Source organism: Corvus moneduloides, chromosome 22 (assembly GCF_009650955.1).
Source record: "Corvus moneduloides isolate bCorMon1 chromosome 22, bCorMon1.pri, whole genome shotgun sequence".
Classification (NCBI taxonomy): Eukaryota; Metazoa; Chordata; class Aves; order Passeriformes; family Corvidae; genus Corvus; species Corvus moneduloides.
The window spans coordinates 4,561,675-4,696,062 of NC_045497.1; the positions used below are offsets into that span (position 1 = coordinate 4,561,675).

Below are 134,388 nucleotides of genomic sequence, written 5' to 3' on the forward strand. Positions count from 1 at the left end.
CTCCCACTGCACGCCCTGCCCAAACACGTCCCTCCTGGCTGAGGACAGCAGCCTTGAAGTTCCATGATACTGACACACCTCAGCAGAAGGTTTGGATTTGAATGGAGATGCCACACTGCAAAAGGCTCATGTGCTGCTTCTCCAGGTGTGCAGACCTTGGGTGGAGCTGTCAGGAGAATCCCTGTCTGTGCACAGAACCTGTCAGACCAAGGTGACACTTCCATCTCCTTCCTCCTCTCCTGCCACCCGCCAGGAGAACCCCAAACCTTCCTGTTGTGTCAGAGCTAGAACACATTCAATATCCGTTTTTAAGACCTCCTTGGCTGAAATAACAATAAATATTTCCATAATGTGGTTTTCCACATTGATTTATTGTTGTTCTTCTTCTTTACACGGCAGACAGACAACAGAGCTTTCAGTCTTCCAGAGCAGTGTTCAGAACCCAAGTAGCAACCAGGTCCCACCACTTCTCCACACAGTTTATTTTTAATAAACTTCTCAGTATCAGCATTGCCATGAGAGCACTGCAGAGCTGCCAGTGTTGTCCTTGCAAATTCTACATGCAAAACCTGAGCTTTTTCCCCACCCTTTCCTTGAATTTTCACAAGAACTTGTGATATTACTCAAGGGCAAAATTTCACGTTTCATCAGCAGGCACGGGGGAGGTTAAAAATTTGCTGCAAAACTGTGAAATTCTGCCTTGGGAAAAAAATGGCATACTTTTCCTGAATTCACTGTGAATGGAATCTCCTCACTGGTCCAGAGAAATGACACCATTTTGAACTGATGCTTTTTTCTGCAAGAAAAAGCACCCCCCCCCCCCCGCCCCCCACCTTCCCAGAAAACTGCATTTGTTATCTGAGGAAAAACGATGAAGTCTGGTGCAACCATGGGTTACTTCTTGTCGGTGTGGATATTTTTCTGCTACAGCTTAGACTGTAATGGACTCTTCAAACAGACCAGTACAATATAAAGCTGTGGACTGTGGTCTCTTGGTTGAGTCACACATTATAAAACTTTAAAAACAGAGCATTTACAACCAGGGACATAAAGACGTGCTTTTAAAATTGTAAATACATATTTACAGGCTTGTGTGATAAACCAGAATTCCTCTGGGAAAAACGTTCCTATATCACAACAGTGTACACACTTCTCTCCTTGAGTCTGTCAGTTATTGTAGCTGATGCCACTCTAAAAAAAGAAGCAAAAATAAATTACACAGAAGTGACCTCTGGTAACCTCACTGGAATGCCTTAAAGGCACTAAACTGGGCAGCATCCATGCCAGAACTCTGTACTTAGTTTAACTGACTGGAAGTTGAGTGGGTCTGAGGAGAATGGATTGTTTGAAGTAGTATTTGGGCTATATGGCAAGAAAACTTCCTCAGCAACAATCCTCAAGTGACCAGTGGTAATTTATACACTAACTGTGATCTTTGACAAGGTGTCCTACAAAACTGCACTGGGAAAATCAATCATAATCAATCAATCACCAATAATACTGGTGCTCTACGTCAGAGTATCTTAGGTTTATAAACACTGTATACTCATTTTCCAAGTGATCTAGATACTCTCCAGACACACAGGAAGAGCATTCCTGTCTGAAAGAATAGGGTCTACCATACCAATATCACACGATGAGAGGAAGAAGAAAATGTGGAGAGAAAATAAAAAGATAATGTGCAAAACCAAAGCGAGACAAACTGATCAGAAAGCTGTGTGTGCACACCAGCTGCTTGGACATAGACATAAGGCCAGGAAACTCAATTTTTTGTGCTATTTGACCAAAATTTACCAAGCTGCCTAGCAGATCTGGATACTCACTTCCAACTAGTTTGAATGACTAATGAGAATCCCAGTCTTCCAAGGCTGCTGTGAAAAATTCCAGCCTTCCTTTGCAATTAGTACATCTATTTCAAGAGGAGATTATTGCTGGCAAAAAACTCCAAAGGGAACAAACCCTAGAGACTCTCCACCCCAGGAATGAGACAGAGCAGCCAGCAATGGCATGAGCATCTTGGTGGTCTCACAGTCTTCCAACATGGAAGGGGATGCAGCATTTATGGCTCATCCAGTTCTCAGCATCTCAGCCTTTCCCCAAACCACAATTGCACTTAGAAAGCCTCCAAGAGGGGTTTATCCAAAAAATCTGTAGTGAGATAATACAAGATCCTGAAAACCTTTTCTTTCCAACTCAAACAACATGCACCTGAAACATTTTTATAGTGAACAATGTTTCTTCTTTAAAGCTTTTGTATTCATTTTGAACAATTTGATTTTCATCAAAACTATACAAAATTAACTGTTTTCAGCAATTCCATACATATATATTTTTATCTGTCTCATATATATATCTACATATGAAGATATATATATAAAATTGATCCTTTTTTCGACTTTTTCAGGGTGGTGGGAAGGAGTATCAACCGGGCACTTGTTCTTTCTTAACTAACGTGTGCATACACAGATCTGTGCTTATCTGTGTGGAGTGCAAAGTCAAGGACAGGAATAAATTGACTGAAACAAGAGGGAAATAGGACAATCAACCCCTTTGGCCTCCTTAAAAAATTCCAAACCTAGATGCTACATTAGCAAATCATGTGTTGGCAGAAGGAACCGTTCACCTCACGAGTGAACTGGGCAGAAGTTCTGCCCAGAACTGGCAGACAATGCACCTCGGTGTGATTGACCCCATTTGAGGGTAAGAAAGAGGTAAGAGACCTTTCTGCCCTGCATTTTACTAGCTGAACTGTTTGTTTCTGGAATTAGCCTTTACTGGCTGTCCTCATGGATGGCCTCTGGACAGGACGCCTGAAACTAAACACGTGTCTAGAGACACAAACACAGGCGCTCTGTTTAAGGACAAATGCTGTATCTAAGGACAAGTCTGGCCTGATACTGCACAGCAACACCCGTGTTTGATACTGTCCCTAAATAAATAAAGCCTGACTCTAAACAGTACCAGACTGGCAACACAAGTTATGGCAGCTTTTGAGAAATGGATGGTTGTCCCTTCATGGAACTGGGCTTTTCACAGAGATCATGTAACGGGTGATCTTCCCAAAAAACACGGCTCCTGATGCACTTCAGAAGCAACAGCATCTGCCCCTTAAAGCTAATGGTACAAAGTCAAGAGACTGGGGTACCCACAGACTTCACATGTGGAAACCTCAGGAAAACCTACCTCTCCCTTCAGTGTTTTTTTGTGGGATGCCCAGTTCTTTACCCGTTAGGTTGTAAAGCAGAAACTAAAAGGATGTAACAGTCTTACCAGAGTTTAATTGCATAGTATGTTAAACCCTCTATGTTCTCCCAGAAAGAGGAGACTCATCCAGACCCATCCACCCTCTGAGCACAGGTAGTTTGCCTGCGGATGTCTGAACACTTCTCCATGCTGTTCTCCGTGCTGGCACGTGGGCTCCACACATTGGTGGACCCCAAGATCACCCTGTCCCCAGCATCCACAGTTCACCACTCACTGGAGAAGGCAGGAGCCTGCTCTGTGTTCCCTCCCTTGGAAGGAAGGGTGAGATGACAGAAGCACATCATCACTTCCAGCAGAAGAAACCACTGTCCCGGTTGTCTGCTGAGGAACCCATCTCGCCACATCTGAGCCAAGCAGGAGGGCATAATGCTTGAGGATCACTTCACCTCACCTTTTCCAGTCAGAAGTTTCTGGTACCTGAAAGTACACAGAGAGTTGCATTTAATCAGAAATAGTTTAAGGAGTCACAGTTCCATGTTCCATGGAGCTGGAAGCAGGACAAGTCATTCAGTGACCACTGTACAGGGAAGAGACATCCATGATTTAATTTTGCTTGCATTTCCCACAACTAAATGGTCTGTGCCACGGCTAGGGATGTTAACATTTCATTAACAATCACCTCCATTACTCAGGAGATAGCAAACCTCAGTCAGTTTACTAACTATTCCCTCAAATGTTGTTTTTTGAATCACTTTAAGAAAGAATAAACTACAGGCTGCAGTGTCTTGATTTTGCTGGTACTCATTCTCACCTTTAGTTTTACACATTTCAAGTATCATGTTCTTTAGCTGTTACATCAGTATAAAGGAGATTCTAATCTGCAAGTTAATGGTGGGGAAATGAAGGAGCAGAAAACAGTGTCTTGTTTAAACCAAAAGAAAATCAACTCAGCCTCACCAACACATGGGGCTGGGTCATTAGTTTGCCCAAGCCTACAGTGCTTCATTACACAGCTTATCTCACCACAACCTCAACTAAGGTTTTTGCATGTTATCACAGCACTGCAATTTGCATTGTAATGCTGGTCTTTGAGCTTGTGGAGTGCCACCAAAGCAGCCAGCAAAATGAACATTCCCAAGTATATGTTTTTTTGGGCAGTTAATATTTGTTCAGGGTTCACCCATTCAGCCTAAAAGACCCCAAAGCACTTGGCCCACTATTACAATCAGATACGAACATCACTACTTCCAAGACAGAGATAAAACCCATCCTTACAAAAATTATCTTCAAGGTCCCCAGGATCCAGAGGAGCAACACCTCAGGTCTTAAAAGATCATGAGCAAAACTCTCCTTAAAGCTTCTATGAGGGGTAAAGGGCTGGCTACCCTAACAATCCTTTTGATCCACAGTATGTTAAGTACCCATGACTAGAGAATACCTTATCCCTTTGGAATTAGTACATCACATATTTCAAGAGGAGATTATTGCTAGGAAAAAGCTCCAAAGGGAACAAATCCTAGAGACTCTCCACCCCAGGAATGAGACAGAGCAGCCAGCAATGGCACGAGCATCTCGGTGGTCTCAGAGTCTTGGACAGGAAGCATCACTTCCAGCGTGGAAGGGAATGCAGCTTTTCTATGGCTCATCCAGATCTCAGCATCTCAGCCTTCCCCAAAACCACAACTGCACCAGTTACAAGAGCAGTGACACTGTGGGTTTTCTGAGGCTTGGCTCATATCTCCAAAGTGCCTTGCACTCCTTGCCCACAGAAACACGGAAGGGTTTGGGAGCACAGGAGAAGGGAGCCCTGCGCATCCTCCCGGGGCTCTGTGGCTGTACCTGGTTTGGTCAGACATGCCCAGGGTCTATTCCTTGAAGAAGTGGGATGTGGTGGAGCTGGATTTCTTGCACTGCCTGGTGCTGGGGTTATGCGAGGAGGAGGAGGGACATCTAGAGGCCATGCGGAGCCTGTAACTGTGCAAAGAGGCAGAAGAGCATCAGCGACCAGACACAAAACCAGAGACGTGCTTTAGTAAGCTATGAGAAAAGAAAACGACATTCCACCCACACTGCAATTACCAAGAGCCACTTCTGAAGGCAAGAGGATTTTTTTGCCTTGTTCCGAACTTACCCTGTGAGTTTATTTAAGCAGGAAATAGATAATGTCAACTGGAAGCAGCATCCAGGCTCCCACCCCAGGTCCCAGACCCTCCGACCCGGACAGACAAACCCACAGTTACATCAGAAACTAGAAGAGTCATGGTCTATTCTCTCAGGACAGTCCGTATCAGGCTTTAAAATATTTATAGAAAAGGAATTTTACTTTACCAGAACATATACCACATCATTTTTCCCCAGGTCAAAGTCAGCAGAACACTTCCATCACTTATTGCCCTGACAGACTCAACAAGGACAGGTAGAGGTCACAACAGTGCTTTATTGCACTTCAAATTTTAAACTAAGAGTCCCAAAGTGAAAGTGAAAATCAAAGATGTTTACTTAAAAATTTTAATTTTATGCCTCAGTTGATTGTGATTTCAAGAAGAAAGCCTGAAAACCTGGCTTGAAGCAAGGGAAGTCCAACTCCTTCTGCCTTATTCTAGACATACAATCTCAGTTCAAATGTATACCCAAGCTAAACTTCCTTACACTAAAATATTCCAAAAAATCCCCTATTTGTTTTTAAATTCAGCACCTTCTGCTATCATGCACAAACTTGTCTGCTTTCCCTCACACCTGTGCACCCCCACAGGTAATTACATACCTTCCTTCTCAAGGCAAATTCTTCCAAATTCTGACCAAACCCAACCACTTATGTTCTTCCAAGGGAACATCTTTTGAAATATCATTTTCTTACACAGCAACACGTCTAAGAAAAGTTAAAAGCCAGGCTTCTCTCTGGGTTATTTTTAGAGTTCAATACACACCCTTTAAAGGAGATTTCAGTTTGTCCTTACACACAATGTAACTCCAAGTTAGACATAAAGAAGTGCAAAACTTTTCCATTACAACAGAAAACCAAAACCACAGAAATTTTGAAAAGTAAGCAATTCAATTATTTTCAAATTAAAATTGGTGGTTAAAATCGCCTGCCAAAAGTTTTTTTATTGTTCTATGTAAATCATCCACTCCAGCCTTTGTGAATGCAATTCTGAAACCTTCAGCCAGTGTGGAAGAACCAGAAAGTGGCAATGGGGAGGTCAACAAAAGCCAGATTTTTGTTGTTCCATATAAGGACTGTAACCAAGGGAAACAGTAGAATATCCAAAATAAGCTTAGTTTGTTTGGCTTCAGACTTTTACTATAACTAGAAGAGGGAAATTTTAGTTTCATTCTGTTTAGAATGTGTCCATGTAAGTAATGCTTTCTGTCAAAATATTAATTATGACTTCTTAAAGTTCTTCTCTAATCAATGGCATCTGTGTGCTCTTGCCTGCAGTGAGGCAAGGTCTACATCCTATGGGAAACCTAAAGAAAAAAAACGTTAAAAGCCTCAAATCCAAAGACACAAAATATCAGGGAAAATCTGACCTAGATTTTCAAATGCACACCCTGATCAGACATCAGGAAGGAATTCTTCCCTGTGAGGGTGGGGAGGCCCTGGCACAGGGTGCCCAGAGAAGCTGCGCCTGCCCCATCCCTGGAAGTTTCCAAGGCCAGGTTGGACAGGGCTTGGAGCACCCTGGGACAGTGGAAGGTGTCCCTGCCCAGGGCAGGGAGTGGAATGAGATGGGTTTTAAGGTCCGTTCCAACCCAAATTACTCCAGAATTCCACGATCTTTCACCCCTAACTTCCTCAAGCTTTAAAGTTAATAGATCATGGCTTGTTATTTGGAAGCTGAGGATTAGAGGAATTAGATAAAAAAGGATTGTTTTTCTAAATAGAAAGTGAAATTGAGTTCCTTATGGAGTTCTTACTGCTGTCTTCCCATAGTGCTCCCAATGGACTGTGCTTCAGAACTGCAGCTGTGTCCACTCCGCCAAAGCTGTCAGGAGTCAGGGCCCTCCTCTGTCCCGACATTACCCTCAAGTGGATCGCTAACTCTCATTTTAGAGCCTGTTTAAAGAAGAGCTGGGATGTCGGGGTGATTTTGACAAACTCCTGGGTGTGCAAGGGGAGCTGGTCTCTGAGGGGGAGGGGAGCTGAAATTCCCCCACTGCATTAGGAGCAGTGATTGAAATTGCTATTTTTAGCATTGTCACTTTGCACCTGCTTTCACCATCTCAGCCCTGGGTAACTGGAGACACGCAAAGAAAAGGAGTTCTGAGCCACCCTGTGTGATGTTGCTGAGGGATGATTCCAGTGGGAAGGGGCAAGGGTTGTTCCCAGCCCCTCACTGTGCAATCCCAACCCCTGTGCACAGCCCAGACCAATAGCACAGCCCAGGCTACCCCACCTCTGCCAGAACCATTGCTAGGGAACAGTCCTAGCCAGAAAAAAAATTAATCAAAAAAAAAAGGAATAACATCAGAAAACATACTCTGCTTGAAAGGAAAAAAGGCCCAGAACCCAAATGCTAGGTAGCAGGAAGGACTTGTCTGCACAAAGTTTTCTCTGTCAACTAAGGACTTTTAAACCAAAGTAAACAAAAGTTTGGTAGATGCACCAGCTATTGCATAAATTAAAGCTAACCCAGAAGTTAAATGAGGCTATTTTTTACACAGAGACAGGGCCTAAAGTTCTCTCTCACAACTGAGAGCATACCCAAACTAAAAGAGATAAATCACCCAATTTGGTGAGATGTGCTACAACAAAAATATACTAAATCCCAGCTCTTAAAATTTTCCATCCTCAGATCTGAAAGTGTTTTGTAGTGTGAATCAGTACCATAATCCTAGTTTTTCAGATCCAGAACGGAGTCAGGCGGAAAGTGATTTGCCAAGAAAATCTGCAGCCTTAAAGCAGAGGACTGAACAAAGGTAAAGGTTCCCCCCACCTGCATTACTGTCACAGGTTCAATTGTCTCCTGAATACTGAAGTATTTGTCCAAACCAAGTTCCTACTTCCATATACCTTCCCAGGCCCCTGAGCCTTGCCTTGAGCAGCACACACGAACTCAAAGGCCAGGAAAAATGCCAAATCCTGGCACACCCCCTTCCCTCAGACATTCCCAAAATACATTTGGTATTTTTTATTCAAATTAGCTTGTCTCCTACCACACTTGTGCAATTAACATTCTCCTGGGTTGCTAGTTTAATTCTCTAGAAATGTCCCAGAAAAAGAAGCCATGGTATTTTTGGGAATGAAGGCTGGAGTGATCCAAGGTGGCTGCCAGTCCCACCAGGGAAATTCAGTGAACAAAGTCATGGCAATATGTGGTAAAAATTCAGGTGATTTAAGTTCACATTTTTACCTCAATTAAAGTGTTTTTTTTATCCTGCAAGGATTATACTTCTACGCTGCTAATCTAAAATACCCCCAAGGATATGCTCCAAAATTTCAGACACACACACACATTCCACATCACGTTTAACAATAAGCATGCCAGGAACTTATTCTATCAAGTATTTCCTACTCTTAAGTAAAAGAATAGCTAAGCTGACACAAATCATTGACTCCTAGGAAAAAAAAATAGAAATGTGCATATTTAAGCCCAAATTCTTGGTTTTGCAGAATTAGGTTGAGCAATTTCACAGGCCAGAAGGGAAGCACGAGGGTTTAGGGAGTGGATAAATGCCATTTCTGGGCTTTCTGCTCTCAGTGAGATTAAACTACAGTACTGCTACCCTGACTGAAATGCACTCTCTGACAGGAGTATACTGCTTAATGGGAAAGTAAATACACAAACAAGGACTTGGAAAAACATCAAAACTATCAATCACTAAGGAAAAGACCTTCATTTGTCTGTTTTAGTGAAACAAAGTATTTATCAAGACAAAAAGGTTTATGAACAGAATTTTGTTGAAAAGGATGTCTCTCTTTTCTATGGAAAAGTCCTGACTCACTGTATAGAAAATGGGGAAGCAGCAGAAAGGAAAAGGATCTTAATGTGTTGTACTGTGGATATTTGGAGACTTACGTGTGTTTATTCATGAAAGCAGAGAAAGAGCTGGAGCATGTCAGGATTTTATTTTTCCTTCACATGGCGCTAAAGGCTAGAACATGAATAGTATGGTCAGGCCTTTCATGAATCTAAACTGGAAAAACCTGTTATTGAGATCCTTTGCATTCTCAACTTCCAAGAAGACACCTAACAGCACTCTCCAGCCACAGCGCTTCAAAGAACTTAATCCTTTAAAGCAGCACTGCTGCCCCACAGTAACTCAAAAATTGCTTTGTTTCACACGTGCTCTACAGTTTAAGTTTCCTCATTGCTGGCTCAGTTTCACTCGCAGTGGATCATGAGGAACTCTCATGATGAACACCAAACCAACAGCAAGAACTGCTGGAAAAAATCTCACACCATGCCTACAGCTCACCTGGGGGACTCTAAAATTGATGTATCAAAAACACTTTACTTAAATAGAACTACATTTTCAAAAGTAACCAGTGACCTAAAGTAGCCACTTGAAAGGAACTCTGCACTGAGATGGCTACTGAACTCCTTCAGAAAATCAGTTGCCTTGAAGGTACTTCAAGTTGAGCTCAGAGATGATTAGTCACTTAAGAAATCTTGGTCTAGACCTGTAAATTTAGATGAACAGTATCATGTCAGCAATTTCTCTTCCTGCCCTTTTAAAGCAGCACAGAGTATTTTGCAAGCCAAAAGGTGAACAACTCTGGATTACAAATAGCAGTACTCAAACCCATCTTCTATACTGTCAGGTAATGCGATTTGATAAAAAGTTTGTACCTACTGAATCACATTCCTAACAGAATGAGAAAACTTTCATCACACATAGGGAACACTGTAGTCGATTTTATTTAGCTTTATACAGAAATGGTGACACCAAAGGAGTTCAAAAGGATTGCTGGAGGGCAGCAGAACAAGGATGAGCCCTCAGTCCTGCACAACTCATTACATAAAAAAGAACCCACAGAACAAAATGTGCTTGTGATTTGAAAAGGTAGATGAGTGACATAATGAATTTGCCATAATGAATGAAGAATACAACTTCAAGTTCCAGTTGATGCCTTTTCCTGGTCTTAAAATCAAGAGTCATACACGGTTAAAAGGGGAAAAGGGATTTTACCTTGGTATTTATTTTAAGGATCCTTAGGTGCACACGTCCAGGTCGAATGCACCGAGATGCACCCCGCAATTCACACCCCCAAAAGATCTGGTACAACATTATAGGTGTTACTAATTAGCACATCTATCAAAGATTCCCCAATGAGAGGCTCAAGTGAGCCCCCCTCCCCGAGGAACCTTCCCCTGGATGGTTCTATCTTGGTTTACAGAACGTGTTCTGGAGAGGACCTTGGGGTCTGGGGCACACTGATCCCTAACTATGAAGCTTCTAGAATGTTGAGTCTCTCAGCTTGACAAACAAGTCCAAGAATGTAGGCAAAAAGCACTAAGAATACAGAAGTTCTAAAAAAGGTGTAACGGGTATAAAAGGCAAAAAATCTTCATAGCATTACAGTGATAGTGGAGCTTGAGTTTGAAACTCTTCAAAGCAGCTCAGTGATGTAAGAATTCAGTATTTCTCATCTTCCCACCTCCTTCCACATGGCAATGTTTAGCAGAGCTCTCAATACCTAAAGGAAACACTACATAAATTCCCCCATTGAGTCACTGCTGGAACACGACTGAGGGCTATGCACACACAGTCTGTATGTGGGAATGAGCCTTCAGACGCCCTGAGCAGGAAGTGCATCCTCTGCATTCCCAACAAAATCACCTCCCTGAAAAAGCCCTTGCATCTACTTTACCACAGGCATTTAACTTTGCTGAGCAGCACTGCCTGAACTGCAGAAGGAATCACAGACTCACTGAGGTTGGAAAAGACCAAGGCCAGAGAGTCCAACCTGTGACCCCATCCACACCTTGTCACCGAGTGCCACATCCAGGTGTTCCCTGGACACCTCCAGGATGGGGACTCCACCACCTTCCTGGGCAGCCTCTGGCACAGTTTGAGGCCACTTCCTCTTGTCCTGTCCCTTGTTCCCTGGGAGCAGAGCCCACCCCCCACCTGGTTGCACCCTCCTGTCAGGGGGTTGTAGAGTGACACTGACCTCCCTGAGCCTCCTTTTCTCCAGGCTGAGTCCCCCCCCAGCTCCCTCAGCTGGAATCAAGGCAGGCTTTGCTGAAACAGGCCCAGATATGAGATTATTACTCTTACTTTTTGACTGACACAGGGCATTGAGTGGTGCAAGGCTCAGTTTTGCTGTTCACCTTCTGTGTGCCAGAGCACCCCAAATGACTGAACGCTGAGCCTGTACTTCAGAGAAATGGAACATCACCTGCTGAATAACCAAAGCCATTTCTCACAACCCTCTGGCAGTTTCTGGGAATACTGTCATCCAAAACATGACTCAGAGACCCTGTTTGGCTCATGAAACATAAAGCCTTAAAAAATTAAACAGAGAGATATATACACAAACAAAGTGCATGTTGCTGATTACAACATTATGTTTCACTAGCCACTCGAGCTCTGAATAAATTAGGAAAATGAAGCAGCTATCTATCTCTTAAAAAAAGCTTCCCTCCAACTTGATGCCTGCTCAAGCTTCTCTTTGAGTTTCAGTTATACTGCCTTGTATCTGAAAAAACCAGAAAGCAGTATTTCAGTGCTCTTTTCTCAATGAATGCTCTAATGATCTACCAAAAGCATTTTTAAAGACTTAATAAGTGAAGTAAAGGTGCAGGATCAGCAAAAGGAGAATGGCAAGCGATGAAGTCTGTGTGGGAAGCAGCACTCAAGAGGTGACTCAATGGCTTCCTCTTAACTAAGGAAGAGGGTCAGAAGTAGGTAGTGGCTGGAGACTGGTGTAGAGGCAGCACAGGACTGCTGGTCCTAAGAGTAATCTTGTGTTAGACACTGGATACTTTACACCCATCCCCACTCTAACAATCTACTTGCATTTTAAACATCTGACCCTTGCCTGACTGTAAATGATGGGCACAAAGAGGCACCAACTCCTGCTACAGTCTGTTACCTTAGTATTAACTTCATTCAAAAAATACCCTAACACATTAAAATTTAAAAAAAAAACCCCAAAGTTCAGGAAATAACAGCAACTCATTCATACACATGGAAAAAACATCCCTCTTTAAAAACATTAAATCCCCACTCTCTCATTTGATGTGTACAGTGGACCATTAACTGTACACTTAATAGATCATGCCTTCCTTAAGTGTTTTATTTGCATCTTGCTCTGAAATATTTTCCTCACCATCCCGCTCTTGCAAAGTACTGGAAGGTACATCCTCTTTTCCATTAGAAAGCTGCTATTTTTAACAGTTTAATTAAATAGATGTGGAAGTTCACCCCTCTCTCATCGACTTACCACAAAAGCTCAGCTCCAAACCAGCATGTACTTGTTGTTCAAAATCTATTGTTTAGCTCCTTTTCATCACGAGCAGAACTACACCATCATGTGACTCACGGAGATCGCATTCACTAAATAAAAGCCAGAATTAGTATGTAAGGTCTTCTAAGTTCTCTTTTTAAGGTCATTCACAAGCTACCTGTCTGTCTCTAGCAATTCAGCTCCTTGGCTAAACCCAACTCCAGTAAAAAGCTGGAGCTGAGCCCGTAATTTTGGAAATGAAGTCACAAACCACAGTAAATGAAGCGAGTGCTGTTCCTATTTGCATTTGATACTGAACATTTAGACATCAAACTCTATGACATCTCCCCAAAGAAAATCATCAGGAACTAAATGAGAATTTTAAGTAAGTCTTGCAATACAAAATGCTGACAAACCAGAGAACCAGAAACACCCCAGCCTTAATCCCCTCGGGCAGTTTCCACCAGGGCTGAGGAGCTTGCAAAGCAGGAGGGGCCTGGCTGCATCTCCTGGATTGGCTGTAACACCTAGGACTGAGCACAGCTCAGACAGTTGCTGCCACAAGCTGGTTCCAATGCCTTCCAGCAAACTGGAAAATGGCAAACAAAAAAAGGTAAACAGAACCTGTCAGATCTCCTGTCTCCACAACAACTCCAGCATCGCTGTTTTTATTAAACCGACACTCATTTGATCTCACCCAGCATGTCGCTTGGTCTCTAAACAGGACAAGTTTAATTGTTTTCATTGCCTGTCTGGATGAATTTCAAGATGTGTCAGCACTTTGTGGGCAACATTACAGCTTTATTGTTGCTTCAGATCACAGAGGCAGCTATAAAAGCCAGAGAAATTCAATTATGCAGATGAGATGCAACAGCAACAGTAACTGAAAGCTGCACATTTCTATTTGTGATGAGTCACCTACTTAGGACTGAAACTCCTTGATGATCCTCTCTGATTTGGAGCTAAGATCTCCATCACCCAGCACTTCCCTGAAAAACTGGTGAACACAGGTGAACATCTCAGTGTGGCACATCCTTGGGACACAACACGATTTAACATCACAGCAGAGAAACCACAAATACAATGGTAAGAGGATTTCTTCCACGGTATTAGGGAATGAGGCTGGTTTACTCACTATCAGTTCACTGACCATCAGTTTACTGCTAGACATGGCTAATAAATCCTTACAAGGTGACTGCAGCAAGAGCAAACACCAACCCGTATTTCATTTGTCAGTAAAAGATGTGAAACAACAATTCAAGTTTATGTCCCATCCTCAACAATCTCAAAACTATGAGTTTTCACCTTTTTTCCATGTTTCCCTTTTCTTATAAAACATTCAAATACAACACTGGGTATGTAAAACAATGCTTCCCCTTGGGTAAATATAGGAAAACTTAATCAGGACTGAAAACCTTCACTGTGGCTTCCTCCCACCTCCTTGGTGTAACTGCTGTTGCAGGTAGACTAAGGATTCACCTCTTTCATTGTGGTGTAAATCCCAAACTGCAGTGAGTGCAAAAACACTCCATGAACAAAGCTGGAACCTCTGCATCATTGCACCAGATCTTCCCCTATCAGTTAAAATTCACGGGAAATGTTGTTATGGAGAGAACACATTCAAGGAATGACATCCCACATAAAAAAAATAAACTGGGAGTTCTTACCAAAGAATCTTACTCAGACAGAAGCATTAATTTTAATAGACAACTACATAAAATAGTAACTTACTACTGGATTAGTAAGGAGCATGTGCAGGAACTGCTGTAATGCTGTTTAGCCTTATCAATGTTACATTATTCCACCCCACTGCCACACTAATATGGATGCAGATGCTTCCAGCTCCACTGCAAAAGGCAGAACACACATCTTGGTGGTGGAATACAACATTCCAAAATTCTCAAGAGCCAAAAATATCTTTGCATGTATTTTTTTTTTATTGAACTATTTAACAACTTTAAAGCATATAAAAATAGAACACTATAATATCAGAAAAACAGAAAACTATAGTATCAGAAAAAGTTGAAATAGTGTATGTAATTTTCACTTAAATAGTTTAAATTTATTAGCAGTGTCCACAATTGAAACCTAAAATCCTCAGGCTAAGTCAGAAGTGGCCAGTTGGTATAAATTCATGTCACTGAACCAGAGGGACACAACTGAAGGATGCAAGCACACTTAACTCCTCCTAGATGTACACAGTTTCATTTTTCCCGGTACATCTGCTTTCCACACAAAAGGCAAGTTTCCCCCCAAGTTTTTATAAAGTTTACTTTATTGGTTATAGAAAATGTGTCATGATAGTTCCATCTAGTTGGTCATTAAGTGCTTGCAACATCACGGACTCGTAACTACGACTGGAACTTACAGCACAGGATGGACGGCACGTAGAGGAGGAAAATCCCTCTTCAGTTGCTTACCTGCATTTACAGCCCTCCAGCAAGGCTACAGCATTCAAAAGCAAGGACAACCCCACTTTTATGTCAAATTGCAATTTTTAATGTTTTCATTAGAATAGTCTTTATATCACTCTCCAATAGAAGTAACAATATAACTAACAGCAAACTTTAATACAGGAACATGCTCCAAGATTAACAACCCAAAATGAAAACAAAATGAAATTAATGTAAAATGTAAATCACATATAGTACAATTGAAGTGTCCAAAACAATTTAAATAATTTTAAATATTTTATTTTTTAAAACTTGCTACAAATGCTTTATACAATATTTCAACATAAAGTCCCCATAACAGAAATGTAACAAAATGGGAATGATAGTGAAAGTGAAAGTTAAAGTGGCACAAATTCACCAAACAAGTATTAAACTACAAATTTTAAAGAGGTAGATTACTTTTTAAGAACAAAAAATAAAAGGGGTATCTGTATAAAGAAACTAGTCACTTTCCATCCATTCTGTCATTAATCTTGAAAGCTCTATGAACACGTGACAAACAGTATTTCCATAAAAAGCTGTTATGAACAATAGACCAATTTGTTGTCTTAAGTTAGAGGTGTACAACCTTTTAGAATAATTATATATTTCATTTTCAAAATATGCAGGTCTGCAGCCCTGCTCTAGCCTTCTTATCCATAAAAAGATACACCATTATATATCTGGTGTTGAGAAATTCATCACTGCTATATAAAGTTTTATTTGCATGTTTAATAAGAACTTGGAAAATCCATAAAATATCCAAATCAGGCTTTTTTCCATTGTATACTGAACATCTAAAAGACTCAGAAAGTGAGGAGAGAGTGGGAAGGGAATTCTGCCATGCTAGGTTGGCCTCTATTGACTCATTTAGACAAAACGCTTTAAGAGACCTAATACATGACAAAAATACTTGGGAGTGCAGCAATTGTTGGCCCTGAATCTACACTGAATTCTGGACAGGCTGAAGGAACCCGATTTGCCAAGCACAGAAACTGAACTGCCCAACACCATCCACGAAGGTACGGACAAAATCAAGAGCAAAAGATTTGGTTCACTGTTTCTTTTGATGATTTCCCGTGGGGTTTCATCTGTTTTTAACAGTGCCCTTCGCTTTAGTCTGAATCATCCTGCATGTGTCAAGCACAAAGTAAGAAAATTTAGGCCTGACACTGAGCATGAGCAAGAAGCCTGCAGGCAATTTTATGGTTGTGACTCAGCTTCTGTGGGTTTTGCAAGCTTGGATTTCACATCCCTTGGCGTAGTGCTTATCCTAAGATGAGCATGCAACAGCTCTACCATGGCATTAAGGGATTTTTTTTTTTGCTTTGTTTTTACAGGAGATTCCTAGAAAATAGAAATTTTAAAAAAAAACCAAAACAGACAAAAACTGAAGATAAATGACAAAACAATCTGTGAATGACTATGTTTACACAAAAAAACTGAAAGGTGAAAAACAAGTTGGTAGACAAATATACATAAAGCAAGTCTTGAAAAAATATTAAGATTTCCTGGAAAAAAAATCAAAACCCAACAGTGCCTACATAGAGTAGAATCAAAGTTAAACTGTGCTGATATTAGTGTATGAAAGCAAAAAAATTCTTCACACTATACAACTGATATAAAAAGAAGTTGACTAGACAATCTAGATTTATGAAAGTTACTTCAGAAACAAAAATAATTTCCTAGTGTAACCATTCGTTAAACGGATAAAGACTCCAAGCAGCCAAAGTAAACCAACAGTATTTGAGCCAGCCAAGGAAACCTTACCCCAGGTCAATTGTTCTTTCCCCAAATACTACTGAACAATTCCCATATGCACCCATTTCCAAGTACTTGCTTAATTTGCGTAAGGTCAAATGATTCATTTAAATGGAAAGATGTGGTGTTTTGGCTTCTTATTCTACTGATCTGCTCTGGCACCATTTAAATACAGTTTCACACATAACTAAGAGAGCAGCTGATGAGAATTAACATGAAGATGTTTATGTCCTAAGGGAAGAGGCCTGGTAGACATTTCTTGTTCCTAAAAGGCATTTTTACACCATTAGTCTCCAAATTCCAATAACATTTTTCTCCTTCAACACATCCTAATTTGGGTATGAACTATTTTAAGTCAAATTCCCCTCTAGCACTTGGGAATAATTCTGCTATATTGAACCTTTACTTTACAAAGTATTTCCTCACTATTTCCACCTTGGAGATCTTTACTGTAAGACGCACAAACTGTGAACAGTTTGGATTTTGACACTGAACAGATCCCGCTCTACTTGTTCTGATGGAGGCTGCCAGTTCCTCCCCCTCCTCCTCTAGCGAAGACTTTGATTAAAAAAACCTACCCTTGGCCCTAAATCTGGTGTTAATCACAGCCAGGCACTGCAATTACCAATCCCAAAAGAACTCTTAATTATCAGTGAGTTTTGTAAAAGTTTCTCAGCAAATCAGACACCTGTTTCCAATAAAAACAGGGCAGGAGCAAGGTAACAGAGCTTATAAACACTGTGCAAAATAGACTATTGATTGGAGAGACTACATGAAGACGTAAGTCGGGACTCAGGCACGTAGATTAAGATTTTATTTATTTATTGAAGTATTACCCTTTCTTGTGATTAAAATGCTTCTTTTCAAAAAGAAATAGAACTTTAATTATAAAATTTTATAGTGAAACATAAAAGCATGATACTTCTAACAAATTTACATGTTCATGTAACTTTTCTTACATGTCTATTTCCCTTATATTAAGTATTTAATGATCTCAGTCCGTATGCACATACATTTTTGAAGTATTTGGTCATGGTTTGTTTCTTTTAGGTATATATATATATATGCAGAGAATGCTTTTTATTACAAACCAAAGCAAGTTATTTTAGTGAGTAAAGAATGCAGTCATGTTTTTTAACTTAAGTGAACCGCCATAAATAAATCTAGAATGATTCTGGGCTACCTTAGATGTCAGATACCAAAAACAAGGTCAGTGTCTCCAATAACATTGAGTTTAATGACATTAAGTTTATTTGCACTCAGGTATTGACATTTTTTTTTTCCAGAGTTTTCAATTCAGTTTATAATTAAAGACATTCTCTATACAAACCGTGTATTATTTCATGACATGACAAAATGCATCAAGTATGTACATCATACCTCAGCATCAGTGAGCTGCTCATCCACGTTTTAGGAAATGCAACTTTTTTTTTTATTTAAGCATGAAAAACTCAAAAAAAGAAAAAAAAAAGGAAAAAAAAGACCAAGAAAATTGGCAAAACAGCAAGCAACGTGTTCCTGGGTTGTTTCAACTTCAAATGAAATGCTTACCTGAAATCTTTTAGTTCTTGCTTTGTACTGCTTTCATCTCTTTTGTTTTCTGCTGCCTCTGCATTTGCTGCCTGCTGCAGGCTCCGTGTGATCGGTCCTCCAATCCTCTCTCTAGATTTTACACTGAACCTGTCTGCCTTTTTCTTACTTGCCACAGCAGATTTACTTGGCAAAACAGCTTTATTATTCCTTTGTATTCTGACGTGCAGTTTCCGGGACGCTTTGCTGGAGATTCCAGAGGAATTGTTCTTAGAAACCACCTTAGTTTTTTTCCCATCAACATGGGACATTTTAGACACTCTTACAGGACTAGAGTTCCTCAACGATGAAGAGGAATTTGGCTTTTTAGATCGCATGGAAGGTACAAATTTAACATTTTGTTTGGACTTGAAGGAGGCAGAGGGGAGCTGGAGCTGTGCAGGTCCTGAGGTTCGTGCTCTCGTCTTGCCCAGGTGAGGCTGAGTGCTCTGCATTTTGATTTCTGCATCTGCTGTTCGCCTGCGCTGGTTGCTGCCTTTGTCACTGTTTGCAGGTGAAGAAGTTGCACTTTTTTTGGAAGAATTCTTTTTAGAGGAGGGAGAGATGGGTTTTTTGGGGCAGCTGTACGATGCGTGTTTGTTCAAACTCCCAATGTAAGTGAACTCTCTGTTACAGTAGGGGCAGATGTGAGAGTCTGTCTCGGATGGGTTATTTTTCAGTTCTGCCTTCTGCTGGGCAGACTTCTTTTTTTGCAGGATAGCTTTCTGGACAAGCTGGTTTTTCTTTTTCAATGCACTTATTTTTAGTTTATTGGAGGACATTTTGCTAATCTCAACATTGAAATTGAGTCTTTTAGGCTGACCCATTCGTCTGAAGGCGTTCTTCCCAGGCCCAGCGATAACCACCATGCCATTCTTAGGCTGCACTGTGTGTTTGAGGGGTACTGGATTTTTTTTAGGTGTGTATCTCTTTTTATCACTGGCAGATGCACAGGCCAGTATGTGTTTGTGTAACTCAGGCATGTTATCAACACTTTTTCCACATTTTGTGCATCGAATGGCAGTAGTAAAAGTCTGTGGGATATTGTGGGTTGTGAAGTTTGTTGCAGTAACCCCAATACCCATAGGATTTCGATGGTGATACTGGAACGGAGGTGGTTTAAAGCTTGGGTAGTGTTGATTGAGGCCCATACGAACATCTGGATCTTTAGATTTCACTCCAGAAGCCATTATTTTTATAGTAGTATAAAGCTCTTCAGAAGAATCATTTAGATCTTCATCTTCCTCCTCTTTTGAAGGTTCTGAAGAATCTTCTGGCAGGCTCTGCATGTGTTCCACGTTCGCCTTACTGGGGTCAGTAAAATTCTGGGGTCTCAAAGTCCCACTTTCAAACTCATGATGCGTGCACTCTTTGTCTGGATGGAGATCACGCTGATGCTGTTGCAAATTGCACAAAAAAGCAAATTCCTTTTTACACACTGAACAAACAAAGATATTCCCTACTCCATGAAGCAGAAAGCGATGCTCTGACAAGTCTGTTTTATCCCTAAAAAGCTGTACACAGAATTCACATTTGAAGGGCCATTCTTCAGCATGAATGGATAAATGCTTCGTTAGGTCTTTAATGGAAAGAAAAGGTGATTCGCAGACATTGCACACAAAGCTCTTGTTGAATGTTTCCTGCACTACTCCTGATTCACTTGATGTAGGAGGATCTTCTCTTGCTTTTTGCTGCTCACTCTCAGCTTCTTCCTGTTTTATTATTGGGAGAGAACTTTCAAGGTTATCAGCAGAGGAAACAACAGAAGAAACTACAGAAAGAGGAGGTGGAGATGGAGATGATGAGGAGGAAGAGGACGAGAAAGATGAGGAAGAGGAGGATGAAGACGAGGAAGACAGTGTAGGGGGGCCAGGTGAAGCAGCAGAAATAAGAGGTTCAACAGAAGGGACAGGGGACGGAGAAGGAGAAACCGTAGGTGAAAGAACTGGTAGTGGGGACTGGGTAGTAGTGTTGGAGAGTGGTGAGGGACAAGAGGAAGTGTTAGTGGCACTGGCAGACACATCTGGAATCGGTAAGGGCATCGTTGGGAGCAGGGGGGGCGGTGACGTGGCCACTGTTAACACAGGTGGGCAGGGCGGTGGGGAGGGGGGGTTGGTGGGCGTTAACAGTGGAGGCAGCTGGCACACGGCAGGTCCAGCAGATGCCTGTGGCACAGGGGAAGCAGAGGAGCTGAGGGGCTGAGTGTCAGTGGAAGATGATGCCGAGAGAGCAGGCTCCGTGTCGGGCTCTGCCTGAGGCTCCAGGGCTTTGCTGGGGCTGGCAGCGCTGTCCACGCCCAGCGTGCTGTCTGGGGCTGCATCCGTCCCGTTGTACTCATTCAGCAGAACCTTCTGCAACATGCAAGTGGTGGGTTTCTTCTTTTTAACACCACTACACGTTGGCTGCGTGGAATTTTCTTTGTATTCCCTAATTTCAGCATCACTGCAAGGCTTCTTATGCACACTTAAATCTAAAACGGATTCCCAGGGAACCTGAGTCTTGCTTTTGACGTCAGACCTTTGTTTCACACCACTGGATAAATCCAGCGGCTGCTGGTTGCACACATTGCCAAAAGTCGGAGCTGCTGTCCAGTCTTTTGATATTTTATATTCTTCAAAGCAAAGAGGGCTCAAAGTCTCTTTGTCCTCCCTTCCAGTCAAGCTCCAAGCTGGTGAGTTGCTGTGGCTTTCTAACTTTGGCATTTTGGAACTCCGAATAGTATCATTCCACACAGTTTTTCCCTCACCTGATTTGACAAAGTCTCGAAGCACTGGACTGTGCTGTGGAGAACTGGGAGGAGAGCTGGTCCTTCTTTTAAATCTGCTGGATGCTGGAGGCAAAATAGGTGATGATGTAACAGGTCCTAGTTTAGGGATTTCACTTGATGGAGTCATCTTCTTATTGTCCTGTGTCTGAAGAAGCTGCTTTAATTTTGACGACAAATAAACCCCTTTTTCTTTATGAAAAGGTAAGCTTTCTGTTGAAATGCTAAGAGGAAGATTTAAAGAACTAGTAGGAGTTATAGGTTCTGGGTCTATTTCCGTTTTTATTTTTGGTACAAGAGGAGGGCTGGCAGTTCTTCTCTTTTTGGATTCACTGCTCCCACTGCTAGAGGGTTCCTTAGGAGGTTCATTCACATGTGTTTGTGTAACCTTTAAATTTGAGGAAATTTCCACTGTGACCGGACTGATTATACAATTCAATCCATACAAGTCTGCAGAGTTGGACTCCATCTGAATCACGTCGCAATTGCTAGTGCTGCTGTTGGACTGAATTTTACCATCAATGTAGTAATTTAAATTTTCAGAGATATTGCTGGAAATATCCATTAGATAGACATCATCTCCTTCACCTTCCTCTTCTATTTCTGTGCTCGCAATGTACACACTCTGGACTGCTGGGGCTGGCTCTGTCGGGAGCGGTGGCTCTTCGGTAAAGAACCCTTTTCTTCTGACACCTTTGGGAATAAGATGACGCTCATGAACCCTACGCTGATGCCTCCGCATGTTGGTGTGAGTACCAAAAACCTTCTTGCAGTATTTGCATGGATGCAACTCTTTGGGCTCCTTATTTTCCTCAGCAAACGCAGAGTTTGACATTTCCTGGGAGACTTTCTCAGAATCCAAGACAACAGAGTCTTGAGCAAGACTGGAAACATTCAGGTCATCTTTAAGACCATCATCCACAATTACTTGGTTATCAGCAACATTATCCAAGTGTTGTGATGATGTCAGTGTCAGGAATGGTTTCCTTTTTGGCCCAGCCTCGTGGCGTCGCTCGTGCCTCCGCCTGTTGATTTGAGTGCCAAAGGCTTTCCCACAGTAGCGACACTTGAACGCGTGGCTCAGAGTGGATATATGGATGTGCATGTGGCGCTCAAGTCCTTGCTTTGTTGTAAACTTCCTCTCACAATGCTGGCAGGGAAACATGAATGTTTCCTGAACATCACCATTGGATTCCCCCTGTGCTTTTGGAATTTTCACCACAAGTTTTTTCTTTGGAGAGCTTTCTGGAGATTCCTCTGACGTACTCTTTTGTTCTTCCATAGAGTCCAACTTTTCTTCACATATCAAAGGCATTTCAGCATTTTCTTTAGGCATATTGGTATCTTCTATCTCCTCTTCGTCTTCCTCTTCTAGATCCTCCTCTTCGTCATCATCTAAATCATCTGATGCACAGTTTATTGACTCTCCTTGTTTGTCTTCAGTTACCACTTGTAGTTCACTGGTCGGACTGGGGATCATCAGTTTTGGAAGTGCATCTTGATTTACCATTTCCTGAATCACAGCTGTTTGTTCCAGAGACAGCACAGCAGAAACAGAAGGTGTTTCATCTTCCTCTTTATGACCTGAAACACAAGGGTGTAATAAAGAAAAGCATGAGATATTTTTGCCAAACACTCCAGGATATGCTACACCTTTCTCCCCTAGCACAACATATCCAATGTTCCTGACCCAACACAATACTACCACTCCTCATTTACTGGTGTGCATGGATGTTTTCACCTCTGCATGCAAGTCCTACCTATCTGTTGTTAGGTATATCCATTGCTGAAGCAAATAAGGTCAGGTTGGATGGGGCTCTGAGCAACCTTGTCTAGTGAAAGGTGTCCCTGCCCATGGCAGGGGGTTGGAACAAGATAAGCTTTAAGGTCCCTTCCAACCCAAAATGTTCTGTGATGATTCTAGGCAAACACCTTTGCTGCCAATCCCCACTGTTGTTTAAGTGGGTACATTACGGAGCAAAAACTCCTTCTCCATTCCTCAGCTGGGCCATAAGACACCTGAACAGCAGTACATGTGTTGTGCAAGCAGAAGGAACAACAGAAGGAAGGAATGGAAGAGTTATGGGTCAAAAGAATTAATACTGTATTTTTTCCCCCTTGGTACTGACTCTGTTAATTAGCAATAAACAATGACCATGTAGCTACACACTATTTTAGAATAAGGACTTTGCTTCTGTTCTAAGGAGTCTGGGTTTATGTCTAAATTTTGCAGCACATTCATTTTTCCTGTGGTCAGAGTCATACATTCAGTGACATGCTTCTAATAGCCAAGTTTCTAACTAGTAAAACAATTGGGATAAACAATAAAACATGTTCACTTTGCTACAGCAAGATAACCTGCTAATGCACTAAACATGACAAGCATCCTTTGATTCAAAAAGATAGATAGAAGGAAAAAGTAAGACACTTGAGAACTCACCCTCTTTAGAATCCCTCATATCTGCAGAAGTAGAATCCAAATCAGTCTTTTTCTGTTTTGTATCTGCTGCCTTCTTTCCCTTGTTTTTACCTTCCTGAGTCTTCTTCTTTCCTGGGAAGAAAAGAGCACTTATTATTCCTGCTCAACAACTTTTGTCATATATGAGTGGCAGAATTAAACCCTCAGCTTTGGAATATAACACACTCCTGTAGAGACCCTGCTTTCCTGAGGAATACAAATGACTGATTAGGAGAACAGACAGCATTCAGGTAAAAAAACCTCAGACGCTGATATATTTTCCTCACTTTCAAAGCAAGAACAAACTACCTGTCCAGGGTTAAGCAGCCCACATCATGCAGTTACCCAATGCCTTAATATGGCCACTAAATTCCTGTATCTCACAGAAGTATATGGAAAATAAGAAATCTCTTAATATACTATTGATCCTTAATGTTAATTGGAAGACTTTATGAAGTAGAAACCCATAAAGGTTTATTCTAGTTTTATAAACATTCTGAATATTGAGGAGAGTTATGATAAAAGCAATGAAGTAATAACATCATGAGAAGACTGAAAGCAGCATGCGCTTGACCAACACGGCAAAATGAGATGGAACTGGGTAACAGCAAATGATGAAGGTATTTCATTGTGTCTTGACACAAAACTTTCACGTTATCACTTTCTGTTACCAAAATTAAGCAGCATGTATCAGTTGCAGAGGATGATGAACACAAAAGAGCATTATGTGCGAAGAGCTGACCAGTACTGCAAGATGTAAATACACTGAAAACTTCATTTTCCACTGCACTACAAAGTACTGCTAATTTTTGCCATTAATCTTACAGATTCAGGCCTACAACATACAGAAATTACGATAAAGGGGTGTGTAATAACAAATGAAAGTTTACGGTTTTCCGATTCACTTCAGTGCACAGACTGTACCCTCCACACAGGATACAGAAAACACCACTGAAGCTCCACAGTTCTACACACAACTCTTGGGAAGAACTGTCCAGAAGCAGCAATCCAAATTCCTCCTTTGCCCCCTCTAACACACAAAATGCTACTTTATGACAAACTGCCCCTTCCCTCTGATCAGAAATGTCCATCACAGCCCTAAATTCATTTCCTAGTTGGAAGCACATTCTTCCATGCCACAATCCTGACAACAAATTCCTCCTTTTTACACCTCAAAAATATTTTTCACATCCTGAGCCAAGAAACTGAAACGCCTTTAAAGAAAAATGTTCCTCTGTTCAAACTGCAAAGTTCCAAGTACACACCCCCCCCCAAGAGAACAGCTCAGACAGCTCAGCTTTAGAAGGAAACATTTGTTTTGATTTGAACATTCTATCTAAACAATTATCTCTATTTCTTCTCAAGGAGCTCAGATTTCATAGGCCATCTCCAAATTCCAGTGTATTTCAGTTTTATGTATGTAATAAACCTTTTTAAATTTCTTATCCAATTTAACAGATTTTAGTCTTATAACCTGACAATAGTCACTCATACTGAATTTTTGTCACCTTTGGAAAAGACACACACATCCTTCCCAAAGTAAACTAGCAATTTTCTCTGAATATCCTCAATTATTGTAATGATCCCCATGTCTAACCTGCCATAAAAAACCGATACTGGATTGTTTGAACAATGCAATATTCAATTTTGATTTTAACACCTGCAACTGTCAGAAGATTTAGCACATATTTGGGTGTTCACATAGGCATAAGGAAGTTTAAGCACATCTTTCTTTACCTGACAGGCTACTGAATGTCCAATTGGAACACAATTTTTTTTTTATTATCAGCACCTCGAATGTTCATAATTACAACTAACACTACCAAGATCTGAGTATGAAGGACAGATATCAAAGAAGTTTCCAGAAGTATCTCCCAAGTCACTTGAAATTGCTCTGGGAATGTACAGTAACACAATCCAACAGTTCCATTTCTAGGGAAAAGGGGGAAATGCAAGATTTCAACACATTCCTAGGAATCAAACATGCATCACAATACACCTTATGAGTGACATAACAAATGATACCTAATTCCTAGAACCCTAAGAGCTCTAAACCTTTTTGCAGACCACTTATCACCTGAAGACCAGTATCAGTATCTTGACCTAAAACCAACAAAATTCTTGCTTCATCTCTCCCTACAGACGAGACTGGAAACAAGAATGAGAAAGTTGGTGCACAGGCCCCTCTCACCTGCCAAAAACCTGGCCATGGTCAGGGACACTTTTTGCCCCCACAGTGCAGCGTCTGATGTATTGCAGATGAAGTCATGGGGCAATTTTGCATCTAGTTCTACAGCAGCCCTGAATTTCATCCTAAAAACAGGTTACTGTCAAAGTCTTCAAACCAAGACCCAGTTAATTCTTTTTTCTAACAATATTGGCAATATACTGTACTCTTTCAAGGGTGAGGTAAAGTATGAAAAGGCACCAACACAAATCCCAAGTGCTAAAGCACGCAGAAATGTTTCAGTCATCCAGTTAGAGAATATAAAACTTAATAGTACCTCAAATCCAATTATAATCTGAGAAATCATTACAATAGCAGGATTTTCACACAAAATCGAGGTACTTATGTCACATACCTTATGCTACTGATAGAAAGCAGATCATTTGCAAATTCTCCTGCCAGTCCTAAAAAGAGATGCAACTTGCTCATGATGTAATCTGCTCTGAAATACAGCTGGAGATGTTTCAAGTTCTTGGCCTTTAAGCATCAATGCATTTGAAGACAGGTTTCACCCAGCACCTGACTTGCCCTTTCTCTGAACAGTGAACAAAACGTCTTGGGCACGGACAGCATTTCAGATGTGTCAGATCAATTTCTGACACGTATCAGTGAGAGACACCAAACCATTGCTGATGTTCTCCTTTACCAGCTTTAGTTTGTTCATCTTCTAGGTGGCAGCTTTCTTTGACAAGGTTCAAAGAATTCACTATACTCAAACATGACAATGACTGTCCCAGATGCACAGTTTCATGGCCCTGACCATTTATTTTATGTTCAACAGCATGTGCCCAGGAAGAGAATTTAAGAACAGACTAACAAGTGATACTTCAATGATATGCTCTCCCAGCTTTCATATATTTGGAGTTCAGGAACTTTTGAAGACATTTAACAGATGTTGATAGATTTTCGCCCATGAATTCTCAAAGTGCTTTTAAAATCCATATAAACCTGAAAGATTTCCATAATTTTCTTCCTGCAGATATCCAATAAAAGTACAACCTACTATTCTGATATAAAGGGTATCAATGAGTAGACCAACGTCTGTCCCTTAATTTTCTTACTGTTTCAGAGGTCAGGAAGGAACAGAAGTCTGCAGGAGGGGGGAAATGCCTCTGAACACAGAACCTGGTGGAAGCCTGAGTATAAGTACACACGTGCACTTACCATCAGGTTCCTGAAGGGTCCTACATGGCTGCTACGGCCAGCTGGATCCTCCACTTGGTCTAAACAAGAAAGATACAGGAATGAAACACAGGGAAAGTGAAATGGAAACAATGACAAAAGAATAAATGAAGGGCAGAACTTAATATATGTGTATGTGCTTTAGAAGAATTGTAGAAGAAAGATGCAAAGGAAAATGAATGAAATGAACAGATAGAAAGTAGGAACTCGTCTGTAGTGATGAAGATCAAAAGAGGAATTCACCGATTTGCAACTTGTCTTGCAACTTTCAATAGGGTTCCTTTTTCTCTCCTCTCCACTTCTGCTGTAAGACAGCTCGGCCTTTGCACCTTCACAATCCCTTTATAACACTGCAACAGGCACAGCAAAGCTCATGCTACTGCCAATGTCCAGAGCATTAGTACTCCCACTAATTTTGGAGGAGTTCAGATGACAACGGAGTAACAGCGTATGAGAGAAGTAATCTTTATTTGCCCATACTTCATTTTATCGATAAAATCAAGACACTGCTGAAGAACCTACAGTTAGCTGTGCTCAGGCTTTTGTTGTTAACCAAACTACTAATGGGACTATTAAACCACTGAGTTATTTTTGGTGGGATGGGATAAGCATACTCAGAAGCTGGGAAGGAAGATGTTTAACACAGTCTTTCCACACACTTGAAGCTGAACACCATAATTAAATATTGCTCAACTGTACAAGATGCCATTGTCTTTAATAACCTTTAACTGCAGCACAAAACATGTTCACAGTTAAGATCATAAAGCAAGAAGGACACTCACACCTAAGCTCAAACATTGCTTCAATCTTTTACAGAAATACACAATGTGGACGTTTGCCTCCAAAATCTTGGGTTAATAAGGGAAAAGAATAATTGATATGAGCTGAAATTACTGTTACTTCTTTGAGATCTGTAGCCTGTAACAGCCCAGTAACACACCCAGACCAGAATCCATGAGTGCTTCTGCTGAAAAGTACCACAGAAATCTGCCCAAACCTCAAGTCTGCTGGAAAACAGTGGAGAAGCTCCCTCAGAGACCCCCTGAAAAGTATTCTTAGGGCACAGACAAGGGCAGCACCTGGCAAGGCTGTGGCTGAAGGGGAAAGACAAACCAGCACATTACACTGACAATGCCACAGTTTCATCTGTGAATCACAGTGTAATAATATAAACTCACTAATTAAATCCCTTTGGAACTGGTTCAGAATAAAGTCTGCATCAATCCCATGCAATAGTTGCTACTGTTCTATAAAAAACTTTTAATTATTTTCTCCTGTTGAAAAAAAAAAAAATCAGTACTTTGGCATTGGAAAGAATGAAATAAAGATTAAGTGAATATTCAAGCTAAAACATTATTTTGGAAAATTCAGCCGAAAACAACTGCACAATCATTTCCACGTTCTTTTGATTAATGAGTTCTAACACACTGATACAACTTGAATTTTAATTTGAGAAACAGCTTGCTGTGTATCAGAATTCATCTGCTCCTGTATCCAGAATGCTGGTTGATGTCATGTTTTTCAAAATAAATTCCTTAAGCCTTCAGGCATCAGTAAAAATCTGACTAGTTGTTTGTTCTGCAGACAGACCAGAACACATGAACGCCTTTTTCACACACAGAATGCTACATCAAAAAGAACAGCATAAATTACTTCAAAAAATTAAATCCAAGTTGTGTTGGCTGGAGGAGCACGACAAAATGCAGAAACATGTTGCAGTGACTTCTTAGACTCTTGTCCAGCTGTGAATGGCACAGCACATGGGTGTTAAAGACCTTACATATTTAATAAGTTGAATTGATTAAACAGTAAGGTAACAAGGCACCAAAAATTACATTTAATTCAAAATGCTCATTATTAAGATGAGAATACTACGGCTGTTCTTTTAATATGTTCCTCTGTTTGCTTTTAAGTGTCTTCATTATGCTTTTTGTTTGGGTTTTTTTTAGTTCTTCCATTATTTATAAAACCTTTCATTATTCTCTACCAGCACCTGCTCACACAGCAAAGCAAAATCAAAAACCACCTGGCTAAATAAAGGGCAACATAGCTGTGTGTTAAGGGCTGCTCTGAGCCACTGAGACAGCCAAGAACACCCAGCATTTAGGGAAAGCTGGTAGGCACAACACACCTGATATATATATATATGTATATATATATATATATATATATAATAAATGTATATGAGGATTATTCATATAATCAGGGGGATTACAGAAATTTGCCAAAAACAAGACCTCAAACCCACAAAGTTATGCAAATATTTTATTCGACTACCTAAGCCAAGAGCCACATTTCAGGAGAGAGCACAGGGTTGCTGCTGCCTGTCCAGCACCGCAGCCTTACCAAGCTCCAGAACCTGGCTCAGTGTCTCACTCACAGCCTCCACCAACTCACAGACTGTGCTAATTAAACCTTTTTTAAATTGCTGTCCAAAGTTTTAAGTGATCTAGGATAGCTGGGGTTCAAAATGTCACACTGCAAATTACTGGGGAAAAAGGAAGCAAGAATAAAAATAGTAAAAAACCTAGTATTAGGCTAGGAATAAAAATATTACAACCTTTTGAAAGAAAAGCCTCAACAATTATGCCTTAATTTAAACAAACATTGCTTAAATGTTATAACATTGACTTCCAATATTTCTTCCACAGTATTACTGTTAATACAACATTATATCAAAGTTCCTTTTAAGTACTTGCATTTAAGTACTGCTTTGAAAGGATTCCAGCAGGCTTAGCTGAGGAACTCCAAGTACCTCTGAACAGACACATTCATTACCTGGGGAGGGAATGGCTTTGGAACCCTAAAGCTCCCAACTTAAAATGAAGCAACACATGAAACTGCTGCCTACCAAGGGCTCTGGAGAAAAACAGCCTTGTACTGGCAACAAAACAGGCTACAAAGCCAAACAGAGGCTTCCCAAGAGCCCACAGCTCAGAAATTCCAATGCTGCCATGCCACAGAACACCTTTGGTGATAATTGGGGTTTTTTTCCCCACAAGCCAGAAAAAGCTTTTAATTTTTATTTCTTTGTCAGTGTAAGATAGATAAGCTGTACTAGGAGCATTGCCCACTTTGGCTACAGATCATCCCCAGCACTGGTGGGCACATACACATGAAAACCTCTTTAACACAAAACTCCTGCCCAGGTAGGAAGGCTTCCATCTTGCTGATTCAAAGGTACAGACTAAGTATGACAACACAAACAGAATTCTCCATTTTCAGTACTCGATCTCTCTAAAACAGAACACTATTAAAAAAAAAAAAAAAAAAAAACACAACCAAAAAAACTAAACAAAGTCAGCACATTTTAAATCATATTTCAGCAAGTCTAAGAGTGGAATTCAAGCCACAGATCAATTTTTGAAACAAACACCTCATTAAAAGGGATGTCAATTAAATGTGAATGGCTCCACACACAGTATCATTAAGAGGCCTATTTCAACAATGCTGTCAAGTAGGTATGAAAACCTGCAGAAAAAGGCAAAATGTAAATGTTTTTATTACCCTGTTTTCTTCAATCTGTCATCATTGTAAGTAATTGGTGGAGAATACTTCTTGTAACACCATTATAAAGTCATCAGATACAGCTACTTTGTGTAGGCATAACTTCAGGTGTTGTTAAGCAGATGAAACACTAAAATTGACGTGAGCTGTTTCACAGTGTACACAAACCATCACAACAGAATTTTAACCTCCAGCTCCTGAGAATCACAAGAATAATTCAGAGCTGCAGAAGATCGTGGTTCTGTACCATCAATCTGCGCAGACCTAATGTATCACATAATATTGAAGCTGGAGAGGCAGAATACATACAGCTATTTAGTACAGACAAAATAGAAAAATCTTGTGAATTATCTACAGAATATGGGCAAACTCGGTGAGCAAAGGTTCATCTGTAATTTTTTCCAGCAGAACTTACATCTCCTCTTCCATAAAAAGACACTTTCAAGCTTACCCAGTAGGAGCAGGAGAAAGAGGAAGCTAAACTTCACAGCAATTCTATTAATACCAAACTGCCTGTTGCATAAGCCTATTGCTACCCATCAACCATCACTTCACTCACAAGGAGCACATTTCAATCACTGCATTTTTCAACCCCAATATAAAAGGCACAGTAAAGTCTCGCCTTGGGAAGGTGTTTCAGGACACCTGAAGGCAGAGGCACAAACACCAAGCTGTGCATGTGCATGAAACTGTTTGTACCGAGCACTAAATACACTCTGCAGAAAAGAAACAGAGCCATGCGCTGACAGAGACTGTTAACGTGACATTTGCATAACAGATGAACTTGTTGCCATGGAAAGCATACGAAAATTCTGAGCTGGGCTATTTAAAACACCAATTTCTGCAAATGTTTGGCAAAGTCTCCACTTTAATGACAGCACTGAAGATCACGTTACTGTGTCTCACCATAAACTTCTGGAATTATGACAGTCAGTACAAGAAATGTTAGGGTGGCACCACAGGTGTGCCATGCCAAGAGAAAGAAATGACCCAACAATCTGCAAGAAGCAGAAGGGAATGTATTGCCATTCTATAGAGTTTGTGAGACTAGAAAATTTGACACTATTCGCAAAATTCAGATAAACAGATTTTTAAAAAATGATGAAAAATTCTGAGTGGGAAGCCTGTGTTAAATGTGTGGTATTACACCAATCCCTACAAGCTGAACTATGAGCTATCTCCAGTCTTCTGCATGTAAGTTATGTTTTGTAAATTAAATTATGTACCATAACTCTCTACCAGACAAGAGACAAAAGCAGTTTATATTACCTGTCTGTCACAGTATGCCATCCACCCTTGCAGCATCTCATTCTAATCCCCAACACATTCTGCCTTCTGAATAACCTGAGTGCATATCCCAGGAAGTCTTAAGTTTATAGCCTCCAAGACTTATTCACCCATAATGACTTAAGTAGTACAGAATGTCACCCAACAATTACAAGGCATAGCAAACAAGGGTTTAATTCCATGCAATTTTAACCCACACAAGAGCTGTGTTGGAACAATTAAGTATAAATAATTAAATGTAGAGCTTTTGTCTTAGCAAGATTTGAAAATGTTATTGCTGCCCTTATGCCAATATTTCTAAAACAGTAGAAAGGGGACACAAATATGTGACCAGACTTGCTCCAGACTTTCTCAATCACTCCAGCTGCTGGCATATTCCTGCCTCCGATCCTCCCTAATCACACAGCCTCCTCCATCCACTACAAATTCCTAGCAAGTTGCTCCATGGCTGCCACAGCTCCCACAGCCAGCTCAGGACAGAAAACACGATGAACATTCTTCTCTGTACTTCTATTCCATGAGCTTTTGTTTTGCTAAGTATTAAGACAAAAGCAGCAGCAAAAGAAATGTCAGCTGGCACACACACTTTCTAGAAATAGCTGTTCTCTATTTAGCCAGTTTTTATATAAAATTCAGTTAAAAATAGAGCACCCAAATTGTGTATTTAATACAGAGAATGTCTAAATTTAAATCTCTGCTTTAACCAATCAGAGCTTTTATCTAAGCCCAGAAAATGTTGCTTCCAGTCACTAGAGCTTGGCCCAAAATATTTGTCAAATGAAGTTACTCTCGGATAATTAGAAATACCAACTATTTTGACAGCAGCATTTACAAGATAATGCAAATGAAAAACCTCACACAACTACTTGTACCAGCAAGTTTAAAATGATCACTACTAGATCAGTCTGCCTTTATCTGTAATAAATAACACAAATATTTGTCATGGCCCTATTTGCACCACTGAACACTTGAGAGGATTACATCAAAAATATCTGGGGTTTTAGCTAAGTTACCTTTAAAAGTAACTACTTAGGTCTTTACCTGCCATTTTATTCTGCTGTTTGACAAACCCAGCATGTTCCAACCCAGCAGCAGTCACACCAGTAAGTGACATTTAAAAAAAAAAAATAGAAAAAAAGGACTTTTGAGTCCACTGCAGACCCAAAAGCCCTTCACACACAGCTGATCAAGGTGGTGTCTTGCTACCCAGAGCAATTTTGCCTCTCTACGACAGACAAAACTCCCACAAAGTTAGTGAAAAGCTGTCACTGCATGGAAAACCAAACCCGAACCATTGATCCAAACGTTTGCCCAGACAGGGGCGATGGCTTTGCTTGGAGAACACAGCTGTACAAAGGCTACAATTCCCAGGAAACAGGGCTGCCTTTGTGTCTAACAGGAGCCCTAGGATTACTGTAACAGGAGTCCCCACTGCTGAGGAAACAAGAGCAAAGCCTCTCACAGACGCAGGATCTGGACAGTGCTACCACCATGTTAAAGCTCCCATGGATAAAATTAAACCCCTCAGAACTGCTACAAGGTCACACTCGACATTTTCACTTACAGTCACTCAAATTTGTCCTGTTACTCATTTTTACCCAAATGAATCCTTTTGTTCAACATATCTGCAACGTGTCACTTCTCAGAAATTTTTCTCCAACAAGTATTCCCAATAATATCACCCCTCTGTGTTTTACAAAGTATTTCACCCCCTCTTTCACATCTATTTCCTAATTTCTTTCCTTTAACCTTATTATATTTCCTCAATACAATCAACTACCTAGTACAGTAAGTATGCAGTGTTTTTCCATCAGTCCCCATTAAAAATATTACAGCATCTTCTCAACTGGGTCTCCAACCTAACAAGGAACATTAATTGTTAATAACCAGCTCCTGTCAAAACATATTTGCAGCATGAAAACTCTGGTGCTCTGTATCTGTTAAATTTGGAAAGACTCATCTCCTTCCAGCTTCAGAGTGACAAGTCCAAGGTCAAATGGCAGAATATCACTACAGGTCCTTCACAGAAGTAGATAAATGAGGATAAATACTATTATGAAAAACTCATCATTTTAATGTACAATATAGTCACCAAGTAATTTTTATCTGCTGGGAAATTGTGGAAGATTTGCTTCACTTCCTTGGTGAAACAAAGTGCTTCATTCATTTCAGCCACAGCCCTCTGATACTTTCTCAGAGAAATGCTTGTCAGCCTTCTCTGATAACATGAGATACACTGAATTATATTTCCAAAGGAACTGTAATCCTCCAGTTGCCCAATCAGTCCATTTCTCAAAAGGACTGTGCTACAGGACAACAGCAACAGTTGGTGCTCACGTTAACAAGACTGACAATGGAAGTTCTAAATTTAAAGTACGCCCCAAACCAGACAAGAGCAAACTGCTATCTGTCTGATTTGCGACACCAAGAAAGGTCATGGGCTCATAAAGTCACTACAGGGAACAGCAGCTTCCTCCATTTTTCAAACAGTGAAAACAAATCAGAGAGCACAAATGTACTTTGCTGCTCCATTAACTGCTACATTCAAGATGAAAGTCTGATTTGATCTAAATGGGTTAAAGTTCTAGAAGTTTTTTGCACACATCTGTTTATAGTATAAAACATCAACTAAAACAGACTATAGAAATAAAACACCACTGTAACATAACTTGGACAAGTTAATTTGCAGGTAAGGAACCAGAAAATAAAACCAGCTCTGGTGTCTGAGTGGGAAGAGCGGAGGGTGACACCAAACAGTTCAGGATTTGGGAGCTATGAGCTAAGTTTCAGCACAAAGTCCACTTTGCTTTTGCAATCTCTGACAAGGGTCTGTAAGATCAGAAACACTAGACTCGCTGCTCTTCACCTGCAACTTGAAAGGGAACACTTTGCAGGAAAGTCCGTTTTTTCCTCCACTCACTGCCACTCGGTAAGACCTACTCCTTGGGAAAAGCCCAAGACAACTCTAAGACTTGGCTGAGGATCCAACTATGGCAAAGGTGGGTGTTTGAACATCCTGATCCCAATCCCCTGCTAGACAGGTCAGCTATCACTGCACTGAGCTGCTTCACACCACAGCTCACTGTCTCCACAGTCTGCAGTTTTACTGGCAGCAACATATGGAAGTTTGCATTAAGTTATCAGCCCTGGATAATGGTGATGCCTGAGAAAATTTCCCCAAATTTCTATGCATCAAGTCACTTTTACAAACACCAGGCCTTTGCCATTCAACAGTCAAATTGTTTCTGATGGACTGCCAAACAAAACGAGATCTGTATCTGAGGAGACTCGAGTGAGGCATCTGGCTCTCAACATGAGTTAGAATAATGTATAGCTGACTACTCATTTCCATGGCATTTTGCAGCAATAATAATCAAGATGATGGATTTTCAGCTATTATAATACTCTCACTAGAATAACTTTATGTCAATCAGCACATTAATAACAGTGCCTCTCCGAAGTTCTGCAGCATTAATCATAGTCAATCAAAAGCTCTCACAGAACTCTGATAACAAAGTGTAACAGAATTAACTCTTAACAGCTGGTAAGCTCCTAAGTGCTCAGAAAGCTTCATCCTAAAAAACTCTCAGTCACTGATGATCCAGGTAAGTTTTGTGATTTTCCAGAGGAGAGATGTATATAAGGCAAGTAAATATTTCTGGAAAATAGTCAGATATTGTCTAATTTCTTAGCTAGAAATACTGAAGTACCACCAAGTCTTGTTTCAATAATTGATAATAAATCCAAGCAAAAAGTCAGTCTGCTGTAACATTTCCTTGAGGAACTCAACACAGCAAGTGTAGGCCGGTGAGAATTCTTCAGAACAAAGTCATTCCTGTCAATCTGTGTAAGACTCTTGGCAGGAATGACAAAATAAATTGGAAAGTTTGACAGATTGAAAAGAATAAATACACTCTGGTCTTATAAATGGTTTTCCTTCTTGTTCATTTGAAAAATATACAAAACAGTTAATAAATAAAATAGAAATAAATTTCTTTGCTATTTCACAGGTTTGTAATGCAGTGACATGAGAATCTTCAGAGACTCAACGAACACAAGTTACCTTACAAAGCAGATCTCAATTAAAGAAAAGAGCTCTCAGCCACACACTCAAATGGAGTCTGCATGTCTTCCATGAAAAAACCAGCTATCAAAACTTTGTGTGCACACTCCTGAAGTTACGTTAAATGTGCTTGTTCACCACTGCATAATAAATTACACGGGGCATCTGCAGATAAGCCCTCGGTGTAAGACATTCCCTGTAAACAATTGAAATAAAATAAATGGTCAATGCAAAATTATGGTAAATTGCAATTTTAAAGTTTAGTACAGTTAATGAAGTATTATTCATAATAATTCTGATTGGTTTTGAAAAGATGAAGCATAAAAAAAAACCACCTAGAGAAAGGCAACAGAAATGATTAAGAAGTACAGAAGGTTCTTAAAATAAGAACTTAGAGCCATCCCTAAATAAAAAGATGGTTCAAGCAGGAGGCAAATAAAATAAGAATACACTGAAAGTCAATAACTGACTTTACCTTGCATCCACCATAAACCCCAGAGTCTCCAACTGGAAAACAAACACTGAAGTGGGAGATTGTACAGCAGGGTCAGGAAACCACAGAAAGAGCAACAGTGGCTGGTAAAGCCTTGACTTAATATGAGGGAACACAAAGGAATTCAGGAAAGGATTATTCATGTGAGCAAAAGTCACCCAGATTTAGTGAGATGTAAGGCAGTCAGTAGCTCATTGAGTTTGTTCTCTTACATTCTGTAAGCAACAAGACAACTCTAAATCACAAAATATTTGAAGGAATAAAAACCAAAAGTACTTGTCTATCTCAAAGCTCTTCCCTAAAACAGCAATAACCAAATTTTCTCCACATCTTCTACACAGAAGCATTTAAACAATTCTCTGAGTTAGAAGAAAACTGTCTAAGAAAGTTTTGGAAAATCCCAATACAATAAAATATTTCTACAAGGAAAATGGTATTACAATAGCAACTTAGTAACTTTTAACTTCTTTTCAGGAAAACCAAAACAACATTTACTAAAAAAGGAGAATAATTTCCAAATGCACTGGATTAATTAAAAAAAAATAGCAGTGGAATATCAAGCTGCTTTTCTTCCAGATCACTCCTTTTTTCAAAGCCAACCCAGATCGATTGAAAAAAAAATTGATTAATAATAGAAAGCTGCCTGGTGCCTTATTTCACTTCTCACTGTGGATTATGTAATTGAAGACAGCATTAGCAAATTTGCTGGGAAATGGCACAACTGTGGTTTAGATATATTTTACTTTTTTAACTTAAGAAAAGCAGTCTAAGGAAGTGCGGTTAAAAACACGAAAGTATGAAAAAAATACAGAACGCTTCAGAATCTGAGTTACCAAATGACCCAAGAATTTTTATTCTGTTAGATAACTACATACATCCGCTTTAAGCAGAACTAAGTTAGCAGCTAGAAATACAACTTGTAACAACCATGAAGGCCAGATTGTTATTTTAAGTCAAACACAAAAACCCCACAGAGATAAAGTAACAGTGTGTGCAAGGTGCTTGTAGTACTTTCAAAAGTTTATACTTAGAAACACAGTTTAAGGGGCCAACACAGGCAATTTAGTGCTGAATTTTTAAATTTTCTTAAATAGTTAATTTATTTTCTTATTCCTGAAATGAAGGCTTATTTTCTCCCATTCTTAAATCCACAGGCAGGAGCAAGGCTGGAATGAGTGATACCAATTTCACTCGGCTGTTCGGAAAGCTCAGAGCAGCTGTCCTAGGAACAGGGGGCACTGCTGGAGAGGTGAAGATGGGAATTTAAAGTAATACAAGTCTCCCATTCAAAGGCCCCCCTATATGGGGGTTAAAAGAAAATTTGCACTGCTTAGAAGACCTCAAATGTATGAGATACTCCCCAGACAGATACTTCCATGGGAGATCCTGTCCCTTGATATCTCAAATGCCGCTTTTGAACTGGAGTTGCATAAACCTTCTTGCAAATCAATGTGGTTTGTGGAAATCAGAGTAAATGCCATTTTAAGACTTTGTTCCAGATGATCTTGATGACCTCTTCCTTCCTCCCTCATCTTTTCCCAGTCATTGGTTAGGAAACTTTGAAGCCTTGAGCTCCTATCTGAGTTTTTCATTAAATTTATTGGAAATAGAGCTTAGATAATAATATAATTTCATTATATCCTTGCTACAAATGTACAACTTGCACATCCCTCTATAAGCTACTTTCCAACTCATACACAATCATTTTTCTCACAAGCTCTCTTCTATTTAGGAACAAACTTTTAAACTTAGTTCAAGTACAAGCCTAATAAATTTGTGTAACTTAAGAACCAGACAATCAGGGCATCATTTGACCATGATTTCCATTTGGGATGACATCCAGATGGCAATCCAAGGCCTACCTTTTATAAACAGGATGCATATTTATGGCACTCTCAAGTACAACTAATTATTTGGAACTACATGAGAATGCCTAAGAAATTATTAACAAAAAAAGAAAAACTGCAAGGATTTCCACTATCACAGAATTTAATCTGCATATTTCATCCCTACATTTTCCTGTTCCCCAGCAGCAATTTGACACTGTTTCAGCAATAGTCACACTTTCAGACAAGAGAAAAAACAGTATAGCTTTTTAGGATGACAAAGTTCATTTACATGTGGGAAACAGAAGCCTGAAGTTGCAGTTTGCATTCAGCCTGATATAAACCGAGGCACAATATTATTTGTAACAGCCAACCATAATTCACCCACCCTCACCTCACACCGTCTCTGGGCCAGTGTTAATTACTACGAGTATCCCTATAGTTCACACTCTCCCTGAAACCCGGTAAGAACTAAGGGAAGCAGCAACATTAGTAATAGAACCATTTAAGGTAACAAAGCCTTAAAATATTAGCAATGGTTTGAGACTTTAAAACCATACTGAACAATCACCAGGGGCTGTCCACAACACAGGTGACCCTCACGCAGGTGCTTTGCCTGCACTACAATAGAGAAATATTTTAGGAGTTGACACAACTGTGGCTGAGAGGTCATGTGGTTTCACAACCCACTCCAGCTGCATTATGCAGCATATGCTTTCAGAAGAATGAAATTACAGACTTTTCACCCCCTTGAGAGCCTGACGGCACCAGAGCAGCTCCCAGGGAGGCACCCGCCGAGGAGCCCCGGGCCTGGCTGATGTAAGGGGAACACAGTGAGGGCCAGAGCACCTCCAGAGACAGAAACAAGCATGGGAGAAAGAAAACACTGTCCTCTCCCCAAAAAAGGCTATTTTAGAGATATTACTCCCAACCACGTAGCAGGGCAAGTTTTCATTCTGGGTAACATCAGTATCTTTCTTCCTTCAAAACCAGACTTTCGAGCTGCCATAAAATCCATAACGGAAAAGAGATTTTAGCCTCGTTTGATCACAGTTTGGAGCCTTAAAGCAGATTACAGCCTGATTAAAAAACTGGATATCTTTAGGTATGACCATCTTTTGAATGACCATCCTTTCTTTAAAAAGAAAAATGCTTTAACTTCTGAAAAGGTACTTTGTTTGAAAAAGACTGAGTGAGTCTGAAGTCAGAGGCTTCATGTGTTCTTTTTGAACTAAACACTCCGTCAATGTTACTGCTCACTGCTACAAATTATTCCTGTCATACACAAAGAAAGAAACGCCCTGATGGGACAAAAAAAAAATCCACACTACTTCTCTCAAGGACACATGAACCCAACTTGCAAAGTGAACCCAAGCTGTTCTCTTTTTATTTCCTTAGAAGGAGAATTATTGAAAGATCTTGTGCTAATGCATCTGATTGAGCAAATTTCCCTACAAGCTTGACAGGCAGAACAGAAGCACATTAACTACAACCTGGGAGAAACAATGATAAATGTTTAACAAAAAAAAAAAAGAAATTTGAGAAAATGCAAAAGCAACGACAAAAAAATTAATTTCAGCTATTGTTGGTCATGCACTGGCAGCTGCTGGCTCTGAACTGTGTGGTTAAGGCAGAGATAACAGCTTGGCTCTGATAAAAATCTGTGACAGTACCCAAGTTCACCAGGTTTTCCTTTTTAGGGGGTTGCATTTCCACCACTCTCAATACCATTTTATCCTACTAAATTTCTTTCTAAATCTCAAATGCACCTTAGGAACAACACACAGTGTTTCAATGTATGAAAATAAATTAGCAAGAACTGCCTTTTCCTCCAGGATTCCTGAGCTCCTGTGCATGGCAGAAGGAAGATGTAGAAGATTTATTCCAGCTAAGAACAGCTATGGCCAAGCCAGGCAGGAGCCATCAAACACAAACACCTGCAGAATATGAAGTAGTTTGAATGCAGAATACAAAACCAAAAATATCCAGCAGGGAGATGGGGACCTGGAGGAAGTGCCAGGTGCCATCCTAGATACACTCCAAAGGAGATTATGGACCTTGTGTCAGGGATCACTGGCAAACAGTGCAGCTCAAGGTCAGGGCGAGCAGTTCAGTGTGGACTTTGTGTCTGCCCAGGCCTGGTCAGCTCCTGGCTCACCTACACTTCAACTTCAGTCTGTCCTGCCTCTTCTGGTAAATCAGTCTGACTTACAGCACGACAGGATTCTGTCATTCATTCAGAGAGAGGATTCCTCCTGCAACATGAACATGTTACAGCAATGAAAGCCTTGATCGACTGATTGGGCAAAACAGCCCATTTTTAATACCTGTGAAATGGTCACCTTTTCTCATCTGTCAAGAGTTCTTTAAATAAATGGCAGGAACAAGGTTATTTGTCAAACGATAAATATCTTAACTGTTCAAGCGTAAGACCTAAGATGCATTAAAAATTCAAAAGGATATTTGTTTTACTGAATACAGAATAATCATGAGTTTATCTAATAACTACATGGTCTGCATCACTAAATCATAATACACCTCTCAAATAATGTCTTGTCTAGTCATTCCTAAGGTATTAAACTGTCAGTTTACTTTTCTGGAAAACATGTTCCTAAAGGACACACTCATTCACAGTTGTAAGAATTTGGCAATTCTTACTTGGTTATATTCTCTTCTCAATGTATAAGACAACAGCATGCAACATAGGCCAAAATAAAATTTAAAAAATTTATTGATCGGTTTAGGTCACTCATTAATTCAAATTTCACAACCCTCTAGCAAGTTTCTTAAATAGCTATTTAATTCAAATATTACCTTATACTAACTCTCAATTTTTCACACACATAAAGATAACTCATAAAAATCTTTCTCCTCTCATCCCTTTGTATCATATAATTAGAATTATTTATTTTTACATTAATTACTTTTCAATCATGTTCATCATAACTTCCTTTATTTCCCAAAACCCCTCAAGTCTAGGGTTAAGAAGCTTCCATATCCAAGGATACAACTGAATCTACAAAAGCAGGGATATGAGTAGAAACCATTCTGGAATCCTCACTGCAGCTACTGCTACCAAATCTGCAGGAAAAAAAGCATATATTTCTTGTAAGAAGATTGCTGTGAATTGCAAATATTAGCAGATGTTACTACAAAAACTGAAATACCTGTGAGTAAATGTAGTGTAAAAAAAAAACTCCAATGAAACCTGTGAAAAACAGAACTATAAAATTTCAAAATATCCAATGAAGTGCCTTATCATTTTAGAGCTGAAACTTTAACATTTCAAACCAACTAAATACTAAGAATTTGGTCTTTCTGCTTCATGAGACAATAATATAATTCCATAAATAGATTATTCTTGGTTATTCTGAAGTACTTCTTCAATATTGTGCTTGGAGTTTTTGCTGGGTTGCTTTTTATTCAGTAATTGTGAGCCTTGGTAAGGAGCTTGTGCTTATAAAAAGGAAGAAAATATTTACTGCTCCTAATTCTGAAATCTGTAAAATCCATAACAGTTAAAACATAAAACCTACAAAACAGCACAAAACCAAAACCCAGAAACCAAATTAGTTTACTGATATTTTTACCTATAAAATCATGAATGCAAATCAAACTTCTATGCCATGAAAAATTACCTTAGAAATTATTCTGTCTGGCTTTTCTGATTTATCATATAATCAAATTCTTGCAGGTTGTTTTTCTAGCCTTTCAGGTAAAACATAGGCACACAAATTCCAGGTGCTAAGATAATGCAGATTTAGGAAAAAAAAATAATACAGCCTGCAATTTACCAGGTGTTGCTCATATATGTGCTAAATATGCTTTTCATTACAAAATAAAACTCAGTGCTGGAATTTCAGTTTGTATTTGCTTAACCTATGAAATACTGTTCAAAATAACTAATTGTGGTGCACTACAGCCCCCCCTCCCCAATCTCAAATAAAAAACTTACACAATAACTGTTCTCAATATCTGACCTTGTTTCCAATGTGAGTTCCACAGTCAGCTGCACTACCTGTAAGATCAGGCCTTACATTTAAAGTTTAAAAAAATTGTAATGATACTTCTTAAAATATTATCTTAGTTCATCTGTAACCTCCAGAGAATTACAAAATGTACATATTCCCATGCAACAGGAATTGATACATCTGTGCTACAACTGTGAATACTTCCCTTTTATATCTACTCCCTGTAACTAAAGGCTTTATTGTGATTTTGGCCTAAAACGTTAGTCAAAATGTCAGTTATATAAGGCCACGCGTGGAGGCACACGCACTCTGAAAAACCCTGCTGCTGAATTAGTCACGGAAAAAATAATGGATGTCTGGTCTGATATATATATTCACAGAGGGAATAATGCGTTTATACCACCCCAAACTCCTGTCCCACCCTCCCTCCTCGGCCGAAGTCAGCCAGGAGCAGCCATTCCCACCGCCTGCGAAATTCCATAACCAACAAATCGGCCTAGAAACAACAAGAAATTAAAAACCGCAGGGAATAACAGGACCGGAATTCTTCATTTGGCTCGACTGACGTACCCCCAACCCCGGGCTCAGCCTTCCCTTCCCAAAGGATCCCGGCGCTCCCGGGCTCAGCTCCCCCTTCTCCAAAGCGGGATCGCGACGGCCCCGAGCTCAGCTCCCGCCTCCCAAGGAGAGATTGCGACGGCCGTGGGCTCAGCCTCCTCTTCCCAAGGAGGGATCGCGGCGGCCCCGAGCTCAGCTCCCGCTTCCTAAGAAGGGATCGCGGCGGCCCCGGACTCCGCTCCCTTTCCCAAGGAGGGATCGCGGCTGCCGCGGGCTCGGCCCCCGCCCCACGCGGGATCGCTGCGGCTGCGGCGGCCCCGCGTGTCCCGCCGCCGGAGCGGGACGTTCCCCCTTCCCGCGCCGCTCCCGCCGCCTCTCCCAACTTTTCCAGCTAAAACTTCCACGTTCCGCCCGCGGCGCCGCCGGCCGGGCCGGGCCCTCCCCTCCCTCCTCTCCCGGGCTGCGGAAGGTCACGGCGGCCGCAGGTCGGGTTCCCCCGCGCGCTGGCGGCCGTGGGGCCAGTCCGGTCCGTACCTCTGCGGGCCTTCGGAGAGTGCCGGCGGCTGCGGGCGCTCGCTCGCTCCTCCTCGATCGCGGCCGCTATCGCCGGGTCGTCCTCGCCATTGTACCACACCAACAGCTCCTCGCCCGCCGCGATTGGCTGCCGGGACACAACACAGGGCGCGCGGCCAATCAGCGCGCGCGTTGTTGGCGGGGCGGGGAGCGGCCGCGGCGGCGCCCACGGCGCTGCCCCCGCCGAGCCTCGAGGGCGCCGCCCCGCGCGCCCCCTGCCGGGCGGAGGGCGCAGCGGCCGCCCCGCCCCGCCCCCGCCCGCGCCGGAACCGCGCTGGGTCACACACGCACAGCACAGCACCCGAAAACCCTCAGAACAACAAATTTTAAAACACACACAAAAAAACGGAGAAAAAAGTCACAACCCCCCACAAAAATTCACAAGAAAATCTAGAAAAACCCCACAAAAGTGACAAGAAAAGACCAAAATAAAAGACAACCTCGGAAAATGACCAAAAAAAAAAAAAAAAGAACAGAAAAAAATCACAAAAGAAGACAAAGTCAGAAAAAAAAGACAAACAAAAACACAAAAAAAATCCTCACCAAAAAAAATAAAAGAGAAAAATCATGGAATGTTAAGGGGTTGGATGGACCTTAAAGGCCATCCAGTTCCATCCCCTGCCATGGGCAGGGACACCTTCCACTGCCCCAGGCTGCTCCAAGGCCCGTCCAACCTGGCCTCGGACCAGGGGTGGGGCAGCCACAGCTTCTCTGGGCAGCCTGTACCAGGGTCTCACACCCTCACAGGGAAGAATCTCTTATCATCTAACCTAAATTTCCCCTCTTTCAATTTGTATCCATTGCTCCTTGGCCCACCACTACAGTTCCTGACAATACAGCGGTAGTATTAATAGTTACAGTTAATATTAATACAGTTATATAGTTAATTATTAATATAGTCCCTGTACTAACAATTAATACACAGTTGTTATATTATTATTATTATTTTTATAGCTGAACCTTCCAGCTGTAATGTCCCAAATTGTGGTTTGCCTCAAATAGTGACACTGATTAAAGTGCTCACTTCTATGGATATTCACAGTTAGTTCTTTTCAGAGAGCAATCAGGTTGGAACAAACACACCTACCTTTATACAAGGCATTAAATAACATTAACTAATTATAATATAATAATAAGTAACTGCTCAGGCAGCCACTAAAGCAGGGATCTGGAATAAAATCTAAATATCCAGGAAAAGACTGCGGGAGTGTGTTAACGGGAATACAGATAATTACAACATGTTCAACACATCCACTTGATTACAAAAATCAAGGTTTGCTTGCCATTCCAAATTGATCATTTCTACTCTTTTCAATCAAATAAAAAACCAAAAACAAACAAACACCACCCCCACCCCCCCCAACTAAACTAGTCAAATGGGCATCACTGCAAATGCTATTCATATTCCCAGCACTGGCAATAAAAGAAACTCTATCGATCACTTCATTTCACATGCTCCTTAAAGTATCATCAGACTCGAACTAGTAAGTCCCCAAGTTGGCAGACTAAAGATGTATTTTTACTCACTTTTTAAATCTTCCTCATTGTTTCTTCATTTCCTGAAGCATTTTACCCAAAACCAAGAAAAATTTAAATGCCTTAACTACAATCTCCCTCCTTCAGGGCTTAATGAACATGGGGCTGGTGGAGACCAGGTCCTATTTTTAGTCATTACATCAGAGCAAAGGGTGTCCTCAGACTATTATTTCCAGTCTGAAGCCAAAGGGGAATTTTGTCTCAAGAACCAAAGTAGGATTTCTTTCTTCCACAGCCCATTTTTTAGTAGGTCTCACAGCACATGATAAAGGTGATAATTATCATCATAGCCCCAGACACTGGAACAACAAGAGATGCAAGATCCTAACAACTAAGGGAAAAGTTTAACTTACAAGCAAAGCCTATGGTTTGGCTTCCTTGAGTTCCAGAGGCCTGATAGGATAAATAGTGGCAAAGTTATTTGCATGGCCTTGTAGCTGGTGAGCAGCAAGGAATGCAGCAGAGCTGTCTGATGCAAAAAAACTCTTATCATCTAAAAAATATACAAAGCCAGAGCAAAGATCTGGCTGAGATTTCAGGCAATGCAAACACAGGGTGGTAACAAGCACATAATTTGTTGGCTGCATGGCTGGAGCTAACATTCAACTTGATGAATTTAGTTTTATTGTGACTGCTCTAGAACCTAAATTAAGCCCTCTAACCTTGTACTTCTAAAATGAGATGCAGCAGCAGCTTCAAAACCAGACAATTAAAGCTGCTCCCTCAGTAGCAATACAAGAGAAGGACTACACTGAGCAAGTGCCACTTGTACCACCACTCTTCCTCGTGATACCCTCTAGTAACAACTCCAAAACCCAACCTCCTCCAAACTATTCCCTACAGATCCTTGGTGTAGCAGTGTCAGGCTGGAACAGCCTGGCTAAAAGAGGTATGAATTTTGAGAAGGTTCATGAGGTTAATAATTCCCACACACTTTTTTGTGCTTTTTGTTTTAACTGTAACATTTAACAGTCCTTAATCTGAGTATTTTCCGTTCAAAAGGCTTTTGGTAAGTTCAAAATTTGTTATTTTCAGAGTAATATCCTAACAAGTTATTAACTTAACCTAAGTGACCTAAGAGGCTCTAGCACAGATTGCCTAAAAGTCAATTATTGTGCACTTTCAAGCACTGCAATGTGTCTTGTACAGACTGAGGTGGACATTTGCCCGCCCAACTTTACCAGAATACCTATTTTTCACTACAGACGCTGCATTGTACTGTGATATTGTGCTTCTGCACCTGGGTGTGGCCTCATCTGACCAAACATAAGCAAAGTGAACATTTACTTGTGTGATTCTTTCACACTCTATAACCCAATATTATGTTGCTTTCTCCTATGTAACAGGGAGGATCTTGAGTTATTATAAACCTGTTTGGCAAAACACTCATCCATAATCAAATTAATTTCATTTTAATCAGGGACAGTTTCATAGCCAAGCTTCTTTAGAAGACTTTTTGAAACTGAGTTTTCACTGTATTTTACTTTTTCTAGAATTCAAGTTCCGTCCTGTGTGCAGAACAACGCTACACAGCAAGCTCCTCTCATGAGCAGAGGCAGGAAGAGCTGAAACTGCATCATGAGTTTAAGCCGCTCCCCTGCAATACCACAGCTCTCACACAGGCATCCTGGGGAAAGCAGATGCAAAGCAGCTTACAAATACCCTCAGCCCTTCAGTAAAGATGAAGGGAAGATAGAAGAGGACAGCATTTGCTTGTGCTCACTCAAGTTCTATTCTGTAACTATTCATTGAGAGCAGGGAACAGGGAAGTTAGAGCTCTACAGTTCCGAGGTGGTTCTACACCAAGCAAACTTGGACTTTGTTATCTTAGCAATGACGCTTGGAAATCAGCCTGTTTAACTTACAAATTAAAAACCTACAAAAAGCTGAAGGAAGCCTTGGGAAAAACAAGACCCCATGACTATACTTTCAATGCTTCAAGGTAAAGCAGAACAAAAATACACACAAGCCACTAGAATTCTCCTTTGGGGGTAAATAAAATCTGTGCTGTTTATTTGTTCAGCAAGTGGAACTCCCCTAAATTTATGAATTATGATAAAGATCAGGAAAGAACCATGTGTTGATACCTGGGCTGGTAAATTTACAGCAGGTTTGAAATGGCAGTGTAGAGACCCTAACATTATATGCAAAAGGACGTTTAAGATGTTCTTTATCACATGCCTTCCTTTGTCTTGGTTAGCAGTAAGGTGTGACTAGGATAAAATTCATCAAGTTGCAAGAGACAACAGTCAAAGGAACAAAAGGATATTCCAGTGCTGAGACAAAGTATTTGTTATTCTGTCAGCAGTGCTCAGCCTCTTCAAGCAGCAATTTTCCAAAGTGCAATATCATGCATCAAATAAACAGATTTTTAATACATGAATGCTTGTCTTTGTCAGAACTAAAACTTTTGCAGAAAAGATTCAATGAGAAATTTAAAATGTCAGAACGACTCCAAAAGCACACTTACATTAATGAGCTAGTGAGACTGTGGGCAAAGGCAGAGGAAATCCAAAATAAAGAGTCTAGAGAAATCAAGGCTGGCTACAGAGACATATTGGGAGTCTGCCCTCTGGGAATAAACACTGCAGAGAAGTCAGTAGTCTGGCTGACAATAGTGAACCTCTCCTTGAATGCCATTAGAAAGTTCAGAAAATGTTTAGAAGGTTTTTTCAATCTAGCTTGAGTGACCTAAAATTTAACATTTACCTACTGCTGTACTGCCCCATAAACTTCAAAACTGCATGGGATCAACTCAATCTTTTCTTAAGCAAATACCAGTTACTAACAGATATTGTTGGCCTCACAACGGAAATGGAAGGAACGGCAATAGTGCAAAAACAAGGCTGCATATACCCAAAACCCCCAAAAGTATTTTAAATTAAAAAAAAGTCAAGCTACACACACTCACTGCTAGGTGGTCTTGATCAGGGATTCAAGAAATACTTTAAAGCCACAATATTCTTAACCTAACATGCTCCACCACTACAGTTAAACCATTTTTTTCTTGTTTTGGGAGATAAAATGCTCCAGGAACTACATCATTTTCCCTGCCTCCCCCTCACTCCCTGAACAAAACTGAAATGCTGTAAAACCATGAAAAATAGTTTCATGGAGCTACCCATAAAAGTGTCTTGACAGCCAAACTTTGTCATAAGATGCACAGACCATAAAAACTGATTACTGCAAAAACGTCCTCAGCAGAAAAAGTATTGGTATCTACAAAAATAGCATAATATTTATTTCATATACGCTGTAGTTTTTCATTCTAGTTTATATCCAATTTGGTGCTACAGCAAATCATTAGCCAATAAGACAGACTTACTGTTGAAACATTCTGTAGTTTAACAGTAAATCTTAATGTCAAAGGTATTGGCAGATAAGAATTTATACCAATGATGTGTAGCATTTGCAGTATTTTAAATATAGTTCATAAAATGTTTCAAACTCTGTTTAATGAAAGTACAAGGAAAAAAAATTTTTAATAAAGCAGAGTAAAGAGGTTAATAATAAAAGATAACAACGTAGCAGCTGTTCAGACAGTGATACCTTTAAACTCTTGTAGTATATGGTCCTGTTGATCTCCAGAGGAAAGAGATTCTGCTCCTTCCCTGAGCGGGCCCAGTTTATGTAGCGGAGCCAGTTGCCCTTCTCTGGGTCGGTGGCATCCACACACATCCAGCCCAGGTTTGGGTAATACACCTGTGAGAGAGACAGCAGACAAAGAGACACCTGCTCACACCACTGCACTAAAACACTGCATTTCACAGCTACACAAGATACTTGGTATCACCCCAGGCCAGAGACAACACAAAGGGCACAGCAGAGCCAGGGCTGGAGTGGGCAAAGTGTTGCTGCTCTTCTGCAATCTTTTAGAGAAACTGCTACAATTGGAAAAAAACCCACCTGTGGCCTGCAATCTCATCTCTGAAGGCTCTGGGCTCAAAAGCCAAAATCCCTAAAACATTTTACACTTTTTCTTCAGTTTGGCAAGCCTGAAATGGTACTTTAGATTTTGCATTTAGTAAAATTACTGATTTTAAGATATGAAGGCCACAGAGCTTTATTTTTACCATCTGAGGAATTGGAAAAAATAAAAATAAAGAAGCTAGAAGCATTTGCTTTATTTGGAAAGATATGGGGAAGCATACTTTAATCTCTTTTTAGGGTATAAAAGAACATTTTAACCTTTCAGAAATCTTGTGACCACCTTAAAAAACTGGCCACATCAATAAAATTCTGCATGTTCCAAGATGCTGTGTAAATTCTTTGGTTTCTGTTCTTGGGGAAAAGGCTGACACCTACTCCTGGTTTACATTTCCAGGCAACTTGCAATAAAGCAAGAAGGGGACTGACACCTTCACTATTTTCTGATGACAGGCAATTCTGCTTCTCTTTCAAGATACTATACATCTCCCACTCTTCTTATAATCCAAGTTAGATACCTATAAGAAGAGCTATCAGTGGGTATTTTTCCTTTTCTGTTTTTCTAGAAGTCCAAAAATCTACAGTGTTGTAGCTTTTTATGTTCTGATACTGTACAGGTAATTCCAAGGCTTTTCAAACCGTTCTCCAATTTCAACCTTACGTACACTTCCACAACAGCTTAGAAAATCCCCTATTTAATAAATTCTTTTTTTTTTGTGCTGATAATACTGTTGATTTAATGAAATAGAATTTTATCAATAAAAGTGAAGTTTTAATAAATATACCACAACCATCTTATAGTTTTCTTTCCAAGCAAACAGAAAATATCTCCCTTACTTAAATGACATTATGAAATCCAGCATGGATTTCATCAGCTGACTTTGTAAAGAATGTTCACCAGCACACCCAGCCCTTGCAATATGAAAGCATAAAGAACGTCCCGGATGAGACTGCAAAAGCAATTCTTTTGGTTAAAATGGAAGAGGAGAGCCAAAGAATGCTGTGGGAAAGCTAAACAGTTATTGAATATATGTATAAATGTAATTACTGATTACTTTTATACATATATATATATAACCTTACTATATTTTTATGTTACTTTATTATAGGTTTTCCACAAACCAAAATACTTTATTGCTTTTCTAATTTACAGAACATTACAGTCTAATTCACAGAATATTGTTTAAAGGCCTTGTGCACTGTGAGAAAGAAAATAGCTCCAACTCCTCTCTATAACATTGTGACTTTAAGTGATTCCTGTACCCACAATAAAACCCACTCAGCACAGCTGTGCCAGTCATTCTGAACCAGCATTTCCCTCCCTTTTCAGACACTTGTTCTCATTTTCCCAACTGTGGCTTTTCTCCAGTAGAAAAGGAAAATATGTTCTCTCCTCAGACACCACAGGCATACACTGTCACACACAACTCATCTTTTTTACAATAAGCCTCTGGTATGACAGTTCAAAATCTTTAAAATTGACTGGAGATGCCAGTTTTAGAAGCCTTACTTTTTATTCATATTAACTTGACTAAAGAAGCAAATGGAATGCTTGTGGAAAAGGTTGTTCCCCAAGTTGAGTCTCCATATACTGAACTGCTCCTACACACCACCATCCTTCTACAAACCACATTTTCCAACAGTTGAGATTCTGGACTGGTTTCAGGTATTGGCATATGGGACCAACTGCTGCAGTCTCATTTTAGCTGGTTTTTTTTCTAACTCTAAAATCACTATTAAAGCAACACACAATCACTCTGGAATCTAACAAGGGCTCCCATTATCACCTGCATTGCAAACTAGGAAACTCTGAAACAGCTCACTTGCAACTATCGTTTCTCAACACAAACTGAAAAAATATCCACCATGAACATTCAGCACTGAGAAACACAATTGTAAGGTCAATAATTTACTCGGCTGATTCAATCTCACCAAATGTTCCAGTACCAGATCAAAACTGGAGATACCTTACGCAGCGGAGTTTGTAATAGCATGAGCTCAATGCAACAAACATTATACTTGAAAACTTTATTGCTTTTCTAAACGGAAATTTGCATTTATGGGAATGTCCTAGATCAGTTCCTCTGATAGAGGTTAACACTAAGCTCTGTGCATGTTTTCAGGGTTTTAGGGAGTTCCATTTTTGCAGGCAAGGGGACAGAAGGATGGATGACCATTATCAGTATCTTTAGCCTAAAAGTCCATGTTCCAGAACATTCTATGCCACAGTTCCTCCACCCCTCCCCTCCTTGACTATTCACTTTGATAAAACCATGTGCTGTGTTTGTCTTCAGAAAGACTGAAGAAGTCTTTGGAAGTGGTGATGAACTGCCTTAAGGACACTGTAGATGGGATTCAGCTCCAAATTATGACATTTACACTTTGGAATCTACATAATATCCAAGGTCTCCTGACTACCAGTGGAGCTTCCAGAGCAGTTCAGCTGCCCAGACAACACTTGCTTCAAGGCAAGCCCAGCACAAGAAATACTGCAACACTTGAGAACTCTTAAAAAACTCCAAAAGCTGGTTTTCAAAGAGCAAAATGAGGAGTGATGTGGCTTCCTTAAGAGATTCCATATCCTCCTAATTTCATAAGCAGTTGACAGCACTCAGTTGCACTCAGGATTCAAGCCAACAAACCAAAGATCAGCAAAAAATTCTTAAGGACAGGTGTGATCCACACACAGCATATAAAAAATACAGCAATTTCAAACAATGCCAATAGTTTATAAAGCTTTGTAATTCAGAATGGTTGCTCCATCCAAATGTCTATAAATAACTGTTAGTAATGGCAGTAATAGATAGCAACTACCTTATATCAAGTCTATTTCTAAAATATCTGGAAAAAGTAAAAGCTAAAAACAAAATATTGACCTGGTGACAGGCCCATTTTTCCATTTACAGGCTGTTTCTTACCTCCCACATGTACACATTGCTCTTAACTTGAGATCTTTTTTTCTTGTCACCAACGAATGGTCCAAACTTCTTGCCTTTCAAAATTGACTTTGTTGCCCAGACACCTGAGGAGATATGTATCAGGAGTTAAAACTAACCTAAGTTATTTCAGGCAAATCTTCTACTCACAATTCGTATTTCTTAAGATTGTTACATGTGTCTCTCGGACTGGGGAGCTGTCCACTCTTCCCAAGAGGAATTATTTCAGACAAATACACCAGACATCATCTCTACCCAGCACAGGAGGGATCCATGCTTTCACAGCAACTCCAATTTATGTGAGCTACTGTAAAAATCTTCATTCTCTTTTCACAGCTGTAGCACTCACCAAGCCGAGTCTTGTCAACAGCAGATGGGAAGAGCCTCACGTCCTCAGGAAGGCCCCTAAGAACGTGCTCAGGAACATCATCCAAGGTCTCCACAGCAACAGGAGAGTCAGCTGTGTTCTACAAGTCAAAAAGCCAACCACCATTAACAGGCAAAAACAACTACACAGCAGGTGATCAACCCACACGAGCTTCAAAACCTTCTGACTTGCATCAAAGTAAAATTTCCAAACTGAGGATAATTCCACATATATTCATTAGCAATCATTTATTTCCCTTTTTCAAAGGATGACTTACAGGCATAGTCAGCCTAATCAGTCCCCCAAAATCGAACTAAAATAGTTTCTCATCTTGCCTTAAGTGACCAAGTACCCCTTGTGAGAAAGACTAAAAGGTACCTTCAGGAGAAAACCAGACCCAAAGTTCCAACAAGTGCATACAATTGAAAAACCCGGAAAGTTATTTGCTCTGCTGTTCAAAGTGAGAGTGTTGCAGTAAATTAACTACTCCAACGCAGACACTAGCACTTGCACTTGGGATACACCATCTATCCTACCACAGTGTAGCAGGATGCTCTGCCTGGAGTGGGGTAAGACAATGCCCTATTTGCAAAGCTATCAGTGATGAATGGAGGGGGGTGGAATCATGCTGCTTTTGGTGTTTAATAATGCTAAAACCAGGCAGACTCATCAATCCCAAAATTAAACATCCTGAGGGTTAGGAGAAGATGTTGCAGAGCTGATAAAGTACCCGAGAAAGGAACAAACAAGTGATACTACTGATAACCTGCCTAAAGCCGCTGAGCTGGCACAGCTGCCTGGGGACACCTGACTGACAGTCCAGCACTTCATCCTAGAAAAGCCCAGGCCCGCTTCTGAACAGGGTCTTCTGACACACCCCTTCTTGCAGTGTGTGTGGAGATTCCTCCCTGGAGTGGTGACGCCCCCCGAAGGCATCTTTAAAGCTCATCCAGTGCCACCCCCTGCCATGGGCAGGGACACCTTCCGCTACCCCAGGGTGCTCCAAGCCCCGTCTAACCTGACCTTGGACACTGCCAGGGATGGGGCAACCACAGCTTCTCTGGGCACCCTGTGCCAGGGCCTCCCCACCCACACAGTCAAGGATTCCCTCCTGATAGCCAGTCTAAACCTACTCTCTGTCGCCGTGAAGCCATTCCCCCTTGTCTTGTCCCTACAGTTCTTGGTGATTAAAGTATGTGCATGTCAAGTTTACTGCTCTGCAACAAAGAGTATAAGCTAAAAGCAGCTTTTAAAGAGAACAAAGGGATTTAAATAGTTATTTCAGTATCATAAATGTTAGTCACATTTCCTACATCAAGCAACAGCTCAGAACTTTAGCCAGCAGCTTATAATTAATATAAGAAGTTTTAAGATATTTTTATATTAAAGTTTGATAGGCAATATAAAACTAATAAATTATTTACTGCCCAGTAAGTGATTAGTTCCATTTTAAGGAGCCTCCAAGGTTCAATCTTATTTTTATAGTACTGTTCATACTGTTACTACTCACACTTGTCATAAAACAACCTGCTCCCTATTACCTACTTACAATTAACAAAACACTATTTCTGATAGAAATTACCAAAATTTCAAAGTTACAAGAATGCAAAGTTTCCTATAAAATGTGTCTACATTCTGAAAGAACTGTGTTTGGTGAGAACTAAGCCCTTATTGAACCACATATCCTAAAAAAACTCCCTGCCCTCTAACATGGAGCTCTAATCATTCTGGTCAGGAACAAACACTGGTGGTAATGGCAGGAACAACTCTAATATTAAGGATGTTATAGTTGAGCTCTGAAACCATTTTTAGGAGAGGTTAAACCGAGAAATTTGTCCCAATAAACTCCGATTTTTTGGAAATTATTCTGGCTTGTACCTATAAAGCAGAGATACAATAGTAGTTTTCATATACTGACTAATACTCAGAGTATTTTCCAGTGAGTACTTTTGAAATATGCTGAATTTTGAATATACTGGAAATGTATGTTAAAATGCAGCTCAATATGCTATCAAATTTCATGGTTTTTATCTCTAAAGCAAAAGAGATAATGCTTCTCAGCCTTTGCTCCTCAGCACCCAGTCTTCATCAGGGTGCTGCTATGGCAATGATTCACTACGTTCAAAAACCCAATTTGCTGAGTGGAGTTACAAGAACAAATCTGCCAGTTTTAACAGCAACAATGAGGAAAATGACAGAACTGGAGTTAGAGCAAGGTTATTCTAGTGCTGCCTTCATAAGCCTTAACAGCTGCACAGAGAGTTCCCGGAGAGCTATTTGTAGGGGAGCAAGACCCCCAAACTGGAAACTATGGAAGGGAGAGAATGCCAGAAATCCCTTCCCGTCCAAGAGTGAAGACACCAAGGAGAAATACTTATTCATTAGTTAGAATAGCTGAAGTCTATTCAAAGCAGAGCAAAGCTTTATTTTGCTCTTTCAACAACCCAAAAGGAAAAATACTGGTGAAAGCAGCCTGATTTTCAGACATCTGTTTGCCTTGAACTGATATGCATGAAGCCATGTCTCAGCTGAAAAAGAAACGTGTTCTTCTCAGCATATCAAAGAAACCTAAACATCTTTCCAGTACGTTACCCTAGGATTTCATCAGGGGAGAACTGAGCCTATTTTTCCCAGTGGTTTCTAACAAATTATATACAGACATAGAAGAGGGTGGCTGACAGCTCTCAGAATGGTGCACTTCCAGTTTGAAGCTAAAAGCAGGATGGTTTTTTTGGCTAGGTTTCATTTGGGGGTTTAGTTTCCTTGGAGAGTGTTGTTTTTGGTTTGGGGTTTTGATGAGCAGTTAAAAACCTCAACTGCTGATGAACAGTTAAAAATCTTAAGCCTGCAAATAATTTTTAACCTATCAAAGCTGAAAAGTGAGACTCAACTGATTCAGACAGAAGTGTACAGCACTGTGATATATCTTTGATTTTCCTGGTATATTTCTTAATAGTCACACCTCCTTTTAACCATAAATATCCCCAAACTGTTCTACCATTTAAGAAGTGTATTTGTATGGAGTAGTATACAACCACAACTTTACTGTGCACCTACCTGCATAAATCAGAGATTAGCAGGACATTCAGAGAACACTTAAGACCCATCCAACACTTGTCATATTAATGGATTTCATAAGTACTAGAAAACTGGATATGGCCTTTACACAACAATGCATTTCACACCTCAAATGAATGGTAATAAGTAATCAAATTCAAAACAGGAAAATAAACAATTTAGTTCAGTCAAATCAGTGCAATTTCTTTTTATTTGCAATTTAGATGTAGCTACTTGAAATTTTTTCCAGATCACAACTTGTCCCCAAGCAATGTCTGTCTACCAAAAAGAAATACTGTATTTCAATCACTTTTCTACCAAGACTTAACAATCACATTTAGATTTATTTTCCTGTTTATAAAATTCACTTCTTGATAAGGGTAGAGCACTTGTGCATGTCCTACAGCCAACTTTTGCATTTATCTGAAGCCTTAACACAGTACTTTTCACTCCCTCCAAGGCTGCAAGTTTGAATACAAAAACACCTAAAGCCTGTTTCACTTTCAAGCTTCTTACTCTGAAGTTAATCAGAAAATTACATTCTAGCATTTAAATCAGCTGGTATGAAGTGTCTTTAGAACAATGCCAAAGGATCCTATGAGGGCTGAAGTGGTGCCTAACTGAAACTTTTCCTGTTTGCATCAAATCCAGAGTTCAGACACTCTGACGGTACCTTTTAACACATTAAGCAACTTTTTACACCACTTATGAACTAATTGCACTTATGAACCAACCACAGAATAGTCCATAATGTTACAAACAAGCAGAGTAGAAAAGGCACCTGCAACAAGTATTTAGAGGTGGTCAGAAATTGGAGCGAAAAGGAAAGAAACCATCCTGAACAGTGCAATGAATGACAGATAGCCAGTCAGTATCATATTAGGGTGGAAACAGCATTAGGAAAACCGAGAAGATAAAGGAAAGCATGCCACTGAAGAGGGAAGGAGGAGATGGCAGAGAAGTTAAAAGAGGTAGTTGAGGAAGAGTAGTTGTGCCAGCTAGCACAGGAAAGCAGAAAGGTCTCTCCTTGTCCAGGCACCTTACCTGGTTACCCCTCTTGGTGCCACAATTTCACACCATTTGTGTGCTTGAAAATTAAAGAGGTATTGGAAATATTTGAAATAATCATTGAAAAATTCAGAAGGAATGGGGGGAGGAAGTTTCAGTACAAGAGCAAGTGTCATTTGTTCCCGTACTCCTCAGCACGTTTTAAGTAACTGCTCATGCTGTTTTCCAGGTAGCAACCAAATTCCTTCTACTCTGTCTTAGTGCAGTCTGAAATGTAGTAAATGCTACCAATCAAACCCCATGTTTGCTTGGTGTTTTTAAAATAAATTATTCAGCTATTCTGACAAACTAATTTACATATTAGAGGAAGATCTCCTTTTAAAAGAGGACACATACTGCCTATCCTGAGACAGCAATCTTCCAAGAAACCCAAAACCATAAATTCCAACAACAGATGGGGTTTTTCTTAATCCTCCTTCTCCTTACAACAAGAAGGTCATATCAAAGTATTTATGAAAATGTTTTCCTTCACTACTTCAAGAGTTCTGTGGGATAAACCACAAAACTAACAGTCTTTTCACATAAACCGAATCAACACCAGAGCAGTTAGTTTCAGGGTCACCAAAGTCACACCAAAAGCAGAGACAAGCAGAATCAAAGAAATATGAGAACAAACCACTTGAAAGATGTTTGGCATCAGGCAAAAACATTTCTTATACAGACCCGGCACTACAACTTGTCAACAGTGAATGAAATGACAAGGGCACTGCAAGAAAAAACACCACAGGGTTGATGCTAAATACAAACTTAATACGAATGGCAGGCAAACAACTAAAAGCCGTATGGGCTCCATGTGCTTTGGAAACCAAAGGTGAAAGCCAGAAACACCAAGGAGGACCCTAACCTGTTGTAAGAACTCCCAGAGGAAGGGTCATCTCACCCTTTAATTGTAAGATGACACACACCACAGCACAGCATAAATGAGATGATAGAGCAGTCATATATCCAGCACAGAAATCTGATTTAATTCTAGAAACAAATCAGCATGAAGGAACACAACAACAGACAGGCCATGATGGGACATGGACACACAAATGGGAACGAAACAGTCGATAACAATTACAGATTAGGATCTACAATTTTCAGAGTTTTAGTAGAATCCAAAGCTTACTGGAATGACTAATAAAGCAGGATTATTCCTCAAGCAGAGAGAGCCATAGGCTTCTGGCTTCATGCCACTGAGTGCATCAAAACAAATCATACAGGTGAAAAAATTTCAAGTCTCAACAAAAATTTTGAAGTAACAGTTAACCCTGCTCCCCAAAATAGACTATTAATGCTTAAAAGTGTGCTAATGCAAATGTCATTTCTATTTTATATATATAAATTATATTTGTCTATAGATATAAAACAAGTATGTATTTTTACAATAAGTATTTCAACACTCTGATAGAGATTATATTTTGCTTTTTACCTTTTTAATATGTACAAACATATTGAAGAGTTTTTACTTTAAATCAGAGAAAAAAAGCAAGAGGAAACATCCCACCAACCCAATCCGTGCTGTAATTACTTATGCATATACTTCTATGACTTCACAGAAAACACACTTCAGCAAATGCTAACTGTATTCAGGCCTGCTGCTGATCAAATAAGGATAATAAAAGCACATGCTGGCTATAGGCACTGAAGTATACAAAGCATTTTATAAAACTCTGTATTGTGGTTGTTTCTGACTCACAAAGCTTCTGTTCATGGCTGACTTTTTCAGCAAAGTAAAAACGGCTCTCCTGCAGTGTGATACCCTATGATCACATGCCCATGCCAAAGGGGCTTGGTAAAACCAGCCAGAAAGAGAAGGACTTGTGAGAAAAATTTGAGGCAACACATACTTTTTCTATATCTCTAAGTAATACAGCTGTGTGACAGACAAACTGATGGACTACTTGGATAAACAAACGCAGAATAAAATGCCGATTAGAACAACACCCTCCAGTCAGGATACTCGTGACTCCATACAGCAAAGTGCTGCTCCACAAAGGAAACATGCTTTCCCAGTCTCTCCACTTGGTTCCAGGAGATTCCAGAAAAGTGTGAGATTTCCCAATCTATAAATTTGTGGCAGACTGTTTACTGCACATTTGAAAAAGGAAAGTGATTATAAAAAGATTTTTAAAAATGGAAGCCTTCAATTTTCAAACCACTTTTATAAGGAACTGAATTATTACGTACAGCTTCAGGAGGAAATAGAATTTTCTGGAGAGGCGTTCTTAGAAGAGGTGCCAGGAGTAATAACTTATACACTGCTAAAGGGAATTCACAAAAACCTCGAGTCCATGAAATAACAGACATCTCACAAGCATACACGCTGTAGAATGGATGATTATGAAATCTAATGCAACTGAAGATTTTAAAGAACATTTTTTTAGTGGATGATTTACTTTTCTTATTAATAATTAACTGTTCTAAGTATTTTGATAAAGTCTTACATTTCTACTCACCTGATTCATTTTGAATTCCTGCTGTGTTCTGAAAAGATACACACAGCAAAGAAACTCCTTTGATTACATGAACCCTAAAAAGAAAAACAGACAATTGTAATATGTACCCGTGTACAAATTTACATTGAACTGAAAGTACACACAGAGCTGTAGTTTCTCTTTCTAAATCATCTGTAGAAAAGGAGCATTTTGCTTCAGAAAAAATCTGCTCCGAGCTACAGCTTTTTTATTACAGCTCAAATGTGTCTGAATAATCTCAAGATGGGTATCTAGCATTAATCTTTTTCCCACTTTAAACGATGATGTAACAGATGTGCTCAGGTAAGATTGTTCCATTTGTTTTTTATAGTAAGTTAGTTTGCTCAAGATTGAGTACTTTTCAGAACTTTAGGAGTCAGATCTCTTTAGAATTTTATATCAAAGCATTATGGAAGGCCCTATGTGGTTTTCAAATTTAAAAAACGTACGTATTGAGTCTCTACTCTTCCATATTAGAAACAGGAAAATATTCCTTAAAATTGAGCTGTATTGAGGTATTTTATTACACTAATGCATTTTACATTCCTTTTTAATAGAAGCTTGAGATTTCAAAAGGTATCTGACAAAAATTCGTAGTTTGAGTAGGCATCAAATTTGGAAACTCACAACTTGAGGCAAAACTAATCAGAACGATGCCATATCTAAGGGTCAAGGACATCAACTCACTTCCTTTCTTTGTCAACACATACAAAACAGCCTTTTTTGCAAATTAGGCCAAAAGCACTTTTAGTCCCATGGTCATACAGAATTTTCAATAAATTAACGTCCCCATTTTTGGAAGTTAACTGGTCCCTCTTCACTTAAAGCACTTTATTCAAGTACTGCTATTTCTTCCCTGTCTTTAGTTGTCCTGCTATAACAATGATCAACTGAACTTTTTTACTAAGTAATCTGCATAAGTACTAACATTTAATTTAAAATAAGTTCAAGTAAAAATCTACTCCAAATAAATGTCACATAATCCCTCACATCTTTGCACTGAAAGAATTCTTAATGCTGTGCAAAAGTGACAACACTGCCAAGCATCATTCAAATATTACATTGCTTAAGAAATCCATAAGAAAAGGAAAAATGTCCTTGGAAATGATATTTCTGTGGTATACAGCTCTTCCAGGATTAACTCCTTTTGTCCCGGTGTTTCCATACTACGTGAGCATTTAAACAAAGAGCTGCAACATCTGTATTTCAGTTCCAGTTTTGCAACTGATTCTGTGGGATTTAAAGTTTGCCAGCAGAGACCAGTTACGGGATAAGGAGCTCCATCTGAACAGCTTGTACACATCCAAAGAAAAGCCTTCCTTCTGGAATGCATTATTACTAACTTCCTAACTTATTTCAGTGTTGGAGTCAGTATAAACTTCTGTACTTGAGCTGAGGCCTGAACATCAGGGGAAAAACCCAGCACTCCTATTCATTGTTCATTGGGACAAAACCCACACAACATCGTTTTATAAATGAAATATTTTGTGCAGCAAGAGGCGTCAAATAATTTCCTAGTATGAAACCCAACTTATTTTTAGTATCAAATGTCTCATTTTTCTGTACTGTTAGAATATTTTTATACAATTACTCACATAAAGTCAAGAACCTTTTATGGACACAGGAGCACAGCCTGAGGAGCACCAGGCCATGGCACAAGTTTATGTTGTTATTATCTCCACCTGCCTATTTCTACCTTTTCTCCTCCCTCTCACAGAAGATCATAATTCCCTCAATACCACAGGCTTAGCTGTTTACATAATCACTTTTGATCACAAATCTGGAAAGAAATCTAGGAACCCAAGTGCAGGAATTGCCCATGTAACAGTGGTGAATGACAGTCCTCTGAAGCAGACACCTCATCTCCAACACTGCACACTTAGCCCAAAGCTCCAGATATACACAGACAATAAGGATTTAAAGGACTGTCTTACAGAAGCAAACATTGAACACCATCACTATCCACCACTAAATGTGTAGAATCTGAGACAAGTAAATATCAATAAAGTGACGGGCTGCAGAGTTAAAGGGAAGTTCTGTCAAGCTGAAAATTTCCTCTAAGCTGAACTTTCTTGGCCCAGTTATTAAATAAATCACTTTAAAAATGTGAAAAGCAGACAAAATCTTATTTTGTTTCATTTGAGCAGTAAAAATACACTTTTCTTCTTTTTCATATACTATTACAAAATTATTTTGCTTAGAATTAATAGTTAACAAAGAATTTTCAAAACAAAAATAATGATATTTTTACAAATTTTGTAAATATTTTATTCAACTTTTATACAACTGGTTGTATCCAAGCCTCTCAATGGTATTTTTTACAAGATGACAACAAATCTTAATATACTGATGTAGTTAAACATCCACACAAGACAGTTTAGGCAGATTCCTAACAGACTGTACTATTCTATATTCTTTCAACTACCAATTACCAGTGGAATCACTTGAGCATAAAACAGAATTAGGGGAGAAATTAAATTTGTAGTAAACCAAAAGCTTCAACAAGTATTTTTAAAGCTATTAATTTAAAATACACACTTCATATTAAAATTTTATACCTGCAGTTCTGCATTTTTTCCTTCTTCCACATCACTTACTTTGTTAACAGTGAACTCAACTATGTGGAAAGCAAGATTAATTGCACTGTAAAATAAATAAAATTAATACTATACACAGTCTTGTGTACAGCCACTAGTTTTCTTTCTACCAAAATGAAACATTGTAAGAACAGAAGCATCTGTAACAGTAAACTTGGGGTTTAACTTTTGGTACACAAAGTTCAACAAACTCAAGAAATTATTAAGTGAATTCTACAACTGCTGCCCAAACATTAGTTCCCAGCACAATCACTGGGTACCAACAAGGTCTTTACTCTTGTCACTGCAAGCAGGAACAAGCTCTGGCTCCGTACACTAACGAATTCCCAGGTACACACAGTCAGGTCCTGTATGCAGGATTTCCCAGGAAAGCCCCGAAGAAAACCATGCTGCTCTGATGTGTCACCAGGGGAATCTGTCATCTATTAAAGGCACAATGATGGCCCCATTAAATCAGTTTTAAAGTTAGCAACTTTAAAGTCCACAACTGCATCAGTACTTTGAAAAAGTCACTCAGCAGCTCCATCAAATACAGGTAACAAGTATTTTCACCCAACCTTTCCTCCAAACTCAACAGCAATATAAACTATTAAAGACCTGAATATTGTTAATAACATCTACCACAGTGAACTTCAGCCATTCACTGAAATCCCTAAGAATAATAAAGGTTCTATCCCAAAAGTGAAGCATGCACACCAGCAACCCAAATTTTCAAAATTAATTCTAAGAAAACATTGCCAAGTCATATTGATTTTAAACTACTACTTACTTCTATATCTCATGAGTACAAAAATACTACACACTTACTCAAGACATTAAAGCATCTGGGAAACAAATGAGAGAAAAGATGCAGTAGATCATCTTATCTTAGAGCTTCAGAAAAACTTATTTTTCTGAAAGGCTCAGTTTTAGGCAACAAATTATATTTATTCAGGTAAGAATATACAAGACATTTGTATTTAAGGAAACACTGTGGTCTCTAAAACAAAATGCTTAAAGCAAAAAGTATTTTGACGTTATTTCTGAATCTGTGCTTCAGAATTTTAAATATTCCATTAGAAAACCTATAACTTCTTAGGAATAAAGTCTGCAAACAAAAGCAAGTAATTTTATTCAAAACCAGCATGCAGATCATCCCTTTCCAACTCAATCAGACTGAAACAGACTAGTCAGCATTCCTAGATTTTACTAAGTAGACTATCTTCTGATTTTATAAGCTAGATTTATCATTGCTGTATGTGGGGGTTTTTTAAATCCCAGAATCAAAGAGCATTTTGAAAGAGAATGCTGCTTCCAATTCAGAGAAAAGAAAAACCAGGCATGAGAGTATCAATCCTATTTTGGAAGCTGAAAATGGGACATGCATTACGTCACTGCTCCAGTAAAAACATGTTCATTAGAGAACCAGGAACAACTTGAAAGTCTCCATGGCCTGTTTTCCTAATGACCAGGGTTCAGGCTGGGATATCACACAGTTCTTGGCTTTGTTTTAGTTTCTAGCTGCAGCACATGACCATTTTTTAAACATCAGGACATCTATATGTTTTCAATTCAATATTGAAATACTCTCATCCACGAATTTTCCATGCATTCGGTGAAACAAAGCTTGCCAATTTAAAAAAATAAAGTTTTTAAAGATTAAAATATGCACGTGACAGGGCACCCTGTTTCTATTGACAGGCACTTAAATGCAAAGACATTTTCAGCTACCCAAGGCTCCCTGAATAAGAACAGAGAAAAAAAGGGCAGACAATGATTTTCTAAACACTAAAATCTATTACCTATTGTCCAATAGGAAAAAAGGCTTTGCTTACTGCCACGTAGCCAAATAAGCTGTTATACCCCAGGAAGGTTTATTCAGGTAACCATGAAAATAAGCCAAGAAATTACCAACACAACACAAACCCCAAGTTTCTTAATCAAACATCAACTAGTCAAGAGAAGTCAACAGAAAATAACAAGTCTCTAACAAATGCAAATATGCAGAAACACCTTTCCAATCTTCAGATATGAGTGCACTTTAATTTGACTCGCAAATGCAGTAAAACCTAATGAAAATTTTCTCAGGTAAGTACTCTGCTGATTTACTACTATGTGAAAAAGCCGATTTCAGTCATTTCCTTTTACAACACAGGACTCATCCTCCCACTTTTGACTACAGCATGTTTTATACAGAGGCAGAGAAGAAATATTTTTCAGCTTATTCTCAGTGGAGAAGAAATACATTGGTAAAAGAAATTATGTCATTTGGGGGGTTAAGTATCAGGATCATATCTGCCCTTTCCATGTTAACAAGTTCAACAGCAAAGATATTGCAGTACTTTAAACAGGTTTGCCTTGTCTAAACCACTCCGAACTTCTGTTTTCAACAGAGAGACATGCAGTAAGCAGCATCTCCCTTTAACACAGTTTATATTACTTATTTACCCCTAAGGATCAAGGCTTTTATGTGTAAAAGTGAAATGGGGATATCACTGCATTACAGGATGGACTTCCAGAGCCATTTCAGTTTTTACAGAAAAAGATGTTCTCCTTTACTTCCCGTCCATTCTCAAGAAAATTTTCAATAGTGAAAAATGGATGTGTTATACAAATGCACAGAAGTACTGGAACATTCTTCCCCACCTTCCATGCTGCACTGGTAGAAAGCTGTTCTTTGGATTCCCATAAAACAAGCAACAACTCAGGAATCTCCAAACACCGTACTTATCATGGCATTTCCAGCAAACATACTGTATTCAAAGTAATGATTTGCCCTTCAGTTAACATAACTAGGGTTTCACCGTAAGTGCCACATTTTTATGGTCTATGCCATGGACTGTGGAGGCACTGCTGTCCCAGAAAATCCTGGGACCCATATCTTTGAAAACCAACAGGTACCTCCACATGGTTCTCACTGCTGTCTCTGCAAGTCCAAAAGTGCTTTTGTTTCTTAAAAGTCACTCCCTCATCTATCAGTGATGCAGATCTCCATCTGAAGAGTGCCAATGCTCTCACTGATTCACCACCATGCTTTTCCACAGTTGGAAATCTCTCTCTACACCAAGGAAAGCAGCCCTGAATTCTTAACATGCTCATCATTTTTACTGAAATGTGGTAAGTGTCATAAGACAACAATATAGAATCATGGAATGCCTTGGGCTGGAAGAGACCTTAAAGCTCATCCAGCCCCACCCCCTGCCATGGGCAGGGACACCTTCCACTATCCCAGGTTGCTCCAAGCCCCATCCAACCCACCTTGGACACTGCCAGGGCAGTCACAGCTTCTCTGGGCACCCTGTGCCAGGGCCTCCCCACCCTCATGGGGAAGAATTTCTTCCATGTATCTAACCTAAACTTCCCCTCTTTCAGTCTGAAACCATTACTTCTTGTCCTATCGCTACAGTTCCTGGTGAGGAACATAATAATTATATACCATGCTGCTGTACCTCTCCAGTTCCCCTAATCTATTTAGTATATTTGAATAAGCTGGAAAAGACTTTGCATCCAAATAACATGCTCAAAGTCCAGAGCACAGACTAGGAACAGCAAACTGGGGCAGCATCAGAAGCACAAGCAGCCCTGCTGTTCTCTAGAGCTGTCCACTGCTGCTCACTGAAATGTGAAATAAGAAGAGTAGTTCTCTTGCCACTGAATGATCATTTAACAGGTGCAGCTACACCACCTTATCTTCCCTCCTCAACAGCTGAAAACAACTTAAAGTTTTCTTTACTGCTTCGGAATGGAAATTCTACAGCTTCATATGAATTTGAAACCACTGGAAACTTCACTGAATACTTCAGCTACCTGCCCATGAGATGGTTATCAGCAATGCTCCACAGGCTGCTCCGGCTTCAAATAAAAAAATGCACTTAAGATACATCTCTTGAGCTGTTCTAAACGTCTTACACGAATTTTTTTCATCTCACCCCAAATGTTTTTCCCCCCACGCTACTACTGCACCACCATAAATTATTCTCCGACTTAGGAGAATAATTTATAGACGGACATTTGCAGTGAGGGAACCAATTCTGGAATTAATTTCTTCGAGCCCTGCTCACCCAGCTTGGCAGAAGGCGAGCCTTGGGGCCTGCGAAGTGCCAGAACTTCTGAAGACAGTTTGAAAGAGCAGAGTTCTCTCAGCATCGGGCTGGCAGCGGCCGGAGCCAGCCGACACTTCCGAGGCAGCGTTTTCAAGATAAAAAAATTGAAAAAGCCGCCCAGGGGATGGAGCATCATCTTCCAACCGGCCTCTCTCGCCATCCTCCGCCCTCGCTTCCCCTCCCCGAGGCGCTCCCGCGTCCCGCCGGGCACAGGTCCCGCACCTGCCGCCGCTACCCTCACGCCCCCGGCCGCCGCCTTCCCGCGGACCCCGGGGCGGTACCGCACCCGCAGCAGCCTCCGCGGGCCCCCTCCCTGCGCCGCCGGCTCTGCCCGGCGCCCGCTCGGCCCGTCCCGGCTGCGCCCGGCGGGTCCGGCCGCCCCCCGCTCACCCGGGCCCCGCTGGCGGCGTAGCGGCCTCAGCGCCGGCACCGTCCGGGCGCCATCTTGTCTCCAGCCTCGGAAGTGACGTTGGGGGGAGGCCGCGGGCAGGGCCCGCCGCGGGACCCCCGGAGCCCCTTCCTGCGTTTCATCGCCTTCGTCCTGCTCATCGCCTTCATCACCCTCATCCCGCTCATCGCCCCTATCCCCAACAGCCCCTTCCTGCCCTTCATCGCCCTCATCGTCCTCATCCCCAACAGCCCTTGCCTGCCCCGCATCATCTTCATCACCCTCATTCCCCTCATCCCCAACGGCCCCTTCCAGCCCTTCTTTGCCTTCATCCCCAACAGCCTCTTCCTCCCTTTCATTGCCTTGCAGCCCTTCATCACCTTCATCCCCAACAGCCCCTTTTGCCTTCATCCCCTACAATGGCTTCACCGCCAACATCTGCAACAGCCCCTTCATCGTCTTCGTTCCATTCATTCCCTTCACCCCTTTCCTTCCTTTCGTCACCTTCATCCCCTTACCCCTTTCACCCCCTTCATTGCCTTCATCCCCAACACTGCCTTCCCCCCATTCATCCCCTTCGCTACCTTCATCCCTTTTCACCCCCTTCAGCCTCTTTATTCCCTTTATCCCCTCCACCCCCTCCATCCACTGAGCCCCCCTCAGATCACACCACATGCCCCAGCCATCTCCATAACCCTCTCTGCCAGACAATCAACAGGTTCTCCAGGTTCTCTTTCCCATTGCTTTTTTTTTTAGTCTTTTTCATCTTTTGTAGTAAAGCCGCTCCGCAAGGTTCTCACCTGTGACTGAAAACAAACAGACAAACAAAGCCGATGAGGTGGCTGAGGGGAAATTATTTGGGTCCCTGAGGTGATGTGGGGACTGACCCTCACAGCCCTGAGGGGTCCAGGCTGTCTCTGGGTTGGGACCCATTTGTGCTGCTTATCAGTTGTACTGTTCCATCTAAACCAAGTTTTTCTCACTGCAATTTCTGAGCAAGTACCTGAGTGGAAAAAAACTTCCATAATCACCTCCTGGGAGATGTCTGTATTTGTACTGCAGGACATAACAGTGTCTCTGTCCTTATTTTCTCTCTCCCCTGAATGTTCTATGCATTATGCAGTCGAAGGTGTATTCCTCCCAGGCTAGGACTGGAATTGTTAAGAATTTGCCATTTTTCCAGAGGAAAATCCCCAACTAGGGGAATGGAAGACATTAATACAGTTACAGGTAAGAGTAAGTTCAGAAATGTTTTACATTTATTTGATTATTTACATCAATGAGTAACATTAAAACTGTCAGTAAGGCTGGACACAAAAAGTACTCATATAGCATCAGGACAGAGGAATCCTATTACATTCCATGAAGCTGGAAGGTTTCCTCAACAAGTAGCCAAGTAAATCACCTATCTGTCCACTCTTATAAAAACAAAGTTTTTTAAGAACAATCCACCATATTTCCAAGACACATAGCTGCAAAGATAACCTTTCATACATCTGGAAGACACACACTGCCAGGAAATTTGAACACCTCTGCAGTGATGCTTAGCTTTGGCAAGCAACAGCAGACTGAAAAATAACAGGACACAGTGATTTTTCCACCTGGAATACTCAGGATGCATTTGTATTACACAATGTTGTGTAGGTACACCATAATCAGTTTTGAAACCTCTAATTTTAGTAGTAAGAAAACCTCAAATATGTTTAAACTACTTTGACTTATTTGACTAATTCTAATTTAGCTGTATTAACATTTAATTTTATAATTAAGCTAGACTAGTTACACCTGTGTAAGTTTGGGGGTTATTTTAAGAAAACTCAAGGCTCCCATATAACATGTTAGAGCCCTTTATCTGTAACAGAAAAATTAAAAACATAGAACAAATTACATACCAAACTAGCTAGAATATGAACCTTTCTACCTTCAAGATTAAGTATAAGGTTTCCCAAAAGTATAACAAATAACAGAAGTGATAACTTTTCTCCACCTGTGTATACAAGTCATCCTTATTTTCCCCACATTTATACTGAGAATATCTACCATCTGGTGGTGTTCCAGGGGACCTGCACTTTCAATTTACACTTTCAGGTGGTCAGAGAAGCCTACAGATCTCGATTAAAGTTCTGAGCACTTAATTTTTTGTATTCTGAAAACATCGATATTACTGCTATTGTGCTCTCTGAAATGATGAATAAGCTCTTCTGGTTACTTGGAGGTGTGTAAGCACACAGAAGAGACAAATACTAGCAAAAACGTTTTTGTAAATCTTGGGTGTCTGACTGAATATATTCAGGGTGACTGAAAAGGTGACTCATGGGTTAGAGAAAATCGACTTCTTGTGTGTGAAAATCTTAGTGAGCCGTGGCAGGAAAAAATATTTCTAGAAAAGATTTTTGTATGAGATGGTCTAAAGTAGCCTTGAAAGTAGGGGGACTCCAGTGATACCAGTATGGCCAGATCTTCTCTTGTTAAGTGGGACAAGGTCTCTTTTATCATAACTTTCTGTGCTGTTCTGGTTTGTCCTTATAAACATAGAAGACAATGTGCTGCATGCTATGGCTCTGGGAAAGACTGAACTGCTCGGGTTACTGGTTATTAATAGCTCTGAATTTAAGCAATACTACAATATTTTTCTAGAAGTGTATTTTTGGAAAATAAAGAATCAACTGAACTGCTAAGCTATTTTGGGAAGTTGTGCTCAAAATGTACTGGAGAATGGGACTCTTAAGACTCAAGCATTAAATATTCCTGCTCCTTTCACTTCCTGCTGGTTTAGGTGAGCCCTTCTAACCTCAAGGTCCTTCACAGTCCTCATTTCTGCTTTCTACAGCCTGCATCAGTAGCAGGTTTTGTTACAGAAATCTAATTTTTCACAGCTTAAAGCAACTTCCAAGCTTTCGCGACTCAGCTATCTCATGGTTTGGTTTTCACTCTTGTCTGTGTTGTCACTCAACTGTTACATTGTACAAAAATTCCTCACCTGCACAAGTGCTGCTTTTCCTACAGCTATGGAGTGCTCCCCTTTCAGGACCACTTTATGGAATTGATCATAGGTCATACCTAGTTAGTCTTAGATATTTGGGTTCTATATCCTGCTTTGGGGGGCTTTCCCACAATTCCCATTTGACCAACTTTAGCAAAAGGGTAACCAGGATATCTGATGGGGCAGGGGAAGGGTGTTAAGTCAGTTACATTGATTCATTCCCTCTTGATCACAGGTTGTGATCCCAAGAATTTTCCCCTTTTTTACACAAGAGATGACTCCTGTCCAAGACTGATCATTGCCCTCTCCAGAATGTGACAGCTGCTGAGATCTTCAGTCAAGCAGGTAAATTCTGTAGGATTTGATAGGATGGGTTGGATTGCACCTTAAGGATTACCTAGTTCTACCCCCCTGCCATGGGCAGGGACACCTTCCACTAGACCAGATTGCTCCAAGCCCCGTCCAACCTGGCCTTGAAAACACTTCCACGGTTGGGGCAGTTGTACTAATACAGACTTAGTAGCCATTTCCTGAGTACTTCTCACACTAACTGGCTACAATTCATCTGTATCAATTACACCAACAGCGGCACGGGGGTAAAGATAAAGTTCACTGAAATGTAAATTTGTCAATGACATTGGACAATCTCTCTACTCAAACTAGAGTAGTTGTTTTAGGACTGTCTCTATAAACTGATTCAAACACTACAGGATCGGGGGCAGAAAATTGATGACCATGAGTTTCTTAGCTGAATTAATCACTTAAACTTACTTAATCGAGAAATATTTATGTTGAGAGAATATGTTGGCAGTACTTCATGGAAGTAAAGCAGGTAAGAATTGTTTTCAACTCTTGATTTTGGTGCCTACTAATTGTATAGTGACAAGCTCAGAGGATAAAAATAGCACCAAGAATTAAGAAAGCATCTCGTCTGCACTCCTGCTTCTTCCAACTTCCAGCAGCTGGATCAGCCAGAATGACTAAAGTGCCGTATAGATGGTACAAGCAAACTGTGAGTAACCAATATGTAGCTTTTGTTTTGTTGGAAGCATTTTAAAAATAAAACCAGGCTTGATGAGTAGGAGGCAATACATAATAATCTGAAGCTTTTCTGTTATGAACATGTTCATTTTTCCTGTAAAAATGCCATCAGTAATTCCCACCACTAGCTGGGGCTCAGGTACAGCTTACTGAGTGTGCAGTTATCATGCATCTGTATCAGTCTGCAGTGAGGAGTCTTTCTGCTTGTGCATTTCTTTACCCACTGGTTTTTGTCAGGTGTATGAAATCTGAAGTCATTCTTGTGGCTCTTGCTGACTTTTCTGCACGAAATGCAAGCATGGTTTACCTTCTCAATAATTCTGTTGCTACTTTCCCCTCAGTCAAGCATGCTTATTGTGTTAGTAAGTTAAGTATTAATCATGACAAAATGAGCTACAAGAATTCATTAGGAAAATTGTTTTCAAGGAGAAACTTCATAGTTATGAGTTAAACATTTCTTGACTTCAGCCTTTCCAGGTTTAAATGAACAGGTGGCAGGGTTTGCCTCCCTGTGAGAGGTGGTTAATAGTAATGTATGCTTTCATGATCTCATTAATATTTTGTCTATTACAAGGACACAGATCTTAATGCCAGGATTAGTTTCTTCAGGCTAAGTCCAGGTGTGGATCACAGAGAGAACTTCAAACAGCAACTTACACCAAATAAATTCTTTCACTACTTTATAACAGGCAGCCTTTGCTGCACTGTAAAAGTGAGCTGTGCTTTTTATATACAACTTGCCTTTTTAAGGGCTGGCTTTTAGGTCAAAATCTCTCCTACCACCTATATCTAAAGCTTTGTCTGAGTGATGAGAAGTGGAATTTTCTCAATTCGGTTTGTCTAAACAATTTGTATGGGTGTAGGCAGGAAAACAGCTCTGGCTGTCCTTATTTCTCAGTAAATTGCCTCAGTGCCTGATGTACAGAAAAGGACATTCCTTCAAGAAGGAAGTTAGAATGTACTACACAGTGCTCAGTTATTGCTGCTTATTCAACTCCTGTGGGGTTTATTCCTGTGGTGGATAGGAAATGAGGAAGAGCTGACATTCCTGTCTCTTTTCCCTTAAGCACACCTGCTGAACCTGCTAATTCCTTCCCTGTTTCCTGCATAGGATGAATCAAATGTCATGAGGCAAAATAACCACAGGACTCAAACGAATGTGTTATTTGAGGATAACATGGTTCATAAAGGCAGGAAATGGAGTTGCTTCCCAGCTCAAATGAGACATACATTACTGATTTCCTAAGACAAACATCAGTATGTTTAAAATTGACTTGTTAGAAAATGTTTGGTAATTCTGGAGGGAAGAAGGGAGTGTTTTAATAAGGATTTAGGTTCGCCCACTTCTAATCAATGACTTAACACAGTTGCTGGTCAGTATTTCCTTCACGCTATGACCAGTAATTGTAAGAAAATTTAGTTAAAGGGCTTGTGTAGTACAATGAAATCCATGTTCTTAGATAACTTCCAGTTCTGCACAGGAGAAAGAAGCCCCAGGGTTCTCTGAAGAGTAGGACAGATTCTTTCTACCATTTTCCCCTTCAAAACCCAGCTGCCACTGGACTTGTTCCATCAGTATCACTCTTACTGCTTTTCCTATTGGAAGATAAGGCTGTAACATTTTTAAGATTTTTTTTCCCCTGATGCAAGTTCATCTGAATATGTGGGTTAACATCTGAAGTAGCCCCGCAGGCTGGCAAGTCCATTGTTCGATTTTAGCTCAAGCTGGAAATGTGAATGAAAATTAAATTTTAGTGAAGACAAAGAGTTGCAGTTCTCTACTTTCCCTTCTGCTTCCATTTTCCTCTTTTTTTCTGGATGTCACTGTTTGGTTTTGGTTCTGAACTGTCAATAATCACTCATCCTTGCCAACTGCCTTCTGGAGACAGAACACAGCTTTGAAAATGCATGGAATGTGCAGCACTCCTTGTCTGCTAAGACATTTGCCAGCTTAGCATTTACCGGAGTCTGCAAATCTGACTTCTCAAGCCTGGAAGAGCTGAACAAGCTCCATGATTGAATGGGGATCTTTGTATTGCAGCCCAACTGTTTGTTGCAGAGCAGGGGGAGCTGTGGGTTTGGTCTGATGCCTAAATCCACAAGGCCTGGACAAAGACACATGGCCAGTGTGATGCTCGGTTTATTTATCCATAAATACCTCCACGCTGCAGCTGTGAAAAGTGTACAAAGCATTAATTCAGCCTTCTCATTATGGCACCTGGTGTCAAGTTACAGATCCCCTGTTACCTTCTGCATCCGTCAGAAGTTGTCAAACAAAACCAAGTGCTGGGAATTTCAGTATGATTAATCCTTTAGCTTAAAAAAGCTGTCTGCAGAAGGATGGGTATGGCCAATCTGATACTTCAGCTGGTGAAGTAGGTGAGTACCAATAGGTGTAACAATGTCTTCAGGCACAGTGCAGGCCAGATAAGACATAAGCTTTAGAGTGGTTCAGCAGCATCTACACTGCAGAACTTCAGCTGGTGGCAGAGGATTTAATTTTAGATTGCTCTTCATCAAAAGCAACCCAACCACACTTCTGACCTGAGTGGTCTTGGAGATTCAATAGGTTGCTTTTTTGCTCTGTATCCTTTGTTCCTAAGTTGTATTAAAGAATATTAAGGATGATGTTACCATAAAATATAATGGAACATCATTTTATTGGAACTAATACAAAGCTGTGACAGGACTAATGTTCTAATGTTTAAAGATTCCTGGGTTGGTGGCTTTTCTCTTATCTGTGTTACAACCTTTGGCAAGTCACTTCATCTGGTAGTACTTGGCATCCTCCTGTGAATGATGCATCAGTGCCTTTGAGTTTGAACTCTTTACAGAGGTGTTAATGTGCAGGGTGTCCTCACTTTTTAATAAAATAAGATGTGGTTAAGATAGTAGCAATGGCATACTGCAGTACTCCTAAAATAATAAGCCATTACTGCATGTTTTAATTGGTATTTAATTATAAAGGAACACTTCTTAAATTTATAGGAGTAAGTCAATCTCCATAATTCTTCTGGTGCACACTTCATTATTGCTGGTTTTATTGAATTCAGTCTTCTGACATTTTCTGTTCTTACAGGAAAAACACGCCTTAAATGAGCTCTTGTAAGAATTGCTGTATTAATGGCCAGAACTATTATAAATATTGATGCATCGAGTCGCTGCTTTCATAGTTGCTACTGCTGTGTATCTTCCCCACAGACACAAATGCAAGGGGACAACTATGTTTATGATATTTTTTAGTGACATCTGGCATTCTCACAGGAAGCCTGGTGCCTGCTTGTCTGTTCAGAGGAGCCACATTCATGACTCAAAGCCAAGCTGCAAAAGGGAACATTATTGTTACTAACTCTAAAGGAATGAATATGATCAGGAGTGAGGGCTTTAACTTAAAAGCAAGTGTTGATTTATTGAGTGCTGTTCCCTGTGAATAAAAGTCAAGCTTGGCCAGCTGGGGAAAGTATGGAGCTGTTGTTTCCTCGTGTGTTCTCATGCATAGGAAGTCTCCTGACCTTGGGCCTTGGTTATACAAGCGTGTACCGATCACTCATTTCAGCTCACAGAAGGATTTGCCCTAGGACAATGTGTTGTTTGACTTCTCGCAAAGCAGAAAAGGTCCCATCTTCCACAGAAATTCTACCAAAAACCTGCATAGTTCAACACACCTTTGAGGTCCTGAACTAGTAATGGGAAGCTGGATAATGCACGGCAATGACAGCTCAGTCACAGAATACTGCAGTAGATTCATGTGAGATACAAACCTCTGTGTGTATTTTTAGTCTGCATTTCCAAAACATTTGTATAATGAAATTACAGATGAATTAAATTAAGGATTCAGTATCACATAGATACATAACAAATGTGCAAGATTTCCGTGAATTTTCTGTAGTTTCTTGAGGTTTGCTTGAAGCTGACCAGAATGTTCTGCACTTGAGATTTCTAGGCAGCAAGGTGTATGAATCATCAGAATATTGAATGTATCAGTGGAGCAGCAGTTGCTGGATTTTCAAAATAGGAGATGTCTTCTGGTTCTTCAGAGTCCTTGCTTTCTTTAGCCATATACTGCGTATCCTGGACTCCAACTGCTAATTGGAAGGAAATTGTCTTCATGTTTTTGTAGGTTCAGATTTAGTGCAGCACAATATTTAGTACTGAGTCTCCAGTGCTGGAAGCCCCCTAAATGTTTCAGTGGAGCATGGGCAATTTGGTCAAGGGTTGATTTTTTTACCTAAGATTAAAAAAACTTGCTTTAAATTAGGGGGTAGACTATAAAGGCACAGTTAAGACTAGAAAAATTAAGTAGCTGTTACATGAAGTTAAAATGGCTTCTGGAGTAGGAACAAAGCACAGTGTCCTTGAGCAGAAGGCTGCCTGTTCAACTGTTCTGTCCCTGATCCAGGAAAACTCAGAACTGCCCAGAAGGTTTCTCTGCTATACATTTTTCAAATGGGGGGCTTGTTACTACTGGTGTCATAAGAAAGGTTTCTTCATTTTGGTATTTGCAAATTAGCAGTGACTGAGCTGATGCAGAAGAAACTGGTGACATCTGTGCTATTCCCTCCAACGGGTGAATAATTCATAATTCCATATGCCATGCATTTGAGCAGGCATCAGAGCACCTTATGGGGTAGTTCTCAGTACAGACAAGAAATTGTTAAATTGGAGCTAACAGAAATTAATGTTCTTTGGCTGTAAGAAGAAAAAACTGTAATTTTCCTGCTTTCATATGAATTTACACAAAGATAAAGCATAAGCTTACTCCTTGGTCACAGACTGAGCATTTCATCGCATCTACTCCAGAACTAACTAAGGACTTCTGAATTAGTTTTCTCTCATATGTCTTGTTTTCAATTATAGTTTCACTTATCAGTGTCAAATGAGTTGGTTGTAGACATTGCACTGATAAGACACTGATAAGGAGCAAAATAAGTCAGGAAAATTGAAGAAAGTTTAAGACATTTTACTTTTTTTAAAAATAAAACCAAGAACAATTATTGTAAAATAATACAGTTTATATTATGATTTTTATTTCCGAAGCTTGTAGCGATATGATAGTTCAACACACATGAAAGAAACAGAAAAGCAAACACAGATAAGCTGACATTTAGCAAATGATGACCATATTGATTATCATGACTGAAGTGCCATAAAATTTAGGAAACCTGATGCACTGCAGCCACTTGACGTGCAAAGCCTTTGCCCTGAGCTCTGCACATTCAGGTCGTGCTGCACTAAATATGCCCCAGAAAAGCTGCAGGCTCCAAAGATGCATTATACCTCAGTGACACATTCTGACCTGGTGTTGCACATGTTGTCAAACAAATCTACTGTACAGTTAGAAAATGAGACAGGCATAAAGAAAAAAATGGTGTATGCTAATTAAAAAGCTTCTACACATCAGCTCTAAAGTGACCCATCAAAACTGGGTATTTTCCAAGCACCCCTTAATTCAGGATGTGTATTTCAATTCCTGCGTGTCTCCACAACAAGGGAAGGCAGGAAATTCCTGATGCCATAGTCAGACGAGCAAGCTTTCGCTTGGTAGATCAGTTCCAGCCAGACCTACCATATTTTGCCACAAAATAACATTAAGTATCAAGAGCAGAAAATCTGTATCAGTAGTGGAAAGATTTTAGCTTAGAATACCCAGTATTTTCCTAATTTGTAAATAACTGGTTCTCTCTGAAGCTAATTCCTCCGTTTTGATACATCATGTGGTAGATGAACATGCCAGAAGCACTTAACCAGTCAAAAACACGGGTTTTTTTTTGTTTTAAAAGAATACATATCATGTAATGTGAAATAGTCTTTGGTAGCATTTAAAACCCAAGCATATAATACCTGCAAAATCACATTTCAGATGTACATCTCTTTGCTGCAGGGTTTTTTCTTACTGCAAAATCTTTTTCTTCTAGTAAACTTCTGGTTAGTAAAAAATCCTATGAAATGTTCCATACTCTGGGGGGGGGGGGGGGGGGGGGGGGGTGAGGGTGATCCTTAGAGTTGTGTGGTATCCCCATAGATCTGAAATTCTTTGACTATATTTTCCATGGATCATCTTCTCACACAAATATAGGAATAGTCTTTAGTTTGTGTAAAATAAGAAGCACTTGATTTTCTGGCATAGAATGGCATGGTTGCTTGTTTCAACTGTCTTTAGGGCCTGGAAAACAAAAAGTAGATATTCTATTGTTCATCATTACTTAAATGTAATGTTCTTTTTTCCTCCCTCTCTTTGTCTTTCCTAACACCTCTTTATTTCTTTTCTTAGTACCTATTTTGGTTTCTCCTGGTGCACAGTATCTGTTCAATTTTCTGGGGCTTTCTTATTCCTTCAGAGTTTGTAAAATCTGTTTAGAAGTGCGTGGCACCAAAAAATACGGTAGAGATCACTTCCCAATGTTCACATGTTATCCACTACTTCTGGAACTTAGTCCTGTAGTGCTTCCTAGTGAATTTTACCTCTGTGCACCAGAGTAATCCCAGCCCCAAGCACCTGATATTATAACAGCACATGCACACTATCTGGGAAATTCTTCTGAAGCACATGAGAGCATGCAGGCCCCACACCACACAGGCAGCTCTTGCTGGGTCTGTCTGAGGCCCTGTGTAACAGGAAAATAGCTTGTTTTATCAAAATAGGAACCTTAGAAATTTCCCAAGCGATTCCTGTGACCCTGTTGAGAAGAAGATGCTTGTCAAAAAAGCCTGATGAGCAGTTTACTTACGAGTACCTGCCTGACATCTTCCTTGCAACAGCAATTATTATTCCTGCAAGGATTCCAACTGCAACAATGATTCCAATAATTATTCCAACCAGTGCAGTTGTTCCCAGACCACCTGAAAGAAGAAATTTGGAATGTTAGCATGTATCTCATGGAGACCATTGATAAGAGGCTACTGATAGACCTGATGCTGTTCTGCTGCATCCCACTCCTTGGGGAAATTTCTTACTATCTTGTGAATTCTGAAGTAGGTTTGGATGTTCAGCAGCCTGCAAACATGCCTTTGGCTGAGGGGCTCCGTATGGATGTTGGTATGGAGACAGCAATCAGGTGAACCAGGGAAGGCAGTTCAGGGAGCAGGCTGTGCCTCCTCCTGAACTTTTACTTAATGGCATGGGTACAGGAAGGGCTGCTGGAAGGGGAGTTGCCTGGCAGTTATGTTCCCCCTTGTCATGATAAGCAAATCTTCTGTTTAATACCTTCATCAGTTTTCTCTGGTTCCCCACTCCGTTCACCTGTAAAGCCAGAGAGACAATAATTACTTGCTCTGCTTTGTAACAGTGTTACATTCCAATTTGTAAGGCTATATCCAAGGAAAACTTTTATTGACTCTGTCACAATGGTTTGAAGTTGTTCTTTTGATAGGAAGTGAGCAAATGAAGTTTGAGAGAGTATTTGAGATTTCCAGATATTGTTTAGTAGATGGCAGTAGAACTTTGATATATGAAAACAGAAATGAAAGGGTTTTTTACCATCGACACTTTCTGTGTTAACTTCATAAGCAGTAGAATTTTCACTTTCCCCCTCCAGGACAAAGGCACTTTCCGTGGTCTTCAGGTGTCCAATCTGCAAGAGATTTGTTACATTGTGTAGTCTTGTGGGCAGTTACAAGAAGTGGGGGGAAAAGAGGGAAAAGAAAACCTGAGTACATTCAGTCTTCATGTATAAAGTAGCATTTAAATTTCTTAGTCTGTCAGGTGTGGATGCTTTTTTAGCTGTCACTGCTCAAGTTTGACATGTGTACAGCAACCAAAACAAACCAAGATAAGCTGATTTGTCTTCCCAGCTAGAGGCTTTCTACATCAGATCTCTTGGTAGGACTGCAAAAGGTATAGGAGGCCGCAGAATTTTGCAGACCTGCCTTTTTTCATTGGTTTTTTAAAAGTTTGTGAGTTTAGTTTCAGTGAAACTGCTTGGGAGATACTGAATTGGAAGAGGTGGGAGGTGGCAGGGAATAAGCAGGTAGCATAAAGGATCTTTTATTTAGCATATATACTCACCACTGTTGGAAATTCTTCAAATTCTGTGTCATTTCTGTCTCTGAAATCAATTGTTGCACTTTCTTCTCCTTCTAGAACTGAGCTTGCTAAATAAAATTTTAGAAAATGAGTCAGGATTTTACTTGGTAGTCACATGTTCTGGCTCCTCTGACAAATAAACTGTTAAACATGACCTCTGTGTAGTGTTCTCTCTCTCTGTCCCTGCCCACCTGGGAATGGGACATTTTTTTTTAATAAGTCTGAATTTTGTTATACTCTTGTCCAAAGCAGTAGGACAAAAAGCTTAAATACCCATCACTTAACTCTGGCACAACCTTGAAACATACTGGTTATTAACATTTTGTCCAAGAAATTATTTCCTTTTTTATTAAGAAAAGATTCCCCAAAGTGGATGTGATTATTCCAGATTTCAAGCTAAACATTAGCTTAAGTATTGGGATAGATTACTTCAAGCATCTTCCATTTTCTAAAATAATAAAAGCTTTCTCACATCTTTCAGCTCAGCCCCAGCTGCAACCTTTATTTTTAGAGCTGCCACCAATGCTTATGGGTGCAGCTATAGTTTGGAAATATTCCTACACAAAGTAGTCCTGAGGCTTTCCTAAAGTTGCAAACCTTAGTTGCCATCATTTGAATTTTTAGATAACAATGTAAGGCTTTTTTTTTTTTTTTCTTTAATTCTAGACCCCTAGTTCATCTGTGCTCTTTGATAAAGTGGATCTTTAGATTTTTGCCCACACAGTGCTGTTAATTTACAAATACAGCAAGAATTCCTCAGTAGGGAAATGAGCTGGAACAAGGCAGAACAGGAGATATATGGCTGTGTGGAGATAACTGGCAGTACCAAGAATGTGCTGAAAACATAAGTATTATTTAATTCAATTTCTTACTGATTCATAAACCTGTGACAGGCAGAGTGTGATGTTAATGTGGTGTGAGATCTCCTGGGAGTTTGTAATTCCTGGTGATTACAAAGCCAGGTGAGGCTGCTTGTCCTGCTGCTGCCTGGGGCATAAAGGTTCCGCTAATTCCAGAGACTAGTGCTGAAACTGAAGCAAAGAGCTGATAGTAGGTGTTGTTCTGAGCAAGTACTTAAGGCAAAAAAAGCACTAAAAACTTCTGAAAAAATCTTTCCTGGATTCAAGTTTTGCATGTAACTTCTATCTGTCAAAGCTATTTGCAGGAGTTCTTTTAAAAAATGAAAATTACTGTACCATTTGAATATCTTATGTATGAGAAATATTCACAACCTCTTTGTTTTATTAAATTGTAGCACTGTTTCTACTAATTACACTTTTTATTTAGTGACCTAAAAACATTCTCATCTCCTCTGCATATGAAGTTAGGCAATTTCTAAATTGTTAGTTTGGTTCCAAATACTTTTTATGAAAAACTTTACTGCTCCTAAATGCACCCCACTTGTTTTATATATGATATAGAGACAAGTAAACAGCTTTTGTTCTGTGACTGAAATCAGAAAGGATGGGCATTTTGCTTGATATCAGTCAAAAATGAAAAAAAAAGGATAGAATCTCTTTAGATCAGCTGTGCAGATATCATTTGGAAATTGTTTTTCTTTAGTCAGGAGTTCCATTTAACTTTTGTTCATTTTTACCTGCTCCTTTTAATACAAAAATGTTATTTAAAATAAAAATGCCAATATTTAATTTTAAAATTGGTAAAAATATGTACTGGCAGCTTAAAGGAAATTTTTCATACAGAAGATGAATGATTTGGCATTGAGGAAAAAAAATCTGGTTTTGCTCTAAACTCTCATTTGAATTCTACTGGAAACTTGCAAATATTTTTCCTTTGTTCCCAAAACTGTTTTCTGAACCAAAATAGAAAATTTTTATCCATCCCCACCAATGTAAGACTGAGAGCTTTGTCCCTTTGCCGAGAGACCAAACACTGAACTAAACTTAGATTTCTAATTCCATGTTTACTGAAGTAAATAGAATTTTGTATTTCTGTATCCTTCTAAGCCTGAATACAGATACAGTTTCTATTTAGGAGCCAAAATGATCTACTCGTAGTACTTTAGGCAGTAGCAGATGAAGAAACTATATTCATGTTATGCCAACACGAGGCCAAATATAGTGGCTAATTAAGCCAGTCAGTCTCCCAGAAATCACCTTATAATCCATGGAAAGACTAGAACAGGGTAAATCAGAGTTCCAAGTTAGATGGTAAAAGTAATGGTTTGGTCATTTTTGATTGAAATACTCCAGGTATTGTTGAAGTAGCATAAAGGGGCTGACTTTTTGTTGTATATTTAGACACTTTCTAAATGTTAGTGTGATTTAAGATATAGCACTACTTTATAATCCTTTTTTTTGCTTATAAAATAATATCTTAAAAATACAATATTGTGGTGTACAATCATGGCTATGTAAATGTTAAGGGTGAACAAAGAAATAGCAATAAAACTCAGCAGCACAAATGTGTATGAATCAGTTTACCTTGTAATCCCAGTCAGAACCGAAGAAACATCCCTTATTCACTAGTTGAAAATAAACACAGATGGAGAAAACCAATTACTAGAGGAAAATCCACCAGTAGAAGGTGAAATAAATTTTGTATGTTAACAACAAGCAGCTTATTGGGAGAAGCTGCTTATACTCCTGGCATGGCAGTGGCTTTTAGCCCTGAAAAGTTGCCTGATAGTGAAGGCAGGAAAGGAAAGTGTGTCACGCAGCAAAGGTGTAAAGAATTAGTGAATGTCACAAAGAAAAATAAAATAAATATTCTTCTGTGTGTGATACTTGTTGCAGATCCTTAGCCAGGAGTGGCATGTAGAAAACCTATTTCAGTGCCTTTGCCCTCACAGTACCGTGATTGACAAAAGGAGGTGGCCCAGATTAATCTTGCCTAATTTTAAGTTCTTAATAAAGGCACCTAAATAAAGTGTCTGCTTGCTCTTATCTTCTTTTATAGTCTGTAGGGAAAAATAAATACCTCTAGAAAATAATTCAGCACACCTGAGATTTGGGTCATCCTTGGTAGCACTGCCTTTTCTTAACTGCAAAGGGAAACTGGAATACATAGGCTCCCCTATGAACTGCCCAAAGCTCAGACTGACCTGATTTCTGTCAGTCTGAAGGTCTTGCCCGAGCCCTGTTCAAGCTGAGGTTCTGTATCTGATGCAGAATACTCCCTGGACTCTGTTTCCAGGTTCACTTTGGACAGACAGTGGAGGTGGCTGGGTGGCAGTTAAACAGACACTGCCGAATTATTACCCAGAGAAAGACTGGGAGGCAATTTATTATCAGTGTTTCACATTTGTAGGAAGGAATACTGGATATTAGACAGCTCTTCATCAGAGAAAGTCATAATGAAGTTAAATATTGAAATTAAATTGGGAGACATTATTGGACTTTAAGCTTCTTTCGCTGTACCCAGTACAAGGCTCTGCACGACTGACGTCAAAGGGAATATGAATGGGATTTAAGGGGTGTGTGCTTGTGTCATTTCTTGGTTTCATCTGATGTGGGCCAAATGTAGCAAAAGTCAGGGTTAAGTGGTGCTTCTGCATGTGTTCTTAATCTTATCTTAGAGGAGGCTGTAAATAAAAACATTGCCTCACTGTGCTGGGGCTGTCTCCAAGGAGCTTCCTCTGTTTGCAGCTATACGTTGCTGCAGATGTGAATTAATCATTGCATCCCGTCCTGCCAACGTTCCAGCTGGGAGCCTTTCAGTTCAAAGTCCCAGCTGCTCTCAGGCTGCAGCTTCTCACACCAGGACAAAATTCGATGTCTTTAAAAGTTTAATACCACTTTGAAAACCTCCCATGCTTGAGCATCCCATGACCCCCTTAGGGGAAGCTGAGCTCACTACTTCCATGCACAGAGTGACAGTTTACTAGAGAAACCTCTTAGGGCTGCTTTCAAAGCACAGTGGTTGTGTTGGAAAGGAGAGGGAGTTGTAAAACTGTTGTTCATTAGCATTTCTTTCAGGTATCTCCAAAACCAACAAAGATACTTCTGAAGATGAAAAATGTTGTAGGATGTTGTTTCTTTCCTCGCATAAACCTGAATAAACCCAAACACTAGTGGGTAAAGGGAGTTGTAAGCCTGTATTTTAGCTTAGTCCTTGAAATAGGAAGCCTGCAAAATAGAATGTTTCCATTTCTGATAAGAGACCAGGAGATAAAAATGGCAAACCTTACAGGATTCCCTCTAGCAAGAACTGCAATAATCCTTTGCTCATTGCCCTCTGCTTCTACTTGGGAAAAAAAAAAAGAAAAAAGAAAAAAAAAAAAAAGAAAACCAGCTTCAGTTATTTATAACAGCTAAATATATTAGCTAGCAGAGAGTTTAGCAGGATGGGTCACTTGGGACATATCACTTTTCTGTTGGAGATGTAACTGAGCAAACATCTGGAGCTGACTGATGGTTTTCAGTATCTGCTTCCGGAATTGTTACAGACCAAGTGGTGTTGTTTGAAGGATTGTGTATGGATGTGTGTGTTGGCCATCCTGTTTTGACTGCATTTTATTCAGCATTTATGTCCTGATACAGGAATTCCCTTTCTGAGGAAGTATTCTTCACTCAGAGACCTTAATTTGATTGTGAGCAAACTTAGCCTTAGTCAGTATCTCATTATTGGAATTAGTTCGGTTGTAGTTCAGTGAAAACTTCTATTCATGGTGGTGGAGGTTTAACAAAAATGTGTGGTTTGCAAGGGATCTTCCTCTTAAATACAGCAGCTCTGTAAATTTCAGAAGCAATTTTGTCTGTTTTTTGGCTTCACCCTCAATTAAAGTGTATTCCAGAGTCATGTCCAAAACCTACAACATTAGCTTAATTTTGTTGGAAAATAGTTTTCCATTATTTTTACACTTTTGGATATTTTTTTAAAAGTATACAGGTGTCTCTTTTGTTGTGAAATTTTCAACACTGCCAAATCCAGTCCACAAATTTTTTTGTACTTTGAAAATGCAAGGGTTTGAAGAAAATAATACAGTGGATTCTGGGGTCTGAATTTTGCAATTTGAATCTTTGTACAGTTAAAATTTTCAGACTTTAGAAAAGCAGGGAAGTTTGTTAATGAGAACTGAAATTCTCATTTGTACCTCGGGCTCCTGCAAAATCATATCTGCAGTATCCAGAGAGCTCTGTGCCCTTGGCCTGTTTTGGGCCACAACACTGGCATTTTCTTTCTCTGCTAATTCTTTCTGGAAGCTGGAGTAATCTGTCATGCCATTAAAAATCCCCTGGCGTGTATTTAAGGGCCTAGACTGTTGTTCAGGAGAAAGTATGTACTGTCTAAATCCTGAAGTGCTTTCTGCAGTTTCTTTAGACAAAGAGTGACAGCTTTGCTTTATACAACGAAGGAAGCTGGATGACAGAATACCAGAAATTTTGGAAAGTATCTGCCAGTTGGAAAATGGTCGTGAAGCACAAGGAAGGATTTAGCTCAGCCTTATTTAGAGTATGACTGACATTGTTCAGGTATTCCATGTAGCTTGTGATGACAGTGCTTTGCTGATTTGTCAAAAACATTTCCTTTAGTCACCACACCCTGCTACAGATGGGTTTTATTGCTGGGCTGGCTTAGCCAAAGGAACAAAGCCAGAGTTTAAATCGACAGTGCCAAGTGGCAAAGAACCACTCGGCTGCTCCTCAAGTAAATCACATGTCTTCTGAACGTTACGATATTCTACTGACAGAAAATGTACTTTAACTGGGCAGCAACTGCTCTTAAGTGCTTGGTGTGTGTCATGACCCCCAGCCAGAGTCACGAAACAAAGCCAGGAGAGGAGAAGCTGGAAACTTCCTAAGCTTTGTCTTACGCATGGTAAAATCAGCCACAGAGCTGTGGGCATTAGGAAGGAAATTACAAACTCCATTACACGATATTCCTTTAAAATATTCCTTGCAGAACTAGAGATGAGTATTCCGAATGTATGCTTTTAATAATGTTGCTGTGTCAACCTCTGCTTTCTTGTCTACTAAGTACACTTACCCCAGACTTGCTATCCCATGCATGTGGGATAAAATGACTTTTTAACTGAGATTTGCTGCCCCGTGACCCTGTTTCCCTGTTTGCAGTTTTACTAACAGTCTAATTGTTTCCTCTGAGCAGTGAGGGCTGGAACAAAAAGGTTGGACTTGTGATCAAGGTGTAAATGTCTCTTGTATCTTGCTGTAAGTGGCAGAATCACAGAACCATCTTTCACTGCATGGCTGACTAGGAAGGAGAGTTGCAGCCAAGACAAGGAGAAAAGTACAAAACTTGGTGTAAGGGATCAGTAAATTGGACAGATGTGCAGTAGAAAGCAGACATCTGCATACAAGTACTGGGATAGGTAAATGCAACCGAAAGGAATTAAGAAACAACCTCTAATACAGTAATAAACTAATCTTTTCCCTAAATGACTTCCTTCCCTGAACTCTGAGACTACAGCCATGTGCCCTTTCACAGTTGCCTTGTTGTAGATTACTAACCCTTTGTATCTGCCAGCAGAACCCTTTGCAAGTTCCTCAACTCATTTGTTTGAAATACTCATGCCAGACACTGAGCTGGAAATTCTTAGGTGTTAATTCTGTTCACACAGTGATTTTTGGCTGCCTACTTTATGTTGCCATGCAGCAGGCAAGTTCCCTTCAAATGTGTTTAGTCTGACTTTTATATTCCACTGACAATAGGCTAGCTAATGTTTGGATGGGCTTCATAGTCATAAAACCATTGAAATATGGGTTTGGAGTTAAGTGTGTCCCCATTACAGATTTAGTAGTGTCTCAAGCTCTCCTAACAGAGTACATGCCTGGAAATGGTGATGGTGTCACAGCTGAATTGCGCCTTCACAAAGGATTATTCTGATGCAGTTTGTACTGGATGTTGTAGTGTTTGTAATCAACAACTACAAGGATGGAAAAAACATTAGGAAGTCATAAAGCAACATGAGAATGTGCTCAGCATCAGCTTCTATGTCCTTTGAGAGTTTTTGGACAAGCTTCTGAGATGGAGAGTTGGAAATCAATAGTACATTTGTCCCTTATTTTTCCTCATTTGTTTCTCTTTAGCACATCCTAGCATACCTATACTCCCAATCCCACATCTTTTTCTGAAATGCTGTTTAAAAAAATTGTACACTGCAGAGCTCTGAGCTTTGCTGTGGGATTAATCCCCATGGAGGGGATGGGCTGTGCACACACAAATCAGAGAGGCCCTTTGAGAAGATCTGGGAGGCTGCGAGTGGTAGGATCTGGCAGCGTTTGGGTTCCATCCTGTAGTCCCTGACCACATCCAGACAAAAAGCAAACAAACCAACAAAATAAACATGCCACTGAGCCAGCCCATGTGCCCAAGCCGGGCCAGCAGCAGCAGCGGGCATTTCTGTGGTCCACGTGTGACTCACCTCAAGTGACACATGGAGAAACACCACACGGTCCTGTCAGAGCCTCACAGCCTGAAAACCTTCCTGCACTGCCTCATTATCTACCAAAATGCTCTCCAGGTTCTTTGCTGCTTTCTTTTTTTTGTTGTTGTTGCTTTTTTTTTTCAGATGATTTACAAGTCCGCAATCTGAGGTAAATGCATGAATTGAGTGGAAACTGATGAATTGCAGGAGCTGAGAATCTGGCCTCTCTGTTTCCAGTTTTAGTGTGCAGCCTGAGTTAATGAAAGGTCCTCTTGTAAGCCCTTAAATATCACTATTTTCTTTGTTTATGAAGTTACAGATTCAAAAACTAACTGTTGGGATACAGGTGTGCAAACCTCTCTGCTTGCCCAGCCAAGAAGAAAGTGAATTTTATTTGTTCTCTGCTGGTCTTCTGCAAAGACACTGCAAAACACAGTTACACTAACTTGCAGACCTACTAACTGAGATTCAGCAAGATGATTTTCTCCTTTCTGTGATAATTGTTTTGGGTATTGGACATGTAGAGTTATATTCATACCATGAAGAGGCATACATGGGACATGTGTAAGAGTACTCATCATTCTTCATGCAGGATGAAAGGTTGTGTGGTGTTTATTTAGTAGAAAACTGGTTCCCTTTTGAGTCAAATGTGACTGTTCCATCTGCTTGTAGATTTTTTTTACAACCAGCAGTTACAGAATCTGATTTTCAAAAGACTTTAGAGTTGTCTGATTTTATTGTTTAGTTTTGCCACTGAAATAGTGACAGAGTTTGGGTAAATCAGGACTCTTTTGAAACAATCTTTTCTCGTGATTTTGTCAATTCTCTTTATTATGGTTTTGAAAAACAGAAAACTTTTTTCTTTCATAGCTGACTGTAAACGTCAACTTCCTTTCTTAACATATAGACACTTTTTATCTGAATTATCCTGTCCGTTTTTTTACTTTCAGTCCAAACCGAATGTAATGTGACCTAGTATAAACCTGACTTGCATAAGGAGATATAATCTAATATTTGCCTCTAGGTAAGATCAGGCACATGGACAGTTGATACAGCTCAAGTGGCATGTGGTATCTTGTTAAACAATCATGTTAATTTTTGTTCATGTTCTGTGACAGCCAACAGAGTAATCTCCTTCCGTTCAATGATACAGCACCATGGGAAAGGTTTGGAATCAGGAAATGCATTGCCTCTGCAAAGCACTGGTTTGTATGCTTGTTCAGGCCAACTTCCATCTCAACTCTTTTGGTCTGATTCTGTGTGTGAAGATTTGCCTAAGTTTTGACATGCTGAACAAGATCAGCAGGGCAAAAATGTATCTGCTAATCATACAAAAATAAAAATAAAACCAATAATAATAATAATAGTAGTAGTAATAATAATAATAATCCTTTCAAAAATTGGAAGTATGCTTCCTGATGGAAACAAAGCTGCTTTTCTTGATTTGGTCTCAATCCATAAACTGGAGTGCCCAACCATAAGAAAAGGGTAGCTGCAGGTTTCTTTATGGACTTTTCCAGGTTAAGAGGTATCAGAAGGAGACCTTTTTCCTCTAAAACCTTCAGGCCACACTGTGTTCCCCAGAGGTTTGGGTATCTGGATAAACCCACTCCACCAAGTGCTGTACAAGTCAAGCCTTCTCCCATCTCCCTGTCAGCCATCAGAGATTGCTGAAGGTGGCATTGTCATTTCATGTCTGTTCTAACTTGTCATTGCTGATGGTTATCAGTAAACAGCAGCGATACACACTAAATACTGCAGACTGACTTATTTTATAACTGGAGTCCGTTTTCCTGATGTATCCTTTGGAAGTTGTCCTAAATGACTGGCTCCATGTGAAGAAAAAGTCATAAACCCTAAACAGACACAGAAAGCCTTAATATTGTAAACCACATTCTTGATGCAGCTCTGGAGTTCAGTGCAAACTGTACAGGTAATAAAGCAGAGGTAGGATTTTGCAAGCAGGAAATCTATTTTTTATGGCTAGTAGGGTTTCAGCCTGATCATTGCTGGACTCCTCTCAGAGTTGAGAGCATATACACTTAAGAACTCCCCAAAAGCCTGAAGATGAAGTCTTTCTACCTGTAATTCTGGTATCTTAGATTGCTTAAGGTAATTCTATAAAATAATGATGGTTTTGCCTCATTTCTGATGTCTTTAAACTTTGGTACATTTAATATTGATGCTTTTTAAGGATAAGGTGGCTGGGTGAGCCTAGAAAACAACTTTTGTGATTTGCCTAGTATCTGTTGATTTTAGTTTTTCTGTGAAATTTTGAATCATAACTCCAAACTTTCAGCCTCATATTCTGACATACAGAACACTGTTAGAAGTTTCAAGTCAATGTCCACGCATAGTGTATATCCACATAGCTGCATTCTTTCCAGCAGGATGATACTGATTGTTATCAGGCCAAAATCAGGTAGGTTTTTTTTTGTTTGGGTCCCCATATCTAAGCCTGATGAGTAGATCTATGCTTTGGAAGACCAGTGGGCTGAGTTTTAAGTCACTGTATTCAGAGCACTGGTACTTGAAACTGCTACGCTGCTACTTGGAACACATTCCATGGCAATGGCAGCTGTAAACCACATTGCCTCATGGCCAATTCATTCACCATGAGTCAAATACTGCTCAGAAAGACTGAGTTTCAAAGTGGCATTCCTGGAATCAAGTAATGGCCAGGGTAATTCTGATTTACTGTTAACAAATCAGACTCTCCTCCTTTAGCTGTAAAAGGACTTAAACTTCTATTTTACCTAAAAGTGTATATTGGATCTTTCTTATAAAATTAAAAATAAGTAACTTTCCAGATTAATCTTTTTGGTACATAACACTTCTCAAATCTGTCTTTGGCAATAATTGCCCCTGGTTTAGTTTCCCTCATTGTCTATATTGCTTATGGCTAAGTTAGGCTTAGCAAAGCCTGGCATAAGGCTCAAATTGGGAGCGTCTGTAATGCCTCTAAGCACAGAAGTTAAACTCCTGACTGAAAAGATTTACAAGTTACTTTCATAGAGTTATACCCCTAAGTGTCAGTTAAACTAAATTACTGCTTGCAGAGTCCGCTGTGTGTGTTCCAGTGAGACTGAAGCGATTTCCAAGGGCTGTGGAGGGAGTGCCTTCCCTGCCTGGCCATATCCCTCTCCCTCCCTTACAGACACACAGAAAATTCTTTCCTAATACAGTCTAACTCAGCCCATCGAAAACTTTTACTGTGTTTCTTTCCAGATCACAGCTGTAGTAGATGCCCAGTTGCAGCTTAAGAATTTCAAAAGAAGTTTTACAAACAGGACAGAGTAGCTATGTAGCCTATGAGAGAGCACAGAAACTGTTAAATTACAGGAAATGACTGGAAATAATTGTAACCAAACTTTCTCCTTACCTTCTTGAGCAAGTGCTACAAAAGACACGCTCCCGAGGACGAAGATGAAGAATGGAACTTTAACAAACATCTTTGATCTGCTTACAGAGTCACTTTCCAATCCTGAAACCAGACGGATCCAAATTCTGATTAATTTTTTTAGAGGTAGTGGAGAATTGAGATGATAAAAAGAAATCACTGCAAAAAATACTTTGGTATTCCAAATATTCCTTTAGCTGCTCTAGTGAAAAGAGCAAAGTTTTCTCAGATGATAACTGAACAGTTAAAGAAAACTGAGTGGAGTCAGAATTATTTTCTTTAGCCAAGGGGTGGGAGCAGCCTAAGGTGGTCCTCAACGAGCAGCCAGGCCCGCCCTCCCCACGCTGTTTGGTCAGGACCAAAATTATGATCTCAGCTCAGGTTTAAAGTTACAGGAGCTGTTGTAGCTTTCAGAAGACTTTTATTTAGCAAAGGGGGAAAAGGAATTCAGGCAAAGCGAGTTGTTCCCTCCCTTCTGCAAACTGCCTTTAAAAAATCGTTAAGAAACAACACTAAGGACAGTTTTCTTGTTATTTCCAGCAGTGAACTGAAGGCTTTTTTATTTCAAAGTGAGCCCCCATTTTTACCTAAGCAAGTATGGTACTGAATGTGCATTTAGGGATACTGAAATAGTTCTAAGGACAGGCTATTTAATTCTTCAGTAAATACTGTCTGAATTTTCCTGTGTCTCTCAGCTTGTGTCCTCAAGTGACATCCTGGCTGTGCTCAACTGCTTCTCTCTGCCTACAGGCTCACTGGCCTTGGAGAGCTGATACCACCCTTCAGAGAGAGGATTTTTCCTTTTCAAGTGCAATATTAGGAGTGCAGCCCCTATGATGTTCAAGACTCAATACTTTTTCCTTGTCTGTGTTTCTGGGCACCAGCTTTGCAAAGCAGGAGTGTGAGGTTGGATACCACTATGTGTAAGAGACACTTCTGCTCACCAAGAATGGTTGTGAGACACGAACTGGGGCTGAGCAGGACTTGGGGAGCAATGGCTTATATCAATCCTTTTCTGAATCTTGCCTCATCTTGGGCAAGCGATAATCTACTGATTTACATCTATTTAAGAGTGTAGTGAGTTTTAACCAGGGCTCATGTATGAACTAAGTGTCCCAGTGACAGAGCTGAGTGAGGGAATGTGGAACCTTCTCCCTCAGCTTCTGCAGTGCCAGGACGTCAGGCTCCAGCACAGCAGCAGCATAGATTTACTTCCTTTCTGCCCACAGTTGTAGAATAACCTCTGCCAGAGGAGCGGAGCAGACTTGTGGCAGAGGTTTTGTCTTTTTCTAAATATACACACACACACAACCCCCCCCACAACGAAACAAAAAAAGAAACCCCTAAACCAGGGCTGGATTGTTTTGCTCAGGGAATGTGAGTCAGAGCGGTCATTAAAGACCCCACAACACTTGGTGGTACAAAGGCCCAAAGCAAGTCTAAACATAAGCAGTGATGTAAAAAGGGCTGCAGATGGGTAATGCAGCACCTCCATAGGGATTTTCTTTCCTTCTGGAAGTGATAGGTGCCAAAGGAATTTGTTAGCTATCAATTATGGTGCTATAATTGTGTCCTTTGTGATGAAAAGGAATGTAGGATGAGAACAGTTGGTGCCAATGCAAAGAAACAACAGGCAGTGTTGGCTGATGGTCTTCAGGGAAACAGCAAAATAAATATTGCCATGTACTAACTTTCAGCATCTTAAAATCTGGGATTAATTATTTCTTCATAACTCTGCTTGAAATTTATTTAAAAGAATGTTTGTTTATTGGGGAAACGTTCCTCATAGGAAACTGAAGCTTGCTAGGGGTGTATGGCAGTTTTAATGGAACTTATTTTGAAAGATTGAAACAAATACTTTTTTACCTTATCAGGATGGAATGTTTGGAATTCCGTATGTATCTTCAGAACAAAAAATTAATGCAGTACAGTATGAAAGACAAACCGGAACAGACAGTGACTTTTAAATGTTAACAAATTCTCAACAGGAGCAAAAAGGGGTTTTTAGAATTTCATTCAATTTTCAAAAGTATTCAGAAGACCTTTTACTTCTATGATTATTCATATAAACAAATTTGTGTCATGTTTAGGAATAAGTCTTTCTAAAGGAGAAGCTTTTTGCTGAACTAAATAAATTCTCCCTTTAAACTGTGCTATATTCTGGGTATAGTGTTGAGGCACTTGAGCTTTCAGGAGCTGGAGATATCCAGGTTCCAGTGGCTACTCCAACACTTTTTTAACACTTTTATTATTCTTCCCAATATGGAATAGTTTCTTCTATACCAGCATATTTCTCCTGCTCAAGCCTGTTCCTGAAAGGAAAACTCCTTAGAGAAATTTTTTGAACTATGAAGAACTTAATAAAATCAGCTTCTGTCACGGTGTCATGGTGTAACAAAGGGCAAGAAATGTGCCCACAGATGCAAAATAAGTTAGAGCAAAAGCTAGAAATGTTTTAGTAATTGTCATCTTGGGATGGAATTGTTCCTGAAGGACAGCAGGGGCAGGAACTTGCCTTCATGGGGACACCATGTTGCTGCGTAAGGAGATTAAGGCTGGGAGATACTGCTGAGCCCTCTGATTGAAAACATCAACAAAATTCTTTCAGAGGAGCCAATATACCCTTGGGAGAGGGGCTGGATCCAGGGAAATGAGGGAGCAGTTTTCCCTGAACTGTATCAAATTAGGGGGGTTTAATGAAACGGTGGTTCACTGGTTTGTAATTCTGTTAAGCCAATAGGTTCTGCGACCACAAAGGAGTTATTCACAGGTTCTGATTTAACAATTCATCTGCATTTAAAGTGGCACTTAGTCCTGTGCCTGTGTCAGAACAGGAGTGAGCACATAGCTGTGTGTCTGTGCTGCCTGACAGTGGATCTGCACCCGTGCTCGAATGCTGTCATGAAATGTGTGTTAGGTCTACGCAGGGATGTTGTAACTTGGTCTGGGCGTGTTATGGCAATTCCCACAAATTGCCAGGATATGAGTGCATGGGTCACTCTTTCTTTTTTTTTCCAGGCAGGTCTGTGTTTTTAATCCCCGTGGTTTAGGGAAGGAGGTGGAAAGGGTCTTGAGTACACACAGCACTTATGTTTTCATTTCATAATCCGTTCTTTCCGTCTCATTGTATCAGTGGTTTGCAGAGTCTTGTGAGAGGCTTAGACTGCCTCTGGTTCAGTGAGAGCAAGGAATGAACCAGAGCTGGGGGAGTAGAGAAGTGGTGACTGTATCCTGCAACGCGTTCTGCCTCACGGGCAAAGCTGTGTGGGAAGATGTTTTCCCCTGACTCAGTCAGTGTTGCTGTATGAACCCAGAGGTTGAACTCAATCAGAGATTTCCCCCATCATAAAAGGGCTTTGACTTCATGTAAATAACCCGTAAGATGGGAACATGATCATCCACACTCGGTTTAATGTCCACCATGTAGACCAAAGTTACACACAAGGATGAATTCTCTCTAAACACACACTAGGAAGGGCACACAAATGTCTCGTCTCTCTACAGAGGAATATCCCAGTTACCGCTCTACAGTCCCACAAATCTCACAAGCAGGCAGGGGTTGTAGCATGGGGACACATTTGAATGTCCTGGCTTCTGCATGACTTATTACAGAATTTTTCATGAATGTGCAGCTCCATGTGCTGCTAAAATTCTATTTCCGTGGAACCATCTCATCCATCATCACCAGACAAGTGAAATCCTAGCTTACAACATCTCCAATCCATAGAAAGTAAACTCATATTTTCCATTCCTACTCTTTCAGTAAAAATACTTGAAAAGTGTAAATTAAGCATTCCATTTGATGACATCCTTTACAAATGTGCTCTGTAACTCAAAAAAATACTGTCTCTTTCTGTAGCCAAATTTCCTGTTTCTGTACCCTGGGGGCAGCTGTGGGCCCTGCAATATTTGGTCAGAAGCATAAAAGCTGTTTTCTGCAATCTTTATTAATTTTCAAGCCATTTCCTGTTTTCCTTTTGCAGCCAAACCCACCCCTTTTGGCAGGTACTGAAATACAGAAACACCCAATTCAGTCTGAAGAAAAGCTCAATTACTTGAAAGAGGAGGACTCCCCAGATGATAGCTCCAATTTTTGTTATCTGCTTTCCATAAGGCAACTTTGCTTTCCTGTGAGGTGATCTTCCAGCAGGTTGTGCTGTGTGGGATTGCAGACGGCTTTTGCAGAACTACAGATCCTTGCCTTCAGGAATGGCTTTTACCTTCTCTTGTTCCCAAATTGTTAGACATCAAATCCTGTCACTGATTTGTGCAGTTCTTAAAGCTGTGTCACTTGGTCGTAGCTTTTGGGTTTGAGTCACTGTGGGTTTAGTTTCTGATTTCTGGAATGCAAGAGATGAGAACACCTAGTAGCCTCTAGCTGCTAAAATGGCAATCCTGACATTTTTCATTGGGCAGGTGTCAGGGAATGGGAGAACTGGAAGGTGCTGCTTTCACCCTGTCTGTGTTTCAGGCAGCCTTTCCTGACTGACAGGGAGACCACTTGTGAAGTCAGACTTGTTAATAAAAGAACAAAATGTAAAATGTGTCCTATAGGAAGGGATTGGCCTCAGTATTGACAAACTCAAATATGCGTATTGTGCAGCTTTTTTAAGATAAGCAGCTGTAAATCAAAGCCTGTTCCTTGACCATCTGTGCTCCTGACAGTATAATAAATGCACAGAGCTGTGAGCAGCCCAAGCTGTCAGATGTGGAGAAGAGAGATTGTGAATGAGAAAATTGCAACAATGCTTGAGGTTGGAGTCCTTAAGCTAGAATAGTAATGATATTTGTCAGTCAGTTTTAGAGATGGGGCTGCATTTTCAGCTGATATAAATAAGTTTCACCAAAATCAATATATACCAGTGTTCACAAACCAGCCCTCCAATCTATGGGGCATAAAGGCAACCAAAAATATTTTAGGATCTGAGAAATGGGCAACACTGAGTCTGTGCCTCCAGGCTGTACAGGAGGCTGATGGAAAGAGAGAAATTCTGAGGCAGCTAGGTGCTATCCTAGCCAGGAAATATAGATGTATTGAATTGACTCTCAGAATAAATGTCTTTGAAGAGAAAGAAGCAAGTCTCCACACTTTAAATAGTTTCATTTGAGATTTATGGGCAGATGTTCTTCGTAAAAGTTGCTGTTCTCCATGATGGCATTTTAGTCAGTCCTGAAAAGAACCAATTATGATGTGCTGGGAGAGGGAAAGGGCACAGAGGGCTGCACAGTAGTTTTATGTAGAGCAAGTTGATCTATGTAAAATGTCAAGATTTCTGTATGATATTTCAAAGTTTGTCATCTGATGTTGATGTTTCGAAGTTGAAAGCGGATTTTGCTCATATTTTAAGGTTTTTCATTAGAAGCAGATGAATTTGGGCTGTTTAACACAAAAACCTGAATTATATTTTTTATTTAAGGTAACACCATTGCCCACCTGAAGCAAAACACAGGTGTCAGGGGAGTAGGAGGCATTTGGTAGATAGTCTGCAGTGCCTTTCGTGAGAGGGTATGAGTGCTGGTTGTTTATAAGGACCGTGGAGCAGAGCTTTCAGCTGCTTCCTCAATGAGGCTCTCTCCAGGTACAGAGAAATTCTCAGGGGACACAGTTCTGGAAACATGAGTTTCATGGAGCTCAACAGGTTAAGAGCTGATTGTAGGGAGTGGACATGTTCCTCAGGACACCCTGGAGCTGGGATTTCTGTCAGTGAGTACTTTACCCAGAAAAAGTCTTCTCAAAGTCTGCCAGCAGCTGTCTCTACGTGACATACAATGGAGTGACTCAGAGTTAAATATGGAATGCCCACTCTTTACTACTTTTAAACCTGACACTGACCACCATGTATTTAACAAAAAATTATAAGGTTGATGCAGGTTTTCTTAGGTCAGGAGTGTTTTTTAACTAGAACAGTTATATAAGGAAAGCAACACAGCAATGGAGCCAGAAGGGAGAAAAACACACAGACTGTGTACTCCGTCTCATTTATTGCAGAATGGTCCTATGAGTTTGCTAATATTTTCAGAGGCTTTCACTGCTTTGATAGTGCGCTTATACAGATAAAGCAAATGCCTGTCAGTATGAATTTACATGCCCTAATTTCTTTAAATACACATTGTCATAGTGTGCTGGAAATTCAGCAAGAGATGTTGAAATCCTGACAAGGGGACTGAGATCACACCTGCTGGGAATTTCAGCAGAACCTGGGACAGTCCCTGGACTATTTGAAGCCATGCCGTGTCCTAACAGCCAGCCAGGAGCTGTCTGGGCACCTTCAAGGTGTGGCAGGACTTGCCTGGCTTTACAGGGAGAGGGACTAAGGCACACACTGCATAAGGGCACAGCCAGTTCTTCATTAAATGACTAATTGTCTCTTTGAATGAACTCGTGAGTCCTTGAGAAGAAATGAAATGCACATGGATGAATAAATGACAAATACTACCGGCATGAAGTTCCATGAAAAAACTCCCATTTCAACTCTGATTTTAGGGAGGAATCACGTATAAAACAATGTGATTTCTTTCCCTTTCTGTGTACAAAGCATGTTCTCAAGAATAAGCAGCTTCCTGGAGGAAGTGCACAAATGAACAAAGGCTGGTGGAAAGAATAGTTGTGTTTCAAATGGCGGAGGGAAGGGAGAGACAGAAAAGCAGGTCCATGTGGAGATGGAGACGCAGGAATGTGGGGAAGGAGCAAATGCAGAGTGGTGTTTTCCAGTGGCCCTTCCTGACTGTAACTAGGATTTATCTGCAAACTGTAAGTGAATAAACAAAATTCCACAGTACCTGCGGCCACGAGAGGGAGTAAGATGTTCACAGGTCCTGGCTGGGATGAAATTCCCTCAGTGCAGGGCTGGATTCCACCGCTTCCCTAATCCCAGTGAGGAATTTGAGCCGGGAAATATGCTCCAGACAAGTAAGGTTTGAGCTGCAATTTTTTTGCCACATCTTCAAGCAGCAGCATTGTTTTCCACCCCAGCTACGTGTCCAGATGGGGATGGAAATGCATGGTTTGGTAAGAGAAACAAGGCAGAGTGATCTCAGCAGAGAAACCAGGAGCTGTCTCAAGCGACAGTCATTGTGACCCCAACTCACCTTCTGACTGGCAACCACATCAACAGGGAGCAGCAATCCGGGGAATTTTATTAAGGAGCAAAGCACACCACTGAAAATGAATCCGAGCATTGAAATCAGGGCAGAGATCATGGATGTTTCAGCAATTTTGCAAAGTCTGGATTCATTCACATATTATTGCACTGACGTGTCGCTGAATCATGTACTGCAATCTCTTAAAATGAAATTCCATACCAGTGAGTTTTACAAAGGATCTCAGCTGCCACTGCAAATGCTTTGTCTAGGAGAAATACTAGACTAAGAGCATGGCTTTACAAACATTTCTGCCAAATGTTTGTAATATTGCACTGTTTTCCTGAAAAATAAAGCGAATAAGTGTCATAGCAAGGGGAACAAGAATAACAGAGGACACCAAAAAATTTAATGAATTTTCATCATGGTTAAAACAATGACCAGATTCAGAGTTTGATTTTTCTCTGGACTGCACTATAAGTCATTTATGTCTGGATAAAATGAAATGATGACTTGAGAATGGGTAGTGCCAGTCTGTGAGCAGAAAGTGGACCTCGAGGAATACGATTAAAAGGAGTTCACAAAGACAGACTTTATCTTTGCATCACTCAAACCACTGCCTGGGATCACTTTGTGTGACAGCAGCTTGTCAGTCCGGGGAGACAAGGCAAGGCAGTTTAAATGCAGGATTTTCCTATCTAAGGGGTAAGTTAATTCATGCTTTAAATTAGGGAATGAATGTTTTATGCTTTGCTCTGTATTTGCAAGATCTGTCTTGCATAAACTAATCCTGGGACACAAAGGAGAAGGAGATAGCTTCACTCTTGGAGGCCTGCTCAGCACTTTAATAGCCCCAAGCCATCTACACACGTCTTCAGATCAAGGCACTATTGTGTTGTTAAAAAATAAATATTTAAAAGCCAGGGCCTTTTAACATGGAAATGCTGAAAGCTTTTGCAGTGAATATCATTTAACTTTAAAGCTCCACCCTGTTGCTGCTTCGAGTTATTTCCATATGAAATGGTGGGGAAACTGAGGTGCTGAGCACTCTGGTGACTTTCCCAACCTTATACAGTAGATAGGAGTGGAAATAAGTATTGCAGATTCTCCAGTGCCAACACTGTCTCTATTCTGTAAATCAATTCATTAAATATAAGCAGTGAATTAAGAGGGTTTTTTTTTATTGGAATGTTAATAATATCTTGCTTTCACTGCAGGAAACTGAATTAGAGGACCGTGATTCATGGATTTGTAGGCGTAGGCAGCTGTACACCAAGTACAAAGGGTATTAACAATTTTAATCGCCTGCGAGCACTACAGATAATTCAGCATCTTTCATAGCAAACAAGATCACTCCTAAAATGAGGGACTTAGATCTAAATATCTTGTATAATGGCCCATAAGTCTGAGAGCAGTTTTACTCCTTCCCCTGTTTAACAAAGGGGAAACCGAGTCCCCCAGGTATTACACTCTAAGTGTAAGTTAAACTCTGGCTTTGAGTGGATTTTTTTACCTCAGAATGTGTATCCACGGAGTTTGATTTGTACTTCATTAATGTATAGAACATTTATGTTGCATAAAGCTATGTGCACATAAGTCTTCCCAAGAGCTCACCAGAAATTCTTAGCTCACTGGTGCCCCTGCCTCCTCCTGCTTTGGCCCCTGTCACTGCAGGGAATAATGATGTGCCACAGGACCAGAGAGGGCTTTGAAAAGGAACAATAAGGTGTCTGGTCTGAGTGATACCCGGTGCCACCTTATCGGTGACAATATTGCAGTAAACTGGATTTTCTGAAAAGTGACAAGTCTAAAAACAAACTAAAAATCATTAGGGCTTTCTTGAATATTTGCATTAACTAATCCTTTATTGGATGAATTTTTTTTAGCATCACAAGTGACTGATTCATCTTACTCAAAAACCGGACATTAAACACTTCTTATTGGGACAATTTTTAACTCTGTTCCTCTGACCATCCCATGGAATAGCATGTAATACCTGATGGGGATAGTAGCCAGAGGAAAGTTGCTCTTCTGGATAATAGGTGACTTCTTATGTCATTTTGGTGAAAGGAAAGGTCCTACCTTTAGGGACCCAAGAATAACAATACAACTAAAAGTAATTTTTAATTTTATTTTTTTACTGAATGTATTTTGTTAGACATTTTTGGTTTTTCTATTTTTAGTCTGCAGCCATTCCACAATCCCTAAAAACATCTTTTTGCTTGTAGCACTGCCTGAGAAAATGGAGAGTGCATTCCACATGTTACCACGTGGACGATATTTTTACCATATTCCTTTTTTGTGCCATTAACTTCCTGAAAAATTTACAAGAGCCTGAAGCAAACTTACTTTTTCTTCTATGTTCCCTTCAAATTTGAGATTTAAGAGACTTCACTTATTCCTTTCTTGTGAGATGGATTTTTTTTTGATGCTACTAAAGAAAAAAAGAAAATTATGTAGGACCATCTCAGGTTGTGATGCCTGAGAACAACAATGCACAGTGCCCATCAACTTCACTAACATTCCCCAGGGAGGAAATTCTGTCTTTTGCCTTCTTTTGGTGATACTCAGCTTTAGTATCTTTGAAATGAGGCAGACCCCAGAATGGTAGGAGACAGTATAAGCAGACATATGAAGGAGTTTATCCAGACATTAACTACAGCCATAAAACAGGCACAGGGCACTGTGAGACAGCTCCTGGGTGCTAAGGCACCTCTACCTCCCCATACCAAGGGTCCTGCTGAAGTTCCAGTATTTAAACTACTATGTGTCACTGTAGTACCACCACACAGGCTGAAAAATCCTCTGTCAGAGCACCTCGCACCACTCCAAGTGGGACTACGATAAAATTCAGGAGGTTATTTTTATATCACCAAGTACCAGAGAAGTCCCCCCAGTCTGTTGCCAGTGAGGTGAGTGGTTTCTGAGGCAATTATGAAAGCTACTCATGGTAATAATTAGCATTAGTTACCAACATGTTTGTGAAAAGCAGCTCCAGAGGCAGCATGGTGGGGCTCCACACAGCTCCTTCAGGCATTGCTGCTCTCGCTGATGAGATTCCACCTGACATCTCACCCAGCTTATTAACAGGGCGAGTGAGATGTCAGAAGGCATCAAGTCAAAGTCTGCTGCATTCCCCGAGGGACACTCAACTTCTGCACAGCCAGAGAAACTTTTAAGAGGATAGAAAGATCTTTTTAGAGTGAAGATAAGTGAACAACCAGGATCATCTGCCGTGAACAGGACTGTGGATGCCTCAGTTATATATATGGTAACTATAACGAGTTTTTGTCATCTTGAAGACCTTTTTTTTGCATACAGTAAAGTGCAGGGGGCGTTTTCAACATTTACTTTATACTTCAAAGGTAGAAACAAGTCCTTTGCACCAGGGGATTTCATCCCATTGGTTCAAGGATCTCTGTCATCGTTTCCTTTGGGCTTGTTCTTCATGTAGTATAAAAGAACATGGGAGTTCTTGACTTTAGAGTGGGAATTTGATTTATTTCATGTAGGATTAAAAAGGATGACAGATCTGCCCACAGAAAGAGCTCTGAAGTTCAAGTGCAAGGGCCCATGGCCACATACACACAAATACACGTTTGCACACTCTCATCCTGTCACTTTACTTCCATTTGAATAGGGTGCCAAATCTCGTGTTCCTCATCTTGCCTCAAGTCCTAATCTACTGTTGGTTGTCCCTTTGTATTCCTGAGTGATCTATGGTTCCAGTGCAAAGATGGATGCATTTTTGTGCAGTAATTATTTTGCAGAAATCCAGTTGTCCAGAATTAACCTGTAAAGTATGGAGATGTGCACTTTTGGGAATGGTGCACATAATTTAATGAGTATGAGATGCACTTTAAAGGGCAGTTTTCAATCCTATTTCGAAAGTAGTCTGATCTTTTAAGAACTTAATTATATTTTTCATTAAGTATTTTTATGGTAAAGAGCAACAGAGAAGGGTGAAATTATTATTTCCATTATTTCTGCCTCTCAGCTGATGCTTGGAATTCTCACTGACACAAACATGCTTTCTCTGTATTTAAATCCATGGAGTTTAGGCAGCACCAATCAATAGGGGAGAAGGGAAGGAAGTACTAATGACTGTCTTGGGCTTATTTTCTCTGCATTACAAAAAAGATTTAGAAGATCCAGCCTGTTTTTCAACTCCTGTTATGAATGGCTTATACCACATATAAGTTAAATAAATACAGCCACAGCAGACATTTCACAGAATGTCTTTGTGAAATTCCCTTATTAAAGCAGACTGAGGAGTCACTAAAAGACCTTGACCTCCAATTAAATCCATGCCTTTGTAAATAGGACTTTTCTTGCTGGGTGTATGTTTGGTGTTAATTTGCATAAAATCCTCTCAAGTGCACCATCCACTTTGGTCTAAAATTTAGCCCATCAATGTTACAGTGTTAATTAAAAAAATAATTTGAGCTCCTTTTTGGTTTGTTTTGCAGTTCTTTTAGTTGTTGAGGGGTTTGTTTGGGGGTTTTTTGGGTTTTGCAGTTTTTTACAGTCTCTGGTGTATCATACAGACCTCATGATCTGGAGCGGCTTTATACTCAGACAATGTTCATGTGGCATTTTTATAAACATTATTTGTCAACTGCTTTAATTGCTGTAAATCCATTTGCTGTTACTTAGAACAGAGCGAACTCCCCTAGAAAGGTTTTCTAAGTGGCACAGAAGACAAATTAAAACTACACACTTCCTCCTGAAAGAATACAAACTTGGTTTGCAGACATTTCAAAATAATTTCTGTTCTTCCTTCCTAACAGCAAAGGAGAACTTGCCTCCTTTCCACTGGGACTTTCTCCTTTGTGATGCTCTGCCCTATGCTCAGCTTCTGAGTGCTCTGGTGGGTGTTCAGCAGTTGTTCCCTCCAGAAGGGGTGGAGAGAAGGATCAGGAGGAAGGCAATTCCCGAGGGTTATGAGTTTCTTGTCTTTTGAAGCAAATAGACCATGTTTATGATGGCAATCATGGGTTAAATATCCAGTCTATTAAACTTTGCATCAGAGCTGGGTTAAGTTTTGTGGTGTCTTGAGGTGTTGAGAATTTGCTCAAACTTCCTTCTCTCTTCAGCTTCACTGCTTGAAAAAGGTGCAGGTTGAAACAAGTTTCAGATATGAACATTGTGTTCAGCTCCAGCTGCTGCTTTAAAGCCACTGACTTTCATAAATTTTCCTCAACAAATCCTGTGTTGTATTTCTTACGTAAATTTTATTATAGACATTCCTGAGCTTTTAGAAAATCTTGGATCTCTGATGTCCATGAGGTTTTTCAGATCTTGACAGACCCACTGGTAAATCTGACCAAATGAATATGACCTCAGAGGTCTTTTCCAACCTAGATTATTCTGTGATTCTGTGATTTGAGAGGAATCCTGATGTCACCTTTCCTTTCATTACATACATCAGTAGCATTGGGTAAATGTGAGCATATCTCTGTCAGCATCTTCGGAGGACTTTTAGTTGCCTTTAATTTGCTTAAAGCTCTGGTAATTGTGGACCAGTGCATGAACTATACAGAGGGCAAGCAGCTGGATACAAACTCATTTCTGAGGGAAAAAGGAAATATAATTCACACTCTTCCATCTCTCGTGACTGCATTTAGTGACTGTAAATGCTCTGCGATAAGGGAGTGACCACGTCTGTGTAAGCCACGCTGTCTGGGGCAGATGATGGAAATCTTTTGATCGGTTTAGGCTGGTCTCATTTGGCTGCTGAACTGCAGTGTCTAAAGTTTTCAGATTCAATCATTGCTGCTGCTATGTTGATTAATTTTGATGCAATTTCCCTCCCAGTGGCACAGCAACAGCAGCAGGAGCAGAGAAGGACTGGGCAGGTGTAACACAAAGCTTCAGCTCACAGTTTCTATCATCTCATAAATTTTAAGACTTTTGCTTTTTTGGTTCTTTTTATATGTAAGATCAGAGGGGAAACAGCCCAGAGTTACTCCTAGGCTGCATTCATAAAACTGCCCAGTCAGAGCAGGCGAAATTTTTTCACAAAATTAAAAAAAAACAACATTAAAGACAAAATGGCAAAGACATGAATAAAAATGGGATTTCTGTTCAGAGATGCTGCTTAGCAATTGGTTTCAGAGCTTGCTGAATTGATTAACAATGCTGTTGGTCACTCAGGCTCAAGCAGTGGTGCCCAGGACACCTTGTGATGTCTGATAATGAGGAAAACCCTTTGTCTTCATTCTGTGCACCTGGTACTGCAGCCTGGCCATGACATGTGCCTTAACTCAATGAAGCATAAGCCTGGAATAATAACTTCCTTCATGGAAAAATATGCTCAATTAGCTGCTCAAAAATGTGCATGAGGATGGACAGTTTTCAGTCTGAGTCTCTTGTAAGGAAGGATTTACTGGCTGAGATCCGAATCCTTCACGTGTGTCTGCACGGTCATTGCTCTTTCTTTTCAACTCCTTTACTCGAATTATTTGGGGAAGTTTTGAGAACTTTTAAGGGGAGTGCTGGAAGTTTCCAAAGGAAAGATGGAAACTCTGTCAGAAGCAAATGTTTCTCCTCTTAGTTTCTTACTGCTTGACATGATACAGTACTGTATCACTGCGAGCACACTCAGGATCCAGGACCAGTGTGGCTTGTCACTGCCTTTTATTTTCAAGGTTTCCCCTGGTAATATCCTGAATAAAAGATTAAAAAATGGAAATCCACATCATTGTTTTTAGTCCAAAGCCTGCCTACTGTCGTGCTTATCCAACTTCTGCTACTGGGAGGTGTGGAGAGAAATTGGTTTTCCTTCTTTGTTCTCCACAGAAGGATTTGAAACAAAATCCTCTACAGTTAGAACTGGAACTGGAATTGTTACCCTGATTTACCAGCATGTTGTTCAAACCCATCCTGTCCTATTAGGGGAGCCTGGAAGGCAGAATCACAGATAAATCAGCTGACAGCCGAAATTCAATCAATGTGGGATCCCACCTGTGTGGAAGAAGAATATTTGGGTTTTTTGTTGGATATCAATTTCTAATTGGGAAGTTTGTGCTTTTTCAAACCTGTATGAACTTAAATCTAGTACTGGAAGTACAAAAAAAAAGGTGGAATAGCTGTGGGCCTTTGCTTGGGAGTACTGAAGAAGCGCAGATTATAAAAAACCTTTATTTCTGAGACTACTCACTGGAGCAATTTTGACTTTTACCACAGTGTCAGTTGAAGCACATAAGAGCACCACCTGATTTTTGTATTTTATTTTCTTATACAGTCTGATTGGGGTTTCTTTAATAGAAAGAGGAAGAAGGGAACCTGACAGGCAAACTGTAGAAATATGGTAAAACTTGCTAACAGTTCACCAGAAGAGAGCAGAGCAGCTGTGGCTGCCCAGTGTCCGAGGGCACAAGAGGGTGCTGTGTACTCAGCACATCACAGCCAAACCCCCAGGTTACTGTCACTGACTGATGCAAATACACGATTTTAAAAAGTAAAGCTTTAATATTTTTTAGATAGAAAGCTTTGCCTTCTTCCTGCCAGTCAAAACTGCACAAAATGTTTGGCAAGTGAATGAAGCTTCAAAAAGATTCAAGAGAATTTCTGTGCTGTGAGGGAAACAGCTGAGAAACAGAAATAAGCAGAAGCTAAAAAAGACAAAATTAGACAGGAAATGTTACACAGAGAAAGATGGGTCAGGAAGAAAGTCTGTGACATCAAAGACAGCATAGAAAGGCATCAGCCCATGGCAGGCACTGCAGCTGGGCTTGTGCAGCAGAAGATCAGAGCTGTCACACGTCGGCAGAGAAATTCTGTTTCCCTGGGTGCTGTGGGAGCAAGGCTGATGCTTCACAAACCTATGGGATACCTATCCCAAAATATCCAGAGCCTGATAGTAATCCCTCATCTCCTGCCAACCCCTTCACAAAGATCTCAGCCAGGAGAGCTCCACATGCTCTGTGCAGACATTGCCAACTGCAAACGAGTGTGCAGAATACGCTGTGAGGGCGTGGCTGCGTACGGGGGTAGCAGGTAAGGGATACAGGTGAGCAGCTGAGCAAAAGGAAGGTCTGTTCTGTACAGAAAGGAGTGGTAGTTTTAGCAAGGGCTGGTGGAATTCTTAGGGAAGCTGAGTCCTCTTCCTACCCCTGCCACTAACATGTTCTTGGAACTTTCACAAATTATGCCTTATTGTCTGTAGTCTCCCATCTGTGAAGGCTGAGGCATCTTGGAAATGAAAATGTCACATCCTGATTCTGTGCACTTGATAGAAAAAGGAGAGTCTGCAGAGGAGGAACCACAGAGACCCTTAAATCCTGTGAACAAATACCTGCTCTTAATAGAAAGCTGAATCTCTCAGTATAAAATTACATTGCTAAAGATACCAAATCAGTTCTATTTTCCTGTGTTAGAAACATCTTTATCTCTGACCTAAAGCCTTAGTTAAGTTAGGGGCAGAAAACCAGTAGATTGCAGCAGGAGCAATTGTTTGTAGGATATAGCCTTAAGAGTTTAAAAAGCATCAGTTCTGCATGAGAAATACCAGTTGCAGTTACTTGTTGATGCCAGTTCAATGAATCCTGACCACAAGAGTTATTTTGCATGTTTGGGTTTTTCTAATTGGAGGTAGCCTGTCAACTGCCACTTCCTCTGTAATTTAAAGGTAAATATTTTAAATAATCACCTCAGGAATTTATTTGGGCTTTGCCCTGGTGATTTATAGAGGCAGCTGGGCCCATTTCTTTCTGGGTGGTGTTTTCAAAGTAATTTAAGACATGAAAGGCACCTGGAGCAGGATGTGACTTTATGGGAGAGGTCTAGAGGCTGTCTCAAGGTGGTTTAGCTAAAAGACCTATGAATTAGAAACAAGGTGTGTTGCAAAATGTGAGAGAGGTGCTCAAAGGTATAAACTTTGGCATGTTCATTTCCCAAGAGCAGTGCAGAGAAATGCTGAGGTTGGAAGGGACTTCTGGATATCAGCTTGTCCAGTCCCCTGCTCAAGCAGCATCAGAGCAAGTTTGCCCAGTGCTGTCCCCAGTTGGGTTTTGTGGTGATATTCAACCTTTCTGGGAAGCCTGGCCACCCTCAGAGTAAGAGAAGTGTTTCCTTGTGTTCAGATGGTTTTCAATCTGTGCCCATCTCATCTTTTTCTGTCAGTGGTGCTATTGAGAAGAGTGTGGCTCCCTCTTTGTTCCCTCCCAGCAGTTCAGTGTTTCTAGGTATGTACTAAAGGGGAGGTGAGTGACACTACTTTCACTGTTTGAGTTCAGGCACAGGCATCTTGGAAGAAAGGCTGTCTTAGAAGGAAATTTTTGTCCCCTGTTCTGGATGAAAGATACTCTGAATTCAGTTATGAAATACGACCTTAAATCAAGATTTCTGGCCTCTCTCTGATCTAAGAATGAGCTTGCCAAAGGTGTTTGTGCTCTTCTCATCAGGATACACACACCCAAATACCATCTGTCTCTAGAAAAATCTTCCATCACAGCCCATAGGTGTGACCCCAGTTCTCCAGTCCCATTGTCTGCTTACACACCCGGCACAAAGAGGGAGGGATGGAGTTAAAAGTTAAGTGTGTAGCTGGCTGAGGACTTGCCTTTGCAGGTGTGGGTTTGAGGATGTCAGGAAAACATAGATGCCTTGTTGCAAAATCATTTCTGCTGTCCCACAGGAGACAGGCAGGTTGACTGTCAAATATTTCAACCCCCTTAAAATGAAGAAAACCGGTTCAGTTTTAACCAGCTAAAGATTTGATCCACATTTTGCACTTTTATGTGGCCCAACAGACATTACTGGTGCTGTAGTAGAAAGTAGGTTTTAGGGTCATTAAAACAGGAAGGAAAAGCCCCTCATTTTGGAGACTATATTCCTTGTTGCTGCTGTAGGTTATTCTTCTTGGTTAAAAGATACTAAGTCATATTTAGACAGTGTGAACAAGCTTGCTCTAACAGCTGAAGAATCCAGAAACAGCACAAAGCAGCGTTCCTTGTCTTTGGGCTCCCTGCTTCTCCTCCCTGTTTTACAAATAAAAGGGAAAACTGTCCTTAGCAGGCATGCAGGACACTGCTTGACACTCGCTTGCATTTCCATAGCTGTTGGTCACCTTGATGGAGGGTCCTGCTAAGAAACACACTAAGTGATCCCATCAGGGATTTTTACCTGAAGGGCTTTTTAAGCAGAAGCTGTTGCTGTCAGAGTCACAGGATCAGGTGTGATTTCCCCTTTGCTGGAATATACAGCAAATATTCAAACAGGCTCTGGGCTTTTTTTAGCTCACAAAAGCAAGGGAGTCCTTTGAAAGATCCTCCTTGTACCCAATCATCTCTTTCCTCACCCTGTACAGCATCATAATATTCTGACAGTGTAAATCCTCACATTTGCCTCCCTCCCTCTCTCCTCCCTCCCCCTCCAGACTGCTGCTATCGGATCTGTGATGATACGTGATCTCCTGGATACAATCACACACACACACACAAGTACCAGGCACTCCTGCTCAGCTGAGCAAAATGTCTTTCTCCTAGAAGTGGTGCTCATCACAGCCTTCAGATCCTTGACGATGTTGCCATGCTTTCCTTCCTGCCTCCTGCCTTTTGCTGGCTTTGCCTGCCTGCTTTTCCTGCCCGGGGGTCATCTTTGCCCTGCTGTCTGTAGCTGTATGGACTACCACACCATAGACTGCCGGGATCAAGGACTCCCAAGTGTTCCTAATCCCTTTCCATTGGATGTACGGAAACTTCTTATAGCTGATAACAACATTCAGGCGATACCAGCTGACTTCTTTATATTTTATGGAGATCTAGTCTATTTGGACTTCAGGAATAACTCCCTCACCTCTTTAGAAGAGGGCACTTTTAGCAGTTCTACCAAACTGGTGTATTTAGACTTAAGCTACAATAATTTAACACAGCTAGATGCTGGGATATTCAAATCAGCAGAGAAACTGATAAAATTGAGCCTTGGAAACAATAACCTGGTGGATGTGGATGAGGCTGCTTTTGAGAACCTGGACCAGCTCCAAGTGTTAGAATTGAATGACAATAATTTACAGAGCCTAAACGTGGCAGCCCTGGAAGCGCTGCCCTCCCTGCGGACCATCCGCTTGGAGGGCAACCCTTGGGTCTGTGACTGTGACTTTGCCAATCTTTTCAGCTGGATACAGGACAATGCATCCAAGCTCCAGAAAGGTAAAGCTCTGTGGCTCTCAGTGCAGTCTTTGTGTCTGTGTGTGGCTGGGAGGGCAGGAGGGTTCCTGCTCCCATTGTCTGTGTGCTGCCTGCAGTATGCTCAGGCTGTAATTGCATGCTTTCAACAAACAAGCCCATTAAATCCATGTTGGCTCCTTTTAGCAGCAGGTCCTCCTCCCAGTTAAGAAATAAAATTTAAAAATTAACCCCTAATAATTTTGATTTACAGACTAAACTTACATAGGCAATGAAAGAGCCTTTTCAAATTCATTCAGCCCAGAACTGGTTCTCTTCCAGACTTCATTTTCTCTCTGGTAAATATGTTTTCTACAGTAAGCCCTTTCAGCAGCTAAATATTCTGTGCCAGCTCCTTAGGAAAACTGATTTTCCTCTCATTTTGCTGCTCAGTTATAAAGCTGCTATAAAGGAGTTAAAGCCCCATTTTGTGCAACTGTGATTTTCAGCCCATTCCTGGAAGTATTCTGTTGTGATGCGCTGTGTTTCAAACACTTCAGTATCTCGATTTTGGCTCTTTTCATTAAAATAGCGCTGCTTCCAACATGAGAAATAAATTGAAGTGGCTTTGGAACCCCCCAAAATGTAAGACATATAAGCCTGGTATTTGAGCCAGTAATTTTGAGAAAGGCACAGGGGGGCAAAATAAAAGTGTTAAGACTGCCATGTCTAGGGAATCCAGACTCTTGCTCCACATGTCCCACCAGACCCCAAAGCCTCTCTTAATCCAGCTTTAGCAGGAGATCATCTCACAGTTCATGTCTCCCAACAAGCACCAGGGCATAAAGTCCTGCCACTGAGCAGCACCAGCTGCTCCCAAAGGCAGATTGCTGGGAACAGGGAAACTTTGGGAGGGCCCCAGAGGGGACACCTTCCACTGTCCCAGGGTGCTCCAAGCCCCATCCAACCTGGCCTTGGACACTTCCAGGGATGGGGCAGCCACAGCTTCTCTGGACACCCTGTGCCAGGGCTTCCCCACCCTCACAGGGAAGGATTTTTTCTTCATATCCAATCTAAACCTACTCCCTGTCAGTTTGAAGCTGTTCTCCTGTGTCCTGTCATCTAGGTTCAGACTCTGCAGTCAGTTATTCATGTTCTTCCCATGCTTGTGACCTTGGGTAGCATCTTTCTAACACACTCATCTATGTTGCCCTGAATATTCTTAGCTGTAAGTGAGATGTTTTAAGGAAGAAGTTATTTGAGGGAAAAGTGTTGGGTTTTTTCCTCTCTGTCTCAGTGAAATTTTGATCTTAATTCTTTCTAAACCAAACTGGGCCTATTATCTCACCTTTCCTGATGCCTTAGCTAAAGTTTGCTCAGTTTGAATCAAGTATTTGCCTGTTTCTAATGCTGAACATCAGTTCACACAGCAATTCACTTTCCCCAGGCTTTTACTGAACTTCCGGGTTGTTCCCCTTGATCCTGACTAAGTCTGTTCAGTCTGAGTCTGTCCTACCTCTTTCTCTGCTGCACCCTTGGTGTTTTAAAGTGTATCTAAACTCATGTCTGGAAATCTCAAGTGACTGAGCTTTCCCATAGCACTGCCAGAGTTTCCCAGTGTCTTCCAAGTTCAGAGATGCTTTCCCACAGAGTTTTCTCTCATCCATAGTTGTGTTTTGGCCAAATAGCTGAACAATTACTATCTTATCCAGATCTTCCAAACTTTAACTAAGACTTGATTTGGGAAGACAAAGAGGGAAGGAGCAAATATTCAAGTAATTTATCTGATCAGAGCTGTCCTGCAAGGATTTGGATTTGTTCCCTGGAACGAATCCCCTGCTCTCTTTGCACCCAGCCATGCCAGTGAGAGATGTGCATGGATGCAGAAAAGCATCAGGGCTTCTTGTGAGATGCTGCCCCAAAAACAGTCACTGTCTCCTTTAATAAAGCACCAAAACATTCTTCACAAAGGTGAGTGCAAAACTAACCCCAAAAAGGAAAGACTGTCCCAATGACTTTTTGAAATACATGGCCACAGCTGCGTGCCTTGCAAAACAACTTTTGGAAAGTCAGAGTTAAACTATTAGAATTATGATTTGATTGCATTTTACACCCAGTTTCCAGTTTTTAATGATGTCACAACATGATACCCATTAGGAACTGATTAAATTAGTGTTACTTGTCTGGTTATACTTATCGAAGGCCACGCTTCCCTAGCCTTTCCTGGGAAGAGTGGGAAGGGCAACTCACTAAACGCTGAGCATTCAGACTCCCTGGCTCCTCCTGATAGTGCTGTAAGGCTGGAGACGAAGGATTCTTGCAGCAAACACACCAGGAAAAGTAGGGCAGCAGGCTTTCTGTCTGGAAATACAGGAGGAAAGATAGGGATGCATTTCCAGAGCCCAAGAAAAGATCTTGGCTGCTTCTGCTTTGGAATTCTGCAGCAGCTCAAGGGTTTGTGTTGCATGGCCTGTACACATGGCCAGGAGAAGGATGTTTGCAGACAGATTTAGGGTCTGGGCATTCATTTAGATTCCTCACTTTGAATGACACCTAAAGTAGTTGAATGTTCCCGTCTGAGGGAAGTTCCTCAGTAACTGAACCATTCACTAAGCCCAGCCACTGCTCCACCTCTCACTGCAGCACTGCAGGGAACTCGTCAGCCCAAGTTGCCCTTGGCTTTTGCAAAAGAAATACCAAGTGGATTTAAAAAGGGGAGTTTTGTCACTGTGAACTGAAATCTCAAGAATTGATCCTGAAGCTCTGTCCCTCTGTAATTAAGGTCTCTGGAGGACTCAGTGATCTAACAAAAGCCATACTTCAACTCATTAGTTTTGCAGGAGCCAGGTCCATTTTCCTCCTGGCATGATACCAGAAATAGCTTGTAAAGTTCTAACTTCTGCTGACTTGCCTGCCCAGCTGGCTGGAAAGGCTCTGCCTAGCTGAGCTGCTTCTGCTCATCCAATTGTCGCTTCACACAAACAGCTGGGATTTCAATAATTTTACAGATTTCAGCATTTATTCATCTCACCTAAATTTTAAGTAAAGGCTTAATTGGCTTTAGTTGAATACCCTTACCAGATGATACCCTCATCCTGGCAGATTTGCAGGCAGACATTAAAAAACTGCACTAAAAGTTTTGTGATTGAACCTAGCACTTTAAAACAGCAAACACTTTTTCTTACCATAAAGAGATATTAAAACCAGCATTTTCATCATACTGCAAAACAAAACTACAATTTTCCCCTCTGACTTGGTTAGTAATTGATTAAAAACAAATTAGTGAGAGTAGTGCGAAGTAGGCAAAGGAACTGTGAAGATCAGTGGGATGGTGGTAAGTGGAAAAAATAGAAGAGTTCTTTTTCCTGGAGAAGACAAAGTGTTTGCTGTGGGTCACAGTGGTTAAGTACAACACTTGAAAGATTTTCTGTAGAAGGATGTTTGGTTATGTAGGCATTTGTTCCATCTGAATGGCACATGGTGGCAAATGATACATATTAAAGCCTTCCCATCAGGAGGAGTATGGCTATCAAGAATATGGGATTATCTTCTTGGAAATAGAAAAGTTGCTGTAAGATCTTTATCCCTACAAAGGGAGCTATGAAAACTTTCATGGAAGGTTTTACTCCATGGGGCCATGAAAACTCATAGAACAAAAAAATACCTTGAAAGAACCAATGCCTAAGTTGGTCTACAAAAATACACTCAGCGATTTCTCGTATTGGCCAGGCTTCCTTCTGCTTTCAGAGCTTGTTGTTCCTCGCATTTATCTTGGCTAAAAATGCACTTTTCTTTCTTTGCTTCATCTCTTAACCTAGTTCTTTTAGTAATACTATTTGAAACTCAGTGCTCAGCCAGCCAAAGACTGTCACTGGTGCAAATGACTACAGAACAGATTCCATTTCAGTGTTTAAATACAAAGGGCTTTGATGGAATAATTTTTTGCTGAAACATCTTGTTTAAAATTAGTGCAAAAGACATTTCTTGAATCTCTCTGAGGTTCCTATCAGGATGAAGGGACTGGATTCAGATAAATGCCTGTAACAAAGCAATACAAGTAATCTCCAATGGCCACATTGAAGGGTTTTGTTGACATCCCTGTTGCTGATTTTTATTTTCTGTGCACATGCTTTGGGCAGCTGGGCCTGTGACCTTGTTTGCTAATGACTAATGCATTTTTAACATCACTTTTAATTAGAGCTTAAGTATTCCTTGGAGTGTGACTGTAGTGTCTCCTTTCTGTCATCTTGCCCTCGTTTTGCTTTTCACTTCTTTTCTTCCCTTTATCTTTGGGAAGTTGTATACAGTTTCTGAGATTATTTAAATTATTTGTTTCATTATTTAAGTTCCCCATTACCCATTGCAAGAATTAAAAATTTTGCTGCTCTCTACAAAAACAGTATTAGAAAGACTTTTAGCAAAGGTTTAGACTGAGCATTTTTATGGATAGCCTGTGTACATTTGTATTTCCAGGAAGATTTAAAAACTCATTCAGAAGTGGCCAGAGACAGAATTCTGAATATATTTGGGTTGTGATAAATAAAATAGATATTCTGAATGTCTGAAATTGAAGTAGCCAAAGTTGAGGTGAGGATTGGTGCTCAGGGCTCATTTGGTCAACTGTTGCTCCTCTTTGGAAAGTTGTGGGCAGTGGCTACACATTTTTAAGATACTCCAAGAGGGTTTTAGTGTCAGTACTGACACAGATGCTGTTTAGCTACTTGAAATGCTTCTGTAGTTTTCAAGACCTCTTCAGTATGGATGGACAGGTAAATTCTGGAAAAGGGGCATATTTCCAGGTAAAGCCTCTCAGTGAAAAAGAGCAGGGCAGAAGGATGGCAGTGAGAGGAGGCAGGAAAAAAACCAAGAGCAGGTGACAGTGAGGCTGTAAGCAGGAAACTCAGACTGAATTCAGTCCTAAAAGAGAGATTCAGAAGTGAATCAGTGTAGTGAGAATCATAAAATATAATCATTTAGGTTGGAAAAGATCCCCAAGGTCATTGAGTCCAACCTGTGACCGATCCCCACCTTGTCCCCAGCCCAGAGCACTGAGTGCTATGTCCAGTCCTTCCTTGGACACCTCCAGGAATGGGGACTCCAACACCTCCCTGGGCATCTCCTTCCAGTGCCTGACCACTCTTTCCATGAAGAAATTCCTGCTGATGTCCAACCTGAGCCTCCCCTGCCACAGCTTGGGGCTGTTTACTCTTGTCCTGTCCCCTGGGAGCAGAGCCTTGGCTGCCCCCTCCTGTCAGGGAGTTGTGCAGAGCCAAAAGGTCCCCCCAGAGCCTCCTTTTCTCCAGTTGAGCCCCCCCTCGGCTCCCTCAGCTGCCCCTCACAGGAGTTGCCCTCTAAACCCTTCTAGACCCAGAAGAATGGAATGATTTTTCTAAGCCTGTTAAGAAATTTCATTCCATGAGGTAACCATCTCTTGCTTCTTGGCTCTTTCTGTGATCCCATTCCAAGCTGAGATCTATTGCATAACTTATTCTATAAATTAAACAATCTCTCCTTTCACTAGTCCAGGCCTTTACTGGATTTACAGAAAATATTAAATATTGTCTTTAAAACAAAGCATCATAATGACACGAGAGGACAGGTTTTGTTTAACATTTGAACCAACGGCCAGAGAAGAAACGGAGCGTTTTACAAGTCCTCTTGACTTATCAGTCTTTATTAGCACTTATTTGTTCATCTGCTGTGGAGAGAAGGCTCCTTAGCTTCATATACCAATATAGAACCTGAGCGAGCTGCAGCTAGAAAGGACAGGCTGTTCTGTCCATTGCAACCATCAGCTCTCCCCCAGTATCATGCACATGCTTCCACATCACCAGGACAGAACAGAAGATCTGAAGGAATTAAAAGCCCTAAGACATTTCACACATTCAGCAGCTTTTATCCCGCTCAAGCAGAAGCTCCTCACAGAAATTGTATTCCTTAACAAGCGCATCAAATCTGTTTCTATATATACATATATAAATATATAATTTGATCTCCCAGACATTTTCAGTAAAATGATCTGACTGCCACTGGCTTTTCACTCTGTTTCTTCCATCCTAAGGTTATTTGGAGTACTTCCATCTTTCACAGATTTAAAGATGTGAGGACAACATTTGCAGATGTGAATACCTGATGTTGAACTTTATATTTAGGCATTGAGACAAACTGCTAAGTACCCTCTGAAGTTGTTCTGCAAATCTTTAGGACACTTGGCCCTAAAAGTTTTATTTAAGGACCTAAATCTAGGCTTCAAGTTTTTTAAGCCTTACTGTTCTGATTGCTCGAGGCTATTTTCAGTGAAATCTCATCTCACTTCAGAGGCAGTGCCTCTCTCACTGCTTATTAATACATTTAATACATTTGTGACAGTGTTTAAGGAGACTAAGGCAAACCATAGCTGGGAGCAAAATACCACACAAGAAACAACATGCCACATTTAAACATATCAAATCTGTGTCAACTACATTCACCAACATGAGGAAACAGCTAAATTCCACCCAAAAGGGCGAATACCAAATTTACTCTAAAAAAAGGCCTATTGTAGTGCTCTTACATGTACTGTATCCATAGTAATGAACATGTGTGCATGTAGCCCATTTAAACATTTATGGTTTCAGATATTTCTGTGGATGTATTTCCTATACATCCTAGTGCACGTTCCAGTGTGTGTTTGCATTATCTCATCCTGCTGCCTATTGCTGAACAGTAGGAAACTACTTCTCCTGGTACCTGCTTTTTGTGAACTCCAAAAGACCCCAACAGAATTGAGGCTTCTTTTTCTTCTTTTTGTTTTTCTCCTGTTTTCTTGTTTTGTTTTGTTTTGTAATTCAGCATCCAAAATTATAGATCTCTGTCTGCTAACAGACAGGCCATAACATTGAAGTGATAATGAATTCCAGAAGTTCTCCAATAAGAGATGTATTTAGCAGAGGGATTAGAAATAAGCAGAGACAGAAAGGCACAAGGAGTCCTTCAAAACAAAGTCAAGTGGACCTGGGGAAAGTGATGCCTCTTGATGCTTGTCTTTAGCTAGGGGAGTATAAACCAAAGCTCACAGAGCAGTAGGGCATCAGTCAATACATCCAGGGAAAACCCACTGCACAGCCAGGAGCAGGCAATGTCAGTGCACTCAGTGGTTTAAAAATTCCTCATCACAAGAACCTGTGAGAAACGTGGTTGGATTATGGCTACAAAGTCCCAGCAGAGTTCAGATGAAACAGGGCCTCTGGGCTTTTGTGGGGTTTTTGAGATGGTGAGATCCATCCAGTTATAACTTTGGGGCATTACAGCATTGTTGGTCTGTTTTCAGTAATTTACAAGGAAATTATTCATTATTTGCATGCAGACTGTTTTTGGGCTGCTTCCATTTTTAGGAGGTTCAGTTTTACAGGATTTAAAGGATTTCAGCCTGGGCATAGTCCTGTACAGAAACAAACTCAGAGTGGTTTTTAGGATCTAGCAGCCCAATTGCCTGTGATTTATTGGAAGGGTTTAAGTGCTGTACTTGGTGGAGTTGTACTCCTCTAATATAAGGCGTTCAAAGTCATATTGTTCTGAAACCTATTTGAGAATTTAATTCTTTTTAAAAACCCACCTTCCCTTTTAGCATTGTGGCTCTGGAATTCCAACATTTTCACACTTCCCATGTTACTTAGACAATCTCTTCCTCAGGGTATAGACCTGTATTTTCATCCTTTTTTTTTTCCAGTGTTGAGACAAGCCCGTGTAGAATCCAGCACCTGTCCCTTGCCTGGCACTTCAAAGCAATCAGTACCAGTGCAATACATCTGCTCCTTCTGATGACATAGCAGAAGGATACAGGGTGTGTGACATTGTCCTTTGGACAGCTGGAGTCATTACAGATAATGGGACGGCCCTGACCAAAATAACCCAAGCTGTGTATTTATAGCACACTCCCACTTGTTATTTCATTTACAATTTTGTTTGGTATGAAGAAGCAACTCCTTGAATAGGTTGTGGGCGCAATGAGGTAGATATATATAACTGTCATCAAAGGCTCTCTTGCTGCAGCCAAGCACTAAATAGCAAGCTGCTTTGAGATGCCCTTGACAACAACCAGGCTGGTCTTTTAAATGAATAAATTCTACAGAATAAATAAATAAATAATTGAAAAATACAGAGCCCCCCGAAAAAACAATAAAAGCTATTACCATTCAAGTAAAAGTGTGTGAAAGCAGAGCTGAAGGGAAATGGCATCTCCTGTCCTCCAGAGGTTGTGTGTGGGGACAGGGATTTGCTTGAGCCAGTCTAGATGCAACAGAATCACACAGAGGAAAAAATCTACACTCTATAATTAATACTGATCACTTTCTAGAAGTCATTTGTTATTTCATTGTTCATTCAGAGGGTGTATAATGCCCTGGAATTACTTCCTGCCCAAGCAAAGAGCAAAGAAGGATCTATTCCTGGACACCAATGCAACAGGACAGGTGGGGTACAGACCATCAATTCTCTGCACTGTCATGTCATAAGAACAACCTGCTTGTAAATAATGTAAAGCCAAGGCCATGTTTCTATGGAGGGAAGGAGATGAAATGGGTTTGTCCATTTGCCATCTTTAGCAGATGTGTGTGACCTGCAGGTGATGATATTTTCAGGTGAACAGTTGGAAGCTCTGGTGCAACAACCACTGCATCAGCTTTGGGAGGAGAAATTCCTTGTGCCACCAGAGATAGAACTGCTGGTCTTACTGCTGTTCCAACTGAACAGTCTGTTCCAAATTCTCTTTGGAATCCAAAGAAAAGCTTCTGTTTGGCTGTATTGGGTTTTTCAACAGTGTCACGACCGAGCAAAAAGAAACATCCACCCAACAGGACGGAATGATCAGCGTTCCTTTCCTTCAGTCACTGCCACGTGCTTCCACCGAGCTCTGCAGTCTTCCCAGGCTGCTTCCAGCACAGCTTTAGGAGACTGCCCTGTGAGTGGATAGCAGAGTTCAGCTCACTCCTGTCTTTTGGAAAAGGTGGTGCACACACAGCACAGCTGAAGGTACAGCTGGGAGCGAGCGAGGCCCCTGCACTGGCCCCTGGTCTGTGGTGCTGTATTTCCTCTACTAGCATCTGTTATTCCCAACAACTTAGAATTCTCTAAAAACTTGAGGCCACACAAGCCTGTTGGCTTGTCACAGAATAAAGCAAGTAGCAAATTCCCATTTAATCTATTTGGTTTGAGAGCATGACCTAGATTCCAGTACCCATGGCTACATGGAGAGGAGCGTCTTTATTTCCCCTTATTGTATAATGAGTCTCAAAATCCTTACAGTACACTGATTCTCATAACAAGAAATACCCTCTAAGTGCCTTGGTGTGTTGCAGATCCTCTGCTGTTTGCATTCTGTGTGTTGTGATGTAAAGTGAAAGCATCAGGGAAATAGGAATAGAGCTCACAGGCTCAGCTTTGATCCATGGCAGAACTGCTGTTGGGAAGGAAGGAGCGAGCTCCTCTCCATGTCTGGGATCCTGGGCAAATGCTGCCATGGTAAGTTAGCTCTAAAGCCAAGGGCTGCAGTATGTAGAACTGCTCAAGACAAGAGTTTTCTTTTGGAGTCTTCTTTGCTCTCTTTTTTGTTCAATATATTCTTTTTCTACTTCCTTCCTTATGAAGGTCAGATCTGATATTCCATCCTATCACTCCAGCACAGAGGTATTTTAAATGCTGGCAGTTGAGAATTTCTTTTGCAGTTGGATAGAAATTTTAAAAAGTAGAGTTGCTTATGGTCACCTGTGCCCTCTTTCTTTTGAGGAGCTTGACTCAGCTGCTCTGAAAACAGCAATTCTCAGGAGGTCTCAGCCTCTGTTAGAGTGATTTCTTTTACAGAAACACAGTTGTACAGAAACTTTTGTGCTTGCTACAAGTGAAATGGAATTTGTGTCAGTGCCGTATTCACTTGGTGCAGGTTTTCCTGCCAAAATGCTGCAGTGATGTTTTCCTATTAGCAAGGATTTCCTCTTCAAATGAATTTGCAATATGTTACACTCATGCAACTGCTTTGATTACTGTCAGGATTATATTTATTTACTGAAAATATCTTTGCTTTTTAAAATCTGATGAAAAAGACACAGGTCTTGAAATTCCAGCCTATGGCTTTTGCCTCCTCCCTCATTTCTCATGGTTTTGAACACAGAAGGATATCCATCTGTCCCCCATTTTGCTTACTCTGATTGATGCCTAGAGCTGCTACTTCCAAGTCCTACTGAAATGAAAATATGATTTGGTGGCCAGCTCTCAGTTCTTTCAGTAGGCAGGTTTGCAGAAGGAGCTCAGTCAGAGGCCGCAGAGGACAGGTTTGTACCTCCTCAGCCTCTGCGTGCCCAAGTGCTCCGGGGTATCAGCTCGTGCACAAGACGTGATACAAATATTGCAGGGTCAGATTTCCAGAAGTCTCAGAGGATGTTTGAAACCATGTAGCTGCTTTCCCTTCCAGGTCAGTTCTGATGACAGAAGGTTTCACAGATCCCCAGAGGCAGCTGTGCTTGTTCACCATCTGCTGTGCACTCCGGGCTCAGGAAAACCAGCACGGCTTTGGGCAGCAGATTGCCTGCAGGAACCAGTGAGCCTTGGGCAGGCTGACTGCTGACACTGCTGGGGCAGCTCTCAGGATCTTCTCAGTCAGAAAAGCATGAGAAAGAGGAAGGCAACAGAACTTTAGGCAAACACAACAGATACAGGACAGCTTTTAGGGATCAAAATTTAATACAAAACTCATTACAAGGTCAAGTAGGTCAGGGTGATAATTGGTTCCACTCCTTCTCAAATCAATACAACAGCTGGGCTGGGCTGGATCCAGACAATCAGTCAGGGCAGCACCATTAACTCGAGGAGCCCGGGTTTAATAGTAAAACATCGCATGCCACAGCTATCCAGCCACAGGAAAAACGGGATTCACAGTTGCAGAGGGAATCTTACTCCTTGTTTAAAGTGAAATCATGGTCCTATGGCAGAGCTGTACGATGGAAATGCCATGAGCTCTGTGTGCACACAGCAAGGCAGAGCCCACACCAGGGAGAACATCCAGGGATCATCAGTAGAGTGAAAGTGGATCAAGTAATTCAGCAGCAGTTCTCGTATCATTAACACACAATTCTTACATTTCCCCTTTACATTCATGTCCTTAATAGTGAGACAAAAGCTGCCTTGCCAGCAGCTCTACAGACTTAATTCACTTAGTATTGGTTCCATTCTAGCCCTGGTAAAACCCTCTCCTGATGCTCCCCCGTGGTGAATGAAGAGGCAGCTGGGCATATGCAGTGAACTGTGTGCTTTTACCATCCAGCATCCAACTGTATTCTCACCAGTTCATAAATCTGGGGGTTTTTGCTTTCACTACAAAGAACCCAGCTCTAGGCATTCTCCAGTAATGCAGGGGGGAACAATATCTGTCAGTTTGCATGGCATCAGGACAGCCAGAGAGAAAAGGTGGAAACAGGTCACAGGCAAACAAGCATCCATTAAGCCCAAACTGTTGTTTGACCAGAAAAAAAAAAAAAAAAATCCGTAGTTTTGGAACGACATTGAAAGTAATGTAGAAGGGTGTGGAAGGAACTTCAGTATCCCTCTTACCCTGTTTTGGAGTCAGAGTTTGTGTTCAGATGGAGTAGTTGGGAGTTGCTTTCAGGTCTCCAGGTTTAGATGCATCCAGGGTTCAACACTGACTTTTTTAAATCTTCCAAATCATGGTCCTAGATCACACCTGATCCCTGGAAGACTGAAGGTAAAATAACTTAATTTCCAGGATCTGCTCAAAGGGGTTATGTAAAGGCTTCTGGATAGTGACAAGTGTTGTTCCATTTTTCCCTGAATATTGTACAATTTTCTAAACCTGGAATTAACCCTAAAACATTTCTTCAGCCATTCAATCTCTGACCCAGATCAACAGAAGAATTCATCAATATTCTGCTGATTTGTTTCCCTTTCCACTTCCTTGCAGGTCTCCATGAAATCCAGTGTTCCCTGCCTGTGGAGAACAGAAGGATCTTTCTGAATGAGTTATCTGAGGTCAGCTTTAGTGAATGCAAATTCAGTTTGTCATTGACAGATCTTTTTATCATCATCTTCTCTGGAGTCGCCGTGTCCATCGCTGCAATTCTCTCCAGCTTCTTCCTGGCCACCCTGGTGCACTGCTTCCAAAGGTGTGCTCCCAGCAAGGATGACGATGACGATGAAGACGACAGTGAGGACTGAACTTAGTTGATATCCTTAAGTTTCCTTGGTTTATCAGTTACCAGATCATCAGGCAAAGTCTATGAGGAAAACAAATAGAGTAAAAGCTTTAAATGTGACATAAACTCACAATGTGTAAGGATCCCTTCTAGCCACTGATGGTCACAGGCAGGAATGGCAGATCTGAGACTGTCACCTCTGCTTGCACATGTACCCTGGTGCAATCAGACCAGGTTGATTTCCATGGTCCTTAATCAAACACTGCATTTAAACTTGAAGATTGAAGGAAAAAGGAGGGAAAAGCCACAAAAAGCTCCAGTGTTTTAAAAGATGGGTTTCCAGATTGTCTTGATGAGATGCAGATTCTTATAAGTGCTTGAAGCTTGTTCTAAATACACTTTGAAAAGGACTGGATGAATGGAGATGTTTCAGCTGGAAAATACAGAAGCAATTTAAAATAGTGTTCTTCCTAGATCTAAGTACTGGGAGATTCTATTAAAACTCACATAAATTTGTAAGTAGCAAAATGCAATTAAAATGATTCCTAGAATTATAGAAAGCGTGAGAAGAAGGTTGGCATTTTCCCCCTACAAAAGTTCTCCCAAAGCATTCATCCTGCATTTAATGACAGCAATTGCAGGCACCATTCAGAAAAAAAAAAAAAAAAAAAAAAAAAAAAAAAAAAAAAAAAAAAAAAAAAAAAAAATCTGTAAGTGAATATGATTCTGGGTCTGAGTCATCCACTGCAGATGCCTGGCAAGTCTTTAAGTCTTTGGTCATGGCACAGATCCTAAATATAACATCCTTTTGCATTTTTAGATGCAGAGAAGTAAAGGATTTCCCTCCCCATAATGCTCAGCACCAGTAACTGTTGCAGCATCCAGTCCATTTAGCTATTTTAAAGCACTAAGGGCTATATTCTGCTCCTGGTTATACTGGAATAACCCGACTGAGATGAACACCATGATCCAAATTGGCAACTGTATAAACAAGAGTGAAATCTGGCCCAACATATTTCTGACTGTATTTTAGATTTGTCAAAACTTGAGCTCTTCTATATGACAGTAGATATTTTTGTTAAAATTTAAAAAGACATTTATTACAAGAGATTTTTGGAATAGTGCTGGACAGCTTTTTAGGATAAGTATATTTTTAAAATATTTGTAATGGAAATATTTTTTTAAAGCTCTGTGTATTTAAATTATTATCTAGACTAGCTGTGAGGGCTTAAAGTCATGAACAACACAGTAATAAGCAAGCTAAGGACTGTATGCTATTATAAATAGAGCTGATAAAAAGTAGCATTTGTTTAACTACTGTAAATGCTATTATTTCTTTTAAAAGCACTCTTTGGTTAAAATACTGCCTTTCTCAGTAGGAGGGAATCACCCTGGGTGATCAGGGGTGACAGGGTCCAGCAGACACCTTCCATCAGCACTCCTGGTGATCCCCACCCAACAGAGATCAGCTGGAAGACCTCCAGCAAACCACTGTCTGTCCGTGCCTCAGTCCCAGTACCTATAACGTGACCACCACACCGTTTATCCCTTTCAAGTGCTTTGGGGTTGCAGGGGGAGGGCTCTGCCCCGGGGCTGTTCCTCAGGATCAGCCCTGTCCGGCTGTCCCGGGGTGCAGTCGGGCTGGGCTGAGCCCGGGCCAGTCGGGCTGCAGTGGCAGCTCTGGAGTTGCTCCCTTGGCTGACAGGGCTTGCACTGGGTCTGCACCACGCTGAGGTCACAACCAGGAGGAGAGTGTTTATTTCTGCTCGCTGGACAGCTTATTCAATGCACTTATTGCTTCCATTGTTAGGATTATTACTTCAGAAAACACACTGAGACAGAGTTAAGTAGGACAGTGAGAGGCTGCTGTGTATCAATACTGTCTTATTCTATTCCGATTCCTTCAAGAAAAATGAAATGACATGATTTTCACTGTGTAGTGCCATGATTATAAACAACACAAATATATTTATTATTTCAACCTGGGGGTTGATGTTTATTTGTATGTGGGAATGAAAAAGGACAAAAACTCTGCCTGATTCACCTTTTATAAGGGAGGTTTTGTGGGGTGGTTGGAAACACATGTGGCCCAGTGCAGTTCCTGAGGCACCTCCCTTTCCCACAAATATGGATTCATTATCAACAGTTTTATATTTAGAGGTGTGCAAATTGTTCAGTCATGGAATAGGAAACTGGGTCACACTTATTATGGACTCAAAACTTGCAACCCTCTAGCAAAATGATCTGTCCTACCAAACTTCCCAGGGAGTCACCAGAGGATGTTTCAGCAAACATCTGCCCTGCCCCTGGTAATGAATTCATGGCTTTGTGCCACTGTCCTGGAAGGCTTGGTAATTTTGCAGAGGTCACATATCAAACCCAACTATTTTGACTGGGTTTTGCCCTCACTTGCAGGTTCACCCTACTGCGGTGCCTCAGAAGGAAGATGTAGATTTGTTTATAGTTTGTAACTTTTTATTCAACCCAACACAAAGCCCTGAAAGCCCTGGTTCTCTCTGGAATGTAGCAGCCTCAGAACAGCGAGGAGCACACCAAGCTGACACCCACATAGCACAGCACAAGCTGGAGAGCGAGGCTTGGGAAAGCTTTATATTGGGAAGCTGCTATTCTGGATACTGCATCACACCGAAGTGATTTTGCAATGTAGGGGTTTTTCTGGATCAGAAACTTTAATGATATTCCAAAATTCTATTTTTCCCTATAAGTAATGTAAATTTCAGAACTACTGAACACCTCCAGTTAGTAATATTGATTCATTGTCAGCACCAGCAGTTGCCAACTATTAATACTGATTTTTCATAATTCTAATTGCTAGTAAGTGAGACAGAACTTGGATTTAGTTCTAACTGGGATTTTTCTAATTTTACGGAATCTTGAGAGCAAACCACTCTCCTGTTGGAATATTGCCAGAGCTAGTGATTGCCATAATGATCCCCTGCAAAAATTGAAAGCCAATTTCATCATCACTAGAGAGTGGCCTGTGGGCTGCATTACTATTGCAGTTCTAGCTGCACAGAGGTATAACACAGAGCTAATACCCTCTCCAGGTTTTTGGACATGGGGAGTGTTCCTGTGCAGGGATGTTTCTGTGGCTGGGATGTAGTGAGCCTGAACTCCCTGCTCGGGCTGCAGTGACCCACATTAGGATCAGAGAAGTTACCGTGGTGCCAAGTTAGAGCTGAATTTAGCTTCCCTTTGCTCCAGCAGCACTGCCTGTAGGTGATTAGAAACGTACTGCGCAAAGCTCTTCATTTACAATTTCCCTTCTAAAATAGCTTCACTTTCGTGCTGCTCTCTTTCACTGTCAGAACCGAGCAGACATTTTACCTGCTTCAAGGGGAAGGAAAGATGCTCTGTGTGACCCAAATAAAGTGTTGCAGGCTCCAGGAGCCAGGAAGCAGCTGCCACACTGCCTGCAGATATGTCTCCTTGATGAAATGCTGGAGCTTGGTATGTGTGAGGATCCAAAAACTGTGCAAAAAAACAAATCTGCATGATGTCATTGAGACAGTCTGACTTTTAGAAGTGTGCACATGGGTTTTAAAAAACCGTAATCCACAAAACATTAAAATAAAGATCACCTGAAGCAACTGTCCAAACGCAGCATTTCATCCCCAGCGAGCCACCATCGTTCTGAGGCAGCTCCTGCTCTGGCTCTTGCTCAGACATGGACATTAATGGGTCAGGTTTTACAGAGGCATAAAATGCACTGGGATACCTCAAAGGGTGGAAGCTCCTTCCTCTGGAAGCTTCTACAGAGGACCACACTGCTTGCCTACCTCAGATAAGGAGTTGAGAGTGACCCATTATACACTGACAGTTAAAATTCAGCTTGGCATACTGAAAAATGACAAAAACTGGGCTTGTCTTTCAGCTGTGGGAAGAGCTGTGTGCACTCACCTGTGCAGGCAGAGAAGGTGTGTGACAACACTGGAGCTTGCTGTAACTGTCCCCCCAGTAGAGCCCCAGAGGAGGAGCAGCAGCTGGGGGGACCTGAGCTGGGCCCTGTCCTTCATCCCCAACCAAGGTCCCTCTGTGCTGGCTGCAGACCCAGGGCAGCAGCTCTGTGCAGGACCTTCCACTGACCCAGTACTTGCTGCCAACCTGCTCCGTGAGTAAATCACTTTATTTCCAGGGCTGGCACATCCAAGTTCAGCTCACATCTCCCAAAATAAAGGAGCAGGGCTTTCACAGTGTCGAAATCCAACCATGCCTCTGAGAGGACAATGTTCAATCACCTGTGGTTTAACCTGTTTCACTGACCTCCCATGGCACTGGGATGCTTGACTGTGGAGGAAAGCCCTTGTAATTCATCATGGTGAAGGTGATGTTGGAATGCTGAATCCTTGTGTAGTCTTTCCAAGAAGAAACCAGAAATAATACACCAGGAAATTAAATTTCTTGGAGAATAAGATCTGCCAAGGGTTCTGAGAGCCAGGCAGCCTGTGACACACACGAGCCACCAGAACCATTTATTATTTCATGTCCTCCCTGTCACCATTGTAGCAATAGAGCCTTGACATAGAACTGTAGAAAACTATGGAGGAACCACAAATATTATTAATGACACCTGATGCTTTGTCACAAAAATACCTGGTTTTGTAATCAGATTTGTGCTCTCACATTGACATCATCTTCCCTTTTATGTCTTGGTTTCTGTATCTTCATATCACAACTGTATCTAAAACAACAGAGTCCCAGTTTGGTGCTTCCTCTAAGCAGTGCAGCAACACAAATCACCACAGCAACAATCAAACCAGGAAAACCACAGGTCCAACTATCTATCCAAGCACCCAGCTACCATTGTAAAGAGTTAGTAGGAAAAAAAACCTACTGAATTTTGAGCTGACAGAGAGAGCAACAGCAGCCCCTCTGTCACAGAGCAGGACTTGAATTATGCTGTCTCCCCAGTTCCCAGCAGCTCTCACACCCCACCCAGAGCTCCCTGACGCCATGTGGAGTTGTGTAACTCTGGATCAACAGCACATAATGTGCTTTTTTGGGGCTTGTCAAAAACCCTACCAGTAAATACTTCAGAGCAGGCTTCTACTGTTTATTTTGTGGCATGTAAAAGCTTGCAGGGAGGTGGGCAGCAAGTAAGGAGTGAACCAGCTTGGGCCAGAGTTGTTCAGCAGAGCCAAGTTTGCTTTGAAGCTGCTTTGTTTTCATCTCAGAGCTGCTTTTTTACCAGTTTCTGTGAGCAGTGGTGAGCTCTGAAGGTCACACCCAGGTACGCGGTACTACCGAGAAACTCCCTGGGCTGATTCTGCCCTCTGATTATTACCCATGGTTGATACTCTGGGCTGGCAGTGATGAGATTGAAAAAAAGAGCACCAAAGCAATTAAAAGGGACTTAAGGGCACTGGGTTGAGTGGGGCTCTGCTCAGTCCCTTCGGTGGCAGAGACAAGTGATGAAAGGAACAGGAGAGCCCACATCATCAACAAGTGGCTCAAGGCTTGCCATCGGAAGAATTTTAGGTTCTTTGATCACAGGGCATCTTTTACGGCACCTGGCCTGCTGGAGCCAGACGGGTTCCATCTCTCTGTTAAGGGCAAAAGGATTTTAGCCCATGAATTGGTGGGACTCATTGAGAGGGCTTTAAACTAGATTTGAAGGGGGAAGAGGATGCAACCAGGCTCTCCAGAAGCAAGCCCAGGGCTGGTGAGCCAGAGTCAGGGTGAAGTCAGCAGCCCAGCTGAAGTGCATGTACACTAACGAACGCAGCACGGGTAACAAACGAGGAGCTGGAGGCCGTGGTACAGCAGCAGAGCTGTGCCGTAGTCGCCGTCACGGAAATGTGGTGGGATGGCTCGCGTGACCGGAGTGCTGCAGGGGATGGCTACAAGCTCTTCAGGAGAGACAGGAGAGGGAGAAGAGGTGGAGAGGTGGCCCTTTATATTAGGGAGGCATTTGATGCCATGGAAATTGAAACTAATGACGATGAAGTTGAATGCCTCTGGGTAAGGACTAAGGGGAAGGCCAACAAGGCTGACATCCTGCTGGGAGTCTGTTATTGACCACCCAGCCAGGAAGAAGAGGTGGACAACTTATTCTACAAGCAGCTGGAGGACGTTTCAGGATCAGCAGCCCTTATTCTTGTAGGTGACTTTAACCTACCTGACATCTGCTGGGAACTTAACACAGCAGAGAGGAGGCAGTCCAGGAGGTTCTTAGAGTGTGTGGAGGACAACTTCTTGTCACAGCTGGTGAGTGAGCCCCTCAGGGGAGGGACTGTGCTAGATCTGCTGTTTGCAAACAGAGAAGGGCTGGTGGGAGATGCGGTGGTTGGAGGCCGTCTGGGGCAGAGTGATCATGAAATTACAGAGTTTTCAATATTTGGTGAAACAAGGAGGGGCATCAATAAAACTTTCACACTGGACTTCCAGAGGGCAGACTTTGGCCTATTCAGGAGACTTGTTTGAAGAATTCTTTGGGAAGCAGCCCTTGAAAACAAAGGAGTCCAGCAAAGGTGGGCAAAACAGAGATCTTGAGGGCACAGGAACGGACTGTCCCTGTGTGCCAAAAGATGAGTCAATGAGGCAAATGTCCAGCCTGCATGGGCAAGGAGCTGATGAAGGAACTGAGGAATAAAAAGAGGATGTATCATCTTTGGAAGGAGGGTCAGGTATCTCAGGAAGTATTTAAGGGGGTTGTTAGGGCACATAGGAAAAAAATTAGAGAGGCCAAAGCTCAGTTAGAACTTAATTTGGCAACTTTTGTGAAGGATAATAAAAAAGTTTTTACAAATATATTAATGGCAGAAGGAAGGGTAAGAACAACCTCGGTTCTCTACTGGATGCAGGAGGGAATTTAGTGACTGCAGATGGGGAGAAGGCGGAGGTGTTCAATGCCTTCTTTGCCTTGGTCTTTAGTGGAAAGACGGTTTGTCCTCAGGACAACTGTCCTCCTGGGCTGGTAGATGGTGTCAGGGAGCAGGATGGTCCCCTGTCATCCAGAAGGAAGCAGTCAGAGAACTGCTGAGCCGGTTGGATGTTCATAAATCTATGGGACCGGATGGGATCCATGCCAGGGTGATGAGGGAGCTGGCAGATGAGCTTGTGAAGCCGCTCTCCATCATTTACCAACAGTCCTGGCTCACTGGTGAGGTTCTAGCTGACTGGAAGCTGGCCAATGTGACAGCAGGGAGTCACACAAGAAGGGTAGGAAGCAGGATCTTGGGAATTACAGGCCAGTCAGTCTGACCTCGGTACCTGACAAGATAATGGAACAGTTTATTTTGAGTGCCATCACACAGCACCTACAGGATGGCCGGGGGATCAGACCCAGCCAGTGTGGGTTTAGGAGACGTAGGTCGTGTTTGACCAACCTGATCTCCTTTTATGACCAGGTGACCCACCTGGTAGATGCAGGAAGGGCTGTGGATGTTGTCTGTTTGGACTTCAGCAAGGCCTTTGACACTATCTCCCACAGTGAACTGGAAAAGCTGCAGCCCACGGCTTGGACAGGAGCACTCTTTGCTGGGCCAAGAACTGGCTGCATGGCTGGGCCCGGAGAGCGCTGGTGAACGGTGCTGCATCCAGCTGGCGGCCAGTCACCAGTGGTGTCCCTCAGGGGTCTGTGCTGGAGCCAGTTCTGTTCAATATTTTACTGACGACATGGATGAGGGTATTGAGTCTACCATCAGTAAATTTGCAGATGACACCAAGCTGGGAGCGTGTGTCCATCTGCTGTAAGGTAGGAGGGCTCTACAGAGAGACCTGGAACAGTTGGATGGATGGGCAGAGTCCAATAAGATGAAGTTTAATAAGTCCAAGGGCTGAGTTCTGCATTTTGGCCACAATAACCCCCTGCAACGTTATAGGCTGGGGGCAGAGTGGCTGGACAGTGGCCAGGCAGAAAGGGACCTGGGGGTACTGGTTGACAGCCGACAGAACACAAGCCAGCTGTGCCCTGGTGGCCAGGAAGGCCAACGGCACCTGGCCTGGATCAGGAATAGCGCGGCCAGCAGGACCAGGGAAGTCATTCTTCCCCTGTACTCAGCACTGGTGAGGCCACACCTTGAGTGCTGTGTCCAGTTCTGGGCCCCTTGGTTCAGGAAGGACGTTGAGATGCTCAAATGTGTCCAGAGGAGGAAGACAAGGCTGGTGAAGGGCTTGGAACACAAGCCCTGTGAGGAACGGCTGAGGGAGCTGGGGTTGTTGAGCCTGGAGAAAAGAGGACTCAGAGGTGACCTTATCACTCTCTACAACTCCCTGAAAGGTGGTTGTAGTCAGATTGGGGGATTGGTCTCTTTTTCCAGGCAACCACTGACAAGAGGACACAGCCTTTTACACTGCCAAGGGAAATTTAGGCTGTTACAAAAAGGTTTTTTACTGAAAGAGTGATAAAGTTCTGGAATCATCTGCCCAGGAAGGTGGTGGAGTCACGGTCCCTGGACGTGGTTCAAAGATTGGATACGGCACTCAGTGCTGCAGCAGCCAGTGAGCCTGTGGTACAAAAGACAAAGAGAGACCACTGGTGAGACAGTCCCTAGTACCAAAGATTCCTCGCTAGGTTCGGGTGAACAGAAGAGGCTTCCCCCAGAATGCTCTGCCCTGCTATGTTAATGTACCCCAGTTCTGCTTCCCTGGTTGGCCCATTGGCCTCTCCGCCCCTTGTTACTTTATATGTTCCTGCCCTAGAAGGTTCTCCACTCCAGGTTCCTCCCATTGGCCCTCACCCCATTGCCACTCCCTCAGAGCTTCCTATTGGCTCCCATACCCTAGTCCCGCCTGTGTACCACCCCCATGCCCTCAGATCATTGGTCCCTGATGCTCCCTCTTCTCCCATATAAAACCCTGGACCCTCCATTCCTCTTTGTCTTTGTCCCTGGAACCCTTCACGAGTGTGGCTGCATTAAACTCCTCCCATGGAACTCCATACAAGGACCCTTCCCGGTTCTTTATCATTGACCCATATGGAGCTATCCGTGCGTGTGTGCGTGCACGTGTGTGTGGTGGTCCTGCCAAGTGGCTTCGCTTTGGAGATGCTTTTAGGAAGGTCGCGGCACCTCATGCTCCAGCACCGACCAGCCGCAGTGGACGGTATGGGAAAAGTGCCATGGCTTAGTTGAGGTGGTGTTAGAGCATGGGTTGGACTCAGTGATCTTGAAGGTCTCTTCCAACCTGGTGATTCAGTGATTCTCTGATTCTGTATTGTCTATTTCCAGCAGAAATTCATGTCAAGTGAATTTTCAAAGTTTAGTGCTCCCAACCAAAGCACCATTTGCCTGTTCAAAAGCTTTCATTTGAACATGAAATGTGAGATGTCACTTAGAAGGTTGTACAAAAATCTCTTATCAGCTCAGAAATTGTTAAGTCAAAAAAGTCCATCCAGACAATAGTGCTGGCAGGTTCTGCTTCAACCCTTCCAGAGTGTGAGGTCATTCTTCCAAGCTGACTTACTATCACTGGAATATCAGTGATTAGGTTTGGACTCCTCCTTTTTCTTCTCCTGGTCATACTTCTCACCAACTGGCATCACTCCTTAGCCTCTGAAAATCTGGCTTCAAATGTGAATTTGGATCAAGGGAGGAAATGACCAGAACATGACCTTGAGGTCACTTTGGTCAGTTCGGCAAATGCATCGAGATGCCCTTTTTATGTCTATGAACTGTACACATGAAGATGGGAAAACACTTCTCTGAGCTCCAAAAGATTCCATATAAGCACAGCATTTGATGGCTTTAAAAACACAGGGGCAACCAGAAGGATGAGAGAGATGCATGGTAGATATCATTAAAAAGGAAAATGAGGCATAATTAGATTGACTTGTATTTTCATAGAAGAACATTATTTTTCGGTTCCTTTGTTGAGTACTTAACCTTAATTTCCACGTGGTGATGATAAAATCTACGGATTGGCAGGGGACTGTGGAGTATTAGCTATTGTGAGTTTAGACTTGCAGTATCCTAACCAATAACCTGCAACATCTGCCTGTCCAAAATAATTCAGTTGTCTTATGACTGTATTATTTAAAAACAAAACAAAACAACCACTAAAACAAGCAAACAAAAAACCCCAAAACCAAACCCCTCTAGTTTGCATCTTTACCAGAAAAAGGAGTGTTCTGTGAGTAGTTTCACTGGTTTCTTCCTATGGCAATTCCTAAATGTCATTATATTTACTGACCTCGGGAGTTTGGTAAAAAGTGACAGGAGAGAGTTATAGAAAAACTTACCTGGTATTTCTTTCCAACTTGAGGTAGGAAATTCTCAAAGTCTAATTCTAAATTATGTTTCCGAGAGTGGTATCATGTTGTGAGTGCAAATTGTTCTCATCTTAAAAAAAACACATCATCTTTAAAACAAAAATTTGAAGAAAAAGATGCTTTAGGGATTTTTCAGTCCAGAATGGCTTTTTTTAACAATCAAATTAAAATAAACCCCACAATGTAGGGTTTTAAATGAAAGCAGAAAGTGTTCGAACCATAAATTCATTAATATTACACTGTATGGCAGGGAAGTGACTATAGACCTAATATTTAATTTATATTATTCCTTGAGGGAACGGAAGTCATTAGGCTGAGAAGTTGGTATTGTTTTTGAGGAAAGTATCCCATGCAGGCTGATTCCTTCAGGTTTGGGGTATGGGATGCAGATTATCCACCACAGAGCACTGAGGGGTTTCTGAGACTGTGAGTGCATCAAAGTAGGCAACTGCTTTCTGTTTGACCTGAGTGTGTTGTGACAAAAGAAGTTGCAGTTGGCTTCAATCCTGATTTCAGTGTTAAGTGATTTTGGATCCCATCCAGTAGAATGGTGCAGCTCCATCCTCTTCACTGCTATGATACCCTGGTTTACCTGGTGAGGAAACTGCCTGGGCACTGGGAACTCTGCAGTCATGGGGGTGGGGACATTTATTCTCCACATTCTCATACAGAAAGAAGGAAAATAACTCTTGTGTGGGCCCTTTGTCCTGGTGATCTGAGTGCATGGGAGTTACCTGGGTTTGTGGTGTCTGCACTGGGGGGTGAATCCTAATATTATTTAGGGTGATAGGCAGCATTATTTGGAGATTGCAGAGGCCATACAGCTTTTCCAGCTGTGTTCTGGATCCAGGGCTCTGCTCTGTGAAAGAATCTGAACCACTCCCCAAAACTCGACTGCAGCCCTTGTGCTGAAGTCACACAGAAGGTATCACTGTCTGGTAATCACTGTCCATCGCTGGCCTAGTTTGCTGATGGATTTATAATGAACATCTTTAACCTCAGCCTAGCCCAGCCATCTGCTCTGGGAAGCAAGCTGGCACTTCAAAGCCATTTTCTGCTTCAAGGTGTCTCCTTGTAGTCCTACAAAACAAACAGTGAGTCATCTCCTCCCACCAGGCTACAGCAGGATTGTAACCCAGCTCTGTGAGGAAAGTCCCTCATGCTGCTGGCTCCAGAGCTGTGTGTGACTGAGCACAGGCACCAAACTTGAGCATTTTTGCTTCCCAGCTGAATCATAGAGGGATGCCACACAGATCTCTGGAGGGATGTGAAAAGGGTGAAGACTCTGGCCCATACCTACAGGCAACAGGGAAAACCCAGCACTCATCCAACCTCCCCGTTGCAGTTCCTGATGAAATTCTCTCCCGATGAAATTCTCTCCCTGCCTTTTCTGTGTCTCCATCATGATCATAAATTCCTGAGACTTCATTCTTAAACTTTCATGGCAACTGTCCATTTTTCTATTTAACAGGATGGCTCAGAAAGGGAAAGTGTCAGTAAGGGCACTCACTTCATTAATGGAAATCGTTTTTGGGTTATGAAATTGCTCTCCACCTGCCTTCTGTTAGCAAAAAGGAGTCTTCGTCAAGTCTGCCTTCTATTGCAGCACTAGAAAATTAGGGACATCCAATCTTAAATGGAAAAGTTTAAGAAGCTTTGTCTCATAAAGTGACGTCTAAGACTTGTCTGTCTTTTATTCCATGTTCTTTACTAGATGATCCCCCTTGCTGCCACCTTCAAACCAAGCGATTTAAAATGGATCGGATATTAAAGCTTTAAGATCGGGTTTTTAAATAAATGAAATGCTATCAGAACTGTAATAGCAACAGCTGCTGTGTCTGCCAGCTGGACTGTAGATTAATCACTCCATCAAATCCCACTTCCCACAGTCCTGCACTTGTTTCTCTGCCTTCTGCCCTCTCACCAAATCCTCAGCACAGACCCGATAGAGGGATGCTCCCCGTGGGTCACAGCCGGCTCTGCCGGAGCCGTGCAGGGAGGGATCTCTCCCTCTGGGCTGCCAGCACAGCACGGACCCTGCACTGAGCCTGCTTTGCCTGTAATGTGCTTCCTGAAGGCCCAAAAGCAGGAAGGAACAAGAGCTCAGGCTTTAACCTCTGTAGAAGCTTTTGTCTCCTGCCTGCAGCCGCGAGTAGGAAGGAGCTGTCTCTGTCCTTCCCAGCTCCCCAGCGGGTCTGTGGGAGCCTGGTTTTGTAGGTGCTGGGAAAGGACTCAGAAGGCAGAGATCCTGTCTGCTGAGCTGCTGCTTGTCTTCAGAAAAAAGAACTTCTGTATCACTATAGATTGAATATGAACTATGTCAAATGTAGTTCATGAATGATGTCACCTTGCAGAAGAAGAACTTGTCCCCTGCTCACTCTTCATTCAGCACTATGGTTCAAAGCACTGCCAGATACCAGCCAGTTCACCAGTGAAACAAATTATTTCCAACTGAGTCATCTCAGAAGACAACTTGTGGTTTCAAAGTGTCACATTTCTCTCTGACCTTAGCTTTACGTAAAGTTTACCAAAAGAGTTCGATACGATTTCCTTTTACATGAAATTGAATTTTTTGGCTGACCGAGGTTTATGTGTCTCTCTTTTGGTTAAAAGAGCCACTAGAAGAAAATTATTTTTAGTGAAACTGAAAAGACCATTTCTCTGATCTGTGCATCAGCTGCCCAATGAAGAATTGATGATTTATTTAGGTCTGTGCTCTCACTGCCAGCAGTGCAGGTAACACAGTGAGCAGCCACGGATACGGCAGTTAACCTCTCTATTGTGTGTTTAACCATCTGTAAAATGGATATGATACTACTTACCTGCCTGACACAGCTGGACAGAGGCTTAATTTTTAATCAAGCTCTGTTAAAACACTTTGAGCTCATTGTATAAAATATGCACCAAGAAGCAAAATAGTTTTATTAGGGTATTAAGGCTTTTATAGCTTATATTATGTTCCAAGAGTCATACACAGTGAACTATACCAGTGTTCTAGAAATAACATAAAAAAGGAAAGAAAGTGTCAAGAAGCAAAAGAGATGTACTGGGATGGACTTTGTGACAGTCTAGGTTTCCTTCGTCCCTATTAATTATACATGTGGAGTAACTTGTTAATGCATTTCTAAAGACATGTTGACACAGGCTCAGCCCTCTCTCCTGACCACAGGCTTTTGAATTAATTTAACCAGGAGTAGAAGAACTGGACAATGTAGTTGAAGGCATTTCTATAGCAACCAAAGTGGACCAGAGGGAACACAACAGATTTCCTGGGTCTGAGAGAGGCAGTAATGAAACACCTGCGTGGGAGCTGGGTATGAATAATTTCTGTACAGGGCCCTGGCATTACATTTCAGGCTGATTGTCCATAGAATATGACCAGGTATTATTCTCCATGTTATTTCTCCACCCCCTATGCCCTCCAACACTTACAAAAATAGTGATAACAAACCTAAATTTTACTAATAAAGTCCTTAAGTCCTTCAGAAGTTAAGTTAATGCTAAAATATAACTGTTTATATTTAACAGCCAATGGAAATGGAAACCAACAATTAATTATATTTCAACAGATTGCCTAATAAATGCTACAGTATTTAAACCTTCCCTAATATTTTTAAGCAAATTTGACACTCTGTGTGCAGGAACAACCCCCCCCAAATTACTAGTAATTACCTGTAATTACTGTTCATTTCTGCAGCAGCAGAGGGGCAGTGTCTGACGTGCAGTTCTGCTCTGGGAAGTGACTGCAACTGTAGTTTTAGGAGGTTTCCTTATCACAGAATCATGGAGTGATTTGGGTTGGGAGGGACCTTACAGCTCATCTCATCCCACCCCCTTCCACTATCCCAGGTTGCTCCAAGCCCCATCCAGCCTGGCCTTGGACATTTCCAGGGCAATAGGATGGCTTCCTCTCTATGCCATCTCAGAACCTCAAACCACACCTGTGCTCTTTCCAAAACAAGGGGGAACAGCCTGGAACTTCCAGGGACCGAACTGTGATGATTTTTCTGTCTGTAAATAAATAAGGTAATAAAAATCACACACCACAATGTGCTGTGAAGCTATTCCAGGAGATACAATCATTAGCTCACAATATCTTTATTGTCTCTTTTTCAGACTCACTTAGGAAATTAAAACTTTTCAGATAAAAGCCTGGAGAGGTTTAAATTAAACAAAAAGTGTTACTCATTACTGGACAAGACATCCACACTGTCAAAACTATGACATTAATTTGATCATTTTAAATTGCTGATTCATTCACAGGGAAGTCCCCCCCGAAGCATCGGTGTCTCGGACAATTTAAAAAATCAATTCTTAAAACAACCAAAAGACTTAAGCAAACACTTGCTAAAGTAAGGACACATTCTGAGTGTGCAGCTGGAGACATCCTGAGGAACGGGACATAGATGTGCTGAGCACTGCTGCCTGGAAAATGCTGAAAACTGGAGGCACCCAAACACCTTCAGTATGTTTAAAGATCCTAAGTTTAGCATTACGTCTTGACCTGAAGGCCAAATCTCATGTACAATATGAGTTCCTGTGGAGAAAAGTTTTTAAAAACATAACCAGAGACATTATAGCCATTACCAATATAATGGCTTTGGATTGTGGATTTTTCCTCTTCCTCTCCCTCCCCCATGCTGTGCAGAAATATCTTGAGCTGCTATGAGGATTAAAGCTTTATCCATCAAGATATATCCTCTTCAGGCCCGATGCATCTAATCCAGACCCCAAGCAATCCTGCAGTTTTAAGCTGGTACTTTATGCTTATTGCTAGAATTTAAGGAATGACCAGACTAATATTTTTTCTCTCTTTAATCAATAAAAATTGACTTCTGGACAATCTTTGAGATCAATCACATCAGTAAGGGACACTTGTCACTGTAAAAATTCACTCATGTTCCCATCATTCAAGTTGCTTTGCTCAATCTAAGCTACAAGATGTTTCTTTTTTAACCTGATTGGCACAACCACGGGAATGACTGAAAGGTTTGCTGAATGTGTGACTTTACAGGAGAAAGCTTTGAGAAGAGCACAGTTTCAGCCGTGTGAGTACAGGTGGGAACCCCTTTTAAACGATGTTACCCACTGCTTCTTTAAATAAAGGTCTGCTTGGGAATTCCAAATCTCTAATACTTTTAACAGGAAAAGATTGGGAAACTACTTACAAAAACATTTGTGAAACAGCAAAAAGCAAGGATGGAAATATATTTAAAAAACCTGAATATTCAGTCAAGATCTGCTAACAGCCTGTGGGCATTGGGAAAAATGCCTTTCTTGTAGTGTTGGAAATCAGTAGTTGCCAC

General features: G+C 41.0%; 3 protein-coding genes and 1 long non-coding RNA gene across 7 annotated transcripts; 1 reads left to right on the top strand and 3 right to left on the bottom strand.

Moving 5' to 3' along the window:
- Nucleotides 1-352: 352 nt before the first annotated feature.
- Nucleotides 353-65,765, bottom strand: PRDM2 (PR/SET domain 2). 2 transcript variants are annotated; one of them, XM_032131417.1, is made up of 10 exons: nucleotides 65,692-65,765; nucleotides 58,605-58,678; nucleotides 52,021-52,138; nucleotides 51,654-51,757; nucleotides 48,358-48,510; nucleotides 43,234-43,360; nucleotides 23,568-23,678; nucleotides 18,346-22,711; nucleotides 5,044-5,178; nucleotides 353-3,681 (listed from the first exon to the last, which is right to left on the bottom strand). In XM_032131417.1, the coding sequence occupies exons 2-9, from the start codon at nucleotides 58,611-58,613 to the stop codon at nucleotides 5,070-5,072; spliced, it is 5,097 nt and encodes a 1,698-aa protein (XP_031987308.1). In that variant the 5' UTR covers nucleotides 58,614-58,678; nucleotides 65,692-65,765; the 3' UTR covers nucleotides 353-3,681; nucleotides 5,044-5,069. The 2 variants fall into 2 exon arrangements, with proteins under 2 accessions (XP_031987308.1, XP_031987309.1); XM_032131418.1 differs by lacking the exons at nucleotides 43,234-43,360; nucleotides 48,358-48,510; nucleotides 51,654-51,757; ... (1 more) ...; nucleotides 58,605-58,678; nucleotides 65,692-65,765 and adding an exon at nucleotides 42,712-42,734.
- An 8,953-nt stretch (nucleotides 65,766-74,718) lies between these two features.
- PDPN (podoplanin) lies at nucleotides 74,719-88,814 on the bottom strand. 3 transcript variants are annotated; one of them, XM_032131815.1, is made up of 6 exons: nucleotides 88,467-88,814; nucleotides 77,719-77,804; nucleotides 77,191-77,284; nucleotides 76,918-76,953; nucleotides 76,452-76,553; nucleotides 74,719-75,876 (listed from the first exon to the last, which is right to left on the bottom strand). In XM_032131815.1, the coding sequence occupies exons 1-6, from the start codon at nucleotides 88,534-88,536 to the stop codon at nucleotides 75,860-75,862; spliced, it is 405 nt and encodes a 134-aa protein (XP_031987706.1). In that variant the 5' UTR covers nucleotides 88,537-88,814; the 3' UTR covers nucleotides 74,719-75,859. The 3 variants fall into 3 exon arrangements, with proteins under 3 accessions (XP_031987706.1, XP_031987705.1, XP_031987707.1); XM_032131814.1 differs by having other exon boundaries at nucleotides 76,442-76,553; nucleotides 88,467-88,812; XM_032131816.1 differs by having other exon boundaries at nucleotides 76,448-76,553; nucleotides 88,467-88,811.
- Nucleotides 88,815-105,924: 17,110 nt separating this feature from the next.
- LRRC38 (leucine rich repeat containing 38) lies at nucleotides 105,925-120,834 on the top strand. Its single transcript, XM_032131811.1, has 2 exons — nucleotides 105,925-106,717; nucleotides 118,620-120,834. Exons 1-2 carry the CDS (start codon nucleotides 105,967-105,969, stop codon nucleotides 118,871-118,873), a joined length of 1,005 nt encoding a protein of 334 aa, XP_031987702.1. The 5' UTR covers nucleotides 105,925-105,966; the 3' UTR covers nucleotides 118,874-120,834.
- On the bottom strand, nucleotides 112,185-132,874 carry LOC116454811. Its single transcript, XR_004244203.1, has 2 exons — nucleotides 132,755-132,874; nucleotides 112,185-118,932 (listed from the first exon to the last, which is right to left on the bottom strand). It is a non-coding gene; the product is annotated as an uncharacterized LOC116454811 (long non-coding RNA).
- Between the last annotated feature and the right edge of the window lie 1,514 nt (nucleotides 132,875-134,388).

What these genes read in the sequence shown, in the direction of transcription:
- LRRC38 (XM_032131811.1), top strand. Translation starts at nt 105,967, where the DNA reads ATGATACGTGATCTCCTGGATACAATCACACACACACACACAAGTACC. An exon ending in TGCATCCAAGCTCCAGAAAG is followed by an intron (nt 106,718 to 118,619) that starts GTAAAGCTCTGT and finishes ACTTCCTTGCAG; the next exon opens with GTCTCCATGAAATCCAGTGT.
- PDPN (XM_032131815.1), bottom strand. Translation starts at nt 88,536, where the DNA reads ATGTTTGTTAAAGTTCCATTCTTCATCTTCGTCCTCGGGAGCGTGTCT. An exon ending in TTGAAGAATTTCCAACAGTG is followed by an intron (nt 77,285 to 77,718) that starts GTGAGTATATAT and finishes AATCTCTTGCAG; the next exon opens with ATTGGACACCTGAAGACCAC. An exon ending in TAACACAGAAAGTGTCGATG is followed by an intron (nt 76,954 to 77,190) that starts GTAAAAAACCCT and finishes CTGGCTTTACAG; the next exon opens with GTGAACGGAGTGGGGAACCA.
- PRDM2 (XM_032131417.1), bottom strand. An exon ending in TGTTGACAAGACTCGGCTTG is followed by an intron (nt 51,758 to 52,020) that starts GTGAGTGCTACA and finishes ATATCTCCTCAG; the next exon opens with GTGTCTGGGCAACAAAGTCA. An exon ending in CAAGAACTAAAAGATTTCAG is followed by an intron (nt 5,179 to 18,345) that starts GTAAGCATTTCA and finishes CTCTTTGCACAG; the next exon opens with TTACAGGCTCCGCATGGCCT.